The 139718-nt window shown below is 52.4% G+C and overlaps 4 protein-coding genes and 1 long non-coding RNA gene across 35 annotated transcripts; 3 read left to right on the top strand and 2 right to left on the bottom strand.

Moving 5' to 3' along the window:
• Positions 1–8093: 8093 nt before the first annotated feature.
• Positions 8094–9064, top strand: BHLHE23 (basic helix-loop-helix family member e23). Its single transcript, XM_023625946.2, has one exon. The coding sequence runs from the start codon at positions 8201–8203 to the stop codon at positions 8930–8932; it is 732 nt and encodes a 243-aa protein (XP_023481714.2). The 5' UTR covers positions 8094–8200; the 3' UTR covers positions 8933–9064.
• Positions 9065–9377: 313 nt separating this feature from the next.
• LOC138920181 (uncharacterized) lies at positions 9378–13755 on the top strand. The gene is made up of 2 exons (XR_011430934.1): positions 9378–9967; positions 13085–13755. It is a non-coding gene; the product is annotated as an uncharacterized lncRNA (long non-coding RNA).
• Positions 13756–39837: 26082 nt separating this feature from the next.
• Positions 39838–56685, bottom strand: SLC17A9 (solute carrier family 17 member 9). Of its 16 annotated transcripts, none has more exons than XR_011430929.1 (14): positions 56339–56556; positions 53744–53886; positions 49876–50073; positions 49282–49421; positions 47039–47138; positions 45631–45761; positions 44985–45081; positions 44668–44764; positions 43908–43995; positions 43009–43043; positions 42322–42572; positions 41753–41808; positions 41555–41584; positions 39838–40957 (listed from the first exon to the last, which is right to left on the bottom strand). XR_011430929.1 is itself a non-coding variant. In XM_005604852.4 (14 exons), exons 2-14 carry the CDS (start codon positions 53854–53856, stop codon positions 40794–40796), a joined length of 1365 nt encoding a protein of 454 aa, XP_005604909.1. In that variant the 5' UTR covers positions 53857–53886; positions 56339–56685; the 3' UTR covers positions 39838–40793. The 16 variants fall into 16 exon arrangements, 10 of the variants coding, with proteins under 10 accessions (XP_005604909.1, XP_023482669.1, XP_023482670.1 ...); XM_005604852.4 differs by having other exon boundaries at positions 42457–42572; positions 56339–56685; XM_023626901.2 differs by having other exon boundaries at positions 42457–42572; positions 44638–44764; positions 56339–56534.
• A 4838-nt stretch (positions 56686–61523) lies between these two features.
• GID8 (GID complex subunit 8 homolog) lies at positions 61524–70994 on the bottom strand. Of its 2 annotated transcripts, none has more exons than XM_023626896.2 (5): positions 70774–70994; positions 67885–68014; positions 66641–66837; positions 65942–66139; positions 61524–65129 (listed from the first exon to the last, which is right to left on the bottom strand). In XM_023626896.2, exons 2-5 carry the CDS (start codon positions 68000–68002, stop codon positions 64956–64958), a joined length of 687 nt encoding a protein of 228 aa, XP_023482664.1. In that variant the 5' UTR covers positions 68003–68014; positions 70774–70994; the 3' UTR covers positions 61524–64955. The 2 variants fall into 2 exon arrangements, with proteins under 2 accessions (XP_023482664.1, XP_001493635.1); XM_001493585.7 differs by lacking the exon at positions 70774–70994 and adding an exon at positions 70430–70715.
• A 97-nt stretch (positions 70995–71091) lies between these two features.
• On the top strand, positions 71092–128729 carry DIDO1 (death inducer-obliterator 1). Of its 15 annotated transcripts, none has more exons than XR_011431089.1 (17): positions 71092–71230; positions 92575–92752; positions 93302–93397; positions 94394–95234; positions 96000–96321; positions 98682–98894; positions 100060–100273; positions 109710–110184; positions 110318–110477; positions 111548–111664; positions 111779–111883; positions 112380–112515; positions 112776–113307; positions 113737–113890; positions 114568–114657; positions 115537–118522; positions 119266–119828. XR_011431089.1 is itself a non-coding variant. In XM_070247936.1 (17 exons), the coding sequence occupies exons 4-17, from the start codon at positions 94396–94398 to the stop codon at positions 127193–127195; spliced, it is 6819 nt and encodes a 2272-aa protein (XP_070104037.1). In that variant the 5' UTR covers positions 71092–71230; positions 92575–92752; positions 93314–93397; positions 94394–94395; the 3' UTR covers positions 127196–128729. The 15 variants fall into 15 exon arrangements, 12 of the variants coding, with proteins under 12 accessions (XP_070104037.1, XP_070104033.1, XP_005604907.1 ...); XM_070247936.1 differs by lacking the exon at positions 119266–119828 and adding an exon at positions 123930–128729 and having other exon boundaries at positions 93314–93397; positions 115537–115732; XM_070247932.1 differs by lacking the exon at positions 119266–119828 and adding an exon at positions 123930–128729 and having other exon boundaries at positions 115537–115732.
• Positions 128730–139718: the final 10989 nt, after the last annotated feature.

The following is a 139718-nucleotide window of genomic DNA, read 5'->3' as shown; positions in this document are numbered from 1 at the left end:
GAACTTTAACCACCCGGCACGGTGCCCGCCCCTGAGCTCTCTTATTAGTTCTGATCGTTTTTTGGTGGAGTCCTAGGGTTTTCTGTACACAACGTCCTGCCATCTGCCGTTAGTGACACTTTACCTCTTCCCTCCGATTTGGACGTCTCCCACGTCTTCATAAAGGACGTTGGCCTGTGGTTTTCTTCCTTGTGGTGTCCTTGCCTGGCCTTGGTATCAGGGCGATGCTGGCTTCATAAAATGAGTTTGGAAGTGTTCCCTCCTCTTAACTTTTTGGGAGATTTTGAGAATGATTGGTGTTAGTTCTTCTTCAAATGTTGGTAGAATTGACCAGAGAAACCATCTGGTCCCGGGCTCTTCTTTGTTGGGAGGTTTTTAATTACTGATTCGATCCCTTTACTAGTGATTGGTCTGTTCAGATTTTCCATTTCTTCATGATTCAGTCTTGCTGGGTTGTGTGTTTCTAGGAATTTATCCATTTCTTCAGGTTGTCCAACTTGTTGGTGTGTAATCGTTCATAATAGCCTCTCATGATCCTTTTATTTCTATGGTATCAGTTGTGAGCACATGGATATTTATAGCAACTTTATTCAGAATTGCCAGCAACTAACAGATGAAATAGACAAAAAGATATTTTTAAGTATATAGACATTTTTAACAATACAATCAGTAAATTTGACCAAATTAACTTATATAGAACACTACACCCAACGACTGAGGAATGTACATACTTTTCACGAAAAAAAAAAAGTCTACAAAAACTGACCATGTGAGACAGTCATAGAGGTTGGGGAGGGGGACGGGAGGACAGTAGGTGGAGCACAGGGGACTTTTAGGGCAGTGAAACTATTCTGTATGGTGGATCCACGTCATTATCGTTTGTAAAAACCCATAGAATGTATAACATAGTGAACCCTCAGGTAAACTATGGATTTAGTTAATAATAATGTATCGATGTTGGCTTACCAATTGTAACAAATATAGCCACCAAGGCACAATGCTCACAACAGGGGAACTGGGGGGGGGGGGGGGTGGTATGTGGGGACTCTGTACTTTCCCATCAACTTTTCTGTAAACTTTAAAACTGTTCTTAAGAATGTGTATTAATTTTTCTAATTGACCACATGCTGAGCCTAAAGCAAGTTTCAACAAAGAAAATAAGTGATCATGTGATAATCTTTTCTTTCTCTCTCTTTTTTTTTTTTTTTTTTTGCTGAGGAGGATTCACCGTGAGCTAACATCTGTTGCCAATCTTCCTCTGTTTTGTACGTGAGCCGCCACTGCAGCATGGCCCCTGACAGACGAGTGGCGTAGGTCCACACCCAGGAACTGAACCCAGGCCGAGGAAGCAGAGTACACGGAACTTAACCACTGGCCACTGGGGGCTGGCCCTCATGTGAATGTCTTTAGGGAGCAAATTTTTCAGATTAATCTTCATGCACCCAGCAGAACGGCTTTATGGGCGGGTGTCAAGTTTTCTTTGTTTGTCAGCTTTTTCTGATTGATTTCAACAATATAGTAAGAGACTTGATCACGCCTGTCTCGGCATCCATCAGACAAATACACACAAAAATAAGAATTTGAACAACACAATACGCTTGATGGGAGTGGGGTGAACATATATATATAATTTCAACTATGTCCAATAAAATTCCCGTCACATGTATGAGCCATCTTCATTGACCACAATGTGATAAAGTCAGAAATCAGCAAGAAGAGAAAAACTAAAAAGGTATTCACATATCTGGATATTTCACCCAAGATTTATTTACAAAATTTAGGATGCTTTCCCATCAGGAAATCTTCTAACACTGTTTCAGAGGACTATAAAGGCTCTGTGTCTACACCTCGGGGCGCAGGCCGCATTCTCAGAGGGAAGAGACGAGCCTTGATGGGATGTCAGGAGTCTTCTGGCCGAGCTTGCTGCTCCTGACGAAGCACGGCAGACGGGCATCTTGTCCAGCGTGGGGGAGGGTGTCAGGAAGGCCTCCTAGAGGAGGATGTGAGTTCAGCCCTGTGGGATGGGCAGGGTGTCCCAAGTGGGTGGGGGCTAAAGCCAGGGCATGGAAACCAGAAACACCCACGTCAACATCACTGGTGTCAGTGCAGTCCACCGGGCTGGGGCTGGAGGCGGCACGGATAAGGCTCACCACGAGGGGATGGGCAGGTGTGTAAGATCTGGAGTGCCCCCAGGAGTGGGGCCTCGATCCCGCAGGGAATGGGAGCTGCCGCGCATTTCACGTGGAAAGAGATGAGGGCAGCCAGGAGTCACTGTGGTGATGGAGAAGAGGGGACCGAGGAGACGGAGGTAAAGCCACCAGGGCTGCAGCCAGGACCCCAGGAGGCAACGACTCCTGCCCGAGTTTTCACCTGGCTCAGTTGTGCTCTCGATTTCTCTAGGTCAATGGTTGTGCCGCTAACCAAGGAGACCGTGTGGGGAGATCAAATCACGCTGATGCATGCCGCGCTGGCCTCCACACATCCCACCTGAATACCCAGCAGGTACCACCGCCATGGGGTCAGGACATGATTTGGGAGACATGAGCAACATTTGGGAGATGGTCGGTACCAGGGGACTGTGGTGCATGCACCCCGCCAAAAGGCCACAAACCAGTAGCCCACATTTCGTTAAAACCTCCCCTCCTACAACGTGGATGAGGCCAGAAAATACCGTGCTCAGTGAAAGGAGCCAGGCACAAAAGACCACACGTTGTAGGATTCCATTTACATGAAATGTCCAGAACAGGCAAATCCATAGGGACAGAGAGCAGACTTGGTGGTTGCCAGGGGCTGTGCAAAGCGAGGAATGGAGAGCGATGGCTAGTGGATGTGGGGTGTCTTTTTTGGGGGTGATAAAAGTGTCCTAAAGCAGACTGTGGTGATGGATGCAGAACACTGGGAACATGCTGAACACCTCTGAACTACCCTGCAAATGGGTGAATTGTGTAGCATGTGAAATACATCTCAATAAAGTATTCTAAAAAAAAACCCAACTTCCTCTCAACAGCCTGGCGGGGTACCCGCTGATGGGTGTATGGGGCGGGGATCCCCTGTAAACTGTTGAGTGCTGTACAAATGTAAGAGGTGGTCATTTTGTGGAGCTTCTAACATCAACTTGAGCAAAACCAGGTTCTTGTAAGCCATTAGGGGCCGGTCCTTCTGGACCTTCCCGGAGGGATGTGACTGACGGAGTGGAGACGAGCGGACGGCAGACAGAGACACCCCGTGGCGCTGCAGTGACTCTGAGGGTGTCAAGGACATTGCCTAAGCGCCACCCAGAGGTACCTGGCAAGGGGCACACGGAGACATGTGTCCCCCTAAAATGAGCTAACCAGCGGCCCCCCAGAGGTGGGGCCCTGGGGCCTCCCTCACCAGAGACCCACAGAAATAATGAGGCAGAGGGCAGAGTCCCAGCCGAGATCCCAGGTCCAAGTCAGCCTCGAAGGAACCGCCACGCCTCTTCCCTGCCTGCGCATGGGCTGTGCCGGCTGCCCCAACGCGCTGCCCCTGGCCTCCCCACAGCAAGGAGTTGTGACCACACTCAGGAAATAGCACAACCCAAAAGCATGTGTGAGGATGTACACAAAACCCATAAAAACCCAAAGAGGCTGGGGGTGAATATCTGTCAGGCCCTCAGCAGCATCTGCATGTGAGCTCTCCTGAGCCAGGGATGTTTGAAAAGAAACTGTTGAGACGCCACACACGACGTAAAGAAGGAGAAACACTCGCTGAGCTGGGGCTGGGGACGCTGGCACAAGCACCGTGTGGACAGCAAGCCGGTGGAGTCCACACCCCAGGGCGGGGGGTGGGGGCAGCCCCTGGAAAAACCAACGGCTCTCTGTCCGGGGCCTGAGTCAGCAGCCTCCCCCACGATGTCTTCTCTCATCCTCTCCGACTCTGGAGAAGACTGGGATTGTGCAAGCGTCCGCTTCTGGAGCCTCTGTCTCTGTCAAGGGGCAGGGTGCGTTTCTGGTCACTAGTGGTATTTTCTCACTGCACCCGTCCCTCCATTTTGCCGAGGAGGAAAGGTGGCTGCCCAAGGCCTCAGTGGCAAGCCTCTCGCCCCTAGAGCTCTGCTCCTGCCCGCTCCCCCCACCAGACCTGTCCAATTGGCTCCCCAGGTGACCCCACAGCGCTCCATGTCCCCCCCATCCCCCTGGCCCCCTTCCCTGAGACCTAACAAGCACAATCTGCAGCAGGGGCAGCTGATGATGTCCACTGGGTGCCCACGTGGGCCACGGCATCGGATTGTCACAGGCCAGATCTCGGAAGGGCTGGAGCCACACACAGGGACCGCGGCTGCAGGACAGAGTGGCTGCCAGGAGGGGGAGGGAACCACTGGCCCAGGCCTGGAGGAAGCCGAGGAACCCTGGGTGGGGTCGGAGGTGGGGGCTCACCCCTGGGGGTAGCCATCAGACCGCGCGCCTTACCAAGACCATCCAATGCTACAGATGGGGAAACTGAGGCCCGAGGAAGCAGCACAGTCAGTGCAGAACTGCCTCACGCCCCACACAGCCCTCGCCCGCGAGTGTGAAGGGGCCCAGAAGTGGCAACGGTGGCACCAAGGTGCGTCTCAGCCTCATCAGCTGGAACTCCGGGTGAGGACGTCTCGGCCGCGTACAGAACCCCAGGACAGGGAACTCAGCAACAGCAACGCAGGTGTCTCCACTCGTCCCTGGACCCCTGTGCACCCTGACCAGGATGGACCAGGTGCCTCTGAAACCCGGGGGACACGGCGGCGCGCGGTCTCCCAGGCGGCCAGCAGGTGGCGGCGTCTGCCCAAAAACGAGGCCTCTCCCCAAGCCGGGGCCAGGCGGGATTCCAGGCCGGTTTTCCAGCGCTGGACGGTGGGCCTTCCACGGGGGCTGTTCGATGGTCCTGGAGTCCGACCGAGCCCGCCTCTGCCTCTGGCCCTTCTGGGAGCTCTGGAGGGCTCTTGGTCACTGGCCATTTGGAAACTGTCCCAGAGCCCGGGACCTGGCTAGGAGTTTAGACAGCCCCAGGCCCAACCCCAGAGCAACCACGTCAGAACCCCTGGGCTGGGACCCCGACATCTGCTTTAATCCCCCAGGGGAGGCCCACCTGCAGCCGCGGCGGCCTCTACTCCAGGCCACGCTTTGAAAGCCGATCTCATCCCGCGTGCTCCACTGATCCCCACCCAACACCCCACGTCCCCACAAACGCCTGCAAGACGCCCCTCTGGGCGCCTCAGATGCCCCCAGGCTCAGTAGGTCCACAGCGCGCCCTCCCCCTCAACGCCGGTCCTCCCCAGTCCTCAGGCCAGCGGCAAGAGGTCATCCATGGCTGTCCCTCCTCAGCGCCCCCACTCACGGCAGCCTCTGGGGGCCCGCCTCTCTCCACATCCCCCAGCAGCTCTGCCAGGCCTGGGGGGCACCCAGGAGGAAGTGCCCCCAGTCCCCTAACCACAGCGGGTCACACTGATCTGTTGACAACACTTCCCAAGCGCGTTCACTGACCGCCACTGCTCTTCCATCACAGACCGAGCTCCCCACCACGCCGGTCCCCCCACCCGGGGTCTCTGGGCCCCACCCTGGCCCCCTGCTGCCCCTGCAATGTGTCACGCTCCTTCAGATAGCCGGTGCTCCTCCCCGCCCCCAGGGTGCCCCCACGTCAGTCTCTTGGCCTAATTGACACCCACATACCCTTCAGACCACGGCCCAGACACCACGGCCCTGTCCACGCCAGGCTGCCCCACTGCCCTGCCTGTGCCTGACCTGCACCCAGGGGCCAGTCTACAGGCCCTTCTTGGAAAGGGCCTCACCCAGACCCTTCTCACCTTTGCCAAAGACGAGCCCACCTGCACTCCAGGCCAGGGTGCACTGGCGGGTGAGGCCCTCTGGAACGTGCAGCGGGGGGGACCCAGGCCACCAGCGGGAGCAGACACGTTAGCCCACGCCTCCTCTCTGCAGGGCCCAGAGCACAGAAAACCTGGCGTCCTGTGATGGCTTATCCCCGTGTCCATGCCTGTCTTCTCGAACACTCGCACCCAGCATGGAAGTCCTTGAGAGCCAGGATCCCAATCACTGCTGGATTTCCAGAACCTTCCAGAAAGCACACAGCTGTCAGCCATTCACTCCACAAAAGTGCACGGCACCCACTCACCCTCCCCGAGTACTTGACAACACATGGATCATCTCTCTTATTCCTCTCCCTGGTGGAACCTGGAGAACAGAAAGGTTAAGCAACTTTGCCAAGGTCACACAGCTGGGCCTGATGAGTGGTTGCCAGGCAGACTGGTGCTGGAGGCCAGGGTGACCCCCATCTGCTGACTAAGTGGGGAGCAACCATCCCTCCCCAACACCATGGGGCCTTCAGGCAGTTTCCCACCTGGGAGAAAGTTTGGGGTCCTGGCCTTCACCCCGTTGGAAGGATTGCAAAGGTGGGTCCCAAGGCTGGCAGGATTCCCATCAAATGGGGCTGATGCGAGAGGAGGTGGCACCTCTGGAAGCTGGGGCACAAGTCCTGCGAGGCACCCTGCGCTCACCGCATTTCCAGTTTTGGGTCAAGGAACATGGAGGAAGGTCAGCTGGGGGTGCACTGGCAGAGAGCTGACGGGCTAAACCGTTCCCTCAGCGTATCGGGAAACAAGGATGCAGGGTTTGAGGAAGGAACCGGGCTGCCCTCAGCTTCCTATCCTCCCCGGTTTGAGAGGCTCATGGGGTTCCCCATCGCTACTCCACCCCTCCGCAACCTTCAGACAGGCTGGATCAATCCCCGCCCCTAACCCCCAGCTGCTGGGACTTCTCCTGGCCAGCCAGCCCACCCCTCACCCTGAGGAAAGCTGTGCCCAATGACCAGCAGAGCCCCCCACCCCTCTCCAGGCTAGTGGGAGAATTGCAGAACCAGGCATCCCACATCAGCCTGCCACCCTGCAGGTGCTCAGACAGCACCTCTGGTCTGATGCCCACCTGGGGGCACCACCGCAGCCTCCCTGGAGGGGTATTAGCTGAGATTCAGGCTCCAGGACATATGACTCATCCCCACCCGTCTCTCACTGGCTTGGAGAGTGACCAGCAGCCCCCACCATCTCTTTCGAGCAGAGCCTGCCATCTTCCCCAACGCCATGCGGGGAGTCCTCGCCCCCAAGTAGAAAACAGAAAATTCTCCCTCTATCGTCAGGCAAGTCATGGAAAAAACCTTTCATCTGAAATACCAGGTAATTGAAACAGGTTTTGTCCTCAAAATGCAACCCTTGCCTCAAGTCACTACGACCTGGGGGGGAGCGTGGAAGAAACCTCAGGACGCACTTGTCCCGGCGAACTGCGTGGCGGAGCAGGAGGCCCAGGAAACGGCCGGCGGCGGGCAAGTCCCCGATGGCGCCTCCCGGCCCAGCCGGCCCACAGGGCGCCCGGAGCGCGCAGTCTGCCGACTCGGGTCACGCGGCTGTGCAGCGGGTCGGCGAGGGCGCCCGCACTGGGCTGCGCGCCCAAGACCCCGGAGGAGGGCCCCAGGCGTGCGCTCCGCACCTGCTCCGGCCTCGGCGGGTCGGGGTGTCCGCGGTTGTGCTGCGCGCTCCCTGCTCCGACCCCTGCGCGACGCTGGAGGCGGCCCCTGCGAAAGGGACCGAGGGCGACACGGACCGAGGAGAGTGCCCACGGGGAAGCGAGCGTTCTGTGATGGCAACTCCTGGGTCTGGCAGGCGGTAGTAGCAGGGGACGCCGAGAAGCAGGCGATGAGCTCCCGGGTCCCTGCCGCCCCTCCCTATCCCCGTTCGGACCTCCAGCTCCCTCCATCTCGGCGGTGCCCTCACCCCAGGTCGTGGGTCCGCGCCACTAGTGGAGCCAGGCTCCAGAAAGAGGCCGTCACCAGGTCCCCTCTGATTGGATGGCCGCGAAGTCCCAGCGGGCGCGTCCGCACCTTAAAACCGGAGCCGGCGAGTGGGAGCTAGAGCCCGCCCCCGGGCCAGCCCTGCGCGCGGCAGCGGGGAGTACGGAGAGCGGCGGGGGGAGAAAGAGAGGAGGAGGAAGGGGGAGATGGCCGAGGTGGAGGAGGGCGGGGGGGAGAAGAGGACGGAGAGGAGGAGTCGACCAGGAGGTGGGGCCCAGGCGGGCCAGAGAGGCCCCGCGCGCGGAGGCTCGGGGACCGACAGCCAGCCAGACGGACGCGCGGAGCCGGCAGCGGCACCGCGGCGGCAGCGGCCGGCTCGGGCGGGCCTCGGGGGCGGCGCGGGCACGGCCGCATGAGCGCCCGCCCGCCCAGCCAGCCCTCGGGCCCCGGCGGCGCGGCCATGGCCGAGCTCAAGTCGCTGTCCGGGGACGCGTATCTGGCGCTGAGCCACGGCTACGCGGCGGCGGCGGCGGCGGCGGCAGGCCTTGCCTACGGGGCGGCCCGGGGGCCCGAGGCGGCCCGCGGCTACGGTGCGCCGGGTCCGGGCGGCGACCTCCCCGAGGCGCCCGCGCCCCGTGGTGCGGGCGCGGCGGCCGAGAGCAGCGGCGAGCAGAGCGGCGACGAGGACGACGCCTTCGAGCAGCGGCGGCGGCGGCGCGGGCCGGGGGGTGCGGCGGACGGGCGGCGGCGGCCCCGGGAGCAGCGCTCGCTGCGGCTGAGCATCAACGCGCGCGAGCGGCGGCGTATGCACGACCTGAACGACGCGCTGGACGGGCTGCGCGCCGTCATTCCCTACGCGCACAGCCCGTCGGTGCGCAAGCTGTCCAAGATCGCCACGCTGCTGCTCGCCAAGAACTACATCCTCATGCAGGCGCAGGCCCTGGACGAGATGCGGCGCCTCGTGGCCTTCCTCAACCAGGGCCCCGGCTTGGCCACGCCCGTGGCCGCCGCGCCCTTGACGCCCTTCGGCCAGGCCGCCGTGTACCCTTTCTCAGCGGCCGCCGCGCTGCCCTGCCCAGACAAGTGCGCTTCCTTCTCCGGGACGCCCTCGGCGCTTTGCAAACACTGTAACGAGAAGCCGTAAGGGTCGCGGGCGGCCCCCGCCTTCTGCGCACGTCCTCCATTTTACATTGCCCCCAATGACTGTGTCACCCTGCCCCCACCGGACCCCCGCCAACGGGGAGAAGGCGGCCCGACCTCCCTTCCAGCCCTTGAACAGATGGCGGCTGGGGGAAGCGCAAAGCCTGTCTCGGCACTGGATCGAACCGGAGAGCGGGGACGCTGGAATCCATGCCGGGGAGCCCGCAGCGCCCACCCTCCCGACGCCCCCAGTTATCGAGCCCGGGGACAGGTCGGGGGTGACCAACAGTGGTGGTCCGGGCACCGCCGCTCACCCTCAAAAAGAAAACCAGGGCCGCAGCGGAAGCGAAGACTAGCACCATCCCGAACAGGGGGTCTTGCCTGGCGCCTGCCCCGGGCTCGCGGAGCGCGAGGACAGAGCGTAGCCGGGCTTGGCGGGTCGTGGCCCTCGCGTTCGGGCGCCTCCTCGGCCCCGGTTGGCCGCTGTGGCCAGACTGCAGGGCCGCGCTCTGCGTGGGCGTGTCCCCGAGGATGCGCGGCGCCCGGCGCCTCCGGCCTCTGCCGGCTCCACGACCCCTGCGCGCCCGCAGCCCCGCAGCCGAGCGCTCCGACGCACCCCGACTCCGCCCTGCAACTGTCGTTTGCAGCGGAACTGGACTTTGGACGCAAGAAGCCCCGAGGAGTGGCTTTCCGGCTTTCCCAAGTCTGAGTTTGTGATGTTTATTTACTTGTCTGCCTAGAGGGCTTACCTCTAGAGGTAGATGGACCAACGCCAGCTGCCTCCAAGTCTGCAGAATTTGTCCCCTGAACAGCCCTGGACGACTCAGCCGCAGCGCTCCGCCAGGACATCCTCGCCCGGGCGCGGCCCGGGTAGAGCTGGATGGAGACTGCGGCTCGCCCTCTGCTTAACGGCGGCTGCACGGAGAAAGGGTCCTCACAGCCCGCGCCCTCACTTGGCCCTGGGATGTCAGGGGAGGGTCCGGTCTAGCCCCTCCCCGCCAACCGGCCGCACATTTCCGGGGAGGAGGCCGGGCCACCGGTGAGTACGCGGGGGCGGCGCCCAGACCGGTTGGAACAGGGTGGGGTCTGTCTGTTTTAAAGTTGGTGCGAAGACAGGGTCTGTCTCTTTTAAGTCGGTGCGCAGCCCGGAATTCTGCCACCATCCGGGGTCCCGCGCCGCGCAGCCCGCCAGCCGCCCTGGGCACCGAGCTGTCCGCTCGGGTTTGTGCGGGCGGCTCTGCTACGATATCCGGCTTTATTAACCCAATTTCCGCGGCTGTCGTTAATGCCACGCTAATGGGGAGAGGACCTCCGCCACACAAAGCGCCTGTCTCTAGCGTTTAACTTTAATTAATGCATTTCAAAAGGCCCTTTTGTATTTGCAAAATGAAGTGTGTGATTAAGTCTTATTCATAAAGATATATGCTTCATACTGATTGCTGCTAATTTCCATTTTTATTTCTTCCTTGTCTTTTTTTCCCCCTAACAGACTAGTGTATCAGTTTTGCACATCCCAAAACCTGAGTGTTAGAAACTATGTTTCCGCCCCTTCTGGGAGACTGAGCCAGGGCTGCGGGAGGCTCAGATGTCATTCGCTCCTGGGTCACTTCAAAGTGACCTAAATCAACTTTGTAAATTACTTACTTATCATGATCTGAAACAGAGTTGCTTATTCTGGTTAAAACAGCCATGTTTTGTACATCATTTATATTCAACATAAAGTATTAGATTTCACTGGATTTTTAAAAATCATATGATTAAATTTTAATATCAGATTAGGTAGTGCTCATTTGTGACTGAACTTGTAATTTCAGTTTTCAGATAGTTGTGTCAAGTTGGGGCCATGCTTCTAAATCACAGAGTCTGAAAAGTCTCTGAGATGCGGACAACGGGTCGGCAAACAGCCGCCCGGCAAATGTCTGAAATAATAAGAAAAAGGTGAAGGAAAAAATCTCTGTACCCCTCTTGGGAGGAAAATAATTTTTAAAAAGAACCATTTAAGTAATCGTAAATCCTTCGGGTAACTTCGTTTAAGTAAAAGTGAAATTAAATTTAAACATTTTCTAAAATTGCAAAGCCATTTGTCTACAGCGGCCTTTCACGGGCCGAGTGGTGTTTTTCAAAGTGAAACCAGAGGTGAGGTTTCTCTCTGGCAGCCGCCAATCAAGCAATCTGGTCTCTCAAGATAGATGTCATTTGACCTCTGACAAGTTCACGCAGCACACTCACCGTTCTAAGAACCTCGGGCCGGGAAGACTTTCCCAGCACAAAGGGTCTGACTCCGGCAGCTCCCGCGCCCAAAATACAACCAGGGGCGCCGGTCCGCTGCCCGTTTGCCAGCTCGAGACTCTGGGAACATGTGACGGGGCTCTGGTCTCCCGAGCGTTGCCTCCCGCAGGGTGGCAAGAATTGCTGTGGGTCGACTCGAGAGGACTCATCTCCATGCGTCTAACCACCCAGGGCTCGAGTTTTTCAGCTTTGGGGGAGGAATTAAATAGGAAAGATCTTTGTTTATAGCTCGGATTTGAGGGATGGCCCCATGGCCGAGTGGTTAAGTTCGCGCGCTCCGCTGCAGGCAGCCCAGTGTTTCGTTGGTTGGAATCCTGGGTGCGGACATGGCACTGCTCATCAGGCCACGCTGAGGCAGCATCCCACATGCCACAACTAGAAGGACCCACAATGAAGAATATACAACTATGTACCAGGGGGCTTTGGGGAAACAGCTTTCAAGATCCGTGGTGGGCAAGGAAGACAAACCTGCTGTGACGAGGTGTGAGGAAGTGTCCCCAGGACGGAGGTGTTAACAATGGCCCTTCAGACCGGCACCTTGCCACGCAAGGAACATGCAGGCCCCGTGGGGAAGTTTACGTTTTCTGCTGGCCACGTAAAAAAAGGAAATGAAAGCAGATGAAATTAATTTTAATCACTTTTATTTATCCCAACACATCAAAAATGTTATTTCAAGGTGTAGTCAATATTTTTAAATTATTAGGGAGCTATTTTACATTCTCTTTTTTGTACAAAGTCTTCAAACTGCAGTGCGTCTTGCATTTAGAGCCCGTTTTGATTCAGACGGGCCCTATTTCAAGTGCTCAACAGCCCACGTGGCTCGTGGCCCCCACCATGGACATTGCCGCTCTAGATGGTAAGAATGCAAACATGGAGGGCCTTTGTTTCCTTCGCTTTGATAGGAAGCAGGAAATGCCCCGGATTCAGGGAATAAATTCTACTGCTGGACAACAGGACGTGCTCCATCCTTGTTCCTCCTTCAGTCCTCTTTCACCAGAGCTAGCTGGGCCAGGCAGGTGGCAAGAAGGGCCTTTGTCTGTTTTCTACCAAGAAGTGGTGGCCGTGTGTCCACCTGGTCACCGGTTCCACGGGCCATCCAGCCCCACACTGGCCCAGCACACCCAAGCCTGGAGAGCCGGTGTAGTGACAGCCCTGGGTCCTCCCTACTCCGGCCGAGGGGCTGTCTGGAAGCCGACGCGGCCTCCTTCCTCCAGCCACACCACAAATGAAGAGCTCGGCCACACCGGCTGTCGCTCGAGCAGCTCGCAGAGCAAGACTCATTCAGACTCAGGTTATGAGCCCATGAAGCCAGGCTCATGGGGGCCTGGGGCTGGCTGCTCCGAGCCCAGTGGCTCCTTAGGGGTCCCTTGGTCCTGCACCCTGTCTTCATTCCCTGACTGGCGTGACCGGCGTGGCCCCAGCACTCTCAGTTCCGATGGTGCCCAAAATACTTTATGCCCAAAGATCTTCATTTTCCCCCCGTTAGGAAACTCGCTCACCTAAAGCAGCACCCCTGGTTTTCAGTGACAGGTAACGGCGTCCAAACTCAGAAACCAGGCTGCCCCAGGGACCGGAGTGTGGACCCACAAGGCCATCGGCCACCCGAGCTCATCGACAGACCCTCCCAAACCCAGCTCTGCTCCCTGGGACCGGAGTGTGGACCCATGAGGCCATCGCCCACCTGAGTTCAACAGACCACGCACCAGGCATTTGGCCTCCAACTGTTTCATTCTGTTGATTTTGTCCCAAAGACAGGATTTCCCTTTGACTTAAGCAGACGTCAGAGACTCCTGGGGGCCCTGCGGGTGAGCTAATGAGTGTCCAGAGCAGATGCATTGCCAAATATGCGTGTCTGTTCTCCTTGCAGGTTGGGAACGTCAAAAGAAGAGGCACCTTGTCGTAAAGGACGAACACTGTTTTCCTAAGATGATCGGTGAGATGCGCAAACCGTCCTTCTGGCCACAGCCTGGCCTCACCCTCGAGGCTGAGCGCGCTCCGATGGAAGCTCCGTGCAGAGGCTCCGAGCCCTGGTTAATCCAGCAGAGAATGATTACAGCAATTTTATCCTGTGAATTTGCCGGTGATGCGTTTTCAGTCTTTAATCCCTTTTGGCATCCCATTTGAAGGGACGGACATAGAGGGATTTACAACGTATTAAATCGTTTCTCCAACAATTACCTCTTTGGATTCATAACCCTGGATGTTGTGTTCCAAAAGTCTGTTCCATAAAATTAGAAAGTTAATGCACATTTGCAAAATAACCCCAAAGGAGCAGAACCCACGTTACCATAAGAGCAGAAAGGCTCTCAAAGTTACCTTTGATTCAGCGTTTTCCCGGGTTTAAAAAGTGATTTATGCTCGTTTTCCTGGCTTGAGTGCCTGAGGCGTGCGTATTCATATAAATGTATAAAAGCTATTCTGAAGCATGGCTCTCTGAGTGGGAAGACAGCCAGAATCATGCCGGAGGTTCCAGCGGAGGGGAGCGCTCGTTAAGGTGCATGTGTGGAGGGGTCTCTGAATAAACCGACGTGTCTGCTCCTCTGTGGTCGGCCTGTGGAGTCGGCTGGCTATCGCCTGGCTGTGGTCAGGATGCAAAGGGAAGCTGCTTTCTGACCCCAGATGCCTCCGTCTGCGTTTCTTGGAGGCACAGCCACCAGAATGCAATGCAAAGCCATGCGTGGACCTGGCCATGGCTTCTGTCCCCAGTGACACTCAGTGCCCACCCCACCCCGTGCCGGCCAGCCTGACCACATGGTGGTGCCTCCGGGGATGAGAGCAGGATCCTAGCTCAAAGGTTTCAGAGGAGCATCTCGCCTGCATGTTAGAAATGGCCGAGCCTTCCTGGCCAGCCTTCTTTCGCCTCCAAGCCCCCTTTTGTCTAAAGCAATGAACCCACAGTCAGTCGCTCTCCTGGGGGCCCTGATTCGGCCTGACGGGAACCCAGTCTCCCCAGTTCCGTGTGGACAGCTCTTGCAGCCCTAACGAGGCCACAGCCAGTCTGGGAACCTGGCCACAAACCCCGAGACACAAAGGGGACCCGCGATGCTCTCTGCTGGCCACGAGGCATCTGACAGGACGCATTTTTGTCGCTGTCATCCCTCTGCAGCCCGCTGGCTCGTGCGCCCACCCAGAGCTCTGCGTCCCCGGCCCTCTCAGCACCTTCCTGCTTTTTGACCACAGACGGCACTGAAGTCACAGAATCCCTGGGAAGGGTCTCTGCGTCTCCTGCACGGGACAGAGCCTTCTTTCATGGCCCCAGCGAACACCTGGGGCAGCGAGTCCAGGGCCGGTCCTAGCCAGCATCTGCCCAGGAGGTTCCAACGGGGATCAGAGCCAACCAGAGAGGGGCTCACATGACCCCCCCTGCCATGTGGTCACGGCAAAGGCAGGAGGGAGGTCTCCTCTGCCGAGGTCCACGCCAGGTCCCTGGGGGGTTTTGTGTGGAGTAGCCTGGATGCCGTCCACGGAATGCAAACTGGTAAGGGAGCAGCTCATCGCTCAGGAGTGGACGTGCCCACAAGTTGTAATAGTGGGGGTTCAGAAACCCCACTACTGATGAGTCAGTTAATGCCAGCGGGCCCGTGGCAGCCAGACTCTTGACGGCAGAAACTGTGTCTGAACAAGCCTGTTTGGGTTTTAAGGTCCTTTCTCCCAGCACATCAGTAACCAGCCCCATCAGATAGGACCAGCCCAACCGCCACAGCGTCCTTCATAGCTCTCAGATGGTTGAGAATTCTGTGAAGGTAGTGCCTTCATTTCAAGCATCATCCACAAATGGAAGGTGTTTATTTTGTGTTCAGGAATCTGGGTTTCCAAAATAAATTAGAAGCCTTTTACCTACTGCCAGGACTTGAAAACGACGCGCATCTGCCCTTGAATCTTCCCTCTGGGCTGTGGGGTCGGCAGCGATGTCCAGAACGAGTAGGTCCTCCAGCTTTCTCTCAGCTCCTTCTCCTCCACCTTAGTGACTTCAGGGCACCAGATGGGATGAAAAGCAACGTCCCAGACGTCCAAGGGCTGCTTCCAGAGACGCCTGCGCCCAGGGAACAGAACACGCCCCAGGCCCCTCCCGGCACACACATCATAGCTCTTCTGCCTCTCTCTCCCTCTCTGTCCCTCTCACTCCTGCAGCTTCTTTGGGGAAGAAAACAAGAGTCTACGACACTCTCCTCCCTCTGGGTAGCCTCTTCCACCAACCATCACACCTGCTCCTTAAATATCACAAGCTTGGGGGGCTCAAGACCCTGGTCACTGCTCCCACCGTGATGCTGCTTGCATCTGGCTCAGGGAAGGCTGGCTGGTCTGGAAAGGAAAGGCCGATCCAGGAGAAGAGCTGCCTGGTGCCTCAGCCCAGCCTGGAGCCAGGTGGACGCTAGGCAAGAGGAGCTGGGGCAGCTGCTCTTCTCTCTGCCTGACTCACCCGAGCCCTGTGTGTGCGTGCACGTATGCATGTGTGAGCAGTGCGTGTGTGTACGTGTCACCCTCTGCTCAGTCTCATTCCCCTCGAGGGTTCCTGGATCCGCGAGACAGAGCAATCCCGGCACCCTCCGGAACCCCCATTTCTGCTGTTTCTCCTCACCCCCATCTCGCTCTAAGACAAGTGTTTGAAACCCCCTCCCTTTCTGTCGACCGTCTGGTCTTTGTGTCTGACTGAGGTTAGCAGGGTGACCCCCATGCCCACTTGCTGGGACTGGGGGGTTTTCCGCAATGCAGGCTGTTTTAAACCTGGCAAGTCCTGGGCAAATGACCCAGTGGTCACCAGGGGTTAGGTCTCCAACCCTTTCAGAAAGAGAAGATTGGGTAAGCAGTGTAAATAAAAGCTCCAGCGGTGGGGGTCCCACAGTCTCCTGCAGGCGTCCCCTGTCTCCCCGGGGACACCCTTCACCACTGCCAAGGCCAAGCCACGCCCCTGAGCATGGGCGTGACAGGCACTACTGCCCCAAGGCTGCTCAGATGGTGGTGGGACTGCCCCTGTGCAGTCAGCGGGCGGGACCTGAGAGAGACAGTCTCTGCTTGGCTCGAGGATGTCCTCAGCCAGGACTAGAGGGAGCGAGGACAGCCGAACTGGCCAGTCGGGAGCTCCACTGGGAGTAGGGGAGGGTCCACTCCTGAGCTGCGGTCACTTCCTGGGCCCCCAATTTCTCGCCCCAAGACAGCGTGGCTCAGCCTGGCCGCCCCCAGCAGCAGACCCGCCCCACTTAACTGGCAGCCGTCCGGCTTCAGGAGATCCCAGGAGGCCCCTGCAGGGGAGAGGCTGGAGGAGGCAGGCCCTGGCTGGAGGGGCAGCTGCTGGCGGCTGCAGGGATGGGCGCCGATGGGCCAGCGCCTCCTGAGCACGATGTCCAGCGGTTTCCCCTGACTTGCTGCGTGAAAGGCTGGTTTAAAAAGTCGTTCTGAGGAAGCATGCGTCCCCTAACCCTGTCCGCTTTCACGTCGGGCTGCTCTCCCTCCCCGCAGGGGACGTGGTGGTTAATTAATCTTCTGTCGGAAGGTGGCCATGCTGACAGATGAGGGACGTGGATGAACTTTCAAGGGCACTGACTTCATTAAGCAGCCTCATTACGGCCGCAGAACTGCTAACTGTGTCATTTGAAAGGGAAGGCTCTGCTCTCGCCGGCCCCTCCTCTCCGCCCACCATGCAGGTGGACAAAGAATGTTTCCAACACCCTAACAAATGAGCAAACAAGGTCAGAGGCCCCTCCGGGCCTCCGCCCGGCGCCCTTATCCAGGATGGGGAAAGCTGCCCCTGGCAGGGCGGGCTCTGCACCCTGTTTCCTCCCCCGTGGAGAGACGATGATGACGGAGCCCAGCCGGGAGCTCGGAGCCATCCTGAGGACTGAGTGGGCCACACACGAACGGCTGCGCTGCCCCCAGGCCCTGGAGCTGCTGTGTCAGCCTCAGCCGTCCTCCCGGCCAGACGATCAGCGGGCTGCACGGCGGCTCCATGTCAGCAACAGGCGATAGGCTCAGTGGTGCTCTGCTAGACCCTCGTACCCCTGGGGCCGCTGGGAGAGCCTGCAGGTGGAGGAGCGGCAGGGTGGCTGTGCTAAAGGGGCTGTTTCTTCTTTTACGCGAGACTGTGTCCTCTTTCTTCGTATTGTGGTAAAACATACTTCACGTAAAACTTCCCGATTTAACCATTTGTGGGGGCACAGCTCAGCGGCATAAGACATTCACGATGTTGTGCGACCGTCCCCACCATCTCTTTCCAGAACCATCTATCGCCTGCTCTTTGACTTTTTAAAGTCAGGCTTGTTGAGGTATAATTCACATACAGTAACGTGCACCCGCCCCAGGGGCACAGTCTTGAGTGCCGACAAACCAAGCAGCGTGTAGCCACCACTGCAACCAGGAGGGAATCTTGCCATCTCCCCAAAAAGCTCTCTCGTGCTCGCCTGGCCCACGCCCACTGATCCATGTGGTGGCCCTGTAGCTTTGCCCCTTCCGGACCGTGTCTGGATGGACTCACGGGCGTGGAGCTTTCTGTCTGGCCTCCTTCGCTCAGCTGTGCATTTGCGGCTCACCGCGGTTCCCGCTCCATGCCTCGGGCTCACCCTCTGTAAGGTGGGGCTGTGATCTCAGCAGCATGAGAGCTGGGAGAGCCATGTGAGACGTTTCCACAAACCTCAGGGCTGTGCCTGCCGTGGGGCTGCACGCCGCGGCCTCATCGTTCTGCCCCACGGAGGTGCCAGCGGACTTCTGAAAGTTGTGGGCCACCCTGGTTCTTGCAGAAGCAGCCCTGCGTGAGTCTCTGTGACACGAAAGAGACTTTTGGGGGATGAAAGGAGAGGTCCAGTATTACTCCTTCCGGGAGGACCCGACTGGCGGGCGTGTTGAGGTGCCTGAAGACGGCCCTTGCAATTCTGACAGCCCCGTAATAGACACAGAGAAGCCCGTGCACCCTCGATGCCCGTGGCCCTCTTGAGTTGGTCTGACTACGTCCCACACTGCTTCCCTTTCCTGAAAGCACATCCTCTGGGCTAAAACCGCAGAGTCGCGTGCCTGGCTGTCGGTGGTGGTTTCTCCGACCCAATGAGAGGCGGAGAGTTTGGGCAAGGAGTCGCCGAGGTGGCCCAGACACGGGGGAGCGAAACGGGAGTGAGCGAGTCCACCGCCCTGAGCTGGCCTGAGGGCTGACACACTCTCCTTGTAAGGGGCCTGGGACAGCTCACCGATTAAATAAAAATGACAGTAGTGGTCAGGGAGGAGTCCTGGGGAGGGCCCGGCGGGGGGCCCCCCATGATATCACTTTTCTGCAAGCTCAGCGCCCCGGGCTGCTGCTCAGCTGCCTGTCAGTTAGCGTTGACTGAGTCAGCCGACCCCTTCTCGGGGCTCAGGTGGAAGAAGGACGGAATGTAAACCAGACATGAGAATCTCGCACTGAAACAGGAAATGCTTTTCGAAAAGGAGGAAGGACTCAGAGGGAAGACGCCACCAGATCATGGCTGGTGAGATAAACGGACCGGGAGGCAGCCCCACAGATCACAGTCCTGCTACCTGGGAGCGCGAGAGAGCCGTCTTCCTGCTCGAATCTTGTCACAACTTTTTTCTCTTGTAGTACTTTTTGGATAGAGAAAAACACAGAGAAGTCTTTAATAAGCAAAGTGAGCTCGAAGGGCTGTCGTTGGATGTCACGGGTGGACCTCCACGTGCATGTGGCCTGAGTGTCCCAGCCCGGCCCTGAGCCCTGTTCAGCCGGACCTGCAGTGCCCGGGCCACAGACGTCAGCAGGAAGCCCTCCTCACAGACAGGAGGCACCCATACTCCCCGAGCAGCAGCTCAGTTGTCCATCTGGTGGCGAGGGGACGCTGTGGATGAGGCTGTGATTAAATTTCCTCCTGTAACGACCCTGAGTAAACCTTTGCCATTTTCATTTTGCAGAGATTTAATATAGATTGGTGCCCTGTTGTTGGCTCCCATTTTAATCCAAAACCACTCATTAAATGGAGACCAGCAGACGTCGGTTGGCGAGGCCTGAGGGCTGAGCTGCGGGCTGGGCACACAGAGCTGGCTCCAGATGGACGGCCGCTGCCCTCTTTCCATGATGGCACTAATCTGAGACCTTGACCCGCTTCTCTGCACCTTACCCATATTAAATGCAACCAATTCCGGGGATGGTGAGGTCCACAGACACTCTCCCCGGACGACTGACCCCAGAGGCTGCCTGGGGCAGCAGGGCACCCTGCCCCACCTGCTCTACACAGGGCAGCCGCTCCCGGGGTCTGCCACCCGCAAAGCCATTGGGGGGCTGTGGCTGGGCTGTGCCCACTGACAAATCCTGCCTGCAGACTACTGCGCTTCCCCACCCACCTGGCCAGACACCCCCAGCTGGCATTGCCAGATTAAAAAATAGCAATTAATTTTTAGTACCCAAGTATTGCTCGGGGCATAATTATGCTGGAAGCGTATTTGTCGTTTGTCTGAATCTCAGATTTAACCGACCATCCTATTCTTCTTTGCTGCATCTGGCCACTGTGCCCAGCCCCTGCACACTTAGCCCCCAGGCTCCCCAAGCCACACTGACCAGGTTCACTCACATGGCTGCAGACCCCGCCCGGCATCCCTTCCTCCAAAGCCCAGAGAGTCCTGGGGGCAGGACTCACTGCAGAATTTGCAGTCTCAGTGCAAAACGGAAATGTAGGCCCTCGTTCCATTAAGAACTGCAGGACGGTGACAGCAGAGCACTGAACCAAGCGCGGGTCCTTCTGGGCACAGGGCCCGGGCAGCCACTCAGGTCTCGGGCCATCAAGCTGGCCCTGCTGGGGAGGAGGGATGGAGAGCAGCTCACCCCAACCAGGCTGCACACCAAGCCAGGCCTGGGACAGACCCTCCTTACCATCCCCCCCTCCTCCAGCCCACACGGCCCCTTCTCATTCCAGCACCCCAAAGACGCCACACAGGTGTGCGCACACACGTATGCACATGCATGTACATTCCCATGCACACACAATCTGCATGCACATATTCACACGCCCATGTATGCACAGTCACACATATGTGTGCACATCTGCATACACACATACACACATTCCCATGCATGCATGCACACACACACACTTACACTTGGACATTTTGCCTGTTTGGGGACATGGCGACAGGTCTGGTTTAGCAGTGTCACCCTCACTCCTGGCCATGGGAGCAGAATGGGTTCAACCTCTGTGTGGACAGGCAATCCAGCAATTCCTATCCTCGCGGAAAAGGCTCAGACTGTGGGCCAGCTGTCCTGCTGTGGGAACACTCCCCCCAGCGCAGTCACACCTGGGCACAAGGGCACGAGCAGCCTTGCTCCCAGAGCAAGGGCCTGTCCATCACCTCCTGCCAGTGGCAAGGGCCGGGAAGGCACTCGGCTGCACCCATGGGTGGAACATCATGCAGCCACAACCAGGCACTGGGCACCGCCACACTCACGCACACGGGCGGTTTCCAAGATCCGCCGGTAAAGCAGCAACAGGAAGCACTGTTTGCGGCAGGCTGGGACTCCCCGGCAGATTCCCGCGTCCTCGCTGGGCGCACTCAGGTGGCCTCTAGGATGCTGTTCTCCCCAGGGAGCAGAGGAGAGGAAAGGGGCCGCTCCAGGCCCCTCACCGCGCCGCGTCTGTGCGGCTCCCCTGCGTGCAGGCAGCACAGCCGTCCCGTTCTACAGGTGAGCCGGCGGGCCCCAGACACCGAGCCACAGGGCCGCTGAGGCGGACGCACGGGCCTTTCTGCGCCGCCCGCCCTGGAGCCCGGGTCAGGGGGCTGTCGGGCAGTGGGCTCTCAGTCTAGCGGGTGCACGCGCCGAACGCTCTGTGGATGTCTCTGTGTTGACCTTCTCTCGCACTGCGTTGTCATTCCTGTCTCACAGGTGGCGAGCGGACAGGGAAGGTCAAGTGGCTCGTCGCTGGCCACTTGGCTGCCGGCTGAGGAGCCGGAGAGAGAGCAGGTTGTGTCTCATGCGCTTTCCTCCTTCCTTTGACAAACCCCACCCAGGAAGGAGGTGGGTGATTTCTCCCAGGAAGGGGCTCAGCGGGGGCCCCGAGCCCTGCGAGGGGCTGGGTGAGAGAGGGGCCAGACTGGGCCTCTGACCCCGAGGGGTAAATCGTGATCCAACCAACAGGGTCACAGGAGAGCCGGCTTGAGCTGGTGGTGGGAGACACTTTGCTGGAACAGAGCCAGCTGGGGATGTGGGGCGAGGGGGCAGAGACCAGGGGACAGAGGGGTCCACACCAGGTGCAAGGGTCTCTGCAGCGACCTCAACATTTTCTCCCCCCTGGGCATCTGGTCGGTGCTTCCTAGGTGTGTTCGGTGTCTGCGTGACAAATTAGCCCAAAACAACCATGAACACCTGCCGTCTCGCGGTGTCTGAGGACCAGGGACTGAGGAGCGGCTTAGCCGGGCGGCTCTCACGCAGGGTCTCTCCTGAGGCTGCAGACCAGGCATTGGCTGAGGCCCGGTCATCTGCAGGCTGGACTGGGGCTGGAGGAGCCCCTTCCAAGATGGCTCCTCACACCATCCTTGGTGAGAGGCCTCAGCTCCTCCCCACGTGGACCCTCCACAGGGTGGCTTGAGCGTCCTCACAGCAGGGCGGGGGGCCCCCAGGGTGAGCAATGACTTAGAACCTCATCTTGGAAAACACAAACCGTCCCTTCCATGCAGTTTACTCATTAGAAGCACCTCAGTAAGTCCAGCCCACACTCGAGAAGAATTAAGCCTCCCTTTGAGATGAGGATTGTCAGAGAATTTGGGGATGTGTTTTAAAATCACCCCACTAGGAGAGTTCAGTTGAAGGGATTGAGAGAAAATCACCCCAAGATACCCTCCCACACACACATAAAAACATGCCCACAAACAATCTCAGGGTCTAAATTCAACCTTTAGACATTCATTTCTTTGAGTTTAGCATCAAGTCCTCAAGCTCTGCAGTTAGATGTGAATGTCCCAGCAAGGCGTCACGGATAAGGAATCTCCTCCTTCGATCCTTCTCAAGAGCAACTTGCTGTCTTCTCTCTGGGGGTTTTTGCAGACGGTGACCTCTGCCCTCTGGTCCTCCTCTGTCCCCTCAGGTCCATCTTCAGTACCTGGATGTGAGAGTCACTCAACAAGCAGATATGACTGCACTTTCCAGCTGTCAGTGGGATGTCTCCCTCTGGACCCCAGCAGGGTCCCCCTGTCATCTCCACTGAGCCCCCTGCCCCCTGACGCCCTCCCCAAGCACTCAGGATGGGGAACATGCAGACACGCTGGCTCTGTCAACCCCCTGACGTTACCTTTTACTGGCAGCGTTAAAGGCCCTTGGTAAGTAAGAGAATGGGCATAGCCGTAGCGAGGACTTCACAGCCCAGGAGTGGCTGTTCTGGGTCCTACACAAAAACTGCACTAATGACATTTCCTCTGTGGCATTTTGGGGGTTTCCATTGTTCGGTGGCGAAGCAGAGGTTGTGCTAGAACGTTCTGAAGGAGATGCTGGAGCCTCACCCCCATGCTCCACTTGGGGAACAGAAGGTGCTCAGATCCTGGGATCTGGAACACGCCCCCAGGCTCTCCCACCGCAGAGCCTCCTCTCCCCACCGCCCTGGCCCAGCTTGAAGGGGAGAGGGCTGAACAGCAGACGGGGGCACCCCTGACAAGCCACTGACCACCGCGAGCCTCAGCGTCCGGTCTGTGAAAGGGCTGTTAGGACTCTCTGCCGGGCCGGGGAGGTGCGCTCCTGCTGCCCCTGGGTTCAGCAGACGGGGCAGACGGACACCCAGGCAGGCGTGAAGCCCTTCCACAAATGACCCGCTTGCGGTTCCTTGACAGCGCAGGAAGGACTGACAACTTCCTGAAGGATCACACTGTTCTCGAGGACGTGACACGTCTTCTTCCCCCATGGATCAGCTCCCGGGATTCATCTGGGACCCTCCCTTGGTCTCCAGACCCTGGGGCTGACTCTGCCGACTGACTCCTTGCAGCCGCCAGGGAGGAGACGTGGGCGGCCGCATTTCTCAGATGCAGGGACGTGAGCACCCGAGGTCAGTGCGAGGATGGAGGAACCAGGCCCCCCGGGCCGGCCCCAGACCAGAGCCCATCTCCGGAGGCCTGGCCTGGTCTCTGCAAGGGGTGATGCCCTCCCGACCTCAGGGTCTGTGGGAATTGTGAGGGGCTGGGGAGCTCAGATGCAAGGACGCAATAGGCAGTAATTAACACAGTCGTTTAGATCACAGCCGAAATTATCAAATCTGTGGTGCAAATAAGGACAGGACAGACAAGCAGGACGTAGCAGCACAGAGGCGTGTATCTGTGTCAGTGAAGCCAACCGTCCTGGATTCACGACGGTCAGTCCGTCCAAACCTACACACGGCAACACTTGGGGAGCAGTGTCGGACATCAAGCCCCTGGATTTTAAAAAAACAACAGAGTTCAGGCTTTCTGCTAATTCTAAAAGTGTTTTGCCTGGTTGTATATCCCTCTGTAAGCCTCCATCTCCCATGGGCCTCCCATCCCCCCCGGGCCTCCATCCCCCCAGGGCCTCCCATCCCCCCAGGGCCTCCCATCCCCCATCCCCCCCCCCCCCCCCCCCCCCCGCTTCCATCCCCCCGGGCCTCCATGCCCCCTGGGCCTCCCATCCCTCTCAGGGCCTCTCTCTCTCTCTTCCTCTCTGCTTGGGGAGAGGTCTGCCTTCCTGTGGCCTGGGCTGCTCTCTCCCTCTGCCCAGAAGAGGACCACAGCCTTGTGGGTTCCCGTCCGTCTCGGATGCTTCCACAGACTCTGGAGGCAGAGTTTGCCAGGAAGCAGTTGCTCCTCATCAACCAAAGCAAAGAGCCCAGGCCACAGAAAGGGGCCTGCCCCGTGGCTGCTGCCGTCCCCTGTAAACCGCCCAGCCCAGCCCACGCTCAGGCCCTCCCAAGGCCACCAGCAGGCCCAGCCATGAATATTGATGGCACTTCCTTTGTGACAAGCATCCCACTCTGGGCCTGCTGCAGAGTGGCCACCGCTCCGAGATCTACCCAGCTTTGTTGAGTGTCAGGACGCAATCGCGGTGACAGATGGACCCTCGCCTTCAAACCTCTGTGCACCTGAGCCCGCATGAGGGAGCCCAGGATGTTTTTAATATCACACACTTGCCTCAGGGCTTGTTTCAAATCCCACTCACCAAGCGCTCCGGCTTTTCATCAGTCAAATGCCTTGAGCACTTTGTCAACTTGGACATCTGGCCGCACGTTTAAAACAAAATTTTATTCGCTAAAATATTTAATAGTGTGGCAGGGCTTTCGCTGGAGACTTGGGCTGCCCAGCCGCTCCAGCAAAGAAGCACAGGCGCCGTGCTAGCCCGCGGCCCGGGCAGCAGCGATAGCGAGGGGCTGTCCTGGTGGGAGTGGCTCTCTCCTGGCTGAGAAGTTAGAATTTGCTCCTCTGGGGACCAGGGGAACACTTAGTCACCCTCCCTCTAAACCATGAGTAACCAAAGGCCGAGGGAGGATTTGTGAATTCAAACGACAGTCATAATTTAAAACAGGGGCTCAAACAGACCCTTGTGCATGCATATATTTAATAACTGTTCAGTGCTGTTCACTACTAAAAAGTAGCCAAAAGGTGGAATCAACCCAAATGCCCATCAGCTCATAAACAGATAAACAAAATGTGTCTCTCTAGACAATGGGACACCATTCAGCCATGAAAAGTAGTGAAGTACTGATTCACACAACATGGATGAACCCTGAAAACACTGTGATCAGTGAAGAAGCCAGACACAAAGGACCATCCAGTGTGTAATTCCACTTGTGTGAAATGCCCAGAAGAGGCAAATCCCGGGAGAGAGAAAGTAGATTAGTGGTTGCCAGGAGCTGAGGGTAAGAGGGGATTGAGGGTCACTGCTAGTGGGTATGAGGTGTCTTTTGCAGTGATGAAAAAGTTCTGGCACTAGATAGTGGTGGTGATTGCACATTAAAAATGGTTAAAATGGTAAATTTGTAAAAGACAGTCACGAAGATGAGACAATGCTGGTATTGATTGTAACAGCTTTAGCCCTGATTGATTATCAAAGGTCGTTAATGATCGAGCCTGACACAGCTGTCTGCTGAGGACACATGGATGAGCAAGAACAGCTGGCCTCAGCCCTGGCAGAATCCACAGTCGAGAACAGGGACGGACAGCAACCAGATAACAGCCTGAGACAAAGGAAGGCTTCCTGGAGGAGGTGACATTGGGCTGAACTCAGAAGAGTGGAGGGGGAGGGACCCAGGCAGGGAAAGAGCAGGTGCGGAGGCCCTGAGGCAGGAGCGTGGCCCTCAGGGATGAGAGCAGGACGACGTGGGTGGGAACGAAGAGGTCGGGAGGCAGGTGCCAGGTGTCCCGGCTGAGCGGAGGTCCAGGCTGGAGGACCAGCCGTGGGAGAGTCTGCGCTCTGCCCTGGGAGCAGCGGGTCACCCTACAGAAAGAGGGCAGGTTGGAGGGCAACGCCCAGCGCTGTGATCAAACCCAGAGCCCGTCCGTGTCCGCGCCTGGCGAGGCTCCCCGCACACATGGCGCTGTCTAAGCCCCTGTCAGCTGGAAACCAAACTCACCGGTCACCTTACCCTCAGAACGAGTCTATTTGGGAATAGACAGAAGAATCGCAGCTTCGGGAAGGTACCCTCGTGAACCGCAGGCAAACTGAGAGAGCAACGTAGGAGCCGCTTTTATAGAGAAAAGGGAGAGGGCGGGGCTGCTCCAGACGGAAGTCCACTGGGGGAGGGACAGATGGGCGGCTGCGGCTTCTCATTGGCTGGGCTGTGGCATTTCTCATTGGCTGAAATGTACTGTTTCTCATTGGCTGGGCTGTGGCGTTTCTCATTGGCTGGGCTGTGGCCTTTCTCACTGGCTGGGCTGTGGAGTTTCTCATTGGCTGGGCTGTGGCGTTTCTCATTGGCTGAAATGTACTGTTTCTCATTGGCTGGGCTGTGGTGTTTCTCATTGGCTGGGCTGTGGCCTTTCTCACTGGCTGGGCTGTGGCCTTTCTCATTGGCTGAAAAGTACTGTTTCTCATTGGCTGAGCTTTAGTGTTTCTCATTGGCTGGGCTGTGGCATTTCTCATAGGCTGGGCTGTGGCGTTTCTCATTGGCTGGGGTGTGGCGTTTCTCATTGGCTGGGCTGTGGCGTTTCTCATTGGCTGGGCTGTGGCATTTCTCATTGGCTGGGTTGTGGCGTTTCTCATTGGCTGAGCTGTGGCATTTCTCATTGGCTGAGATGCACTGTTTCTCATTGGCTGAGCTGTGGCGTTTCTCAGTGGCTGGGCTGTGGTGTTTCTCATTGGCTGAAATGCACTGTTTCTCACTGGCTGGGCTGTGGCCTTTCTCACTGGCTGGGCTGTGGCCTTTCTCATTGGCTGAAAAGTACTGTTTCTCATTGGCTGAGCTTTGGTGTTTCTCATTGGGTGAGCTTCGGTGTTTCTCATTGGCTGGGCTGTGGCATTTCTCATTGGCTGGGGTGTGGCGTTTCTCATTGGCTGAGCTTCGGTGTTTCTCATTGGCTGGGCTGTTGCCGGGTCGGGAGAGAAATCTTCTGCAGCAGTGAGGTAGCTGTGCTTCCTGTCCAGGTGCAAGTCCGTCTCCTGTCTGGAGTGATAGGCAGTGTGTGATGGGCCAGGGCTCCCCGGCAGGCCCTCCACTCCAGTTTGCTCCACTTTGGTTTCTCTTACTCATTTCACACCTTGAAACGGGAGGCTCGCCATGCTCCCTCACTCGTTCCAGTTGAGGTCACCAAGGCTCAGAGAGGGTGGGTCACTGTAAAGATCAAGCAGCTTCCAGGCAGGGCCTGCAGCCTGAGTCTGGATGGAGAGCTCCCGTCTGGGCTTCAGGGACTCCCTCCAAGTGTCAGCTCCCATGAGGACCCGGGATGAAGACTCCTGAGAAGTTTGGAGAAATGGGCCCCAGGGCTGTGGTGCTGCATTCTGGCCTGGGAGGTCGGTGGCCTGCAGTACTGGGGCAAAGTTCTCCGTCCTTGGTGAGGAGGCGTCTCCATCCCAGATCCTCTCCTGGGCCACTTTAAGAGGCTACCCTGGGTCTCACAGCCCCCGTCTGCTTCTGGGAGCTGACCTGTGTGCAATGAGCAGCGGCCTTCTCCTGCCTGCTAGGGCTCTGTCTGCCCCCCTCCCCTGCTAGGACTCTGTGCCGCCTGCTCCACTGGTGCTCTGTCCCCACCCCTGGCAGGGTTCTGTCCCCCGGCTCCACTGGGGCTCTGTCCCCCTGCTAGGGCTCTGTCCTCCCCTCACTAGGGCTCTGTGTCCCCCCCCCCCCCACTAGGGCTCTGTTTCCCCCGCTCCACTGGGGCTCTGTCCCCCGGCCCCACTGGGGCTCTGTCCCCTCCCCGCCCAGGGCTCTGGAAGGCCAGGGAGACAGTCCTGGAAGCCAACTCCAGGATGAAGGGGCCCTAAAATGGATTTGTCTTTGTCTGTCAAGGACACATTAAGGGGAACTCTGGAGGACAAGCGTTATAGCCAGTGAAAATGGTGCTGGGGGTTGTGACCTTGGACCACGGGGGCCAGGCAAGGAGGCTGGAGAGGACTTCACTCATTCTCTGGCCTAAACGTGTGACCTCCTCTGGGCTTGTCCCACTGCCCTCAGACTTGGACCAGAGCAGAGAACGTTCAGCCCCAGGACTCGATCTCAGATCAGAGATGGAGGGAGTGCTCCTCACCACACCCCCTGGGGCAGCCTCAACTCCTGGGCCCTTGGGCTCACAGCGTCCAGCCCCGGGCTGCACACAGTCTGAGGACCCCGTCCCCAAAGTCTGAGCACACAGGACAGCTCAGAGCAGAGAGCAGCGCCCTCAAGTCTGCTAGTGGCATGAAGAGTCCACCCCCAGGACCAGGAGACACCTCGAGAGACACGTGTGGAGGGGCAGATCTTGGATGCCAAGGGGAAACTGAGCCTTCTTGGGCCTGGAGTGTCTGTCTGGGCTCCAGAAGGATACTCTTAGGAGGAGATAGAGAGAGTCTGTGCTGTTGGGCCCGTTCTGGGGAGACTGGAGTGGCTGCTGGTCATGCATTCCAGCCCCATAGAGGCTGGTAGTCAGACAGCAGTGCCCTGCACCCAGGCCCCGCCAGCCTTGGGTGGGTCCACCCTGCTTTCATGGACCCCATTGCCTCTGCTCTAAGTCTGTCCTTTCTTATGAGGCCTGAGGCTGTCCCCTGCCCCATGTGGAGTCACTGCCTCCCAGCCTGCCCCAGCTCTGCTCATTGTCCTCCAGCCACCCCAGGCCCCTCCATCACTCTGCCTGCCCACTGACCCCAGCCTCTCACCTGCACCTGCTGTCTGCAGGCTCTGGGTGGGAGAGGATGGAGACGGCCCCTGGGACCCCACGGCAGGCTGGCCAGGGCACCTGTGCATCCCTGGATCTGTCCTCAGCTTTTGTGCTGGGACTTTCTGGGGAGCCGGAGGAGTGAGGGTCAGGATGTTCTGGAGGCTCCCATGCAGCCAACTTACCCCAACGGTGTCTCGGAGCAGTTCCCTGAGCCCACACAGCGAGGCATTAACCTGCAGCAGTCTGCACCCACCGGGCCCTGTTCCTGGAGCCTCGAATGACCTTTGCCTGACTCTCCCTGCCCCCTCAAGACCCCATCCAGATGTCACCTCCTCAGGGAAGCCACCTTGACTTCCCTCGGCCCAGGCTGGCCCCACTTCCCGTCCCACAAGTGATCCAGGCCTGTTTCCTGAGCTGGGCAAGACCGAGTCTGAGTTGACACCTCAAGTCAGCACCCTGGACAGGGCCTGGGCCCAGGGAGCCCAGCAAGGACCCTGGAAGCAGTTCACACGGTTGTCACCTCAATTCCCAGAGGGGACAACAGCGAGATGTAACTTACCCATGTGGAGGAGGTGGCGGCAGGGCTGAACCCACACACCCGGGCCCAGAGGGAGAGGCAGCGGCCGGCGCCCCAAGGAGGGTGGAAGGAGGACGGGAGCCTGGGCCTCACGGCTGGGCATGCCCACGCCGCCCACCCGATGCTGTGTTCTCATCACCTCCTTCAAAGGGAGCGTTTGTTCTCCTCTCAAGGAGACAGGCTCTTCTCCCCCGGCTCCTCAGGATGAGCTTTCATGTCCCCGCAAAGGCACCGAGTCAACATGAAAAGCGCCCACCTGGCACCCGCCAGTCCCACTGTCCTGGGGCTGTGCGTCTCAGGCTGGCCTCCAGTCACTTGCATCCCTCCTGCACCTGTCACCCCGACCTCTGTGGCTGCGCCTCTGTCCCCAGGGACCCCCGGTGGGTCTGGGCCCCGAAGCCCCCTCTGCCAGCAACACCAGGACCCAAGCCAGCCGATTTGGATTCTGTTGTTCCTCTTACCTTTAGATGTTCAACAGCATGAATATTCTTATTTTTTATTTAAAACTAATTTGGAGTTCTCGCTCTCTAAGGGGCTTCTAATCACCAAAAAGTGCCTACGGCAAGAGCTGATTGACAGGCCGACGTGGCCACTTCTGAAGAACAAATTGGCCATTGGCAGCGCCACGTACAGAGGGAAGTGCCAAGTCCTTGTAATTTGTGAGCTATTAGGAGGATGCCATTAGCATCTGCTTCCCACATGGGCAAAAACACCTGTCAGACATCAGGAGACCGTAAACTGCACACGTTTAATAGTTACTTTGTTTAAAAAGTCATTAAAATGGAATGTCAGCTAAAACTTACGGAAACACTTATTTTTCAAGCCCCTTTGAACCTTGCTGGTGAGCCAAGAAGACAGGCCCGTTTCTGCCCGGGACAAAGACATGCGTTTGTCAGCAGGGAGGCGACTCCCCAGTGCGGCCACAGCGACAGAACAAAGCGAGAGGGGAAAAGCGTCCGTCAGGGCTGCGGACGAGGTGCCGGGGCCGGGGCTGGAGGAGGTGACCCTCCCCGCCTCGTGGGGCAGCTGGACTGGACTGAGCTCTGGCAGACGCCTTCATTAGGGCCCTCTCTCTGCTCTTCGATTTTCTGCAAATAAACTGAGTGCTCTGGCTTAGTCTGTCCCAAAGATTTGATCAGGGGCTGGGCCAGCCACCCTGACTGCCCCCACCCGCCCCCGGCGGTGTCCTCGCCCCATGCAGACCACAGAGGCCAGCCCTCCGCCCATGAGGAGGCGGCTGCAGGCCCCTCATTCCAGTCTCACTGAGAGCTGCTCCGAAGCCGCCAATTAGGGCCCATTCTGGAGACAGCTCCGTGACAGGAACCCATGGGCCCAGGCCCAGGGTGGGGGTCTGATCATCAGGTGGGGCTGGGGGAGTTGCTAATTAGGGAGCCAGAACAGGCCTGGCCAGCTCTGAGGGGTCTCCTCACAGGAAAGTTGCAACACCCGGCTGCCTGCTACCCAAGTCTCGTTGCTCCCAAACAGCAGATGGTCCCAGGACGGAAACTGGCCTGAGGCTACTTGCTGCCTACAGTCACGACTCAGTATGGACCGAATATTGAATATGAGCAAGGGCTTTGCATTGGGGATGGCAGGGCAGGAAGCCCATTATAAGCAAGGCCCACCATCATCTCATCATCTCAGCCCCACAGGACAGAGGGGGAAGGAAGGACTGGGCTGGCCAGAGCCACATCCCTGGTCGTCGTTGGATGGAGAGGAAGGATGGGACTGGGGTGTCAAGCTGGGGTCAGGCACAGGCAGCCAAAGCAAGTAATCAGCTGGCACTGGGGACCCTGGTCCAGCTGTTTGGACGCCAAGGATGTTGTTCTTGCCCCAAATATTTGGCTGATCTTTGCCTGAGGCCTGCACAGTGCCGCTGGGCTCAGCTCAGGGTTGCCTGTGGTGTTAACTAGAGGTTGATGGAAGAAAAAACTCTGCTTAGCAAAAATTAGGTCTTCAGACCCACCCAGGAGCAGTTGGACGAGGGGACCCAGATCCCAAGAGAGACCAGGCGCCACTGTTGGCCAGTTTTGACAGGGACCAAGTAGCCAAGCCCTGTCGTACATTCTTCACGTAAAAGAATTAACTCTGGTGAGAGTCATTTCGGCAAAGGAGACGTGGAGATGGGAATGTTGGAAAGGACCCATGTGTGTGGCCTTGTGGGGTGACAACCAGGCTCAGCCGGCCCGGCAAGGAACCAGGGAAGTTTCTCCAGGAAAGCCTGCCAGTTTGATGGAAACCATCCTGGAGTCAAGGGGGTCCCGGGTGGCCTGCAGCTCTGGTGCCCTCACGAGCTGGCTCCTTCAGATCCGTCTGTGCTCAGATCATCCATTTGGGGCAAAACTGCTGGGGGCGGGGGAGCAGAGAGGCATCCTGCAGGCTGGGCCGGCTTTCCCTCCCTGAGAACTCATCAGCCTGGGGAGCAAATGTCAGGACACAGTGATCCTGAGGGCCCATCAGGAACACACCAGTCCTCCGCCTCTGAGCTCCCCCACCCATCACAGCAGCACCCCGCCAAGCTGGTCCCCACAGGCCGACGGGAGGAAGTGCCGCCCATGCCCAGCTCAGGACAGGTCCCACGGAGGAGGGAGACCAGGGCTGCCTGGGGGCTTGGCCCCAACTTCCTCATGCTGGCTCAGCCATGGGGACTCAGGGGTGCCCGAGGGATAGAGGAGCCACCTGGGATCAGCCCCATGGAATGGGGACATGAGGGCTGATGAGGCACGTGGAGGGCTAGGGTTTCCTCTACCTGTCTCTCTGCTGAGGGGACCAGGGGAGGGGATGCCCCGGCCCCAAATGACCTTCAGGAGACTTTTGCACCTTATACTGTTGAACAAGCCTCTAATCTCAGTCCGTAAAACAGGACCACTGTCCTGGGGGGTGAGGGGAGGGAGGAGGACGCTGTCCTCGGGGGACAGAGGAAGGAGGACCATGGGCTGGAACCCTGAACTGGGACGGGATGGAGCGGCCCCTCGGTGAGCGTCCATGGGCAGGGAGCCAGGGAGGGAGGTGCCCGAGAGGGACTCCGGCAAACAGGGAACAACACGGTCACTGCTCTGGACAAGGGGCTGCAAGGCTCCGGCGGGGGCTAAGTCTCCGAGCAGAGGGCACAGAGGACCCCGCCCGTGCAGCAGCACGCCCTCACGACAACGGCCTAAGCACAGTCGCCGAACGTTAGCCATCCACTCTTGGGGTCACTCATCCCCACTCGTAAGTTCTGCTTTCCCGGCAAAGATTGTGTCACTGGTGTGAAGTCTCTCAGGGTAACGTCTTCACACTGCGGGAGAGAAGCAGGTGCTGGTCCAGGAGGACGCTGGTGCCGCACGCACCCCTGCACTGCCCGGGAGCCACGTGACCCCTGGCAGGCCGCCACCCGCTCTGAGCCCCCTCCTCCACCTCCCACAGGGACCCGCCTCCGGGGGCATCCTGGGATGGTGGTGGTGGATGGCACCTCACTCGGGGGTCTGGGCCCTCTTTCCCCACTCTCAAAGGAGCTTTGGCAGCTCTCGGACACAGACGGGCCCCAGGACCCTTCCATGGCCTCGAGGAGGGCTGACCCAAGGAGGGCCACTTGCGCCCCACACTTGCCCAACCACATGCCTGGGCACTGGGGTGGGAAGGAAAGGCCGCTCATGTACCGCTCCTCACCTGTGCACCCGACATTTGTAATTGAGGTGAAATTCACAGGACATAAAATTGGCCGTTTTACCGTGAACAGCTCAGCGGCGTTTAGCACTTTCACAATGTTGTTCAACCACCACATCTATCCAGTTCCAGAACATTTTCATCCCCTAAAAGGAGACCGCATGTCAGGTGGCGTCACTCCCGTTTTCCCCTTGCCAACCCCAGCCCCTGGCCACCAGCAGTCTGCGTTCTGTCTCTGTGGCCTTTACTGTTCTGGACATTTCACATCAGTGGGATTGTGCGCCCTGGGCTTTCGTGTCTGGCTTCTTTGGCTGAACATCATGTTTTCAAGGTTCACCCACTGCATAGCTTGAGTCAGTGCCTCATTCCTTTTTATGACTGATTAATATTCCCGAGTGTGGACGGACCACATTTGGTTTGTCCATTCACCCGCTGATGGACACCTGGGCTGATTGTGGACAGTGCTGCTGTGAACACTCACGTACGGGTGTTGTCTGAGCACATTTTCATTTCTCTTGGGTCTGTACCTAGGGGTGGAATTGCTGGGTCCTACAGTGACTCTGTATTTAACCTTGTGATGGTCTGCACCGTTTCACCCCCACCAGCCCTGTGTGAGGGTTCTGCTTTCTCCACAGCATGGCCAACGCCTGCTCCTGTCTGTCTGTCCTGGTGGGTGTGCTGTGGTCCCTCACAGTGGTTTGATTTGGACTTCCCTGAGGGGGTAATGATGTTGCCCCTTTCTCCGTGGGCCGTCGTGTCCCTCAGGGTTTATAGGTCCCGTGGCTTCCTTGTGGTGAGCAGGAGTGAGCTGCCTCATCATTTTTATGGAATACTGTTGGCTGGGGCGTTGTGAGCGTCTCATCTAAGCTGCCATCTCCTAACCCTGCTTTGGCGTGTCCTTCTCTTTTAACATATGAAGAGTCTCAAACAGGGAAGGCATGGGTCTGTCCCAAGCTCAGAGAGGCTGCGGGGAACCCCCCCGAGCTGGAGTTTGGGGCCTTGCCTCAGGCTGGGCCCATGCAGATGACGCCAAGATGGAGATTTGCTGCAGGAAATCCTGGGGCTTCTTGGCACCGTGGAGGGCAAGACAGGGCAGGGGAGAAGTCGGGAGGTGATGAAGCCACAGCAGAGGCTCCGCCGCCCCACGGCGAGCTCTGGAGCCCGAGGGCCTTCAGGGTTGCCCCAACTGAGGCCAAAGGCAGGGCCTCTGCCACCATGCTGATAAGTCATTGGACTCAGGCTGACCCTGGGAGGTCAACCTTGGGAAAGGGACTCAGCTATGAGCACCAGTACCCCTCACCCCTGTCCCTAAGGGGGTGGACAGCCCGCAGCATCTGCTGTGCTCTCCGGGGCAGCCTCGGCTGGCTCCTGGGGGCTTGGGTTCAGGACAGGTGGAAAGGACAGCGTAGCACTGTTAGGGACTGAACTGTGTACCCCCCAAATTTGTATGTCGAGGCCCCAACTCCCAGGACCTCAGAACGTGACTGCATTTGGAAATAAGGTCTTTGCAAAGGTAACTAAGTTAAAAAGAGATCATCTGGATGGGCTGTAATCCAGTCCGACTGAGGTCCTTATAAGAAGGAGATGAGGACACAGATATACACAGAAGGAAGACGTGAGGACACAGGCAGAAGATGGCCTCTGTGCGCCAAGGAGAGAGGCCTCGGAGAATCCAGCCCTGCCCACACCTGGGTCTTGGACGTCCAGCCTCCAGGCTGCGAGGGAATCGGTTTCTGTTGTTTAAGCCCCAACGTCTGCAGCACTTTCCTCTGGCCGTCCCAGGATGCCAGGATGCCACCTCAGGCCTTCCAGACAGCACTGGGGAGGCGCCTGATTCTGCTAATAAAGCTGCTCATACAGGCAGGTGTAAAATAGACAACAGGAAGAAAAGGCAGCCAAAAAGTACAAACATCCCTGCTGGGCGCGGGGCAGGGGCAGCACAGGCAGTGCAGGCTCAGCATGGGGAGCCCCCCTGGCCTCCTTTTCACGGGAGCAGGAGAAACCGTGAGAATGCTCTCCCACCCGAGTGCTAACCGCAGGTGTCCAAGCTGAGGAAGGAGGGAAAAGAGGGCGACACACAGGTTTGCAGGATGACGATGCCAACGTGTTAAATAATTTAATTGGACAGAATGTATGTCACTCACATGTCCCAGGCACTTTTAGTGGCATGTCCATGGCCTGTCCTTGAAGCTGACGCTTTCCTGGTTCTTTCCTAAAGCAGCCCCTCGGTGCACCTCCCACCGTGGCAAAGGCAGGACGCTGCTTTTGGAGGGGGTAGAAAGTCGGCTTCGGTGAAATTCCCTCCCAGCAGCGACTGTGAGCAGAGACTGGACAGCCGCAGAGGGGACCCAGGCTCACCTCTCAAGGGAAGGAATTGGGGACCAAGATTTGAAACGGCCTCAGCATCCTATGCAGACGGGCTTCTCGGAGCAGGGCGGGTCTTCTCCCCTGTGTCTGCCTCCACTTGAGATGGGCACAGAAAGGTGCCCAATCAATGCTGAGACCAGCACACCCGGATTTATGCCACCCAGTGTGGGGTGCAGGTGCCCTGTTCCCTTGATGCTGAGTATTTCTGCCAGGCAGAAAAGTGGGTGCTCCCTACGCCCAGGCCAGGTCTTCTGTGTTCCACTTAGGCGGCACCCTCCACGAGGAGCACCGGCAGGAGCCCTGTGCTGGGGGCTCTTGTCTAGAGGGGACCCCCCACCACAAGCTCCGTGTGTGTGTACATGTACATGCTGGTATGTGAGTTGTACACACGTGTGTGCACATGTGTAGATGAAGTGTGTGTGGGGAGGTGATCCCGGCAGAGACAGAGGCCAGGGCCACAGTCTCGAGGAGGGAAAATAGGGGCAGGGCAGAGGACAGGTGCATCTGAGCAAGTGTGGGCACCAGGGCGGATGTGGAGCCTCGTGTCGCAGAGGCGGAAGCAGGAACCTCTCGGCAGCAGGCCCCGCGCGGCAGCTGGATTTAGTCGTCTCTGGGACCTTTAAGCTAGAGCCATTTCAATAGATGGTGTGGGTGACGGGCACAGGACCCCTGTGGGGAGAGAGACAGAGACAGAGACACAGAGAGATGATACAGAGAGACACAGAGGCAGAAAGAGAAACAGAAAGACCGAGAGAGGAAGACAGAGACAGACAGAGAGCATGAAGCTGGAAAGGGACGTGGGACCCCAGATGGCTGTTTGCTCCTTTGTCTGGCAGGAGGCAGGGGTGGCAAGGAGGGGATCCTGAGGTGTCTGCAAGGGTCGGCATGGCTGTGGGTAGCATCCGGGGTCCGCCTGCTGAGCTTCGGTCACTTTCAAGTGTCCCTGGGCTGCTCACCCAGAAGGTGAGATGAGGAGAGGACCCACTCGCACACAGGGTGTTAGGAGCAGGCCAAGGGCCTCCCCACACTGCCAGGCGCAGTTCTGGACGAGCTCTGTCTCTGGCCTCTCTGCTGCCCACTCAGAACAGCGGAGAGACCGGAGCCCCGAGGCGGGGGAGGGCGCAGGGACAGCGCCAGCCCCGTGGGACCTTCTGCCTGGCTTCCAGCCCTGCTTGCAGCACTTGGGGCCGGCAGGGCTCCTGGGGCATCACAGTGCCGGGTCAGGGCCAGCAACACTCCACTCTGGCAGGGGACCCTCCTATTCTGGCCTGTGACCCCACATGACCCCACGTGGCCACCACCTCTGGGCTCAGGGAGGCTGTCAGCTGGACTCCAAGGAGGAGAAGCCAGGGCCCACTGCCCCACAAGGGTCTGAAAGGTACGGCGTCCCGAGGTGGGAGGCCACTGCCGGCCCAGCACGCCCTAGCCGCCCGGCTCCCCTGCTGCCTGAGCCAGCCTCCCACCATCTCCTTTGGAAGTTGGGAGCGTCTTTTGTATTCCAAAGGCCAAAGGGCCAGGCTTGCCTTTAATTAAAATGCGCGTCCTTTAATTAAAGGCCCCATAACACATGAAGGGCATCCACTGAAATACGACATGTGACACAGTCATTTCCCCGCTGTTAATTACTAATTAATGAAGCTATTTCAATTAATAGCTTCCCCACTTCGCTCCACTTTGACAGGCCCCGTGCTGGGGTGCGTCCTGCAATCAGACAGCGGCTCCCTCGCCAGCGGCCGCCCTGCTGAATATTCATACCGCGGCTTCAATGCTTTTCAATTAAACACAATAGAGTAAACCCCACGCCGTGCTGGCCGCCCTGCTTGCTCAGAGGGGACGGCGGCCCCACTGTGGACGGTCGGGACAGAAAGAGGCCAGTGGTCCCTGGAGGCATCCCAAGCAAGGGCAGCCCCCGGGGAGGCCTCTGCAAATCCCGGCCACAAGGGACAACCCACCAGGGGGACAGATGCACAGAATCCCTGAGGGGGCAAGTGGGGACCCCCAGGGCGCTGCAGTCCTACAGCTGAAGGACAAAGCAGAAATGGGGGGGCTAGGGAGAGCAGCCCAGAGAGGTGCAGGGGCCATTAACATGCTAATTACGAATATTAAGTGGTCATTAGAGACCCCACTTTGAAGAGAAGACAGGAAAGTGTCACTTAGGGTGACCATGAGGGGACGACGCTACACGTGAGTGGGAGATGGAGAAGGGCACCCAGGGAGGCCTGTGTGGGGCTGTCAGGTTCTGGGGACAGGACCTCAGGGGAGCCTGGACCGGGCACAGCCCCCACGCAGGAGGGACATTGGCCGGAGGCACTGGGAGCAGCTCTCAGAACAGCTGGGAGCACAGCCACCCCATTCAGAGTCCAAACGCCCGCAGTGCCAGCTGCTCACCTGACCAAGTGGGGGGCAGCTCCACCCCCTGAAGACCCCTGTGCTCCTGAAGACCCGCGGTCTGGTCCCAGGGAGGGGATGGAGGGCACGGCCCCCGGAGCTCCACACTGCGGCCAGTGGTGACAAAGCCCTCGAACCTCGAACTCCTGGCTGCAGCCTTCTGTCTTCTCGTTGGGGGTGGAGACAGGAAGCCCCACGTGTGCAAGGCCCTGGGCCAGCAGGAGGGACTGTGGTGCTGACAGTCTGGGCAAGGGGCAGCCGGGAGAGGGTCCCTGCCCCTGAGAGTCGCCTTGACACGCACGCCCCCAGGCCCCCCGTCCCCGTGTACCGCTCCTCGCACAGTGTGCAGCCTCCCCCACCATTGCCCATGCGGTTCCCTGCGCCCGGAACGTCCTTCCAGCCTGTCCCCTTCTCTTGGAGCTGAGGGTGCGAACACTGACTGACAAGGGCTCTGAGTGGCCGGCGCCACAGTGCCTCCCGCGGTGTCCCAGGGCGGAGTCTGGGGACAGCTGCTCTGGGGCCGGAGTGGACACAGCCCTGTCGGACGGCGCCCTCTGTCAGCCAGAGGAGGGGTGACAGCGGCCTGGGCTCCTGAGCCTCCTCCTGGCTGTGGGCCGTGCAGGTACATGCATGCGCACATGCATGTGCACACACACGTCCCAGGTGGCTGGGGCCCCTCCTTTCGGGAGGGAAGGTGACAAGCGCAGTCTGGTGTTGGGTGAACAAGGCAGGTGGAACCTCCAGACGTTGGATCCACGTTCTCGCCTCCTGCTTCATCTGATGTCCCTGCTCGACCTCAGGGTCCCTGTCTGCCGCTGGGATCTGCCAGGGCTGCCCCGGGTGTGGGGACGTGTCTGAGCCTGACTGTACCAGACAACACCCAGCCCAGGGCCGCCCTACACCCCCGCTAGAAACCCGCTGTTTGCTACTAGCGCCCTCTGCAGTAGCAAACATCCTCCCCCAGACTCTGGGGAGCCCCAACCCAGGGTCCATCATGGGCCTTGGGAAGGGTTAGGCAGACGGCACTCAACTCCAGGGTGACATTCCAGACCCGGTTCAGCAGTGATGGGAGGATGCTGGGCCCCTCTGCTGGCTCCTCCTTCCTCCGTTCTGCAAGGAAGGGACAGAAGTGTGGCCAGATGTGGAGTCCCGGAGGCCTGGGGCCAGTCTGCACGCGAGCCCCAGGGGCCCCTTCTGAGCAGAACCCACCATCACCTCCTGGGTCCTGCATCCCTCAGGGGCTCCAGGCACTGAGACCTGACGACTCTGGGTTCCCATGGGTAGGGCTGTCTCCTCTCTCAGACTCTCAAAGGGTTTACAGTTTGCTGTGGATTAAAAACAAAGGTGCTCATCACACACTCATGTTCACAGCAGCATTATTCACAACAGCCAAGAGGTGGAAACAACTCATGTCCATTCACGGATGAGTGGGTAAACAGAACATGGTGTAAGTATATACACATATATATGTAAATATACACAATGGAATATTATTTAGCCTTAAAAAGGAAGGAAATTCTGACACTTGCTACAACATGGATGAACCTTGAGGACGTTGTGCTCAGTGAAATAAGCCAGACACAAAAGGAGAAATACTGTATGATTCCACTTACATGAGGTCTCTAGAGGAGTCAAATTCATAGAGACAGGAAGTAGAATGGTGGGGGCCAGGGGCTGGGGGAGGGGGTGGGGACTTGGTGTTTAATGGTGTTTGGTTTGGGGAGATGAGAAAGTTCTGGAGATGGATGGCGGGGATGGTGCACAACAATGAGTGTAGTTAATACCACTCAACTGTGCGCTTACAAGTGGCTACGATAATAGACCCCATGTGTGTGTCCCGAGGAGTTCACAGCGGTGCGTGGCTGCTGCACGACACCACGGTCCGCAGGGATTTCCTGGGCTGGGCTTCCAGCTCGAGTCCCCCTGAGGTTCCTCGTGAAAACCCCAAGGTGAGCAGACGTAAAGGCCTTTATGGCAAATCCACGTTCTTGCTGCACCTCTGTAAACCATCGGAGCAAACCCACCCAGGCCAGACTCACTTTGTCGTCAAGAATCTTTCTCTCAGGTTCTTTCTGGTCAGGAGTCGGGAGACGGTCAGGGAAAGTTTGTGCTTAAATGGAAAACGACTCTGATTCTGATTCTGCGGGAGCCGCACGCACAGCTCCGTGGATAGCAACAATCCTCCTCTCCAGGCACACGGCGGGCCTGCCCAGCAGAGGAGCAGCCCAGCGCCAGCTCTACTCTACTGGCACTTTCATTTCAACATTCCCAATCCACAAACGTGTCCCTTGGATTCTCATTTGACCTGTTCGCAGCACTTTGCTGGTTTCCTCGTGAATGAGTTAAATAAATCTTTAACACGTTTACTCTTTTTTTAAAAAAGGATGTTAAATAAAACAACGGTCTTCCTTTTAAATAGTTTAATAGTCATTTAAATAAGGCTTTGGTGTGATTTTCCACATTTTTATAGTTTCTCTTCTCTACATATACATCTTGCAGAATCTATTATTAATTCATGAGCCGGCCAGCTCCTCTGTTATAACCTGGGAGGGTGAAAGACAATTCAGAAAGGGAGGTTCGCCTGGTTCTGGGGAGCAGCTTGGGCAGGAGGGGCCCACCCCCTCTCAGCTGGAGTCACTAGGCACCAGGAAGCAGATCACATCGCTAGTGCCCAGGGACCCACGAGAGGGGCATACGGGGGGAGCCTAAAGACGGGCAAAGGCCTTGGGCCCACCGCCTACCCAGGGAACAGGGGTCTCAGCCTGGCTATTCGGAGAAGCCCCCCCACAGGCTTCACCTAGAGCCATGGTTCTCACTCGGGAGTTTCCCTGGGGACAGCTGGTGATGTCAGGGGACAGTTTTGGTTGTCATGACTGGGGGGTCATCTACTGTGTGGCAGCCAGGGATGCTGCTAGACACCCCACAGTGCACAGGGCGGCCCCCCACAGAGAATGATCCAGCCCCAAGGGCACAGAAACAAAGGGAAGCAGGTTTCAGGGGAAGAGCCCGGGATGGCCACTGCACTGGCTTACGTCGGGGGCCGACTGTAGAGGGTGCCTGTGGGTCTACGTGGGACAGGCTGTGTCTGTTATGAAGCTGTTGCCACTAAAAACACACCCATGCACCCCTGGCAGCCTCGCCAACCCTGAGACGAGGGCACGATCGCCCCACCAGCAGGTGGGGAAACTGAGGCCCAACCAGGGCTGCCTGGCTCTGGCATTCGCCCTGCCCGCCGGCCTGGCTGAGGCTGGCTCTCTCCCCTGCTCATAAATCTGGGGTCGAGAGCGAGTGTCCCTTCAGCTGAGTCCTTTGCCCCGAGGCTGATGGCGCTGGGTCCTCGGGGCTTGTGGGGTCTGGGCAGCTAGAGGTCCTCGTGGGCGGGGCTCAGGTCCACGCGCTTGGCCTGTCCGAACACCAGGAAGGTGCACAGCCCCAGGCTGCTGATGGCGGCCACCAGGTTGAACACGGATGTCCAGGAGCCAGTGGTCTCGATCAGGTAACCGCCCAGGCACACACCCACGACACCTGCACTCAGGAGAGGGGACCGAGGGGCTGAGTGACAGGCAGTCTCAAGGGCAGTGCCAGGATGAGAAGCTAGGGGGGTGGTGCCTGGAGGAGAGGCTGGGGTGGGGGCTGGAAGGAGAGAAGCCAAATTCAGGTGTCCATGCTGCCGGGCCGAGGGTCTCAGGGGGCAGAGACCTCAGGGGCCATCCAGGAAATCGCCCACCCAATGGGTCCCTCCACATCCTCCACAGGGGACGGGGGCACTGGGGAGGGGCTGGGCTGGGGAACGAGTCCCGTCATCATCCTCCAGGCACTGGGCTCACGGGGACCCTGGACCACGGGGATTTGACTCACATCTGGGGGTCAAGTCAGGGGGCGAGTGGGGCTACGTGCTGTTGGAGAAGCGAACACTCTGTTCTCTCCCTAGGCCAGCTCTGGGGTCTGCACTCTCCCCACACTGGTCTGACACTGTGGGACCCTGCTGAAGGTGCCCGGCCCGAACCCGCAGGGCTGGAGCAGCCAGAGGGAGTGGGAGGACACAGGGGTGTAGCAGCCAGGAGGCACCTCAGGGCCTCTGGGCTTGAGCCCCAAAGGCAGGGACCCCAGGGCACCTCTCACCTGCCAAGGCCCCAGCTGTGTTGGCCACACCTGCGAACAGGGCAGAGAGAAGGAGGACTGGTCAGAGGAGACTGACTGTGACCCACCCCTGGCTCACCCGCCTGGGGGCAGCCCTGGGAGCTCAAGGAGGGACGAGGCTGGGTGAGCAATGCCTGGGCTGGAAGCAGTTGCTTCCTATCCAAACGGCAGGGTCCTCACCAAACAGAAAGCCAGCGCAGGACGGGGCCAGGTCCTGGATGTTCACAGAAATGCCACTGTGGGAAAAGGGAAGGGAGGCAGGCCAGTGACCACGGGCAGACCACCCTGCCAGGCCAGCAGCCAGCCCTCTGAGTGCCTGGAGCCTGCAGACCGTCAGGGAGCACTTGGGACCCACCCTGCCATGCCCGGGTGCCGGGCCATGCCAGGCCGTCTGAACCCGCCCCAGCTCTCCCATCTGGGCCTTGGCACAGCACAGGCACCCACTCCCGGGACAAAAAAAATGGGGAAGCAAGCTTGCTCAAATGCAGTTCACTAATTTGAAAGCGACATTGAACTGCCAATTCCCAAAACAACTCCCAGTGAAGTTTTCCTAATTAAAGGTTAGTACCACTGAGCAGATCGGGAGGGGCAGATGCAGACGCAGCTCACCCCTCACGTGTTGGGGACAAAAGATGCTACCTGGAGATGGCATCTCTTCTCCCAGCCCCTCCCCAGGTGAGGTTCTTGTTTTTCAAATGGCCCAGGTCCACACCAGCTCAGACAACCCTTTGCCTCCGTGGCTCACTCACGGGACCTGCCATGCAGCCGCCCTCCACGTGGCCCCTGAGCCAGGCGGCTTCTCCCTCACGCCCAGGACGAACGATGCTGGGGATGCTTGTGGGCAGCAGGGAGCGGCTCCAGCGGACAGGGCGCCCGGCCCTCACCTGTGGTTGAAGGTCTGAAGACCGATGGAGGCTGACGCAAAGACCACAGACTTACAGAAGCTCGAGGTGTGACCCAAACACAGGGCAAAAATGCTAGACAGGCCGAGGCCCATCACCTGCGGGAGAGACAACTGGTGACAGGGCAGGAGCCACGGCAGCCAACAAGTCCCCTCCCCAAGCGGCCTGGGGCACAACGAACAAGGGTCGGTGAGCAAACTCCTCCCAGGCTGGGGCCTGCCCAGGGGACATGTGGGAAGAGGCTCCATGATAAGCCAGCCCTGCTCGTTGGAGCTAAAGGGGAGAGGCCCCATCCTGCATGAGCAAACCCAGGCCCAAAAATGGGTGCCAGGGCTCCGAGGGGCAGAGAGCCCGTGTACGCAGCTCAGGGAAGACCTCAGCTCAGCCAAAGTGGCCCCAGCACTGACCTGGAGCACCCCTAGCTGCCCTGCCACAACAGCTGCCTTCTGGGTCAGGTGATCTGGGGACAGAACCCCTCAGCTCCCAGGAGCAAAGCAGGGGTGCCCAGAGGAAGCCACGCGCCGACGGTCCTACCTGCATGAACTTCCGAACGGTGATGGTTCTGTAACCTGAACAGAGGGGAGACGGCAGATGTTCCCATCGGCCCATCTGCACTGATGCCCCTGGTACAGGTGGCGGGGGGTGGGGGTCCCACCCAGCACACTGAGGAGAGGCAGCAGGGGAGACGAGAGACGGGCCCTGGCTCAAGATGGGGTATCCTGTGTCGTGGTGAGATGTGTGCACATGCATGTTGGTGCATGTGCGTGCATCTACTCTGCTGTGTGTGTGCATGGAGAGGGTTCCCACAGCAGAGGCCAGGCAGACGCATGGGAGGCAGGCCACTTGGACAGTTACAAATGTGCTTTCTTTGTGTTTCTGCAAAGTTTATAATTTTTCCACAACTGGTGTGCGGTACTTTTGTAACTAGGAAAAGACTAGCATTTAAGAAAGAGCGCAGTGTGCGGAGGGAGAGGGGAGCATGTGTGTGTGCGAGGGCGCTGTCCTCGGGGCGTGTGCACTCGGGTCCTGGGCGGGCACCTGACACGCACAGCCCGCCCCAGGTCTGTGACCTCTGACACTACCAGGTGCCCTTTCCTGCTCTGGAAAGGATTGGGGGCTGAATCTGGCCCCTCGAGGGGATCTCCACCATCACAGCGGGACTCAGGTCCTCTCACTGTGCCCCAATACCCCCTTAATTGGGAAACTGAGGCTGGGGGAGGCGACAGGCTTAAGGCAGTCATCAGCTGAGTCAGGCGGGGAGCTAGCTCCCACAGGCCCAAGAGCCGGGGGTCCCAGTCTCACAGCTTCGTCCTCAGGGGGGTGAAGCCCCCTCCCATCGCTGTACCTGCACCTCCAGGAGGGGTGCCCCCCTGCCCCCGAAAAGTGAGGTAAGCCCGGTGTGGCTCTGGCCTGGCCCCTGCCCTAGCGCTCACCCTGACTGATGAGATGATCGGACAGAAATCCACTGAACAGACTGGCGGGAATCGCCACCAGCCAGGGCACCACGTTGAAGATCCAGCCCTGTTGGGGAAGGAGGGGAACAGGGCCTCAGAGGTGGCCAGAGCCGGCACGCAGCCACCAGGGAGAGCGGCTGCCCATGCCCACTACTGCCCAGTAAGGCTCTCCTGCCCGCAGGCTGGACCTTCTGGGGTTGGGGATCTCCCTCGCCCTAACCTCTCTGCCACCCTGGCCAAGCGCTGGGCCCACCAGGACTGTGCCCCTGCAGGCCGAGTCTCCCCCATGGCTCCCCATACTGTGATGGGGCAGAGCTAGGGGACGCACCCCGCCCTGGGAATGTGCGGCTCAGGGGTCCTGGTCACCAGAACTGGGAGGGTGGCCGGACAGCCTTGGTGGAGCGAGCTGAGTGGATGGGCAGGTGACAGCCCTGTCCACATCACAGCCCCTGCTTGGCCCTCATCAGGAACGACCATCCACAGATCGGCCGGCTGGGTTGTATGGTGGGGACTCTGCTGGGGCAGCTGGACACCCGGGTGTGAATGCATTAGCGGGATGGCACCGGGCCTTTCCAAGGCGCATCGACCCAGGGTGCCAGCCCCGAGAGTGGTGAAGCCACTAGCCCCTGTGGTGTCAGAACCATCACCGAGGCCGGTGGAACCAGGGGCCCATCTGCACACCACGTGCTGGCTTCGTGGCGCCACTTACCCTGCACGAGCTGCCAGGCGGCCAACCCACCTTGGAGCTGGGGAATGTCTCCTTAAAGAAGGTCGGCAGCCAGGAGAGGAGGATGAAGAAGGAGCACGCGGAGGAGAGCTGGGAGAAGATGACCGCCCTGCAGGGAAGCAGACGCCAGGCTCAGGTCCACGCGCCCCCAGCCCCCTCCCCTCACCAGGGGCCAAGAGTGGCCCTACCCCAACGTGGGCCGATCTGACCCCCTGGCTGTACTCACCCTGTGGTCAGTTGGTGCCAGGGAGCACGTGAGGCCCGCCAGGCTCCAACCCCCATCCTGCCGCCCCTGCCCCACACTGCGACCCCATGGCAGCCCAGCTCACCAGACAGAAGGCTTCCGGAAGAGCTGTCTCCAGGGCACTTTGGTGTGCTGGGACATTGGCAGGCCTTGTGCCAAAACGCCCAGGGCCAGGATAAGATCTAGAGGGAGCAAGGTGTTTCCACGCAAAAGCAGATCAGAATCTGGCAGGATGGTGCCTGCTCATGACAGACCACTCACGGGGATGGTTCCAGTGGGCCAGCAGGCCCCCACACCCCTGCATACCCTCCCTGGCTGGGCACCATCCTCTCTGCCAGCGCCTTGGGTTGGTAGCATTTGCCTTTGAGGGTCGACGTGTGTGTTGAGGCTTTCTTTCTCGATCCTTTCCTGTCCTCGAATCCCCCAGCCCCCTTCCTGCCACCTGAAGCCACGACCGCCCTGCAGACTGCCTGTGCCCACGGCAGCTCTCCCTAGGAGCCTGCTTCTGCCCGAGCGGAGCTCTGAGGACTGAGCCCAGCCACACCCGGGCCGAGAGCTCGGTGGCAGACATGTTTCCTGAGCCCCTAGTCTAGGGGACTCTTTTCACAGCCTGGGGCAGCCCTGGGTCCCCCTGATCTGGCATGCTCTGCAGAAGTTCCGTGGCTGCTCTGGGCCTGGCCCCTCCCCAGGCAGTGGTGTTGGCCGGCACTCGCCCACCCGGCTGTGGTTACCTTGTTCGCTCAGCAGGTACCTGTACACGTAACACACCCACAGCAGGGTGAGCCCGCCAGAGAAATAGAAGACGCTCTGCCAGCCGTACCAGTCCAGGAGCAGGGAGCCCACAGCCCCCGTCACCAGGGTCCTGGAACGACAGAGAGGAGCGTGGCCATGACCCTCGGCTTCACTCAGGCAAGCAGATAGAGAACCCCCACCCGGTGTGCACTGAGTCCCTAGTAAAGAAGGTGTTTCTGGTGCCTGTAAAGCAGCTGCTCAGAAGCCCCAGTCTCAGCGTATTTTGTTAAGGATTGCAAGCTTTCAGGAGGGGCTTCAGATGCCAGGGGCCAGGGTGGACGCGGGCACAGCTGCGTGGGTGTGACATGGCACAGGGGTGGCTGCTGTGGGCCCTGCGCTGCTGCAATTTCTTGCTTCCAGGCACTCTGTTGGCCTACAATCGTGGTGTGGATACTTTTAAACAAAAAAAGGCAACAAGAAGAACGTATTGCCAATGCTGAACTGAAACCTCCATGCTGTTCTCAGCTTCACAGGTCAGAGATGACGGAACAGCAACCAAGCCCAACTCCCGCTATTGTCCCAAATAAGTCCTTGCCCACCCTCCCCCTTGCTGCCCCTCATCTGCTGAGCTTTGGCCAGGAGACAAAGGGGAATAAGAGAGAAGAAAAAAGCTCCTCTCCATTGAGGCCAGTGAGCCTGTTGGGGGTGGCCTTGCCCTCTGAGCCTCGCTCCCCCAACCATGGGGTGGACACAATCTCTCCCTGGGCCTTAGGGAAACGGGATTCTGGATGAACAAGGAATGTTTCTCTGTGGGAGCATGTCCCATGTCGCTTATCTGAAGTTGACATTTCACTGGCGCCCTGGGTTTTCATTTGGGCCCTTCTGGCCCAATCACAGGCACCCCCTGCCCCTCTGAATTCCTGCCTAGACCTCAGCAGCAATGAAGTCAGAACCCCGGGACAGGCAGCCCCATTAGGACAGCAGGACATCCTTCCACCCCTAGCGAGGTCTGGACATGAGGGCCTGGGGCTCGGGGGCGGCGTAGGGAGGAGGGACACAGGGTGCTCACACCTGGGCTGTGACAGGTGAGCACAGGCCACCTCCCCACCAGGTTCCTTCTGCACAGATGAAAGGGGACTTGATGAAGAAGTCACTGCCCCTGCCCCGCGCCAGAACCCCAGGGCCCACGCCACGTGCCACCGGCACTGGGGACAGAACGCACACAAAGAGAAGCGCTGTGCTCAGAGATGGGGAGTGACAGCCAGCGCCTCCTGGAGCACAGAACCCGCCAGGCCCACATAACCCTGAGCTGCAGATGTTCCCATGTGGCCTGTCCTGCCTGGACCTATGGCCGCTTTGCCAGGGGCACTGCCTCTGCCTCCCCTGCCCACCCAGGCTGGGACTTACCCGAACTGGGAGCCAGCCCCCACAGTGCTGTAGGTGAAGCCTCGCTCGCTCTCCCGCACCTTCTGCGACAGCAGGCTGGTCAGTGCAGGGAAGTAAACTCCTGGAACAAGCAGAGAATGCAGACGATCGGCAGCCACATCCCCGAGCTGAGGGGTGAGAGCCAGGCCGGGAAGCTCCCCGGGGCCCATCCTGGATTATTTGGGCCCACCTCACCCCCAAGGGACCAACAGGGCTGGGCTCCCAGTGACACTCGGCTAAGGAGACACTCAGCTTGGGTGAGAAGAGCATTCCAGGTTGCAACACAGAGTGGGCAGCAGGAAGACTCGGGTCCAAGCTGGCACTCCTGCCACTGTCACACTGGCTTCCGGAGCCATGCCAGCTCTGAGACCTGGCACTGATATGCACATGTGCGCACACACATATGAGTTGTACGTGCACAAACACACACACCATACACTGATCACATTAGCACACACGCCAACTCACACTAACACACAGTCACACACACTCGCACACACTGACTCACGTGGTCACGCACTCACATACACATTTGGACACAAGATGCATGTACAACCAGTGAGACCTGCACAGCCCTGTGGAACCACAGTGCTGGGTCCTGGACACGACATTGCCCTGTAGCAACTCCAAATGTTACCACGGCAGGTGGGGGAGGGAGCACAGGATCTCTCTGTATGTTTCTTTGCAACTTCCTGAGAATCTACAATTATTTCAAAATCTAGTTAAAAAAAACCCCTGCCCTGAGCTTTGCAGCTCCTGCCTGTTACACTGTGTTTTTCTGCAGAAACACCCAGGGAAGCTAAGAGGCCAGGGGCCCTGGACAGGACATGGCCCTTGCCTTCCCATTGGGTCCTGGGCCCCTGTCCACGCCAAGTGCCAGTCACCCAGGGTGACAGCTGCCCCTTGAGCCCTGTTTTGTCCCCCGTAATTGGCCACAGACCAGCTGTACAGAGGAGTCCTTTTGCCTCCCAGGATGATGGGGAGAAACAGCCCGAGCTAAGGGCCACCCAGCTGGGCACCCAGAGAGCCAGCCAGGTGTCCTGGGACCTTCCTCTGCAGGACAGAGAGCACCAGCCAGAGGCCACATGAGGAGCAAGTGGGGTGAATCTGCAGGAGCACAGGAGCCAGACCGCTCAGACCACTCAGACCAGTGGGACCAACCATGGGCCAGACTGGTGGGGTTGGTCAGGAAACAGGCAGGGGCCAATTCCAGGAGATCTGGGTTCCTGGGGGCACAGGCTAGAAGCAGGGTCATGCTCTGCCCCAGGCTCTAGGGGAGAGGGGAAGTGGAGGTCCCTTCCAGAGTGAGTGGGAGAGGTACTCAGGAAGGATCCCAGATCCCACCCACTCAGATCGCATCCAGGTGATGGAAGCTGTCGATGCCATGCTGGTACAGGGCAGGAGTTCAGAAGGCCACCCCGTTCCCTTGAAGGTGGGCTGTGCACCACCTGCCATCAGCTAGGCCACTGGGCGTCTTTGGGGGGTGCTCTCTCCAGAAGTCTAATGCCCCCAAACCATGGGAGACAGAAGTCTTAAGAAACCTGCATCTCCTCAGCCTGCTGGCCTGGCTAGTGGGGTCGTGGTCTCTGCCCAGCAACACGAAGAAATGCCACATGTCCCCACTGTGCTGCCCAGTGGGACTAATAAATATCACGTAGCAACCTGGCTGCCACCCAGGTCCCTAGAGTAGACTTTTTGGCAGAGGAGGACAACTGACATCAGAATGTGCCAGACTTTGAAGTGTTTATAGAAAATGGAAAGTGGTTCAGGTGCCAAGTCATTGTAGGGAAGTGCAGCCGGGACAGCACCCGCCAACAGGGACTGCCCTCCCGTGGCCCTGCACAGGGCCGCGCTGCCGGCGAGGACAGCTGCTCACCCGCCAGGCTGAGGGCCCCAGGACCCTCTCAGCGATAGCCCTGAGGTGTGATACACCTGCTCTGATTTAAGGCAGAGCTGAAAGCACATCATACACAGGGGCACAGACAAGCACATGTATGCATGCACACGTTCACCCACCTGCGTGAACACATACACGCACTCATCCACACATAAACACATACACATGCACACACATGTGTACACACATGTTCACCCACCTGCATGAACACACACATGCACTCATCCACAGGTGTGTAAGCACACATGCACACACTCCCCTGCTCTACCACGCCTGGCACGAGAGTTGAATGCCGGCAGCGTGAGGGAGCAGCCTGAGGCAGCCCTACCTTGGAGCAAGCCTGTGAGGATGCGAGAGAAGGTCATGAAGACAAGGTGGGTGCTGCCGAGGTGGGCGAGCATCGGGGTGGCAGCGGTGATGAAACCCCAGGCGGAGGCTGACAGCAGGATGACCTTCTCACCCCCGATCCTAGAGTGGGGACAGAAGGACGGTGATGGGAGAGCTGTGCGCCTGGGCTGATGGGCTGGTCCAGAAGATCCTGATGTGGAGGAGCCTCGGGTGGAGGGCCTGCACCATGCCTCGCTCAGAGCAGCCCTTTGGGGTAGGCAGTGCTGCCATATCCCCCTCTGCAGAGGAGGCTGCGTGAGAGTGCAGAATCCAGCCTGGTTCGTCTGTCCCCACAGCCCCCAGAGCTGCCTCATGAGGATGCCGGGTGCTCCTTGGGGTGCCGAGCACCCCAAAGGGGAGCTGTGTGCTGGCCCCCCAACCACCTCCCACGTGGACCTCGGGTCTCCCAGCTCACATCTTCCTCTGTGTGAGGCCTCTCCCCACATTCATTTCCCAGGAGCTGCCTCACCCTGTGTGCCAGCAGGGCCCATCCTTCCCGAGAGAAGCCCCCAGCCCTGCAGGGAGAGGTGGTTACCTGTCCCCCAGGTGGCCGCCCACGATCTGAGTCAGGCAGTAGCCCCAGAAGAAGCTGCTGAGCACGATGCCGGCCTCCTTCTTGTTCCAGCCGAAGTCCTGGCTCATGGAGACGGAGCAGACGGGCATGCTGACACGGGCGCAGTATAGCAGGCACGTGCCCAGCAGCAGTGCCCCTGTCCATGCCTGACACTCGGGCCTGCAGGAGAGGAAGGCCTGGTCAGGCCCAGAAGAGGCGGAGCCCTCCTTCACGCACGTTGGAAGGAGGCGACTCAGCCATGTCTCAAAGTCTAAATGCCCCTGTCTATTGACTCCTAGGAGAACACAGCAGATACTAGAAAGATGCACGACATCATTCAGAACGTCAGAGCTGGGGACAGCCCAAATGGCCAGCCATAGGGCAGGTTAAATAAGCCACTGCAGGGGTGCTCCTCTCCAGGACCGGCAGCCGGGACCAGGGCACCCACCTTCTCACGGACTGAGGGGGCCCAGGAAGCCCACCAGGCTGGAGCTGGCAGCTCATAACCCACTGAAGGAGCAGTGGGCTGGGCAAGAGGACCCCAGCTGAGGCAGAGGGAGGGTCCCATGACCGGGTGAGACCAGCACGGTGGGCCCCCCTACAGGGTCCCCAGGAAACCTGGGGGCAGGTGGCGCTGGGCAGCCAGCAGGGGACACAGTGCCATGGGGGCAGGTGGCCCCTTGGAGGAACCTGGGCAGGGGTGAGGCAGCCCTGGCAGCCTGGGAAGGCCTCCAGACAAATGTCCATAGAGGGACAGTCCACAAAACTCCTGGCCAGTGCTCCTCGATATTAGTCACCAAAACCAAAGGAAGTCAGAAACTGCCTCAGCAGGAGGAGCCCAGGAGATGCGACTCAGGGCCTGTGGGATCCTGCATGGGGTCCTGGGACCTCGGGGAAACTGCAGAAATCAGAACAATCCTGTGTCACTATCAGTCCACTGATGGTACAGACGCAGGGCACTAATCTGGGGAGGCTGGTGTGCTACCCTCACAGTGATTCTGTAAATCTAGAACTCTTCTAAACGACAATGTTTATTCTTAAGAAGAGAAAAAGAGAGAGAGGGAGCCTCAAGCACTGTCCGTGCGGGAGAGACCCCGTCGGGGAGGCACACGGGGGATGGCCCAGGGGAGGGGGCAGCTCTAGGGACTTTCGATGTCTGTGTGCAGTGAGGGTGGTGACGGGGGCAGCTGTCAGGAGAATGGAGAAGCCTAAAGCAGTCCCAGCAGACGGCTCGGGGTCCTGCTGCACCTGGACTCGCCCCCCGGCTGGGGTGTGGGTACAGGGGGCTGGGTTCTCCCTGGGGCTGTGACACGCTGCAGGGAGAAAGCTTGGGCTGTGGGAAGGACACGGGCAGGGGTTCCAAGCCTGGGGATCTGAGGCCTGGCCAGGTTGGATGAAGGAGGACGAGGCATCGGTACTGCCAAGCCTTGAGGAGGTCACTAGGGAGGAGAAGGTCAAGGGTGAGAGGCCAGGGCGCCAGGTGGCCAGCTCATAGACATCAAAGTCACCCAGGAAAATGGCGGGATTCAGCCAGGAGAGGAAGGCAGGGACCACGAGCCAGGAACCAAAAGGAAGGAAGGGGTGTCCAGGAGGGGAGGCTGGCTAGAGCCTCAGAGGGCAGTTTGCAGAGCAGAGTGGGGAAGGACACCTCTTGCCTGGTGGATGAGGGGGACAATGGAGTCTCTCCCTTGCCCCCCAAACCCCCATTCAGACCTCTGTCTAGCCCTGGCGGGGGCTGCCCCTGGGCTGCCCTGGTGGGGATCTACCAGAGAACAGTGAGTGGCCAGGGGTGGTGGAAGTTTGGACTCGATCTGCGGTGGACACATGGGCATGTTTCCCACCCGCTGGCCCTCTCCATGCTCGGGCTGCCAGTCCGACTCAGGAGGACAGGCCAGGAGCACCCGTGGGAGGGCCGGAGTCCTCATCTGGTTGCCTCCTGGGGGGATAAGGCCCTAAGGGTAGCTCATGCCTCAAGGTATTGCCAGCTGGCCCAGAGACAGTGGGTGGCACACACGCCAGGAGCCTGATAAACAGGCACAACAAAATGTGTCAGCTATCTCAAAGGCAGCAACGGACCTGGAACGGGGCCCACCTCACCGGGGCAGCAGCGGCCAGCAGCGAGCCGAGGCTACGCCCATGGTCCAGTGCCCTCCCGCCAGCAGGGTGGACCACTAAGCACTGGAGCTGGGTGAAAATGCGGGACCAGAAGGCGCTGCTGGCCAGGAGCTTTTCAGGAGAAGGTGGTTTGTTTCAGGGCCTGCTGCCACCCTGGGGCAACTGCAGCAGCCATGGCCTGCCGTGCCTGGCTGTGGACAGGCCTGAGGCACGTGGGACAAGTTGCCTGGCTGCCCCGAGCCTCAGTTTCCTCAGTGGAGAAGGGTTGTGCCCATGCCTGCCTCCATCATGCTCAGTAAACAGCAGGATGACCCACAAGTTCCTAGTGCCCCAACAAGGAGCCATTGTGACTGGCCACCTCCTCTGGCCGGCATCTCCACACGGTGCACTCCCCCTCTGCAAACCACAGTGTACTTTTCCAGTTGGGGAGCGAGATGGAGAGGCTGTAGCTCCCCTGCTGTCTCGGGCTGGCCAAGGGACCTCATCGTGGGGGCCCCAGGGTCACACTCCCCTCACCCCCAGCAGTGCCCTCCACAGCCAAGGAAGCCGGTGCGGAGTCCTGCAGTCCCACCAGCCGAGACAGATGATTCGAGGTTCAAGACCATCACTCGTGGGTTTGGAGTGAATGAGTCTGAGTTCCAAACAGTCTGGTCTATTGTCCCCAAACAGATCCACATTTGTAGGCCGGGGCCCCACCTAGAGTTTGGGAATTACATTTCCAAAGTGCTGTCAGCTCCCGACGAAGCGAGTGGTCTTCTGCGTTGAAGAACTCTCCAGGAGGAGACGTGGGTGCTGTTCGGGTCCCGGCATGACTCCAGAGCCCTGTCCCTTCCCTGGGCCTCAGTTTCCCCATGTGTACAGAAGAGGTTGCACTGCACCACGGATTTCAAGCTGGTCTCTGGGTGCTCAGAGGGGTGCATGGGTGTGGCTCCAGGGCATCCCTCTGCTGCTATGTGCTTTATATATTGAAACTTCCTAGAGGTGTCCAGTGGGAAACAGGATCCCATGCTAAAAATATCCACAGTGCTGCAATTCCAGGAGCCAGCCGCTTGGCTGTGCCTTGGCTGAGCCCAGGGGAGGGCGCTCCACTTGGAAACTGCCTAGTGACCCCTCAGCGACTGCTAGAGCAGGGACCCTGGCCATCATGCCCTGATCCCACTTCCCAGTTCTTAAAATGTTACTGGAACGACTCAGAAGCTGAGACAATGGGAACACCAGCACAGCGGCAGGCTGCACAGGTCTTGGTGGCCTCCCCTGCTTGGAGGCTGAGGTGGAGGGGGCAGAACCCCACAGGGCGGCTCACCAACTCTTGCTCTGGGCCTGGGGGCCCCAAACGCTGGTTATCTTTGCAGAACCAAAGGCTGTGAGGCAGTTGGGGGGTCCAGGCATCCGCAAGCTGGTGCTGGCGCTGGCTCAATGCCCATCAGAATCTGCGACATGGCCCCCAGGCGCTGAAGCCACTACAGGCTCAGGCACCCGTCTCCTCCAGGGCTCCAAACACGAGGACGATGCCCTGACTTCTCCCCAGAGCTCACCCCTGGGACTTGACGAAGCTCACCCTGCGAGGGCACCAGTCCACCTCCCAGCCTGCTTCCGTCCCAAGTGCTACAGGCCTGTCAGGGACATTGTTCCCTCTGAGCAAACACTCCCACTGGGCTTCGTGGGAAGCACAGAGCAACGCAGTCCAAAGAGCCGTCAAAGTCAGCCCACCCGACGGGGCCGGCAGGGCACCCACCTGCAGGCGCGTCTGCTCCACAGCCCAGCCGCGGCCTCCAGACAGCTGTCCCGGGGACCACACAGGCCCACGGTTTCCCTGTGCCCCTGCAGGCGCGCTCTCTGTGAGCACATGTGTGCACGGCTCTGATTTTCACGCACAGCCTGAGTGACGGAGAGAGAGGTGGGGACGTGGGAGCAAGCCTTTCACCTTCCCACAAGCAGCCAGAGTCCAAAGGTGCCTTTGAAAGGGAGCGTGACTCTTTTATGTGGTCAAAGCAGTGAAGGGTCACCTGCGTCCAGATGGGACTGTGCCCCCGCAGCCTGCCCCTCCCTCAGGTGACCCTACTGGTGACCCTGAGAGCTGGGCTCTGTTTACGTTGGGTGGGAAGTCCAGTGAGAAACAGCGGGAGGCCAGCTGACACTGACCTGCTCTGGAAGGCTGGGCGGCTACTGAGAATGTGGTGCTGCCCATTAGCCTCCTTATGGCCACAAGGGGTCAAGAAAGGCCCGTGAGGTCCAGGCAACCAGTCCACTTTAGCTTAAGGCACTGGCCCGGGAGCTCCCTTGGGAGCTGCGTGGGGCAAGGTGCTGTCTGCTTTCTCCCTGGGCCCCAGAGGCCCCCACAGCCCCGTTCCTGAGCAGGAGGGCAGTGCCAGCCAGGTGGGCAGAGGGACTTCCTTCATAGCCGTTGGGGAAACAGAACAAGGAAGTTGGCTGGAGAGGGCGACCCAGATGTGGCCAGCTGCCTGAGGATTAGGATGCCAGAACCAGAATCCTTGATCCTGTGGATGGGCTGGTGGAACACCGGAGGCTCTGGCAGGATTGGTCAGGAAGGGCCTGAAAGGCTTCATCCCGCCCACTTTGATGGGCCCTGAGCCTCAGGTCAGTGTCCCCAGCTCATCAGGATGCTTCCTGTGAACCTTCTAGAACCTTGTGCTTCCTGCAAACAGCGCCTGTGCTGGAGAAGCATCCATGGCTGAGCAAATATGTGGTCACGTGTTCCCTCAATTCAGAAAAGGGAAATGTGCCCGTGCCACAGGCCAGGAGGGCAGAAAGTTGGAGGGAACATGCCCGGCCAAGGCTGCCCCCCACCCCTGCACTGGGGTGTGGCTGAAGAGCAGCCCTGCCCATTGAGCAGACAGTGCTTCTCCACACAGAGCGCAGGCAGAGTCGGCAGCAATAAACAGTAGCACTTGTTATGATCATTATCACTGTTATCCACTCAGGGGTGTGAAAACCTTCTCCCAGCTGAGCCCAACTGCACTCAGGATCCCACAGGCCCCTCCAGAACGCCTGGCTGTTGCACGTGCTCCTCTCTAAACTGAGCAGGGAGGGGAGTAAAGGCAAAGCCAGCCAGAGCCATTAAAATATAACCTGAGAGGGAAGTTTGCAGAATGTTCTATAGCCCTGGGCCACAACCCTCTGCCTGGCTGGCCTGCCACACACGGGTTGGGCTCAGAGCAAGGCCGTGCCCCTCCATAACCAGCAGGGTAGGGAGGGAGGAAGTGAGTGAGAGGCAGGCTGCAAGGCCCCCCCCATCTGTGCACCCGCGCAGGGCAGCCCTCCCTGCTCTGGCGGGCACCTGCTGGGGAGACTAGGCCAGCACTGACATTTGGGCTTTGTGGCTCGCACTCTCCTCCCTGCTCACCATGCCGGTCCCATGGGAGCCTCTGGCTTCCCTGCTAGCTTTACCTTCATCTGGGCCCCAACATCAGGGGACTTGCCGGGAGGCATGGCAGGAAGGTGCCATCATCCTGCAGGCAGCAGGGGCTGGCCCCAGAGAGCAGGTTTCTGGGACGCTGAGCTGGAGCTGCGCTAGCTCTGCAATCACAGGGCCTGACTTTGGGCCCAGGGCCCCGCAGGCTCGGCCGAGGAGCCACAGCCCATGGAACCAGATCGAGGGCTGAGCCACGGGCGGTCTAGGGGCTGCTCTGGGGTTCCCATCTCGTCCCTGGTTGCTGTGTGTGTCACATTCGTGAGCAGACCCCCTGCCCAGGAGTCTTCTGCACTTGACAGTAGACAGTGGAAACAGAACATGGAGAGGAGTGGGTCACCCGCCTGAGCCCTTCCTCCTGACCACTGACTCTCCCCAAGGGGACCCTGTCCACATCACACAACTGGAACTCAGCCATTCATCCACAGGGTCCAGCGTGTGCCCCCCTGACCAGTCCCGACTGCCCTGTTGGGTGACCCTGCACTGCTACTCCTTGTCCTCTGGTGTGTGGTCACCAGTGGGGGTTCAGGCCTGTAAATGGGTGTGGTCTTACCTAGCAGGATCAGTTCCAGGATGCCGGACTCTGCCTGTGAGCCATCTCTCCTCACTGTCTGAGAGGATGCTCCCTGCCCCAGACAGGCCTCGGAGGATGCCCCCTGCCTACACCACCCCCAGGACCCCAGCTGGCCTGGAGAGGGCTACCGGGGTACTCGCGGGTCCTGGGACTGGATGGAAGGGAGGAGGGTCCCTGGCAGTAGGGGTACTTGTGTGCTCCTTCCTGCCCCTACCCAGGGGAGTGTTGGGCGTGCAGCCCTGCAGCCAGCAGAGCCCTAAGCGGAGACGTCTCCCGCAGGACGCGCCGCTCCCTCCCCAACCACCCCACCCCCGCCGCGGCCCCACCTGGACCACTGGGCGTCCTGGGCCGCGTTCTTGCGTGCCTCGTCCGGGGGCGGCTGCATCGGGCGCAGACGGCCGCGGGCGCAGCGTGTCAGGAGCCGGCTCCCGGCCGGGCCGACCCACGCGGGCAGCGCCGCCCAAGGCCACGTGTCAGTCCCAGCGGCGCTTCCGTCCGGCGCTCCCAGGACGTGTCGCCCCCGGACGGCCACCGCGGCGGGCGGGCGGGAGGGGCGGGGCGCGCCAATCAGGTCCCCGCCCCGCGGACGTCCGACGGGGAGGCCGGGCCTCGCGGGTCTGCGGCGCGATGGTCAGACCCCCGCTCAGGCCTCCCCCCTGTTCCTGGAGCAGGCAGACAGCCCGCCCCGTGTGGCGCCGCGCTGCCCCTGCGGTGGGCGGACGGGTGGGGCTTTGGCGGAGCTGAGCCGGTATGATCCTGGCCCCCGCGAGTGCCGAGTGATGGCACTGGCCTTGGACACGTTGTTGAGCCCGGGAGCCTGCGGGCCCGCCTATAAATCTGGGGGATGATGGTGGTCCCCACCTCACAGGGCTGTGTTCGCATCAAGTGAAAGTTAGGGATAATCTTAACTAAGTGCAATGACAGTAAGACTCCAGGGTCAACCAATTTTTAAGACAGCTCTTTGGAGGTGGGCTCCAGCCCTGTGACCCTGAACCAGCCTGCCAGCACCAGCGGCGCAGTGCAATCAGTCTGCCCGCAGCAGATGCTTGCCGAAGGGCTGAGTTCTTCACACAGGTGTCTGAGCATGGATCCAGGCTGGGCCCCGAGCTGTGTCCCATGGGGCCCTCACTCTCAGGGGCTCCACGTGTGACTTGAGAAGCCTGCAGCACGTGGATCTTATGCCCACGTGAAGGACGCAGGCAACACACAAAGGCTGTGAACGTGGGGACACAATGATGACTGGATTTCTGGCCACATTCTGCTTCTACCAGCTGCTGCCTCCTTGCGTATCCTCCCCCCACCTCCACCCCGACCCACCTCCATCCACCTGCCACACAGCAGCCTAGCGAACTGGGCCATGTCACACCATGCCGAAGCCCTCCAAAGGCTTCTCACTGCACTTAGAAGAAAACCTAAAATGTCCCTGCACCACGGGGGCCGGCCTTCCCGGCTCCAGCCTCCTCTCTGGGCCTCAACAGCTGTGTCTACCTTAGGCCTTTGCACTGTGTTCCCAGGGGTTCACTTGCCCAGCTCCGTACACGCTTGCTGAACAGATCGCTATCCTTTTGTCAACATCTGACGCTCAACGGATCAGAAAGATGGTGTGGAGAGAGCTGTATGCCCTCAAATAGCCCCAGCCCACAGCCAAGGAAAGTCTGAGCATTCTTGCTGAACTCTTTGCTACCAACAGTACTCCACTGTCATCCTGGTCGTTCGCTTCCACCCACTGCATGAGGCTGATGATGATAATTTTAGACAAAGACCTAGAATCACAGTGTAGGGGACATTTGTCTCTTGACTACCCAAAGTCCCTTTCCTCCTGGAGCTGACTGACGTTCTGGGGCGGGCAGACAAAGCACAAAAAGGAGAATAAAAGGGTCGGGAATGGTTGTTTCTGCACATAGACCGGGCTGGAGTGTCCCTGAAAAGACACGTGAGTGAGGCCTGAGTGAAGTGAAGGAGCAAGCCACGCAGGTGGGGCGGGAGGGGCCCAGGCTCAGGTGCACAGGACCACAGGGGCCCAGAGGGGCTGGAGGGGGAGAAGGGAAACGAGGTCACAGTGGTGGGGGCAGTGCAGGCACCACAGGCCTTGGAGGCCAAGTAGAGGCCAGCCAGGGCTCTGAGGTTGGAAGCTACCAGTGTCACAGGACCACCCTGGCTGCTGTCTGGACAGCGTAGGGGGCCAGGGTGGAGGCAGGGAGGACAAGACCACTGCAATACTCCAGGCCCGAGGCGAGGGGGCTCTGGCCAGGGTGGGAGCAGTGAGGCCAAGAGGTGCCCAGTGCACAGGCTGTGCAAGAGGGGCCGGGAAACGGCTCCAGGGCAAGCAGCGGACACCTTCCCGAGACCCCTGAGCTCGGCAGGACTCCCAGTCCTCACTGAGGTGGAAGGTTTGGGTGGCAGCCAAAGCTGCTAGACCAACTGTCACATTCTAAGGGGAGGCTATGAACCTGGTGCTGGCAGTGGCCAGGGTGGACACATGCTGTCCAGGCTTCTAGTTGATTCCGTGAGCTACCCCACACCCAACCAACCAACCCTCCTTGAGTTTCAAGGTGGAAAATGACTGGGTGGGATGTGTACAGAGAGAATTGCCGCAGACAGTTTAACAGCTGGTTTTCAAGAGATGGAGGGCTGCTGTTGGTGACAGAGCTGTCACAGCCACACCCACTGGCTTAGGGCGTTGGTTCCCCCTTCTTGTTTGGGGCCTGCCCACCTAACGTCTGTTTACTTCCAGTGCTGCTGCACCGAGACAGGCCGTAAAGGTTCTTTTAAAGCTAATTCACGCCTCACTGCTTATGTTGTAACCTCTCCCTCCTTGGCCCCCAGAGCCGTCCCTCCTGCACAGCACGAGGCAGGCAAAGTACAGACCAGCCATCACACCTCACACAGCTTTTCATAAAATGCAGATGCCACCCCGCCACCTCTGCCCCCTCTCCTGTCACCTCTGCCCCGTCACCTCTGCCCCATTTGCAGCCAAACAGGCACAATTCCTTCTCCTGAAGAGATGAGTCCATGAAAGAGACTGACAAATGGCCCCTCTGCCATTACAGACAGGAGACTCAGAAACGAACTCCCAGCTCTGGACACAGTCTGCAGGGACTGGCTGACGGAAGGAGGCAGCCCCCTTTGGAGCAGAATTCATATTTTAAGAGGCAGAGGAAAACAAGGACGAAGAACTGTGTACAACTTCATTGGAACCAGAAAAGATGGACTTTATGATGGTACCAAATGGATTTGGTCAATATAGGCTCTACAAGTGGAATTCCTGAAGGTTCTGGAAGAGTTCACTCTTTTCAAGTTTTTTTTTATATACGTTTTTGGTGAGGAAGATTGGCCCTGAGCTAACATCTGTTGCCAATCTTCCTCTTTATTCTTTTTTTCTTCTCCCCAAAGCCCCAGTACATAGTTGTATATCCTAGTTGTAAGTCATTCTACTTCTTCTATGTGGGATGCTGCCACAGCATGGCTTGATGAACGGTGCTAGGTCCACGCCCAGGATATGAACTAGTGAACCCTGGGCAGAGCACACGAACTTAACCACTCAGCCACGGGCCGGGCCCAGAGTTCACTCTTTTCAAAGTGCTGGTGAGCTCAGTATTTGAATCTTACCAACACTGCTCTCAACACTCCTGTTATACACTAAGAACACAACTAGAACGCCCAGGGATTAAGGGCTCTCCCGTCCACGAGTCTGTGGCCAAGCAGGGACCAACACCCTATCCCCTCACCTGGGCCAGTGTGGTCAACAGCCCTCCATGCTTCCGGCTGACTGCCCCCCACCTCCCTCCTTGGCCCCTCCAGGCCTGGCATGGCAATCCTTGGTGACAGCTCAGTTTGCTTTCTAAAGCTAGTTGGGAAGATCATGATCGTCAGACACCATGATCTGTAGGAGAGAAAACCTCACTTGTGTGAGAAGAGCCTGCAGATGTGTCTACAGACGAGAAGTCACAGGCAGGCAGAGAACGTGTCGACTGGCAGCAGCTCCATCACTTCCCTCCGGTTACTAAGCTCAAACATCCCACCCCAAAACACACAGAGCGCCTATGAATCCGGGCAGACATGCGCAGTACAGCCAACAGCAGCATCCCCCATGTCTTCCTCCCCCAAGCTCTCAGTGCGAGTCAGACTATCACCACACAGTGTCACAGCCTGACCACACAGTACCCAGAGCCAGACAGGAGGGTAAAAATGCAGCCACTTGGAAGGGCCCACGTGGACAAATTCCACGCCCCTCCAGCTATTCCTTCACTGACTGTTTTGGATAGAGCTGGGTACAAATGAGTCTGACAGACCGTCTTCTGCACTGTGGTCAGACTGGACCTGTGAGCCTGGCCTTCCAGCTGGGAGACCTCCACACACTGCAAACAACTCCAAGCCCCACATCCTTAACTCCCACCCTCTGCAGTGAGGAACTCACCTACCCTGCTCACACAGGGAGGTTGTGAGCCACGAACCCAGACTACCCCTCCCTGCCCCACCAAGGCCCTCGCCTCACTGGGGCTGGGGCTTGGCCTGGCTTCCAGGGAGCTGTGGCCAGCCTCCTGCAATGATAAACAGCTCAAGACACCACACCTCTAGGGTCACCCATCGCAGAAGAGTCTGCCAGGCTAGTTACACCAAAGGCCCGCCCAAACCCTGTGTCCACACGTAAGCAAATTCACCACAAGGAAGGGAAAAGGACTTCAATGGCATCTCAGAGTTATGGGAGGACATCCAAGACAGGTAGGTGCCACGTCCTGACACTGGGGCGCCTGCTGAACACCTCAGACTCTCATGAGTGCAACCCAAGTGCTCCCAGCACCGTGTCCCCAGCCCTCTGTGAGGGTGCATCATCAAGAGCCACCACATCCCTCCTGCAAGGTGGGGAGCGTGGGCATGAAGAATGGCATAAGGTGTCATTGCCATGTGGGGACAGTGATGGGAGAGGCTCCTTTTCCTGTTCTCTGACTTCTACACTCCACAGTACCACTGCCCTGGACTCCACTAGAAGGTACCGTCTCTGTCAAGTGCCCCACAACCGCCTTTCACACGTGAAGCCGCTCGTGGCCCTGAGAGTGGGACCCACGCCCAGACGGACACGGAACAAGCGCCACAGTGAGAAGGAACCTGGGGCTCACTGGAGCAGTCCCTCTACCTCAAATGTTTGGGAACTTTCATAAGCAAAAGGAAATTACTTAGGATATTCCAATTCAGCTTAAAATCATGTGGTGGGTAGCCCAAATAGTTCTATTTCCTTCACAAAAATGAAAGCTAAGTGTCACAACTCTAGAGGACAAACAGCAGGTTTCAAAGCAAAGGCACAGACATGAACAGACACACACCAACCAGACAAGACAAGGGGCTGGTGAGAGTGGGGACAAGGCAACAGCAAAGCCCAGAGTAATGAGACCAGTGTCCTTCCCCCCTTCTCAGTCCCACAGGCCAACTTCCAATAAAAAGGCGTTACATTCAATTCCTTGTTCTTATTAGGCTATCTTTACGGAAGAAAAGAAGGAGCTTTTAGATGACCACTGAGACAAAAATGTGAGAACTTTTACTGTGAAATTAAGAACAAGCAGCAAAGGCAACCTATTCTGCATTCTTCAAGATGCTGGTGGGGGCAGCACATATCGGCCCACAAGAATAAAGCGGGGTTACAGAATCAGAGGCGTACAAAAGGACTACAGCAGGGATGGTCCCATACAGGATTTCACAGGACTGACGCTGACAATACAATTTACTATAAATCCAAAAAAGCAGTACATGTTTCTGAAACAAAAACATACCCGTTGTAAAAAATGACACGCGTGGTGTCAGAGTAAAACACGTCAAAAAGCCGGACTTACACAGGTTGATGAGGACATGCAGCAGGTGGCCGCGCCACATGACGCCCTACTATGTCCCACTCGATGTCTTCGGTCAGCAGAAAAGCAGACCATTGCATTCACCTGACGCTTTTAATCTAGTCTTCTGTTCACAAGACTTGACGACAACAACTCGGAGGGGAGTCCTGCTCCATTATCCCGAAGACGTCGCTGTCTTTAACAGAAAATGTGCACGATTCTTTCTGACACCCCTGGTTCTGCCACTCCCCAAAACTAATATTGTACAGAAAGAGGAAAATAAAGACATCACATCGCCTTAGAAAAACCATCTTCAACGTGTTTTCTCCTCACATCTTCAGAGCGCGTCTTGACTGGATGGAAAGAAGGGCCTCGGTGTCCCGGGGGCCTCATTCACGGGGTCTTCAGTCACGTGCTGGGGAGACTCTCATCTCAAACACCAGTCCAAAAAACATCTGCCTTTTCTAGAACCTGGAAACCTTAATTCAAATGGCAAAAATATAGTTCTCATTTGCTTTGCAATAGTCCCAAGGCTTTGGAAAGATTCCAAACCAGGGGTTATTCCTCACATGACTTCATGATATCAGGAACATAGAGTACCAGAATATTCTCAGATTTTATTTATTTCAAGGCACTTTCCACAAAAAAGCATAAAAAGCAGAAGTAACTACCTCTGTAAAACATTACATTTTAATAAACATGATAGTAAAATCCAAATGAGACGAAGCAGAAAAATCAAATTATACTTAATGCTCATTATCTTGAAATGGCTTAATTTAGTTTGCTTGCTGAAAAAGCGGAAACTGCAAAAAGGTGGCAAACAGGCAAAGTCTGTACAGCCGCTCCTTTCGGAGGAGATTTCTAGTCCACTAAGAGATCCCAGGAAAAGTAACTAAACCTCTTAAACCAAAGTAAAGAAAACAAGGATAACAGCTGAACCCTTCAAGTACCACCAACAAGGAGCTCACGCTGGTCTTCAGCACTAGCTTAGGAAGCTACTCAACGGCTGAACTGGGACAGAAACACCAACACTGAGTCTTACAGCCACTTCCTGACATTTCACGCGCGTGACAAAGCCCACCCAGGTCCAGGAGTCTGTGGGTAACTCCTGAGAACAGGACTTCCCATTACTACACACCTCACACCTGCTAATCTGGAGAATACGTCCAACTGATTATATATTAATTAGGCAGGTAAACGGTCTTATATACACTCATCATAAAAGAGAAATAGGAACATGCTGAATTATCTGGTGCTTTTCAAAAAACGTACAGCTTTATCTCTACCTCTCTTCTAAGATTTTTCTTCCAGCTTCTGCTATATTTAACTACTAATTACCTGAATATTAAAACTCTCTTTCCCTCTAACTTATTTTTATCCTCAAAGCTCAGAGGAAATGATCCTAAAGAAAGTTTACACCTGAAGACGACTATGGAGACAGAGTTGACACACATCACTTCTGGGGTGAGGGGCACCCCCTCACCCTCCCCAAATGAACCAGGCAGCACAAGGGGACAGTCTGGAGCCCAAAGTGGTCTGCAGGGGCCGCGGGAGTTCTAACATGCTTCCGTGACTGAAGGACAACCGCCACCTGGCAAAGGCAAATGCTGCCCACAGCTCCTGCCCTCAAAACAGCAGCACCCTCAGACCCCTCAGCGCAGGCAGAGAAGAGCTGTATCGCAGACACTGCGTGACGGAGCTTCAGGGTGCGCAGGGCCTGGACAAAGATGGCCCCAGCAATCAGAGGCAGGCCACCTGACCAACCCGAGTACCTGCAAGCTGCCTAACCTTGCTTGTCAAGGAAAGAAACTCCTCCAAATTCAGCTGCTAGTGGTCCTTCTCTCCACCAAGCCCTGGGTACCAGAACACCCTGTGCCAGTACAAGGAATCCACTGAGGGAGAACTGAGTCCCAGCCATTCCAGCAGCTGGCAGCCCCCACCCAAGTGCATGAGCTGTCAGAGGCAAGAGGAGCTCTGTGCTCTTGGTCACCGTCACCGCCACCTCCACAAGACTTGCCCTGAGGGGTCAGTGGTTCTGTTATGCTCCACAAAACTGACTCCTAGCACCAATGCTCAGTGACACTCTGCAATGAATCCAAACACACGTGTTTCCACTCCAAGTTACACGGCACTCGCATCTCACTGGCTGCACTGGTTGCCACTTTCAAGCTCCCCACTGGGCACTCCCAGCCAAGGACTCCACCACACCAAGGCACACAGCCGTCAGCACTGGCACTCCCTCCCTCTGAGAAGTCCACTCCAAGCACACAGAGCAGGGGACTGGTCCTCCAGCTGCAGGCACCAGATGATGTCACTACCATCACCATGGGGAAGTCAGCCGCCAAAACAAAAGGTTTGTTTGAGATGACTAAAACTTTTTGGAGGCCGTTTTGGTCATTCTTGAAATCAAAGAGAAACCTTTATTTTCAACAAAACTGCCTAGAAGAGATGGTTCATTGATCCTCTAGGAAAGTTTCTCACCACATACAGCACCAAGATATATATTTAAAAAATTAGAAAACACACCACCCACCCCTCACACACACATCTCCCCAAAAGCCACACAACCCAGACCAAAAGGGAAAACAAATCAAACTCAACACCATCACACAGAAGAAGTGTTTGAATTAGGATTTACAAATTTATATAGTCTTTTCTATGAAAAAGCAAAAACCAAGGGGGAAGGAGAAACTTCCGCACGAGGCCTGAGGAGACTCAGGAGAAGTGAGAAATGCGCCATTGCCCACGTGCCCGCAGAGAGCAAAGCAGCCACCAGTGCTTCTCGTGTGCTCGGTGGAGTCCCAGTGTAGCCGGCAGTCCCCAGCAACAGCTCTCGAGGCAAAGGAACCCTTCAGCAGCCGACACACCGAGTGCCAGAGCGACAGCGCCAGCCGCCACCACCTCCAGGTTGCACCACAGGCGGATGCGGATCAGACTGCCAGAGACAGTGTCTTTCACTGCGAGTCTTCCCGGGCTTCAAAGGGCCATTTTTCCCTTCAAAAAAGATGCCGGGTCAAAAAAAAGTAAAAGGGGGAAAGAGTTCTCTACTGCAGTAAAAATGTTTCAGTCGCAGATGGGCCAACCAGTGTGCCGGGTGGGGCGCGGTGCCGCTGCACAAGCCCTACTTAGGCTCCTCAATGGCGCCCTTGCTGAGGTCTGTCATTTTGGGATATTTCACTTTCTTCTGGTCCAGCTCATTCTGAGCCCAAAGGAGTAGTTTCAGTAATTTTGCCAGCTTGGGTGTTGACTCACGATTTTCGTAATCTAGGACAGCTTGGTTAACTTCACTCCACACCTAGAAAATAAATACATCCAATAAAAACAACCACACATGCAGAGCACCAGCAAGAGTCTGTGATAGTATCATTTACACCTCTCGAAAACCATTTTTACATGAGAAGCTTACATCAGAAGGTTGTGATTTATTTAAACAAACAAGAAGCCCAGAACCATGCAGGACCCTGGAGGAGCTGAAACATATACTCCTCGCCCAGAGGGGGTTCATGTCTGGTCGGCAACGCCACATCTGGCCTGGATAGCAGTTAAATGCCATAAGCCAGGCTCCAGGGGACAAGGAGAGGGGAAAGACCAGGGTGGGAGTGACAGGAGATCCATCCCAGCGAGCCTCAAGAGGACACCTGGCGTGGGCCTCGGGGCTACACTCCTTCGAGCACAGAGGAGAGCGGGGAGACAGGGAGCTGTGTCTGGGGGTGACGAGCCATCACGTGGGCTGGAATACAGAAGCAGCAGTGAGGAGCGCAAGGAGCAAGTCTAAGAAGCAAATATGGGAATTTAAATAAAAAACACTCAGGACACCTATCTCTAAAAGTCTCCAAATAAACAGGAAAGAGGTTAAGACAAATGAGAAAAATTGGCAAACAGGCTCGAATATGTGACAATAAAGTCACAACACTCTGCTGTTCCTCGTTTAACACAATAAACAATTAAAAACTAGGGCAGAATTGATGCTATCATACCATACATGCCCAGAAATGATCTGTCTTTCATTCTACACCATAAATTCACACACACTGTATTTTTCTGAAAATCCCATTCTCCATATCCATTAAAGGTGAGAAGGAAGACTTTCCTTTCACCAATCTTTACCTTTTGCCTCTGCATCATATTGAGGAGATCTCCAAAGGGTGACTCTTCAGGGTTATCGAAGGCCAGCAGGGCCAGTGTGCGCTCCATCTCCGTCAGGCACTCTCTGCTCTCTTCGCCTTGCTCTGCCAACTGGGTCTGAGCGAACTCCAGTGCTGCCTCTGTCTCGCGCTGGCGGATGAGCTCGATCAGGTGCTGTTGCTAGTCGTTGGCAAAGGCAGACAGGTTTACACACCACACACCCCGTTGTATGGCATTTCTTTCTAGTCAGAAGGACATCTTAAAGAACAGTTTCCTAGCATCTCTGAGTTATTAAATTTGTTGTTCTTGTTTCGCTGAGGAAGAGTTGCCCTAAGCTAACATCTGTACCAATCCTCCTCCACTTTATATGTGGAATGCCACCACAGCATGGCTGACAAGTGGTCTAGGTCTGTGCCCAGGATCTGAACCCGCCAACCCGGGCCACGGAAGCAGAGTGTGCCAAACTTAACCATTACATCACAGGGCCGGCCCCTAAATTGGCATTTTTAAAGCAAGAAACAGCTTCTGAAATATATGACAATAGCTATGTCAAACCCCTTCCCCATGTAAATTAAAACAATAGTTTATTAATGCAGATTAGCCTCATTACTTCTGAATCATTGCAAATAACCTTAACTTAACGAGTGTCCACAAACCAGACGCCTCTCAACAGAAACTCACTTGCAGGTGGAAGTACAGATACCGGTTTGTGTCCAGGAGCTCTGGATGGAGGCTGTTGATCAACGCAATAGCCTCCTGAATCTGGCCTTTCAGGATCATCTCACGGATTTTGATTCGCTCATCAAGTGTTTCTAGATCCACACTAGGTTCGATCCCGGATTCCATTCGAAACTTCTCTGCTGCTTCCTTAAAGCCCTCTGAAAATGAAAACCATCTTCATTGCTTGGAAAATCATTCCTGTTAAACCTTTTTATCTCTAGAAAGCCTGTTCACCTTGAGTAAATCCCCTCCGATGTGACCCACTCCTTCTTAGGGATTTGGTATCAACAGCTTTGTGATGAACTAGTCACGCCTGTGAGATACAGAAAAGGAGAAAACCATGCTCATTTTGCTCTACTCCACTCAAACAAACTCTAATCCACCAGCCAAAGGTGAGAAAGAATGCCAGGAAGCCCAAAGTGTTGGTGTGGGCTCCTTGAAGAAGGCTGCAATTCCACGTATGATGCAGAGAAGCTGCAGAGCTGGTCCAGGTGAGGCAAGGCACACTGGCTACGCTGTCACAGCCAGCAGCCACCTGGCCACTCCCACCTCTCAGTGAGTCTACAGTTCTCTTCAACATCAAAGCAGCCTGTGTCCCTCTCTCTCCACACACACACACACACACACACACACACACACACACACAGAGCTACAGGCTGGTATTTCCTCATCACCTTTCAAAAAAGGTCTTCACAGAGACTAATGTGGGGGGCCCAGTGCTGGGAACTGGTAGGAAGGAGACTTCCACCCTTTGGAAACATCTGGGTTTTCCTTCCAGGTACAGAACTGCCCCTTCCTCTCCCATGTCAAGGAGGACTGAGGGTCAGCTACAGAGCACGTTTCTTTCCTTCCTAGGCTTCTGCCCTTCCCCGTTTCCTCTTTTCAGTTGGGCACACCTTCTAGAAACAGTCCAGTATAATCTATCAGACTGGCCAAAAGCCCATTACTTGGGCTTTAAATGTACTTCAGAACATTCTTAATTATCTTGATTAACTGTAAAAACGTCAAAGGCCAAGAAAGAGGTTTTTGCCTTAGGTCTCAGAGACCTGGGAGAATCTTATCTTCAGAAGAGAATATCTTCAACATGATAATTTACAAGTTTATTAAGTTAGCACCGTGTTTGTATAACGCCTAAACACAACATATCTTTACCACGGAACTTCAGTACTAAAGTTCTGATTGTGTGTACAAAAGGGGAGAATTACCTGTGACCAGGTAGTTCATGATGAGACGGTTCATGTCTGCTCGCTGGACATGTAAGTTATTGAGTTTCTCCATCCACTCATCTTTCGTGATTTCATCGGGTTTTTCTGCATAACTCATTCTGATTTATTTCTACAGGAAAAAAAAATTTTAAGAAATTGGTAAAGAATTCTATGACAACTGTGCTCATTTCAGAAATAAACACAGTGACGTAGTAAGAAGTAAAAGGAAGAGAGTGGGAAGATAATTTAAATCTGCAAAACAGCAATTGCAATGGGCCTGAGACCCAAACGCAGGTTTCAGGAACAGAAAGAAGGCTGGGGTATTTAGAACTTAGGATGAATGCAGGTAAGAGCCAAGGGTCTTAGAACTAAGAGGTCAAGAGGTCAGCTGGGGTCAGAGTGAGTAAGGCCTCACAGGCTGCAGGAGGAGTGTAGGCAGAGACTCCTCTCAGCACAAAGGGCACCTGTGAAAAGTATAAGCTAAAGAACTACATGCTCGACTTATGTGCTCAAAAGAAGCCCACAATCGCATACCCACCACACTGACAAAAATTACCAAGTGTTAACAGAGACGTGGGGTTCTCTTGAACTCTTTACACTGCTGTCAGAACAGACTGGTGGTACAAAAACATTTGGCATTCCTCGTAAAGCTGAAAACGTGTGCTCCTCACAGCCTAGCAATTCTACTCCTGCTAGATTGAGACCCTCGAAAACTCACCATGCATCAAACACAGACAAGCCTGTTTAAAGAAACTGCTCAAAACAGCAAACTATGGAAGCCACCCACCCAGATGTTCATTTAAACAGCAGCACGGACAAACGAACTGTGGTTCACAGAACCAAAATCCCAAGCCCGAAATCCTTGGGCAGACATGTTTCAGAATTCAGAATTTTGCAGATTGTACAAAGACTATATGGCACAGTTTACCACACAGTATATGACATCCTCACTGGGGTCTGGGACAGCACCTCATAAACAAGTATTTCTTCAGTGAAATGTATGTGTATTCATATTGAGTGGAACACAGGCTATTAAACAGCCTTCACGAAGTCAGGTTTTGTCATCACATACCTTTCATTTTCAGAGCTATTTGGATTTTGGCATTGCTGAGAAGGCATTGTGACCGTGTATTCACATAACAGAATTCACTACAGCGCTTAAAATAAAGGAACACAAGCACATGGATGACCCTTAAAAATGAGCTGGATCAATCAAGCAAATTGCAGCAGAGGCCCAAGCATGGCAGACAGTTTAGTAAAGAACAAAAACAAGACAACTATATAACGTGTGCTTTGGCAATAAATACACACGTGGCAGAACTGTCTTGTATTAAGTAAGGGCATGAAACACGAAACTAAGGAGGTGGTTACCGTGGGAGGACAGGCAGATAGGTAGGTGCTCACCCTGGGAGCACCTGCTGGGCTCTTGAGACGAGTGGTGAGCCCACCACTGTCCACTTCATTTTAATCCTTCGTAACTGATATGTATATTATGGGTACTACTTTACGTAGCTAAGCACATGCTAAACTACTTCAATAAACAAATAAATAAAAGATGGCAAATGTGGGGTAGTGAGAGCTGAGCAGGAAGACAGATAAGGAGCCAGCCAAACAAGAGAGGGCAGCGGCAGAAGAGCTGGAGACACAGCAGATCGACATTCTGTGGACATGAGCCAATGGGCCTTGCTGCTGGACTGAACATGGAGGGATAAAAGAGCGGGAAGACCCGAGGACAATCGACCAGAGGCTTCAAGCTTGAGGTCTAGGAGGGTGGGGCCACAAATGAGAGGGAAGGACCGGGAGAGAAACAGGTTTGAGGAGCAAGGCAAGTCTGAGCTATGAGACACGCAGGTGGAGAAGTCAAGCAGGCACCTGGATTACAGGTCGGGAGCTCAGAGCTGGAAACATTAATTAGGAAAACATCTGCCAAAAAATGATACCAGAAGCCAAGAGTTGGGCAAAGATCACCAAGGGAGATAGTGTGGGTAGGGAGGCAAAGGGGCACAAAACAAAGTCCTCAGGTGCTTGGAGGACGCGGCAACGTACAGATCAGCCCAGGGGGGAGGCGCAGCAGAAGAAAACTGGCCGGGCAGGCAAAACCAAGAGACGCTGTCCCGCACACAAATACCCATCTCCTGCTACGGCCAACTGCACGACTCACTCAGGCCCTCTTCTGATGTCTAGACAACAATTCAACATAACCGAGGACAAAGAAGGCACCCTCTGTCCGCTTCCACTGGGTAACCAGCAGTCACCCAGGCACCACTCCCTGGCGGGGAGAGCGACTTTTGAAAGCAACCACTTTGGAGGACTGGCCTTTCTGTTTCTTGCAAAAAGAACTCAGCTGTTAAATACTCAACGTTTGATTCAAATCAAAATCCCAATTCTGAAGACGTGCAAGCAGCCATGCACGTCCCGGGCAGCCCAGTTCCTGCTCTGAAGCGGTCCTGCGATAAAATCGTTCTCCTCGCAGAGACACATGTGCGACATCTCCAGGAACTACCGCCCTCTGACCGGCGGCCCTTGTGAACGCCGGAGCCCTCACCGGAACGCGCTCCAGGAACACGCCGAGCTAAGCTGCCCGCTCCACCGCGCCCGCCCCACCGCGGCCGAGAAGGACAGTCTGACTTGCAGGTCCGGAGGGCGCCGCCTCCCCCGAGAACTCGCCCGGTTCTGACACCTGCGGCGACCCGCAAACCGTAAGGCCCGAACGCGGGCCGGCGGCCTCGGACGGAAGCACCGGCGGCGCGGGGACCCGAGCCCGGCCCCTCCCGCGTCTCCTCGCCGGCCCCCGCCCCGGTCTCCTCCCGCCCCGGGCTCCTCCCCCGTCCGCCGCGCTCCCGCGGAGACGCCCGGCCCGGCCCCCTCGGCCCGCCGCGGCCATCTTACCGTGCGGATCCCGCCGCCCGCGCTTCGCGGTCCCCACGGCAGCTCGGGAGACCAGGCGGGCGGGGAGGGCGGCGGCGGCGCCGGGGAGGGGGAGGCGGAGGCGGGGGCCGCGGCGGAGGCGGGGGCGGGGGCGGGGAACCGGAGGCCAGACGCACCGGCGGCCGCCCCCCCTCAGCCACTTCTCGCGAGATCGCGATCCGGTAGCCAATCAAGTGCTCCCGCGAGGGGGCGGGGCGCAGCAGTCTCCCGGAAGCGGGGGACCCCCAGCTTCCGCCCTTGCGCAGAACTCCCCTCGCGGCGCCCTCGCTCTACGGGTTGGCGCGAGAGTCAAAAGGCGTCGGCCGCCTTTGGGCAAGATGGCCGCCGTTGAACCGTCGTGTGGGGGAACTTCGCGCCGGGATGGCGACATCTAGACTGAGTCGGAGGCGAACGTCCCAGCGTCCCTTCCGTCGTTTGTGTGAGCCCGGAGGGCATGGGGTGAGGGCGGGAGACAGTCGCCGGTGTTTCGTGTCGCCCCGAGGCGGAGTGCCTCCGAACGGGCGCCCGCCTTCGCACAGGCCCGGGAGGAGCCGCCCGAGCGCGGCCGACGGGAGCGCTCCATTCCGTCTGCTGAGGCGGGTCCGGGGATTGCCCGGCCGTGGCGGGGAGCGCTTGCTCGCCCGCTGCCAGATGAATCAACAAACGGGCCGCCCTCTGGGAGCCTCCGCCCGAGGCCAGGCGCTCCCTCCCCCCGGGGCCCGGCCCGCCCTCCGCCGCGCTCAGGTTGGGCAGGGGCTGCAGGCGTGTGCGACAGGGCCCCGGGGTACCGCGGCCGCTGCCCGGCGACCGGAGGGTCTCCCTGTGCCGCAGCCGGGTCCTGGGGGACGCGGAGACGCAGAAATACACGTTCGCGCGTTTGCTTATTGTTGGTCGTCTGCTCAGGAAGAAAGCAGACCGGCTCAGAGGAGGGTCTCGTCTTCCTATTGCCGGAGAGTAATGTTAAAGGACGTTAGAGCGCTTCGGGAAGGAAATTGAAGTGGCAGCCTCTTATTTCATCCGAGGAAATCCGACGTCTTCCCCATTTAGAAGTCAGGAGTTAGATGGTTTCATGTGATTGCTCAAAAGTGAACTGAATAACGCGAAAGTGTTCTCAGACTTCTCCCGGAAACCAAGTCCAATTTGGCAGATAGCTTTAAGAGCGATGACTAGTTATGGACATTTTCCATTAGTGGAACGAGCTAAATCTGCAGATCCAAAGCTTTGATACAAATCTAGTATTTAAAACGCAGGTGCAGCACGTGTCCATGATTACGTTCTTTGCAACTGCTTGACCCTATAAACAAATTTAAATGTCACCTTAATAGTGTGCGATAGGTTGCGGATTTTAAAAATTCTTTTCAAGGGTACACAAGCAAAAAGCATGCATGGCAGTGTCCTAAGGAAATACAATATTCCTGTCCACAGAGGCTTCAGCTGCCCCTTCTCGGTGGGTCATAGGTTAACAGCCCCTACCCTCAGCAGCCAGCCAGTTACCAAGTCCTGCAGATTCTACCTCCTTGGTTAGGTCTAAAGACTGGCTGCTTTTTATTGTGCCAGCCTCTCCCTCAGAACATTGAGGCTGTCTTCTCTGTTCCTTGGATTGCCCTCCCAGAGGTCCTGCCAGCTCCTTTCTGAAACCCTCGGAGCAGGCAGGGTGATCTCTCCTTGTCCCCCTCACACACTTCCTGGACTGTGCAGCTACCTGTGCAAAGTGAGCACAGTTAAAAACAGCACGCTCCTGCCCTTTCCCTCTCTGCTCCAGCATCCTGACCTGTTTGAACTTCTCCCCACTCAACCAGGTTCTCTCACCTCTGGGCTCTCACATAAAACACTTGGCTAGGCTGACTTCTCAGAGTGGGAACCTTCCCTAATCAAAGTTGGATGTGCTGCTTCTCTTTTGTGCTCACGTGCTGTCCTGAATTATCCCTTTGTAACATTTGGCACACTGATCTGTATCACTGATGCCTGTAGGATGTCATGCTTCACAAACGTGAGCTTGACAGGAACTGAAGCATCTAGTACGTGGTAGGAGTTCACAGAGATTTGTTGAGAAGGTGAAGGAATAAGTGAGTGAGTGATGATGGAGACCTTCACTGGAAGCAGCCTCTGGAAATGGACCAAGGGAGACCTTCAGTGAGGAGGGAAGACTGGCAGTCCCTGGTGACTGACAGTTTGTAGAGGTACGGGAGGGAAGAAGTCAAGAGTGATGCTTAGATGCGGATCCTGGTTGATGAGGTCAATGGTGGTGGTGCCAACTGAGAAAGAACCATCATGATGAGGAGTGAGATGGAAGGGAAGGGAAGATGATGAGTTCACTGTGGACCTTGTTTAGTTTGAGGTGCCTGTGGGACACTTTAAAGCTCAAGAGAAGGATGAGGGTTTTGTGTGTGAGGGCTGATGAACGTATTCAGAGAAACTCCATAGAGAGGAGGAGTGGATGAATCCAGGAGGACAGCAACATGTAGGCATTAGCGAAAGAAGTTGTCCACTGAGGCAACAGAGAAGAAACACCCGGAGAGGTTTGACAAGGACCAGGGCCTCAGCAGGCTCTCCCGAAGCTGTGGGGCATAGTTTCTAGATGTGATTAGCAGCGTCAGATGCAGCAGGGTGGGCAAGTACGGCATTCAGCAACAACTGACCGACAGTTCCTGGTGACAGAGTAAGTTCACTGACAAGGTGGGGTGGCAGTTAGACTGCGGTGAGTTGAGAGGTGAATGGGGGTTAGGTGAAGTCAGCTCATGTGTTTACCACTTTCAGAAGTGATTCAGGCTGTGCGGCAGATGTGCAGAGAAGTGAGCAGGTGGAACTGATCACGTTAAACACTGAAGCAGCAGGATTTGGTGGCTGAGGGGGAGGGAGGCAGGCCTGTCAAGGAGAATCTCCAGGTTTCTGGCTTGTGCATTTAAGTTATGGGCTGGGACCATCGCTGAATAAAGACACCAAGAAAGGGCCTGGGTTAGTGAGGAGGCTCAGAAGTCATGAGCTCATTTTGCATGCTTTAGGTTTTGAGGTGCACTTGAGGCATCAAGTGGAGATGTTAGGGGAACAGGTGAGTAGATGCATCCAGATCAAGGTAAAGGCAAGCACAGCCAGGTGTGCTTGAGGTCCCCTGTGGAGAGTGTATGGAGTGAAGATGGAGGCGAGCCTGGCCGGAGGCCTGAAGACACCAGCCTGCAGCGAGGAGGCTGAGGGTGTGGGAGCAGGAAGGAGGTGGGTGGGTTCTAGGCCACTTTGGCCACCATCTGTAGCATTGACCAGGCTGACTAAGATTTCAGCCCAGTGGGATCATTAACTGGCTGCACTTCCTGGTAGGAAAGAGGGGCACCGTTGTGGGGGGGGCAGCCAGTGGTCCAGTGTGTTCTCCAGGCTCAGGTGGAGAGTTTTGTTTTGACAAATTAGCAGTTCTTTAAAGACAGGAGTTAACAGTTTATTTCTTAAAAGAACATTAAAGAGTTCTTAAAAAGGGAAAAGTATTTTGAGAATAAAATACACGGTGCTTCCTTTACTCAAATCCTAGACTGTTCCACAACTAGGATATCAGCCATGTTTTAGAGAACCACAGTACTTCGGTGGGTATTTTTGTCTTACTCTAAAAACCCAAAAGCATAAAATCAAACCCCTGCATACTGGAGCCCCTGCTTTCAAAGAGATTTGGCAAAAACAAACCTGATTGTTCTGGATAATGAATAAACGAATTGGTTGTTGCTGCTCAGAATCATTGCCACAAGCAGGCAGTAAACACCAGGGAGTCAGTTTCCACAGGCTTAGCTTTTCAGTGTTCTAAGTTTCTTCATGGAGATGTTGAAAGGAGTAAGGAAGAATTTTATTACGATGTAGTTGCTGCACATACTCAGATGCCATGCGTCTTACTTGGACTAAGACCCCCGTGGAGCATGTCATGGGGTTGTTTGATAGGGTCACCCTCCCTCTCCATCTCTTTCTACATCATACACTAAATCAGAAAGCCTGGCTATGTCAGACGTTTCTTTGGATGGGTAAAAGTAAGAGTAATGTTTTTATTGATCCTTTTCTTTTTAACCTTTAACTCCTGCTGAGGTTGTACCATAAACTGTGTCCAGCATCAAGCTCCTTGAAACAAATGAGTGGTGTGGGGGCTGCCAGCAGGAGGGCACGGGCAGACCGCTGGAGTGGCATTGTTTAATTTGCCCATTTGCAGACTGTTTGTGGACCATTCCTATTGAATTTGACTTTGCCCGTCAGACCTGACTGGTCAAGAGTTTGATATACACATCAGTTTGGGATTGGACCTTTCTTTCTTTTTATAAATTTAAACAAAAATTTATATAGATATACACATGTATATCCATATAAAAACACATATATAATAGATATGTGTATAGTTGTATCTATGTATGCTTTAAGGATTTTTTTTGTATGAGACCCGCTGTTAGGATCAGAAGTCTAACTGGAAGTTAGAAGCATTGAATGAAGATGAGACATTTTTTCTGTCCGTGTTCACATTTTCCTTTTTTAAAACACACTTGCAAAATTTTTGTTTTTTGCTTTTTTGACTTTAAAGTCCTCTTACATTTACTCTTTAAAAGCTTACTTTCTATTGGAGTGAGAGGAACTTTTGTACGTCTGACAGGCTCCTAAGATTTTTCATTTCTCTGCACAACCATAAAAGGGAACATTCTTGGCCTCTCACCTTCTGTTGACAGATTTGGGGGAGATCTTGTTTTTCCTTGGATTTCTAAATTTTAGAAGCAGTTTGTTCAATCTGGAACTCAAACATATTCTGGTATCAGAAGGGTAATTTATGGGTATTGATTTTGTTGAAATTCAGAATAAAATCTTTTGGGTGTCCTTTTGAAAACCCTAAAGCTCAGCTTCTGTTATTCTTGTTGGTATTTCCTTCAAATACACTCTTTCTCACTTTCACCATTTTGTTTTTGTGAGCTAAGCAAGAGCAGGAATTTATACAGTATTTCTATTCTGGACAAATCCAGAAAGCCACTGTTAGACCTGACTTTTAAACAATCTTTTTCACTTTTTAAGTATTTTCATTTGCGGAAAAAAAGTAATCTCTTAAAATGTAGCCTGTACGATTGTAGCTGCACCCTCCCTCTGAAGCCCGACACGCCAGCGGCCTGGTGCCCTGCCCCTGCCCTGGAACTTGGTTTAGGTTGACCATCCTCTCACCTTGGGGAGGTTCTGCAGCTTTCTTTTCATGCTCCCCAGTGGGTTTAGGAATTCAAGGAAGGTCTGTGGGCTTGGTTTCCCTTTTCTCTGTTACATACTTAGCAGCACGATTAGCCTAGAATGCTAAAGGGCCCATTTAGGCACAATTGCTTTACTCTTAAATTGCTTTTCTGTCAAGATCTGTGAAAGGCATTGATTTTTTCTGGCTTCTTTATTTGGTGTATTCCTTTAGAGACTGTTAAGAGATGAAACCAACCAGAAAGGAAATATGATTTTTATGCCTTATACTTATTAAAATATTAATTTCTTCTGAAGTTGACTTTATTTCCTTTCCTCACTCAACTCACAGGGAAACTTAGACTCTCAGAGTAACAGGAACTGTCCTAGAAGGTAGGAGTAACAAGCACTGTTCTATTTGAATGTGTTCGCTCTAGTTTAGGTAACAAAGCTAGGGCTTTATTATAGAGGGAGAGAGAAAAATACTTGGACTTAATTTTTTCTAAGGATCTCTGGAAAAGGGTGGAAGATCCGAGAACACATCTAGATTCAGTGCCCTGTCTCCTCTGCACTTCTTTGTACCTAGTGTTAGATCATTGTCGTGAGGCCACAGCCACCTTGTCTGGAGCCACTTCCGCAGGCTGAAGGGACCCAAGAGCCGTGGCTTGTTGCTTTTCTAATTAAGATAGTCATAGCGGTGGTTTATGGCATTCTTGTTCAAATGATGGGACACCATCCCAATGCCAGCTACAGACGTTTAGTGTAGAAAGATTACGTGGCACAGCATTAGTGGGCGCGATTCCCTCCTCCCATGTTATTCCCTTTCCTAGTCTTTCACCTTTGTTGATTCTTTTCCCTAAAAGACAGATTGGTATGATTCTCATTTGCTACTTTGAATGTTTAGCTCTATCACATTGCGCAGATGACTTTCTGTAAGTCTTCAGGATTGGACACAAAGTTTAACCCCTAATCCTAACTTTTTCCTCACCTTGTGTTTTGTCTCCTGGCCCTGTTCCATGCTGCCAGCCCCCTTGACTTACCTCCACCCTCGCCACCACAGCACTCTGCTTCTGAGACAGTTGGTCCCTTCAGAGCAGCATCTAGCCAAACTCTCGTAGTCAGTGAAGCGGGCTTTTCTGATGGTGACGCACAAATGCAGGATCTGCGCCTCTGCTAGACAAACCTGCTGTTTGCCCTACAGGAGAGCCAAAGGCTAGTGCTGGGTCTTGCTTTGGGAGAGTAGTAGCCAGTTTGATTGTGAGATGACAGGACCGTCCAAGTGAATTTATCTAAAATTAACTGTTAAAGTTAGCTGGCTTTATACAATGTAAAAGTAATGAAAATTCATCAGTTTCTCAAATAAAAAAAGAATACAGTGGTTAAAGCTTTTGTTAGCAATAAAAAAAAAATACTAGATTTGTCTGTTCCTGGGAATCTACATTGTATCCCCGGGGAATGGCAGGGGTGTATTTTGTAATAAACTTTCCGTTCACCTATTTAATTCCACAAATAGTTAAGAGCACAGCCTCTGGGTGCCAGGCACCATGCACCAGGGACCAGAATAGGGTGAGAAGCAAAACAGAGGGAGGTGCTGTTGTCACTGAGAGCACCAGGCCCAGCCTTGGGGCAGCCCCCAGAAGACTGGGGAATCTGCAAGTAATGCATAGTTCTCCACAGTGTGCCACATGCTGTCTGTCCAGCAAGCCTGGGGCCTGGGCAAGTGTGAGGTCTGAGCCCTGCAGTCCTTGACCTCTGCATCAAAGGGCACCGGCAGCGGTGGCCATTCTGGAAGAATCCTGCGGGTTTTCTCCAAACTGAGGCCAGGGAGGAGAAGAGCTGCTGACCTTGTCCCTTCCACCGCCCCGTGCCCTCACCCCATTTCCCCTCCCCCACCCCGGGGCCACCCCCTCAGCCCGAGCCTCCCCTCTGCCCCAGGTCCATCTGAGTACGATGCAGGGCCACCTGGGACCCAGCCTGGGGTCCAATGGGGGTCACTGCTAGCTGAGGGGCTGCCCCTCACCTGTGACCCTGACCCTCAAGCCACTTCTCAGCGACCCGCCCATGGAGAGGGCCTGGGGCTGCTCTCTGTCTGAATTGCAAGTGAGTAACAATAAAAGTACTTGCTGCTGCCTCGCCTGGTTTTAAATTGTCCTTGGAAACAGCTGCCCTGAGGGTACGCTTTGCCTGTGGTGATTGCATTTGACCCCAAGGAGAGGCGCACTTTACTTTAGGATTTTCATTTGGGATCAGGGTATTCTGCTGAGGACCCTGCTTTTCAACGGGCTTTAATTCAGGGGTGAGAGGAGTGGGCACCAAGAAGCAGTTTTTGTAAAGGATTGCTGAGTTTTCTATAAACTTCCTTGAACTTTCCATGGGGTGGGGGTGGCAGGACCTGGTGTATATAAGTGTTGGTGATGCGCCAATCATACTTTTTTCATGGAGACTCTGAAACCTCCTTGAGGCATGGAAGCCTCTTAAGCTTCCTGCCCCCTTCCACCCTCTGAGCCACTCTTGTTGTCAGTCCACAGGACTTTGGGACTTTCGTTTGTGCATTGGGGATATTTAAGGGAAGAATTTGAGACAACCGGAGCCCCTTTTAAAAATTTGTTTCATCCTCTGGGTTTAGCTATTAAAGTACATTTGTTAGAAGGAAATATTCTTTAGCTAGTAGAGTTCAACCAAAAAATACCCAATCTACAATTCCAGAAAGGCCTTTTTCACCAGCGAAGAGCAGCTTCCATCAGGAGTGACAACAGGTGAACTGGAATTATGTGAAGAGGTCGCAGGGGGAGGGCCTGGCTCCTCACCAGGGTGGCAAGTGCCCCTCAGCCCACAAGCCAAAGTCAGAGCCAGCAATCAGAGTCAGGTCCTGCTGGGAGAGATTCGAAGGGGAGGCTCAGTTCCAGGGGCCTGAGTGGTTTCCTTTCCTGTTGCTTTGTGGGAGGCATCCTGAGGATCTTTGAGGACTGTAGTGACAACGAGTGGGGGCTTCCTGCTGTTGCTCTCTGGGTTTCCCCTTTGTCTGCTGGTTTTCCACTCTGAGCTTTCTCATGCTTCCTTCTCCTATTCCATTATCCGCCCACTCCTAAGGGCCTTTCATCCCTCTGAGCCCCCAGCCTGGAACTGCACCCCAGTGTTAAAATCTCACCTTGCAGAAAGATGTGACTGTTGGTTTTGCTTTCTTTAAAGATCTTCATCTAAAGAGGCGGTGTGGAGTTTCCCGTCCAACTCCCGTTTAGGGAGCCCTTTGTAGGGAGGCCTCAAGTCATCTTCCCCGAGTTACAGTATGTGAGTCCCATTTTACAACTTGCCCAAGATCAAACTGCTTGTTCAAGCTGGTTTCAACTCCATCTGGCGGGTCTGTAAACTTCCCGCTACGCCTACCTGAGGGCAAACCTGAAGCCACATCGAGATGGAAGAGTATAGAGCCCATCCTTGCAAGATTCAATGAAGGTGGTCCTAAGGGAGCTGCGCCAGCAGAAACAAGCTGTGTTGTATTCCTTTGGAGAAAACTGACAGTCTCTCTCGGAAAGAAACTGGCGGGCCCTGTGATCTTTAGAGATGTTTATCAAAAAGCATGCCTACTCCCAGGCCCCTGGTTCTCGCACAAGGAAGCATCTCTGCTTCACTGTGCGCAGGGCAGCTTTCCGCTTTTCGCTGGGCCTAAAACAAAGGCCAAGGGGTCCTGCTTCTAAGGAGCTCCGAAGAGGGCTGTGGAGGAAGTAATGGGGGCAAAGGCCCGGCCAAGGCTGCTGCTGGCAGGTCAAATGTCCAGTGTCCACGGTGCCCCGAGGCAAGCAGCTCTTTCCCTCCGAGGTCTGTTTGCTGAGTATCTGGGGAGGCCAGGTGCAGGGTGTCAGTAGTCAGCACTGGCAAGAAACTGCAGGTGGAGGGTTACGCATCTGCCAGCGCCCCTCTCCCTTTTCCGACAGTGACCGGCCTCCCCCCGCAGTCCCGTGAGCAGACGCTCGCTGTGGCCGCGTGTAGGGAGGCTGAGGCGGGTCGCTGCGCTGCTGGGCGTGTGGGTGCAGGTTGAGCGCGGGGGGGAACAGAACGAGTCTGTGGGAAAAGAGCGCTGCGCCCTGCTGCTTGATCCTCGTCCCCGCCCCCTCCGCCACAAGGGGACCCAGGCAACGGTGCACTCCCTGGGGTGGCTGGTCCTCAGGGCCCCACAGCCTGGGATCCCCGCCGCCTCCGCCCCCAGCTTTGGCCCTTGGGCTCCGAGAACCGGGCGGCGCACAGGGCGCATGCGCGCAAGGCGGGGGCGGAGCCTGACCTCCGTTCGCTCGCCACGCGGGGGCGCCGCTCGGGGCGCGGGCGGCCTCTCTAGCACCCGGTGGGTCTCGGTGGCTGTGGCTCCGCTTCCGCTCGGAGCGCGGGCGGCCCCTCTAGCCCCCATGTCTCGGTGGCCGGCGCCGACCCCGCCCGCCTGTCCGCTCCGTGGCGCTCGGAGGAAATGGCTGCGAGACCCTAGAGGCCTGCGCCCCGTGGTGAGTGGGGCGCCGGGCGGAGGGGCCGACTGCCGCCGGCCGCATTCGGGGGGTAGGCGGGCGGGCGGGGACAGCTGCGGCGCCCGAGCCTGGCCCGCGCAGAGCCGCAGCGTCCGTGCTGGGCTGCGCTCCCGCCGGGAAGAGAAGATGGCGGCGGCCGCGGGGACAGACGGAGGGCGGGAGGGCAGGCCGGGGATGGGGGCTGCGGGGCGCCACGCCTGGGTGACGGGCGGCTAGGGGCCCGGCGATGGTCTCCATGCGTGGGCGCCGGCCTGGGGCCTGGTCAGCCCGCGAGGGGTGTTTAGTCGGTGGTTTGTTCACAGTGTGATCCGACTCGAAGGGATAATAGCAAATGTTGCCCAATCAGCAGCGTAGGGGGTGGAATAGGCCAAGAGGAGGGAAAATGCGCTTTCCTGGAAGTTCTCAGGCTCGCTGGGTTACACGAAGGAATGATTCTGTTTCAGGTAACTAGCTGGTAGGATTGGATCCTTTTGTTTTCAACCCCAGTTAGTTCAAGACATTCTTGAAGGATCATGAAGTTTCATCCTAGGATCCTATTTTAAACTTTGGGTTCTGTTGCTTTTCGTTTAACTTGATGGTTTTGATTTCTGGCCGACTGCTCTTGTAGAGGGTACATTACGATGGTTCTGTGATATTTGGCACTATAGTAAGCAAAGAAGGCTTTCAGAGAATCGGTTTCACTTTCTTAAAGAGTGTATGCCTAGCCGTAAAATACTGATTTCTAGTGTCTTTTTTGTGGGACTTGCCAATTTGATGTATATTGTGTCACATATTACTCTCCCTTTGTCCTGAAAGTGAAAGGGGCAACTTTTGCTTTCCACTGGAGGCGTGCCTCTGGCCGTTCCCTTTCTCTCTTTTCACGCCTTTGACATTCGGCTTCCCCTTTGCTTGCTTCCCTGTATTTCTGTGTCTGTTGCTCCCTGGCCAGATTGTGAGACACTGGAGGTTAGGACCAGGTTTTCTGCTTTGAATCTAGCACCTCAGTAAATAAGCTTAGAGTTGGGATCATAGGTAAGTAACAACAGGGCACGAGTTAAATTGGAGGTACTCTTTAATTCTTACCTTAGCCATAGATAACAATATCCATATTATTTGCTCACTGATAGAATGAGATTTGAGCCTAATGTATCTGGGTGTTTTGCAGAAGGAAAAGGTCGATTTTAAGATCTTCTCAGTATATTGACATACTCTCAGTGTACTTGTAGATTGGTGCCAGGGGGAAGCTGCCTCCATTTGGCGCCAATAACAGCTCACGGTGGCTACTCCACCAAGGTGGACCCTGTTCTGAGCAGTTCATGAGTGCTAACTTGTTTAATGAGTCGAGTGCTTTTGTACGCATTCGAACCTCCAGGAAGGTGAAGCACGGGGAAGGAACTTGCCTGAAATCGTTGAGCTGGGTTCTAACTGGACTGTCGGGCCACCCCAGACAAATGTCCCATGGTTTCCCCAGAGCTACATAGACCCTAACTGAAATAATGCATCCAAGAAAGGTACTTTAGCTGTGCATTTCAAGGACATAAAATCCGTAACCTTTAGAACAGTTCCTTGATTTATTTGGCAAATATTTATCGCGTCTGTGTGCTGAACACCCTGGCTGTAGCAGCGACCAGAAAGATGGTCTTTCCAGTCCTGGAGACAAGTGTAGCGGGGGCTTGTGAGGGCATCCCAGCTCTTTCACTGAAACCCACTGTTGCCATCCATGTGTCCTGGAGTCTAGAGCCCTTGTGGCACTTGGGGTTGGTGTATACATACATATGTGTCTGTGGCTAGTCCACTAGTTTCCCATTTTAAACATGGCATAGACATCTCAGAAGTGTCACCTGGGAGACACAGACCCAGCCCTGTTGGAAACTTTACGCGTAAGGCATTTCTTAAGTGCTGTCTCTACCCTTCTTGCCTGTGTTTTTGAACACTTACTTTAACAGTGAGTTTAGGAATAACGTCTCTCTTTAATTTACTTTTAATTTTCTGCCTAGAGCTGTCCCTTATTAGCATTTGATTAAATTCAGGCTATTGCAAGCAAATTGAGTTCTGTTCTGACAAGAAAAGGCACAGGGGCCGGCCCCGTGGCCGAGTGGTTAAGTTCGTGTGCTCCGCTTCGGCGGCCCAGGGTTTCGCCGGTTCAGATTCCAGGCTTGGACCTGGCACTGCTTGTCAGGCCATGCTGAGGCGGCGTCCCACATAGCACAACCAGAGGTACTCACAACTAGAATATACAGCTATGTACTGGAGGACTTTGGGGAGAAGAGGATTGGCTCAGGTGCCAATCTTTAGGAAAAAGAAAAAAGAAAATGCACAAATAAAAAGTTATGCAGGGGCAGGCCCGGTGGCACAGTGGTTAAGTTTGCACATTCCGCTTCGGCGGCCCAGGGTTCTCCGGTTCAGATCCCGGATGCAGACATGGTACCACTTGACAAGCCATGCTGTGGTAGGCGTCCCACATATAAAGTAGAGGAAGATGGGTAGGGATGTTAGCTCAGGGCCAGTCTTCCTCAGCGAAAAGAGGAGGATTGTCAGCAGTTAGCTCAGGGCTAGTCTTCCTCCAAAAGAAAAAAGTTGTGCAGTTGCTGCTCCCCTCAGCTCCTTCCTCTCTGCTAGTACCCATGGTTACCGGTTTCTTTCCTGGCAAACAGTGCTGTTCACGGTGTGTGTGCGTGTGTGAACATCACAATGGCTTTTTGAGGAAATGTGTCATGGAGGCTTAGAGATGGGCACTCTCAGTGCTTCACATGGGCTTTGGGGTGAGTTTCTTTTGTGGAGTTTCTTTTGTGGGGGCTTTGGCTCCCATTTTCTTTTGGCAGTGGAGTTTGGTCCTGCTGTTGACACTGTAAGTCTTTCTACGAACGTAGGGGTCTTAGTCACTGAGTGTGTGTTCCTGAGCAGCCCAGGAACTGGTTCTTTTTAGTTCTGTGTTTGTGACATGTTCCAGGTCCTGATTGTTTTATACTTCTATTAACATGGTACGTCGTTTTACCTTTTTTTATGCACTTTTCTCATGGTACCAAGTGACTTCCATTTGGCTCTTGCAAGAGCAAAGATTGGCTGTGTTTACGGGCCAGCTCACTGTTGTCCTCGGGTCCCTGCAGTGATAGGGTGTCCAGTGGAGGCCTGATTTTTTATATGCCTGGTGGACTGAAAGTCCGTTAAGAAAGCTTTCCCTAAATGGAGTCTCCCCTTTGCATTTCTTGTTTAAATGATGAGGTCTGTTACAGTGGATATCTAATATTACTCTCTTTATGGCCATTATCACATGGTGTGTGTGAATGCCGTTAGAAAGGCTCTATGATTAACACTTAATGGAAACGTACTAATCTACTAATAGAGGAAGAGGAGATCAGAAGCAGTCTGAAGCGAGCTCAGTTGGTCTGAGTGCCCACACTTCCTGGACAGTAGTCTCTTGCTTAGGCCTTATTTTATTTCTTCAGTAGTAATACTGAGGGTAAGTTGTTATCTGAAGTTGAATAGGTAATTGTACATATTTTAATAAGAATTCTTGTATCAGTGACTTAATCAGTACTTAAATCAGTAGGCAGTGTTTATCTTGTGTGTAATTTGTGAAGCAGATATTTCTCTCTGGGAATCAAACTTAGATGCTGTGGTTTTGTTTTCCTATGCTGATACAGATACTTTAAGTGGCATCTAATACACCTTTATAAGAAGGTACATGAGGGGTTTTTTCCCCAGTGTAAAGATAGCTTTACTTTGTTTGGGTTACAAAGTTAAATACGTATATAGAAACTTAAAACAATATAAAAAATATAAAGAGGATAGCACAAACACCAGAAATGGCGCCATCCCGAAGCTGACATTACAGCTCTTCACGTGTTCGTGAACATGGGTGTGTGTATGGCAGGATGTGTTCAGGGAATGTAGCCACTGTGCAGGACTGAGTTGTGATCTGCCTCTTCACTCACGTGTGTGGGCCTCTTTCCATGGCAGTGGCCGTGGGGGTTATCATCCTTTAATTTCAGTCTTAAAGAATTCCATTATATGGATGTTTCTTAATTTTTCAAACCAGTCTCCTGAAAATGGACATCAGTTTGTGTTCCTTTGTGGAAAAAAAAGTGCCTGGGAGCCAGCCCTGATGGCCTAGTGGGTAGAAGTTTGGCGCACTCTGCTTTGGTGGCCCAGGTTCGATTCCTGGACTTGGAACCACACCAGTCTTCTCTGGGTTACCATGCTGTGGTGGTGGCTCACAGAGAAGAACTAGAAGGTCCTACAATTATGTACTGGGGCTTTGCGGAGGGGAAGAGAGAAAGAGAAAGATTGGCAGCGGAAGTTAGCACAGGGTGAATCTTTCCCAGGAAAAAAAAAATGCATGCCTGGGAGCACTCTTATAAATATGCCCCCCCTTTCCCAGTTATCTCGGCTGGGTCAGAGTGAATGAAGCATGCCCACCTGGTCCATGGAAACAGGGATGTTGCCTGCTCTGTCCCCATGCCCAGCACATAGGGGTTCTTGGTAAATATTTGTCAGACTCTCCTGAGAGGGCCTGTTTCCCCAAATGCTCACTGACATGGGCATTGTCATTTTAATATATGACTTCCACCATGTATTGCATGCTTGCTGTGTGCAAGCACTGACTGGCACTTGACAAGATGTAGTTTCAGATGTCTTTTAGGAAATTGTGAGGTCACAATTGTCCCCATTTCCCAGGCAGGAAAGTACAGCCCAGAGAGAGGTGCTTTTGCCCAGCATGCCAAGCTGTTTTTGTTTGCAGCTGGGAAGGAAGACAGGGACGTCTGACATGGAGCCTGCATTCTTCCATGGTGCCACCCCTTGAGCCTCCTGACACCCAATCTGCTTATTAGAGGACTCACCCCACTTGTGAATGGTGGGGTGTCACGCTGTAGTCAGTTGGGGAGGGCACTGCTGGCTGCCTTGGTCAGGACAGAGACTCTTGAGCCTGCACAAAGAAGAGTGGTCCCTCCTGAAATGCCCCTGGCCACCCCATGGAGATACAGGGCTAGGTGGATGCAAGCCAGGGACTGTGGGTTGGTTAGATTGTCATTTAAACTGTTTTCCCTTTCACAGCATGTTTTTAGTAGTAAGACATCCTTCCTCTGCACTTCGTCCAACCCATGCAGCAGTGGTACAAGTCTGTCAAGTGACATTGTATACAGCCTGACTGTCACGTCAGCTCTGTATGGATCTGCAAAAATGGATACAGAAACTCCTGTATTAAACTCAGACCTTTTCCACTATCCCCAAAAACAAAACTAGACATTGGTGTCTGCTAATCTCGGAAAAAAAGGAAGATTTCAGCTGAAAGAAACCACAGTTCATTCTTGACTTTTGAGTTTCCGAGGTCCCCAAGCATTTTTGCCTCTTGGCCTGTGACTTGAGATCCTAATACCTTCATAAGATGCAGCTTCACTCAAGAAGCAGACGCCTGTAAGAGAAGGCCTTTGTTTTTTTCTCCTAGCACGTGCTCTTTGAACTGAGGTGGCAGTCACTCTGGGAGTGCTGCAGTCAGTTTCATAGTTGGAAATCAGCGCCTTCTCAGTTGTCATGTGGACCTGTGATTGAGGAAAGGCCAGGGGCGGGGGTGTGGCAGGGGAGGTTGGTCTGGAAGAGTCTAATACTGAAGCAGTACTGCCACTGTCTTTTAGTCTTCCTGACAGGCAAGGTCGTCAGAGTTGCTTTTGGCCCATCAGGAGCAGCCCTTCAAAGTTACCCTAAGTGTAAAGTCTGTGTCCATGTCAGCCGTTCTCAAACTGACCTGTTTACACAGCTAAACTCAAGACCTCTTGACACCTCAAATTACCAGGACCCCAAAGAGCTTTTGTTTATTTATATTATATATATATTGATATTTACCATGTTAGGCTCTAAAAGGGGGATATTTAAGTTTATATTCATTTTTAAATCATAATGATAGACATCTGCATATTAATGTGAATAGTGTTTTATGGAAACTGTTTTCCAAGACAAAGACAACTTAATGAGAAAGGTGGCATTGTTTTACATTTTTGCAAATCTCTTTAATGTCTGGCCTAACTGACAACAGCTGGATTCTCGCATCTGCTTTTGCATTGAAACTGTTGTGATATCACTGTCATTTAGCTCCCAGAAAACTCTGCCACATACTCCTGAGAGAGTGACCAGTGAAAAAGACACGTAATGTCTTAGTGTTGTGCAGATAACTTGACCTTGGGGACCTCCTGAAAGAGACCGTGGACCGCACTTTGAGAACCTCTGCTCTAGATAATGATTAGAAATGCTCTTCTTGTAGAGAAATGAGAATTTTAAAAAACAGTTGACTCCAAGTTGTAACACCTGAGAAAATGGATTACTTTTGGGAAGATAGGCAATGTCTTTGAACTGTTGTGATTGGCTCAAATGTGTACCTTTTGGGAAAAACGTGGAATAAGGCTAGTTTGTCATCACAGGTGAGGGTGTTTCAGTGCACGCCTTCTTCCTCCAAGTGGACCACCTGAAACCAGAGGCCCAGAGCGTGGCCAGGGTGCCTGCTGAGTGGGAAGGGCCCAAGACTTCTTTTGGCTTTAGGGCACGCAGCCTCTTGTTTCAGATGCCAGAAGAGGAGAGAAACGTTGAGTGGCACTTTGCATTATCGTAGAATGTCCTTTCACTATACACAGCCTCTCGCTGGGTCCTTAAAAGCAACTGTAGCCGTGGTGAAGACGGGAGAGAGTGACCTGTGTTGGGGGCTGTGGAATGATGCAGGCCCCTCATGGCATGACCCCAGGAGACCAAACTAGGATGCAGGGATCTTGCCGCAGTGCCTTGTAGGTGCCGGCACAGATGCACTTGGGGCCCAAACAGACGAATTTGGATATCGAAGCAGTAGAGTGGCTGGTTGGGGTGGCAGGAGGGGGTGGCCCTCTGGGAGATCAGCTTCTTAATTAACAGCTACAGGATCTGCAGACTCCGAGGGGAAGGGGCCCCTGACGTGCTCGACAGGATGACTCAGCACTTTACCTTGCACTGTCCTGGGGAGTGACAGCATCCTCTCTGTTTTTACAGGCCTCCTGTGAGTGTGCGTGAGAGCTCGCTCTCTCTCTCTGTCTTGGTTGGGGAAGGAGAGGGGAGGCTCCTGTCTGGGAACCCATCCCAGTGTTGTCCTTGGGCATTTAGCTGTAGCCAGACTTGTCCCATATGGCAGATTTTTTAATGAGGGGAACCTGTACAGTTCAGAGGAACCAGGTGGTGGCCTTGTCCTAAGAGTACCGATCCCTCAGGATGTAAGATTCAGACAGTCCCTTGCATAGTGTTTGAAACCATATTTTTTTGTTTACTGAGAGATGAGAGGGGAGCTGGCTCAGTCCCTTGGGCTGCTGTAACAAAAGACCACAGACAGGGTGCCAGCATGGTCGGATCCTGGTGAGATGTCTTCTGGGTTGTGGGGGAACAAAGAATTTCTCTGGGGTCTCTTTTTAAGGGCACTGATCCCATTCATGAGGGCTCGGACCTCATGACCTAAGCACCTCCCAAAGGCCCATCTCCTAGTACTATCACTTTGGGCACTAAGTTTCAACATGAATTTTGGGGAGACACAAACGTGCAGACCACAGCAAAAACCCATCCGCAGAAGCTGTTTAGGGGACTGTGTCCACACGATTAAATAGAGCACAGTCGAAAGCCTCGTTTCCTTCTCCTTAACCTTGATGTATTCATGGCTGCTCTGGCTCCTGGCGCTGATTGAGAGTTGCCCACCAGGGTCACAAGCCTGTGTTGGACTGAGAGAAACCAGAGTACCGATTGCACACCTGGGACAAGGGAGCTGGAGGCCTGGCTTCACACCGGAGCCTGGCCCAAGGCATCAGTCCTCAGCAAGTTTTACATAAAGCAAAAATACCTAAGAAATTTTAAACAGGAGGGTTGTTTCTAGATTTCTCTATTTACCTCTTGAGAAACTTATGCTGTTGTGGACGCCTTCACGTCATCAGAATAATTTTAATAATGACAGTGTTATATGGTAAGCAGCAAAACTTTGAATTCGCCATCTGAAGGACTTCAATGTAATTTTACGGTTGAGTCAGGTTCTGTGTAGATATTGAAATAAACAAAAATTGGATTTCTTAGTTTACTTTGTGGGCCCAAACCGCTCTTCTCTCCCTGTTTAACGGGTAAGTGTGGTGTTTGCTGCTGCAGACCTGTGGGCTCACTGAGGAGAGGAGAGCGGGCCCATGGGCCATCAAGTCAACGTAGACTGAAAGCAGCCATTGCTGATCGTAGGAGAACATTCGTGTTTTCGGGATGTATTGAGTTGTCTGGAATTTCTGGGCCTATTATCATTAGTGACCGTTTCATTAATAAAAACTAAATTGTGAAAGAGTCTTTAATTGAGAAATCTATCTTTCTTAGTCATGGAAAGAACTTTTAGCTGGCATCGTCTCAGTCCCTCCACAGCGACGGCAAAGATTAGTGGTGAGAGGGAAGACCCTTAATACAGAACATATAAAATGTAAACTTAGCCTAGCCTGTCAGAATTAAAAATTCTGAGTCAGCAGAGTCCAGAATAATGAGGTTGTTTTGTAGCGTTGGATATAATTTCTGACTGCTGGTGAGAATTGTTTCAGAGCGAAAGTTGGTAGTTTTGGATCCTGCTTCAGGGGGACGTGAAGTTTGGAGAAACACTGTTTGGCCGCCAGGTGGGGCACGTGCGCTGGTGCGGTGTCCTGAGAAGCCCCAGCTGTCTTCCACGGCGGCGTGCTGCGGAAGCAGGAGCTTCACTGTGGTTGTCGTCGTACTTTGAAGTGTCTTAGAGAAGTTAGTCTCCTAAGTTTGTAGAACGAACAGCTGTCGACGGCTCTCTGCAGTCACTGCCTTGAGCACACTCGGGAGGTTGAGCCTTCAGATTGGCAGTGGTTGTGGAGTCGTGCGTCACTAACATTTATAGTAGTTTGGGTTTTTTTTTTTAAGTAATGCATAACATTTTGGGAGGGTATTTGTGGTTTTGTGTTTAACAAATTCTCTTTTGACAGTTTAACATTTTGAAGAGTTGGAGAATCTGAAGGGAAAATTTAGTTGCTTTAGAATTTTTGTAGAACAGTTTTGTCCGGAAGGAAATTTTAGTCTCTTCTGGTAGGAAAAATAGATAGGTATTATTGCTTTGCGTATATCCAATGTGTTCTTAAACTAATAGAAATGGCATGTTACAGAAGTTCTCGTAGTGTGTTCCATGGACCCCTCGGGGTCCCCAAACCCCTCTTGGGGACAAAGAGGGCAGAACTCTTTCCACAGTAATAGTTGGCCCTGGTGGTACAGAAGGAAGCAGATTAGGACAGTGGCATGAAGTGTGCGTGCGCCCCGTGCAGTCAGTGTTAGAATGTGCCGGCTTCCCTTAAGAATGTCCTTGCTGAGGCAGTAAAGATAATTGGTTTCGTTAAATCTCATCCCTCCAGCAGACCTCTTTTTAGCCTTTCCTGTGGTGAAATGGCAGGCACACATAAAACACTCCTGCCGCACCCCAGAGCTGGATGGCTGTCTCCAGGAGGAGCCCTCAGGAGTGGAGTCCAGCCCCCTTTTCATGGAGCACCATTTGTACGTGAAAGAACTGAGGGCTACAGTTTTCAGACTTGGTTTTTGGGAGGCATTTTCTCGAAGATGAATGAGCTGAGTCTTGAGGAAAGCAACTGACAGTATTTGTTGCTAATGATAAAATTTGAGCTTTCAATCAAAGAGTAGAATTTTGGAAAGCTTATATCTGCCATTGTGAGCTTAATGCCTTCCCAGTAATTAAAGATGTTTGGGGAGACGGGTGCTGATGTTACAGGCGTGTCGTCTGTACGTTAATGAAGTGTGTGGACACGTGGCTCTGCAGACGTCCGTGAACCCGGGTTTTCCAGGTGACCAGCACGTGCTGGGGTGAGAGATGCATTCACAGTGCAAGCAGGCCCGTGGATTATCATGTAAGAAAGTGTGGAAAGTTCCTTGATACGGTTCAGATTCCATGCTGCAACTAAGTTTTATGAAACTACTACTTGCTGAGGTTTGATGTGGTATCAAAGAACATCCCCAATTACCTGAAAATTTTTCTCAGTTTGAATTTTGGAAATTTTTATATATTCTACATAAACAAAAACTGTTTGAGGTCCTCGACTTCTTAGTGTAAACGGGCTCTGAGAGCTGCCTTCAAGAACTCGGGAGGGGCCCGTGTGTCCTCTTCTTGATCACTTTTCAGCCATTTGGTTGTGCCCTGGGTCACCTCACAGACTCTGTTGTTAACAGAGCAGTTGTGAAATGTTGGCTTGTATTTATATTTTTAAACCTAAGATTTCATAGCATAGGAAATGGAGCAGGTTTTAGCTGAGAAAATATGTCCACTTACAGATGTAGAAAGATAATTAAATTATTTCAGTCCGCTTGCTGTTCACCTATGGTATTGACTCTCCCAGCTTCAGAGATGCACACCTTCTTTTCTGGGAAAAATTGTTACTAATATGACGTGATCATGGTTTTATGACCATGTTCCTCATGTGAGGTGCTGTAGTGTAGAATTTACACGCCAAACCTGGGTTGTGTTAGAAACATAACACAATTTTTCCTTTACTTTTGCCGTGATTATAAATAGTTGGTTTTGTTTTTTCTTTTGATATACATGTTTTTGTTTCAGCTGAAATTTTATATTAGAATTTCTGTGTTGAAGATAATTATGAAAAATCAGTTTTGCAAATAGAAAGTCAAGGTAAATGAACCAAATTATCTAAAATGATCTATTCTGAATATGTACTTTATCCCATTCCACTTAGCAGAAATAACTAGATTTTCCTTTTCTGATTAATTATTCAGAGCTAAAATAAAATCCTGAAGTATGTTTATTTTCGGATTAACATAAATTCAAAAAAATTTTTTCGGGGCTGGCCCTGGCCAAGTGGTTAAGTTCGCGCACTCCGCTGCTGGCGGCCCAGTGTTTCATTGGTTTGAATCCTGGGCGCAGACATGGCACTGCTCATCAAACCATGCTGAGGCAGTGTCCCACATGCCACAACTAGAAGGACCCACAACAAAGAATATACAACTGTATACCGGGGGGCTTTGGTGAGAAAAAGGAAAAAAATAAAATCTTTAAAAAAAAAAAATTTTCATTCCTGAAAGCATCTTCATTTCTTTGCTTAATTTATAAATGCTCAGTGTTGTGGAATATAGAAGTATGGTTTATTTACCATTTCTTCTGAGAAGTAAAGTTTCTGGACTGTGAAGCCTCATTTTCAGATAGGTTTACCACATTCAAGAGATGTGATGGCCGTGATTACAGATTTGGCTAATCAGGGTGAAGTGGCCACTGTCTCTTTAAAAGGAGGTGCCTCAGAATGTTTGTCTTTGTTCTGAGGTCACTAAGGAGACCTTGGTTACAGGGAAGGCAGTTGGAGTGAGGCGAGGAAGAGGTGAGGTGCCAGATTCATGCTCAGCTCAGGGGAGTGGGATTTGGGGCTAGAATGGAAATGTGTTAAGAGAATAAAATTGAGGACTTATCTAGGAACACAGGCATGGTTAGTGAGCCTGTAAACTAGGCGTGGCTGTTTGAAAGAGGCTATAGGAGGGGACGTGTTTTTTAAATACACATGGATGAACTATACCATGTTGATATTCAGTAATCATAAACATTAGTCTTCTAAAATCTTTCTTAGGTTTTAATCTAAAGTGATGGCATAGCTACAATATTAAGGATTTTTAAGTAATTGCATTCGTAATAATTTTGTTGTTCAGCCTTTTCACGTTTTGTTGGTGTTTCTTTCAAGCGTTGGGTTTTATTGAGCTGGGTCCATCTCAAAAGTAAAGGATCCTAATTGGAAAGCAGCTGATACCCATTTGCTGACTTTGAGACCCTCCTCCCCACTGAGGCCTCTGCAGTCTGAGCACCAGCTCCCCCTGCTGCCCCAGGGTGCCAGCCAAGGCTTGCTGCTCCCTCCCAGGCCTGTTCTCCCATTTGATCAGTGGTCATAGTATCTTCCCTTCTTTAGAAGTCCTTAAGGAAGGGGACCGTGTTTTGTGCTTTTTTTTTTTTTTTTGACTCCCTGAATGTCTTTGTAGGTCACGTAATGTACCCTCAAATAATAGATTACTTGGGAAGTTTGGTGCCCTTTTTTTTTAAATGTAGTTTTGGTTGTACTTAAGATCTATAAACTGTTTTCTTATTTTATTTTAGGAGCCCACTTCCTGGGAACATTCTCAAGATAATCTACATTGTTATTTGTGAGCAGTGACTGACAGCAGCAGTGTTTTGAGGCCTGGCTGTTTACTTGGACCAAGTGATTGTATTGGCCAGGTTTTTATGGTATTTAGGACATCCAGAACAAGTGGCCAGGCTTTCAGTGTTGGGGCAGGTAAAGTATCAGTGGTGTTAAACATCAACAGAATTTTAACTTAGATTTGAAATCATGTGTTACTGCTAAAGTAGCATTATATGTAAAGAAACTGATACAATATAACATTCATATTTGTTTGAAATAATCCAAACTTTAGCCCTAAGGTTTTTAGATGAACGTTTAATCATGTGTTAAGAATTTGCTTTGGAGTGTCCCTTTATTTTTACACTGGTTATATATTAGTGCATATACATTGACATTGTATATTCTCTCTTTGGTTAGAACTGTATTTTGTAGAGAAGAGTTCTTCCTGCAGAAAATCTCAGGTGACCAGAAAAGTGGTCTGGTCCTTGGTGGCACACCTGATGCCACAGCCACTCCCGCTAGGCTTCTGAGTGGCCTGTGAGCATGTGGGCCAAGTTAGAGAGTGAAGGATTCAGGATCTGCGGTGCTGGACCAGGGAAATGGGAAGTGACAACACTTAGTAGGAAGCAGAAAAAAGAATTAGGTTGTATGTGATTCCGATTTTGTGTATTTTATATTTTGAATGTTTTCATTCTATACCAGTCCTTCCCCCAGGATGGAACACGGCATAAAATCTGAGTCGTTATTAGCAGTTAAATGTGATTGAAGCCTGGACAGCTTGGAAAAAAATTTCTCAAGGTATATAGTAATTTTTTGAGGTTTTAAATAAGAGTAAAGTTTTCACAAACATGACCTTTTAATGATCTATTGGAAAGAAGTAGTACACATCAAAGCTGTTGCCTAGGTCGGTGTTTCCTGAGTGTCCCAGTTATCTGTTGCTGCATAACAGCTACCCCAGAACCCAGCGGACTCCAGTAACGCCCATTTTGTATCCTTGGTCGAGGCTCAGGAAGCTGAGCAGGACTCAGCTGGGTGATCCTTATCTCCACAAGGTGTCCACAGGGATCACCTGGCACTCAGCCCACAAGCAGGGCTGAATGCAGGGTCCAACATAACACCCACTCCCACGTGATCTCTCCAGCAGGGTGTCGGACTTCTTACGTGGCAGCTCAGGGCTTCACAACCCAGGAGAGAAGCAGCCAGTCCTCTTACATGCTAAGCTGGGAACTGGCACAGCATTCTGTCCACTGTGCTCTGTGTGCACAGTGATCCCAACTCACAGGGAGGCAGATGGGCCCCGTGTCTCCACTTGAGAGGGCCAGAGAGCCCACAGCCACCTCTCATCCACTACACTAACACTGTTCCAGTCAGTCCTTGCACCACTTATATTGTTACTCATTAATGTTTTCCCCACTACCTGTTTTATGAGACAGGTACCCTGTTCCAAGCAGTTAAATGACATAATTATAGATTTGATATGCTTACTGTCTTGTTCTATTAAACATTAGACATATAACTATTAAAATCTTCAAGAATCACTTTGAATCACCTTATATATCACATTTTAGGAAACACTGGTCAAAATAACTTGCTTTACCAGACATCTTCACTTTTTGTAGGTAGAAAATTGTTCCATTTCATCCGTGTTCATGAGCGTCCGTTCCTGTGGGTGGTGCTCCCTCTCATGTGCGATTAAAGGTTGTCTGCTCTTTGAGCTCAGGGGTTTAGTGGTCATTGGCTAAGAAATGTGACCTCATTAACACTGGTTGTGGTTTGGTTGCGTTTCACCATTAGGTATGGATGAGAAAGGTGACCCGAGCAATGAGGACGCACCCAAGGCCATCAAACCCACCAGTAAAGAGTTCAGGAAAACATGGGGTTTTCGAAGGACCACCATTGCTAAGCGGGAGGGCGCTGGGGACGCAGAGCTGGACTCTCTGGAGCAGCAGCCCCGGCAGCAACAACAAAGCCTTTCCCTGCGACGCAGTGGGAGACAGCCAAAGCGGACTGAGAGAGTGGAAGAATTTCTCACAACAGTCCGACGCAGAGGAAGGAAGAATGTTCCTGTCTCCCTTGAGGACTCCAGTGAGCCAACATCTTGTCCAGTTACAGATGTGGAAACAGCCTCTGAAGGGAGCGTAGAAAGCACCTCTGAAATGAAAAGTGGGTCCAAGTCTGGCTCCAGGGGTGTTAAGGAACGACCAGCCTCCTCTGCAAAGGCCAAAGGAGGTGATGATGAGGACGACACCTCTGATAGCGACAGTGATGGATTGACTTTGAAAGAACTTCAGAATCGCCTACGAAGAAAGCGAGAACAAGAGCCTGCCAGCAGGCCCCTGAAGGGTATCCAGAATCGCCTGAGGAAGAAGCGTCAGGAGGAGGATCCTGCGGAAATTGTGGACGTGGAGGCAGGCGATGCCGCGGGAAGCTCACTTTCTGGCACACAGGAGCCCGAGGCTGCCCAGGGGCCCGTGTCCCAGGGGGCGAAGGACGATAGAGAGAGTCAGTTGGAAGGGAAAGCAGCTCAGGGAATGAAAGATGAAGAACCTGGAGCCTCGGTCAGACACAAGCCCGAGTGTGAGGTTTACGACCCCAACGCCCTGTACTGCATGTGTCGTCAGCCCCACAACAACAGGTAGGTTGGGGAGAGGGGGTGTTGGCCACCCCACTTTGAGAGAGATACAAGTAATGGAAACAGCAGAGTTTTCCATTCATTTGATTTAAAGAGTTCTAAAGCTGTGCTGAATGAGTAACTTTTGTTGAAAAAAATGAGTAAGTCATTGTCAAAAAAGAAACAGAAGGAGTGGGTAAGGACTGCCTGGAGCCACACACTCTCCCTTGGTGGCCTCTGTCCACAGGGCCGTTCACTGCCTTATCACACTAGCCACACGCAGCCAGTGGTGAGCATGCAAGGCTGAGCATGGGCATTAAGGTGAGCATGCAAGGCAGCTCAGACTAGGACATTGCTGCCGTCTCAGAGACTTGCTGCTCTAGACTGTCCTAGCGTAATGCCCACTTGCAGCTGTGATTGGACCATAGTTTGGACATTGAGGGCATCTCAAGAGCCTCTGGCTCTGATAAGGTATCAGGTAGTGTGAGGAATCACTGTTGGTTCCGTCAGGTGGGATAAAGGCCTTGTTGCCGTTTTGTGGAGGTGAGTGCTGAAGTGTCCAGGGAGCGATGCCATGAAGCCTACAGTTCACTAAGTCTCCACTCGCCAAAAAATATGAAGCAAATCTGGTTGAAGGTTAATAAAATCAAGAGAAGACCTATGAGTGTTCTTTATTCTGTTCTCTCTACTTTAATACAGCATTGAAACCACTTTGACTTGCTAGTATGTCTAAAATTGAGTGTTATCTCTGCTTTGCATTCATAGTATACCATGATTTTGTAATTTCAGGTTTATGATTTGCTGTGACCGATGTGAAGAATGGTTTCATGGAGACTGTGTGGGCATTTCTGAGGCTCGAGGGAGGCTCTTGGAAAGGAACGGGGAAGATTACATCTGCCCAAACTGCACCATTCTGCAAGTGCAGGATGAGACCAGCACAGAAACCGCAGGTCAGCAGGACACGAGAGTTAGACCTGCAGATGCTGATGGCACAGACTTTACCAGTATAGGAACAGTAGAGCAGAAATGTAGCGAAGACCAAGGAATAAAGGGTAGAATTGAGAAAGCTGCAAACCCAAGCGGCAAGAAAAAACTCAAGATATTCCAGCCTGTAAGTACTTGTCTGCCAAGGTCGGTGGTGGAGGGTGACCTTAGAGAGCTCAGACTCCTTATCAACAGAAACGTGAAGACTAGAAGATGTTTTCTCTTGTAGAACAAGTTAGGTGTTCCCTGCAGCTGGCGTGGTGTCTGCTGTGGGGCTGAGCCCTGGTGGAAAAACAGTCCTGTGCTCTGCTTCACCGGCCCTCCTGTGTGCCACCATCGGGGAACATATCTATCTCCTGTACTATTAGTGCTGACTTAACTTTTTCCTTAAATGGACTCACTTTTTGAAAATTAGTCTTTCCTTAAGTTTGTTTGGTTTTTTTTAATATTTTATTTTTCCTTTTTGTCCCCAAAGCCCCCCGGTACATAGTTGTATATTTTTAGTTGTGGCGTGTGGGATGCCGCCTCAGCATGGCTTGATGAGCGGTGCCATGTCCACACTCAGGATCCGAACTGATGAAACCCTGGGCCGCCGAAGCAGAGAGCACGAACTTAACCACTCGGCCACAGGGCTGACACCTCCTTAAGTTTTCTTATTAATGGAATCTTGATCTTGATGTACAGTTATGAACAAAGTTATTTTTGAATTACTGAAGTAAATGTGCACATATATCACCTGACACCATGTTCTGAGAACTAGTGGTCCTGTGCCTGCCTCCCTGAGACACTGAGTGGTGGTGGAACAGCCTTGGCCAGGGAACTCTGCCCCGGTGTCTGAGGCTCCTCTCACATCTGCTACACGACCCTCTGGAATAGTCCCAGACACTCACTAGTGCTTGTCCCAGCTCTTTTTTCTCTTTTCCCAGCTCTTACTCATTTCTCCTTCCCAACTGGTTTTTAGGCCCCTTCAGGGCCACAGTTCTTGGTCATGTTTTCCACGTGTCCTCAGCTTCTGTTGTTGAGGAGAACCGTCTCAGGCACTCATGATGGTCCTACCCAGACCATGTTTTCACTCTGGGCCTTCCCGAGGCCCTAGCCAGCCTTGAAGTGGGGTCCTGCCCCTATTGCCGTCAGCTGGGTTGGTGGAGAGGGCAGCTTCCTGGCCAGCCCGGCTGCCTGCCCTTTAGCAGCTATTGGGCCTGCAGAAGACTGAGGTGGCTGCGTCGGAAAGCAGCTGTGCCGTAGCACCCTGCACTGTCTGCTGCGAGGGGAAAGGGCCGTGAGGGCTGGGCCATTTAAGTACGTCTATCATGGAGGTATTAGGAGTTACTAAGCGGAAATGTGATAGTAACTGTTAATGGCCCATTTAGTCATTAAGAAAAGTTAATGGAAATGTAAATTAATGTGAAAAGTCTTAATTTCATATCTTTATTGTCAATGTTTTTGAGATTACATAAGCTTAAATTTTATTCTGAGTAAAACTTGGATTCTATGGAGGAAAAACAATTATCTTAAATATTTAATTTGAGAAATAAGATTTTGCTCAGGTACATTTGAGGGATATGTTCTTGTATATTTTGTCTTGACCACCAAAACATACTTTAGTATTTGTAAACAAGAGCAACCTAGACTTGTGGTATATAAATGATTCCTGTTGTTGTAGGGCAAATTACCATAAGCTTAGAAGCTTAAAACATCACACATTTACCAGCTCAGTTTCCATGGGTCAGAAACCTGGGCCTGGCTTAGCTGAGCCCTCTGCCCGGGCTCTTACAGACTGCACCCCAGGTGTCAGTGGGGGCTGAAGAGCTCATCAGAGGCTCAGCTGGGAAAGATCCACTTCCAAAAGCAAGCTCTCACATGGCTTGGTATATAAATATGTCCCATGCAATTTTTGTGGCATACTTATACTAAAAAGTTACTTGTTGTTTATCTGAGAGTCATATTTAATTGAGTGTCCTGGATTTTACCTGGCAGCTGTACCTCAGAGCCTGGCTGCAGTGCCCTCTCATAGCAGGGCCACTTGTTTCTTCAAAACTAGCAATGGAGTCTCCTCTCCTCTGAAATGCCTGGGCCCTCTTAAGGGTTTACACCTGATTAACTCAGACCCTTTTGATTAACTAGCAATCATCTTGTTTGGGACCTTAATTACATCTCCAAAATCCCTGCCCATTTGCCGTATAACAACCTAATTGTGGATGTGAAATCCCATCGTGTGCGCCAGGGGCAGTGTCCTCGGGTCCTCTTAGAGTTCTGCCACCACAGATGGCGTGAAGGGCAGTTAAGAATGTGTGCGCCTTACACAGGGGAAATAGATTCCTGTACTTTGAATAAACAAAGACACATTTTTATTTATACTAAGAATATTGTTAGTGTCTCTTGATTAAAAACAGTGATCTCAGTATTATAAGTAGTGATTTTTACAAAGTATTTTAACTGCTAGAATTGGTAAGTCCGTTGTTTGAAGTCACATGTTTTATTCTGCAGGTTGTAGAGCCTCCTGGTGCCTCAAAGTGTATTGGCCCTGGGTGTTCTAGCGTGGCGCAGCCTGACTCGGTTTACTGCAGCAATGACTGCATTCTAAAACATGCTGCAGCTACCATGAAATTTCTAAATTCAGGTAAAGAACAAAAACCAAAACCTAAAGAAAAGACCAAGACGAAGCCAGAAAAGCTCATTCTTCCAAAATGTAGTGTTCAGGTAAGTTGCACAAGACCAACTGTTTGAACAGTTGAAGCAAAAAGTGTGTAAATGTTACCGTCTTGGCTGATTGGTTTGTGGAGTGTGGGGACAGCAGGCACAGAAGCAACGCACAGTGTCCTCCACCTTTCCCACCAGCATTCTCGTCAGAATTACAGATGAGCATATATTCTGACGTTTTCTTTTCTCTGCCCTTTAGCTGAGGGATGAGTGACTGAATGCAGTGAAGCAGACCCAGGCGGCTCGCTGCTGCAGGGCTGCTAGCCTGCAGTCCATGCGCCTGCGGTCCATGCGCCTGCAGTCCTGTGAGGAGAGTTTGGTGTGGAAGTAGACTCGGGCAGGTGGGGGCCGGGAAGGGAGAGCGCTCCTAGGCAAGGCTGTGTGCTGCACTTCAAGACCTAGCTCTCAGAATTGTCTCATTTTTATACTACATGTGATTTGGGAAGAATCCAGGTGGTTTTAGAAATCACAGGCACTGATACACTTGAAGACCCTTCATTGAGTTTTAGCTCAGGTTGATGCAGCTGCGTTCTGGTCCCTGTTAAATTCATGAGAAACAAAGCGTAACTAGTGCTATTCAGAGAGTTTTCTTAATATTTTTAAGGGCTTATTTAGCCTTCGATGGCTTAATTTTTAAGGCTGGTAATTTTGAATCATAGAACTGCCAGAGAAGCAGTTGCTGCTCTTTACCGTAAGAGCATGACAGCACTGGGAGCACCTGATGGAGAACATGGAAACGGCGTTTGTACTCCGTCTCTTCTCCAAGTGTCGCTCCTCGCGCCAAGCAGTGTTCGTAGGGCGCATTCTCGCACTGAGGCCCTTTCCACTTTGTTTTTGCCGTGTTTCACTGCCTCACTCAAGTGGTTCATTCTCTTACCCCAGCAGCCTTGTACCTCAGCAGGGTTACAGGTTCCTCTGTGTCAGGGACCTTCACAGTGCTCAAGTGTTGAAGTCCTGGATATTACGTTGGAATGCTGAGGGTCTGCTGGGTGTGCAGGTGTAGCCGAAGCCTGCTGCTGACCTGATGCAGTGCACAAGCTCAGGGTGGTGAGGGGGCTTGAAATGACCTCAGGAATAGAGCGTGTCGTGACCTCCATTGCAAAGTGAAATGAGCGAAGGTTAATTTCTGACCTCCTTAATGATTGGGGTTTTACTGATTATCCAGGCAGGCATTAAAATCTCTTCTGTGCACAAGAGACCAGCTCCAGACAAGAAAGAAAACACCGTGAAGAAGGCGATGGTGGCCCCTTCTAGGAGTGAGGTCCTTATTAAGGAAACAACTTGTGAAAGCAGCACGCCGTCCTGGGCAAGCGACCACAATTACAATGCAGTGAAGCCAGAACAGACTGCTGCCCCCTGGCCATCACTGTTGTATAAATGTATGTATCACCTAGGGGGTAGCCTCTGGACCCTCCCCAGTCTTTCTGGATGGCCGTCCACTTGGGCCGTCCAGACCTAGGAGTTTAGCCGTGTGCAGTGCTGCACCTCCAAAGATCGAAGCAAATGCCTGAGTCCAAGATGCCTCTCGAGCCCCTGTACCCATCCTTAGTCTGTTGAGACTTCCTGTCAGTGTTTTCCAAAAAGCTGTACAAACCTCATTGCTGAATGTGTCACCTGACGATTGATGTCTTTAATCTCTGTTCTCATTGTCAGGCTCTGGTAAGTGTTTGTGTTCTCTCCAACAAGATCTGACTGAGTAGACACACTGCCTAGCACTCAGGATGCCATGTCCCAGCCTCACTCGCAGTTTTCTGCAGCCCCACTCGCTTCAGGGCTTTTCCACATTATCACTTCCAGCACACGCAGTCATCACTTCTTCTGTATGTTGTGGAAGTCTGTTTCTGCAAACTTGTGTTGCATCTAATACTCACCTTAAGTAGGATTTTCAGGAGTTAAATTATTTTTGACCAGACAGGAATTTTTTTTCACGTCCAATTCACATACTACACACCTACACAAACACATTGGTGTTTTGAAGGCCATTTCCTGCTGCCACCTCGGTTCCAAGGTAAGTGAGTGTGATGTGTATACACTTTGAGCAGTGCCCTCACTGGAGGGACATGGCCAAGGGTAACTGGCATCCCTCTTGGGGCTCTTGGCTCACACCGTGCCCCACAGTGCTAGTGAATGAAATCAAGACGTTTCAAACAGATCTTTGAAATCCCAGGTTAGATCATGCAGCTTGAGTCTCTTCTGTTTATTCTAATTTCTCACTCTAACTCCCCAGAATTAAATTTTGGAAATTTCAATTGATCCACAGGGCACTTCTTCTATTATTATTTTTTATTCAGCTTTTATTTATACTGTCTTTTATACTGTTTTGTGCCTTTTTCAAAAGCACCGAAAGGTTGACCGGTTCTCACTCCCCGGATTACAGAGCTGTGCTGTGTTCTCCCTTCAGTCGCCTTCTGACCGGTCACCCGAGGGAGGGGGCTTGTGTAGGTGGGTTCTGGATCGAGTGTGGTTGGAAAAACGGGTAACTGAATACTCATTTTGGGAACGTAAACAGCCCAAGACCTAAGAAATGGAGTTGCAAGTAAATTGCAAAGCAATACTGGATTTTTTTATTTTTTAATTTTAGGAATGAGTTGTTAAATACAGAATTAAATGGTGTATTAAAATGAGTCTCGATACACCTTAGATGGTTTGAGCTAAGAATTTCATGCTAACAACGTGTCTCAAATTTTCAGGAAATTACAGCACCTCTACAAAGTAGCACTTTTATAGAGGTCATGAACATCTCTAAAATAAGCCTCACCCACGTGTGAACAGGTGGGGAGGAGTCGCATTGGAATACTTAGAGCTAAAGTGCTCTTACAGGCACATAACAGAAAAAGAAGGAAGGCCGGGGTATAACCACAAAACCCCTGGGTGATGGATTTCAGTCCAGTAATTTCCATCTCTATTAACCGGAACTGGAAAGCTGCCCTGAGACCCTGAGTGTGGAGCTGTGGGCGCATAAGGGGTGGAAGGTTGGTGGGAAGATGGGAAGAATGGCGCTCATCCTTGATTCTTAGTCCTCCTCACCCCAGTTTTGAGGGAGGAGAGGGAACTGCGGGGAGAGATCCTGAGAAGGCCCGTGTCTGCTCACAGGTTGGGGCTTCTCCTCTCCACCGCTTCCCTCTTTCTGCGCCACAGCTCCTTGCTGAAGCTTGACGTGCTTCCGTGGGCAGAAGGTCGGAGCGGACTCATGACTGAGGACTCTTCCCAGCACGTTTGCATCTCAAAATCAAAACTGATGGGTGCCCCAGATTTGTAGCATGTTTAAGGGACGTATTTTTGAGTGAGTTGCTTCTGATCATTTTTTGTTATCCAGAATGTCATCTTTCCAGAAGATGATTGGGAGAAGGGTAAAAGGCCATTGGTAGAATATCCGCTTTTGCCTTGGGGGTGGCACCGTCTCCCCACCTCTCCCACACCATCGCCTCAGGTGTGGGAACAGAGCACCACATCCACTCACCAGAGCTCCGCATCCCCACGAGGACCCCCACCTGCTTCCCTGGCTGGCTGCCAGCATGCTTTTCCTCGTGGAGGGCGATGAGATTCAGGATGCAGCTGATGCTGGCACAGTTCTTAGGAGAAGGCGTTTTCCACGTTAACCTGGGTGTGTATCCAGTCTGGGCCTATCCCTTCAGCTCCTTGTGCCCCTTGTTTAAAGAGCCGACACGCTGCTCCTGGAGGCGCTCTTCCCTCTCCTTCCCAGGCCACTGGTGCTGACCTGGGGTAACGGGTACAGGGACAACTTTTCAGTGAATGTCAGTGGTGGGGAGCTCCTGTTAAATGTTGGGCAAGACTTTGCTGGGTATGGAAGCTCCTCCCTGCTTCTCCCCATGAAAGTATGAGTAGATCTTTCTTGTTCTCAGGCTGATGCAAATAACATACAGTTGTTCCTCTGATTTGTTTTTAAAATTGTTTTTGAGGATATCTGTACAATTTTTTTAACTTATGGAAACAATTGCCATTTTATTTCTCTCCCAAAATCATGATATTTCTCTGTTTTTGTAGCCTGATTCTTATTTTTCTCTTCATTTCCACTGTTGGTTCACCTCTCATTATTGTCAAGGCATGAAGAAGGGTAAAAACTTTGTTCTAAAACATCCTGGTTTATTAGACAGAATTTAGAAGTCGAATTCTGCTATCCGTATTGATAGGCCCAGTTTCCTAGTATTGTGGACTCCCTAAATGGCTTGTTAGGTGATTTGAAACACTGGGGATTTGAATGAATTTTGACTAGAAAATGAGATTTCTCTAGTTTTCATCTAGCCATGAAAATTCAAATGGAAAACTCTGACAGGACCCATAATCCCAAGTCCAGGTGATTTTTTAAGCATCTTACTCAGATACAAAATTTGCCCTGTAGTTCATGTGCATGCCTCGCAGATAGTCCACGTGCTGTGGTGAAATGGATCAAAGAGAACACAGATTCTCACAAGGATAACTGATGGTGTGGGCTCCCAAAGCACATTTCACAAATGATAAGAGGAAACAAGTTTCCCATAATAAAATTAAATATGTGGGGGATGCTAGAACCCAAGAATATTTGGGAGAAATTTAAAGCCTTGGAGGGCGAGTCATGTTTTTATCAGTTTCATGAGCCATTTTTATCTGTCTCTTCCAGAATTGTCATGGCAATAAAATGTGGTTGGGGACAAACCAGACTGTACATCCAAACCAGTTTTCTTCCCCCAGTTAGTGGAACAACCAAAACTTGTCCTGAAAAGGGATTTGGCTTGATAACTACTTTTACTGTTGTCCGTACAGCTGGAGTTTCCTGGGTTGGCAGTGGCAGTCTTTGGGTATTCTTAAGTGTTTTACTTTTTACAAGCTTGAAAAAAAGCCAGCAGTTCAGAAAACTAGGTCAGGGAAAGGTTTCCACGTGTACATAAACTTTAACATTGGAGACGAAACCCCTCAGCAGTGCTCTGGGCCACCCCTTAGTTCTTGTGCTTCAGCCCCCCGGGAGGAGGGGTGGGCTGGAAGTTTCTAGTAGGGTGTCCCCCTTACTTCATCTGCTCTTCGGTGACCTTCACATGACCTTTTGGAGCTGTGGAACTACTCGATAATGTTTAATGACTAGTACTATAGGGAAGTCTCTGGTGGCATTATTGGTGTCAAAGATCCCAAGGTCCCCTCTGAAGAGGCTGCTGTAATTCTCCAATACCAGTACACAAGTTTCAGGTATATTTGTATAAAGTTGTAAAATACTTAATATTCTTGATTTTTTGTGTGTTACACATCACCATGCACACAGTTACATTCTTCTGAAAATTAAAGAAGTAAACTTAGAAGACTGTTGAGAAGTTTTGCCACTTTCATTTATTTAAATGAAAGTTTGGGCAGCTTTCGTTCCTGGGAGCCTGGAGGAGTTCAGCGAGAAGGACACAAAGGTAACCGTGCTGCACAGCCCGGCCGTGTGGGCACAGTGCCCAGCCCAGGGCTCCTGCTGACAGCGACCCTTTGGGACTAGGGGCTCACGGGGGAGGGTAGAGGGACTCTTAACGTGCCCCTAGCGTGTTGGCTGGAGTAAGCAGTCGGGGCACCAACAAATGATGTTGTTACCTTATTAAAGGGATGGGTGGGCCTGCAAACTGGTTTCGAGGTCTTGGGAAAGCAGCAGCTGCCCTCCCAGGTGGATCCGGTCTGGCAGCCAGGCTCGCGCACTGCACAGCTGACCGCTCGCCAGGGTTCCAGCAGGGCTCAGGGAGGGTAAAGTGCCCGTCTCCCCACAAGGCCTTGCTCACAGTTCCCTCTCATGGTTCATGTTGAAGGACAGTTTGAGCAGTGCTATTACATATTAGCAATCCAATGTGAATCAGGCCTTGGGTTAACTTTCAAAATACTGCGTGTGATACTGTTAAAAGGAGGAAGGGCAACGGCCTCCAGATGTATCCTTGTTTCTGCCAATTTCTCACAGCGAGCTACATGCACCTCTCCGTTAGGTCACTCAAACTGGACATGAGTGAGAACAAAGTCTTCCTGGAAAAGCTTGACGTAGCCAAACCGTGACAGTTTGGTTATGGACGCATCTAAGGACATCCTAATGTCCTAGAGCATCAGGGAAGTAGCTTATGCTTACTTGAGGTTATTTGGGAATTATCCATGTTTTCTGATGTAAAAGCAAATCAGTTCTTTATTGTACTTCTAGAGGAACAACTCAGAATATTTAAGAAAAGGCACAAAAGCAAAATGGTTTTCTCTGCTACTGTTAACTTGATTTTTCACACAGTTAAGAAAGTTGAGGTGGGAAGCCTCATTGTACACATGTCATGCGGAGTTGAAAATAGAGCTTCTGTCACTTCCACAGCTCCTCTACAGTGTCTTCCCTGCCCTCATTTTCAGTTCCTGTTACAGACGGTCCCTACAGCGATAGCTGCCTTCGCTTTCCTGCGGAGCATATTTGGGAGCCAGTGGGAGTGGGTGGTGCTTGGAGGTCACCGATGGTGTGAAGCAGGATGCTGGGTCCTGAGTCAGTGGGTAGTTCCAGGGAGGGGACACCTGTGCAAAGGCCTGCGGTCACTCTGGCCTGGGACCTGCAGGATACTTCCCTGCGCCATGTGGTGCACCTGCGGAAGAGGCCACTGTTTCTGACCCACTCATTGTCATGCCAGAAGCTCACTTTTTGATTTCCTTGGCTTTTACAGCCAGTCATTCTTAAGCAGTGGGCCCACCCCAGCCATCAGTATGACTGGAAGTCTTTTATCTGGGGATGTTTAGGGTAAACTGGCACATAGTTTGGGCAAGACAAAAGGTATAAAGCAATTTGCAATTCCTCTGGTTTCTCACCAGTCACTGTACCTGTGAGGGGGCCGTCACTAGATGTGGGTATCTGGGACAGCCTGGGGTTGTTCAGGCTTGATAAAGCGCCCCGTGTCTACACCCTGTCCTGCTGTAACTTCATTTGGGCAGCTGTGCAGCTTCTATCCAGATGAACACAGCACCACAATTCCTCTGGTGGAGACTTGTTTCCTCCCAGTTCTCCATGGAGGCCCTCCAGTGCCACCCAGTGGCCAGCGATGCTGTAACACCACAGCCCACATTGCAGTGTGACGAGGCACCCAGTCTTACGCTTGGGAAATTAGCCAATTAGAATGGCACTGATCCCTGTGCACGCTGGCCTGCTTAGTTCTCTGCCAGCCTTTACCCCAAACAACTCATTTCCATTACAGACAAATGGCCAGACTCTCAGAAACAACTATCTAGGACACTGGGCTGGCCCACTGGAGCAGCTTCTCCTGGAGATAGTTTCTCCCTAAGTCATCACCTGGCCTGGAAATGAGGCAGCGCTCTTCCTCCCTGACAAGCAGGCCCCCAGGATGTGGAAGCTCAAGAAAGCTTTGCTGCCAGAATGGCACAGACTTGGCACACGTTCCCGGTGGGCCGGCTCCATCCAGGACGTAGGCAGATATGGGTGGGGTTTGGGCATTGTGCCTGTGTCCACACTGCAGTTAACTCTGCTTGGTGCTGCCAGCACAGTGCTGTTGCTGACCAGCAGAGGATCTGTAGCAGTGGAGGGAATCAGCTGTCTCCTGAAGCCACCCTGGAGTGCAAGCGTGCTTCTGCTTTTGAGGACGTTTTTTTCTGGTTGGTTACAAAGTTAGTCCTTGCCCTTCTGTAAATTTATACACAATATGATACAGTTAGAAATGAATTTAAATGAAGGATTTGCAAATTTGATTATGGTCTGCTCAAAAATGATAGTTTCTTTTACTGTCAGAGCGTTCCAGCACTGTATGGCCATCACTGTCATTCCAGCCAACCCAAGTCCCCCTTACAGTGGAACCAACTGGATCAGCATCTGTAACAGTTGCTGGATAGAACTTTTTACATGTTGTAAATATTTACCTTCAAAGTAGAAGAGGGCCATAGCCAAGTTGCTGTTTGAGAACATTTCACCAATAATTCGCTTAATTATACCTATTTATATAGTCTGATTTACCCATTTATAAATATATACCTGTTTCTATATGAGGCATAGGTAAGGGATAGCAGAAGTTGACTTTAAAAAAGCAGAAGCAATTGATTTTATAAAACAGCATAATGGTTAAGGAAAGCCATGCCCTGTTTGTTAATAGATTACATTCATTTACTCTTACCACTCTTGGATAATAGGTCATTTTAATCATGTGTATTAGGAATGTCCTAAAAATAATCTCTTGACTGGGTTTTCCCTGAATGAGTGAGAAAACACCCCTTAGAACAGTAGAAGTACTCATCTTAGGTTCTGATTGGGGACCTGGAGTGAGCAAACGTTTTTGAAGTTAATACGAATTTGTCACCTAACAGCGTAAATGTCAAAAGGTGAGATTTGTCTCAGGCTCTGTCACGCAAGTATCCTGTATGTTACAGTCCGGCATCTTAGGAGGTCTCTGGAAGCACTTTAAGCCAGCTTCTTAGAGTTACTTAAAAGTGTGCTACTAGGGTACTCAGCAAAGCTTGTATTTGTGAAAGGCTGCGGCTGAACTGGCTTTAGGTCTCGATTTTAATTCTGACCAGTTCATTCCTTCCTGACTGCTGATGGCTGGCTTCCCTGCGGACTCCTGGTGTCGGCTAGCGCTGGATTCTTGCTGTGCTACATCTTTGTTTCTTCCTCTCCCTCACTCCCGCCCCCTCCCCTAAGAAAAGGGGCTTCCATCCGTTTTATTTAACGTGAACTTGAGCAATCCCACAGGTTCGATGCTGCGGACCTTGTTACCCAAATCTGAGTTGGCAAAAATAAATTTCCAAATGTCTAACTCCTTAAGGTTGTAAACTCGATCTGATGAAATAATACAGGTAGAAGTGTAGTTTTTATCTTTGTTCCTATTGTGTCCCTATTTTTTATCTTGTTAGACGTTGTCATTACTTTATAGTGTGCTTTATTTAGAAACCCAACTCCTAAAGGAATGAAGCCTTCAGAAGTGTGACTGTTGGAGACAGTGGACATGAGTGATGACAAGCAGGGCAGGTGTAGAGTACAAGCCGGCTGCTCGCTGGGAGAGCACAGTGGTCTTTGGGAAGCATGGCAATGTGGGGGAGCACTGGTGTCCGAGGGACAGGCCACCTTGGGCAGGGGTGGGCAGGGACATGAGGTTAGGAGGCTTTGTGAGATGAAAATATGAGGTTTAATGTCAGAGTTGATGCTTGATAATAACAAAGCACTTCTAACACTGTCATAAGTTTTGGATCCATGTAATGAAACTTCACAAAATTAGGTAATTTCAATTATACTATAAAGTGGAAAAAACTTGAGGTCCCCAGCCGTTTAGCGCCCGTTGCTGAACTGGCCTCGCTGGCTGCTGAAAGAGGGAGTTCCTTGAGGGTGACTGCTCCGACCCTCTGCCAAGATGGCCAAGGCTGGTGGTATTGGCTGAGCTGGGGCCCCTGGTGCTGTGAATGCCTCCGGAGGGCTGTTTGTTGGGGCAGGCGTTATTTGTAGATGGAGTCTCACCTCTTTTCCCAGATTTTTCAGACCTTCTCCTTGGTCGTTGGGGACAGTTAAAAGGAGCACTGGTAGCTGACTGATGATTGATCAATTGGTTGGTTTTAATCCCTGGGTAAAATTGAAAGACTGCTGGAGTATCTGTTAAGTCCCCAACTTCAGTGTTTGGGAGTTTTGATGCTCCCTGCTGCGTGGGTAGTTTGAGAAAAGCTTGCACCTAGGGAGGCGATTTCTCTGTCTGTCCCTTGTATGACTTGACTGCCTGCCCTAGGTGGCACTCCACATAGTGTCCTCGCTCACTCACTGGGCTACCCTTTCCCAGCCATTTACTTCTCTGGGTTCCTGCCATTCTGTGTGGCATTCCAGAGTGAGGACCATCTGTAAAGGTGCCACTTGCACTTGAGCACAGCTCCCCGGCGTGGCTCTGGTTGGCCACGTGTCACGGAGAGCAAGGGGCCGCGGTGCTGGTTTAGGATTGTCGTCCTTGTGCCGAAGACCTTTGTTCCGACGGTCTGTGACAGGGTTGAACATAATCAGCCCTCTAGCCTGCTGTCTCTCTCTGTAAAGAAAGTACTAGCATCGTATAACGATTTTTGTATGAGTTGAGAGGTTTTGATATTGTTCTTGTTTTAGCTTTTGATTACAATCCTTGTTTGGATTACAAGCACTAACGTATCATCTTACCCATAATTTATTCTATCTAGAGGGTTGTAAGTGGGAACATTTATATAACAGCATATTGTATTCTTGTCATCTCTTAGTATAAAAGTGATTGAACTTCCCCATGTTGCAAATTTCTCTCAGCTTTCTGTCTTTTATTAATGTCGTCATGATCAATTGACTTTTGTCCAAGAGAATGGTGAGCACCTTTGAGTGCCCTCCCTCCCCCCAAGAATGGACTTGGTAGTCCTTCCAAGGCCCTGGGGGGAGGGAGAGAATATGCATTTAAAGAGAATTTGTTTGATCCATCTTGAAAAGATTTTTTTTAACTCATGTTTACAAACACATTGTGCTTGAATTCTTAATGAAAGGGCTCTTCCAAACACCTTTTTTCTGATGATTTGAAATTTGCCTTCAGTTTTCAAGCTTAGCTAATGATTTAAATCAAGCCTTTGATACCTAAAGTTTGTTGGTTGAAGTAAAAGGCTTAATCTAATAAAATAATAAAGCATTTCTTTCTGAAATAAAGTATGGTCACTATCATAAATATTGCTATCAGCCTTTATTCACATTCCATTTCTGAATTTAATAATTACTTTAAAAATCCTTTTCTCCAAATCTCATCCAGTAATGCTGTAAGCTTTTGCTAGTTTAAGGGGTGCGTGCTTTTCAAGGCAGCGGCAAAGCACACCTGTGTGTCCTCCCGCCTCACTAAGCCTGCTGCGTGTCTTTTGCAGCCATGAAGGAGGACAGACGCTTGGAGGAGCACACAGCCATGGCGGCTGCAGCACCCAAGAAAATGGCTCCTCCAGGGTCTTCGGTGGGCAGCCGACAGCCTTCGTCCAGGAATCTAGTACCAAAGAAGCCACCTCATTTTGCAAACATGGCGGCAGCCAAATCAGCTATCAAAAAGTCGCCCTCAGGCTTCAAGGGTACCATACCCAAGAGGCCGTGGCTCCCGGCCGCCCCCTCCAGCGGTGTTTCCGCTGCCAAGCAGGCAGGGCTGGCGCCTGTCACTACCACAGCAGCTTCTAAAAAGTTGCCGGGCTCTGCTGCTTTGGTGGGAGCCATCAGGAAGCCGGTGGCAAGCTCTGCTCCCTTGGCCTCTACAGCCCCAGGACGCCTGGGGACCTCAAGCCCTGCCCCATCACAGCCAAATTCGCAAATTCGGCAAAATATAAGACGCTCCCTGAAGGAGATTTTGTGGAAAAGGTGAGCTGTTTACTTGATTTGCTTATTAAAGTTTTCCACTTAAAGTGTGGTCATCCTGGACTGCCCCACCATGTAAGCGGTGTGATGTGTGCAGGTGCAGTGGTTTACCAAGTTCTGTTTGGATTCCGTATAGAGTCAGTGACAGTGACGACTTAATCATGACAGAAAACGAGGTCGGCAAGATCGCCCTCCACATCGAGAAGGAGATGTTCAACTTGTTCCGAGTTACAGACAATCGCTACAAGAGTAAATATCGCAGCATCATGTTCAACCTCAAGGATCCCAAAAACCAGGTGTGTGTCGATTGCTCAGAGGTACGACATTCCTGTCACGGAGGTGAACTTGCAGCTAGTTTCTTTTAGCTGAGCTTCACAATAATGGACCAAATACAGCATTTTGAACATTTATATCCTAGTGAAAGCTAACGGGTATTTTTATCCTCTGCGACACTTGCTGCGGGCCCCATGTTCTTGGTGTGGAGAGTGTTTATCCTTCCCTTCCGTCTCTTAACTGGCATCCTGGGGGTCTCTGGCTCCCTGAAGTCCACTTTTATTTCACCAGATTAGTCTCTTCTAAGCGTGGCTGTAAAATTACATTGCTCTCATTTCATGGGCTCCAGAATAAAGTTCAAATTCTTAATCCTAGGAAATGGGTATCTCCGTATTTGGGCTTCAGACAACCTTTTCTGCCTTATCATCATTCCGCATCAGCTGAGCAAGCCTGCTACCTTGGGTTTCCTTAGGTTGATGATAAGTAATAGCAATCCCTGCCGGGCTCACCGCTTGGACAGGTGCTGTTCACACCTGGTGTGTGGGACACTTAGTCCTCACAGCAGCTGTGTGTGGGATCCAGCGGGAGTTAAGGCTGGAAAAGGGGTTAGTTGCTTTCCTAGTGTGGCTTCTGCACAGTGGAGTCACCATCTTCTGGCATCTTCTCCATCAGCCTCTTAAATTCTTACCTCTGTTAAGAAACAGGGTCAAGTACTCTGACTGTCCACCTCGCCATGTTGACCCCCTGGCACTTCCTAGCTTTGTACCTAACACTGCCTTTTTGGGTTGATTCTGTTTTCTCTGAGGAGGGCTTCCTCGCAGGCGGTGCAGGGTAGGCCTTGAGGTCAGCTCTCCAAACTTAGTGCCCATGCTTTTTGGGCTCATTTGCTCTTCAGTGGGGGCCCCCAGGCTGTACTCCGGGCTGCTGGGGAGCTGGATGAGGTCAGGCCCTGCTCCACCCGATCTGAAGCTTCAGGCCTTTGTCCTGCCGTCACAGGCCTCTGGGCAGGGACTTCTCATGCTCTGTTTTTTCCATGTCCTCTCTAGTGTCTTACAAACAGGCACATGAGTGAATGAAACATGTTTGTTTATAGGGACTCTTCCATCGTGTTCTACGTGAAGAAATCTCTTTGGCAAAACTTGTGAGAATGAAGCCGGAAGAACTTGTATCTAAAGAGCTTTCCGTGTGGAAAGAGAGACCGACAAAACCTGTGAGTGCAGAGGGAGGTGGCTGCTTGGCTCTCCAGAAGTGAGTTAGCAGACTGCTGGCCTGAGTGAGTCGCAGAGAAGAAGGCTTAAGGCTTGTGTTTGTCTTTTCCTCTCAGGTGATGGAACCCCGCCCTAAACTGCACAATGAAAGTAAGAAGACTGCTGCAAAGCAGGAGGCGGTTCCTGACATGGAAGACTCGCCACCAGTGTCGGACTCAGACGTAAGCATCGGGCTCCCCATGGTCGCAGAAGCAGCTAGACTGAGCCCATTCCAAGTATTTTTAGGTGCCTGCGCTTATCACAATATGTGTGGTTGCATTATTTCTCAAGAACTTATATGCAGTGGCCTTTTTTTTTTTTTTGAGGGCAATTAGCCCTGACCCAGCATCTGCCGCGAATCCTCCTCTTTTTGCTGAGGAAGACTGCCCCTGAGCTAACATCTGTGCCCATCTTCCTCTACTTTATATGCGGGACACCTGCCACAGCATGGCCTGACAAGCAGTGCATAGGTCCGCATCCTGGATCCGAACCAGCAAACCCCGGGACGCTGAAGTGGAACATGCGAACTTAACCGCTGCACCACCGGGCCAGCCCCTCAGTGGTCCTTTTTTCCCCTCAGTGTTTCTTAATCACATGAGCTGTTTTTTCATACGTGCTGTGAATTTGGAGGTGGATTGGGAAAGAAATGACCTACTCTGTTGTTTCTTTTCCTTTTAGGAACAGCAAGAGTTAGTGCGAGCCGCCCCTGAGAAAAGCACAGCGCCCCTTCTCGACGTCTTCAGCAGTATGTTGAAGGACACAACGAGCCAGCACCGGGCACATCTGTTTGATCTGAACTGTAAAATTTGTACAGGTGAGCATAGTTTGGGGAGGAAACTTCAGAGATGAGACTTAACTAGCTTTTGTTTAAAGTCATTCATACTTCTAATGGCAATTGTATTTGGCCCAAGTTTAAGAAATTAGAAGGCTTGGGTGGTTTTCTGAAGTTGTTGAAGTTAGCTGTACCTTTACAGGGTTGATTTCTTTATTCTTGCAAGAAATTGTCTATTTGTGGGCAAGCTGTGCCCTTGAATGTCTCGACTCTCTCACGAAGGCCTTCCTTAAATTTTTCAGGTCAGGTTCCATCATCAGAAGACGAACCAGCTCCGAAAAAACAAAAGTTGTCGGCTTCTGCTAAGAAGGAAGAGTCAAAATCCAAGTGTGACGCTTCTCCCTCCGACCTGGTTCTCAGCTCAGCTGATGAAGTGATGCCAGACACTCTGCCTGAAAATGCCTCTGAGCCCGACCTGGAGAGTGCGTCTCATGCACACCTGGAGAGAAAGTATTGCCCTGTGCCTCCAGGAGATGGCCACCCTGAGCCCTCCACCCTGGAAGGCCACTCCTCCTGCCCAGCCTCCAGTGGGGGTGGGGTGCTCACCACGGTCACTGTGTCCGGTCGAGACCCCAGGACTGCACCAAGCGGGTCGTGCACAGTCGCAGTCCCCACAGCAGCCCACCTGGACAGCACCCACCCGGTGGAACCTCGACAAGACGTCCTGAAGCCTGCGGCAACCTCTGTGACGGTGCCCAAGTCCATACTAGCCAAGCCGTCCTCGTCCCCCGAGCCCAGATACCTCCTGTCGGTCCCACCCTCACCAGGCATCAGGTGCGGCTTCCACATGTGGTCTGAAGGAGCCCAGCACCTCTCCTTTCCTTTAGATTAACAGAAGGAGTAGTCATGAGTGATGGAATGGTGCAGCTCCAAAATCTATCCAGAACTACGACTTTACTCTATAATATTTTATAGGGCGTTTTCTAAAGGCCCAGTTTTAGGATGCCTAATTATCATTTTACAAGTACAAATCTTGAAACTGAAATTTACATTTATACTCATCTGCCTCGTTCCTATTCAGTTTATTTTTCTTTGACCGGAATGTCTGTCTATATCATTATGATTAAAGAAGTTAACTTGGAAAAATAAGCTACCAAAATTGGCAGGAATTCACTTTTGCTTTTATAAATATATAGAATCTTCAAACTTTGGAAATTCTTTGTGCAGAGAGATTTACTTATTTTCTATGGTTTTGTTTTACAGCATCTCAGAGTCACGTTCCCCTCCAGAAGGAGATACAACCCTCTTTTTGTCTCGACTCAGCACCATTTGGAAAGGATTTATTAACATGCAGAGTGTAGCGAAATTTGTCACTAAGGCATATCCTGTCTCTGGATGTTTTGATTATCTCAGTGAGGTTAGAACCGAGAGAATGTGGTGTGTCTGTGTGTGTGCACGCGCATGTCTTTCACAGGAGTGCTCATCACATGCTGGAGTCAGATGTCTGACAGTCTTCCCGTTGAGCGTCTGGATGTGTAAGCATCTCTGACGGCAAAATAGAGATTGCTGCGATGAGTCAGCGGGTGAAGCAGTTTGGACAGTGGCGGAAATTTGAATGAGAAATCGGGCATTCCAGCTTTTATAAAAAAGCTGATTCATTCCCCCCCCCCCCGTTCAGCTGGGGCATTCACCCGGAGTGTGCATGCACCCAGCCATGGGTGTGGAGTGACACACACGATAGTTCCTGTAGCTTTCAAAGTTAATGAAAGCAGCACTAGCAAAGAGTAGTGAGTTGGGCATTTCTGACCAGCATTTGAGTTATTACTGTGCGTATGTGTTCATGAAAGGGAACGTAAACGTGTTTTCAAACGTAATTCTGTTTGGAGAAGGTTTTTGTCCTGCCCTCCTTGGGTTTGCTACTCATAACCCTTGTTGTGAGGGGACCCAGCAGCACACAACGTTGTTACTACCGTTTTCTTTGGAGTAGTTATGGTTTTCCTGAATCTCGAGTAGTTGGTGCTTTGAAATTACTATGTCAGTTTTTGTGAATGCTACGGTTTTACCAGTCATTTATGCAAGGTGCGTTTTGTTTAGGACCTGCCGGACACGATTCACATCGGTGGAAGGATTGCACCCAGGACAGTCTGGGATTATGTCGGCAAACTCAAGTCTTCCGTGTCTAAGGTACCTGCTCCCAGTCTCGTCTCTGCTCCTGTGGAAGAAGGTGTTTGTTTAAACACAGCTCTTTCTTTCACTTCTCATCTTGATGAGTTAATACTAGAAATGTCAGCCTGTAGTTAGATATTTCCAGGTGCATGTTTAAGTTATGGCTGGATAACTGGGAGAGTGTGTCTGGGTAATGCCGTGATGCAAGTTTTGTTCCTATTTTAATAATATATATGCAGTTCAGTGTTCGTAAGAAGTGTAGACACCTTGTTTCCTTAGTGTTTTGTGATTGAAGTAGGGGTGGGACCGGGAGCTGGTCTGGCTGGGGTGTGTGGCCTGGGCTCTTGCCGGGCTCGGTCTCTTTGAACCCTGAGGTGGAGCTGCGCTGTGTTTGGAGGCACTGTGCCCCTTGGGAAGGGGCTTTAAGTCTTTATTGGGCTCACAGAAGGGTGTGGACCTCTTGTCTGGGTTAGCCCTTCCGTTTCTGGCTTTGGTAGCTCAGACAGCCAGTTGATTGTGACTGCAGTTGTCACAGGTAGTGAAAGCTTACTCTGTACCAGACACAGCACTAAGCTAGCATTGCACGTGGGTCACCTTGTCGGGACGAGGGCTCCGTGAGATGGGCACTGTTTTGAGGACACTGGGGCTGTGAGTAGAGAAGTATTAAAGAGTCCTTCTGAAACCAAGATCCGAATCCAGCAATCTGATACTTGAGCCTGATTCTCTTTCCCACGTCATTGATTTAACATGTTGGACCGTAAGACTGTGAAAATCAGAATCAGAGAATTGCTCGTTTCTCTCATTTCAGATTGCATTTGTGGTTTAAATACAAAATGACAGCAGATGCCTTCTAGAGTAGCCGCAGGTCAATGCTCTCTGTCCTGGTTTCTGTTGTAGGAGCTGTGTCTGATCCGCTTTCACCCCGCAACAGAGGAAGAGGAGGTGGCCTATATCTCTCTCTACTCCTATTTTAGCAGCCGTGGCCGCTTCGGCGTTGTAGCTAATAACAGCAGGCACGTCAAGGACCTCTATCTGATCCCACTGAGTGCGAAGGACCCCGTTCCATCCAAACTCTTGCCCTTTGAGGGACCAGGTAAGCGCCCACTTACTGGGTGGTACTGAGGTACGTCTGATCCCACACATCCCCTTCCCACCAACGCTGAGTCCTGCTGAGTTTGTCACAGGCACATCTGCCGCTTGGCCAACTTGTGACTTCTAGGACCAGGAATTAGCAGTCTGGATGAAGCAACATTTAGCTATAGAACTCAGCTTCTGGGATATTGGAGGGTGACACTAGGAGTACCCTTATCATTGACATAAATTATCTTAGAAAAGTTTTATGAAGAGAGAAAAACCCAGCGTCCAACCAGCTTGTCACGGCCTCAGGTCAGTGGAATGTTCAAATGCCCAGGAACCCAGAGAAGAGCTGGAAGAAAAGGTAATACTGCCTATTGGCTTGTCGCTCACAGTCTTCACTCAGATGGGATTTTTATTCTTAATCCTCAGCTCAGGAATGAACAAAGATTAGTCAGAGGCTTCTTTCCTCTAACAGGGATTAATTTCTAGGAACTACAAAAGATAGTGTAAAATAGAAAAATATTTCTAGAAATAATTGCTTTCAGATCTACTGCTCAAATTTTATTAAGTTCTTTTATCTTTAGCAAACTGCTTTGTGTTTCCTCCTTCCTAGGAAGTGCTGCTTTTAAAGGATTACCTAAAATTAACCTAAAGAGAGAGTTCAGACTTGTCCAGGGTTTGAGGGGGATTGCGAGGGCAGTGGTCTGTGAGGGCCCTGCCCTTTCTTAGCCCCAGAGAAGAAGCTGATGTGACTTAAGTTACGCAGTTGGCGAAAGGTGCCTAGATGGAAGCCCCTCCTTGGCCATGCAGTCCCCACAGGATTGATCCTACCTGAAAGCTGTGGTGTCCAAGTGTGCTGAATGCTGAAGTGCCTTATTGTTCTAGAGGCAGTGGCTGAACGCCCTGAGCCGTCGCTGTGCTGCCTAGACCCTGACACCTACGTGTCCTTGGCTCCCGGCACCAGCCTTGGCAAATGCTCCTGCCACAGCCACGTGCTGACCCCCCACCACACCTAAACCAGCTAGGATCCTATAGGGCTTCTGCTCTCCCTGGCCCTGCTTAGGGCTAGAGCCCACCACCCACAAGCACGCTCTCACGTCCTGACTGGTGCACGTTTTTAGTACTTGAGGTGGGCTCAGCTTGTGCCAGTTTTTAGAATTGCACCCACAAAGGTATTGGTTGATGTCAATAATTGCAGGGTTAAATATATACTGGCTTGATACACTAAATTATCTTAATACCAGATACATTTGAAAAGCCAAGTACTTCAGGGTATCATCTCACATCCCTTGGGGTGAGGAAAGACCACCTGATGGGTGGCAGAAAGAGTCTCAGAGGTTCTTGGTGAGCAGCTGTGTGAAGCACATGGGCCAGCTCCCTGAACGACCGTGGAGGGAGACACGTCTTGTGTTCCTGAGGTGAAGATGAAGAAGCTGACTTCTCAGGTGCCCTTGAAGAACCTCCAGTCAGTCACACGTGTAGAAGCTTGTGAGCAGGATCTAGTGTAAGCACATGATTCCCACTAACACAGACATCTTCCTCTCAGTGCTAAAGCACTTTTTGATAACAGAAACGCAAGTTAGAAAATTCTGAGCCGCCTCTTTTAAACAGAATTAAAGCACTAGTTCATCCTTCTTTGAGCTCCTCTTGCCACTCCGTCTGCAAACTCAGCAGTGTGAGCTTCCCTGAGACCATCCCAGTTGGCATCTTGGCAGAGGAGCAGGGTCATAAGGTGTGTTGAACGGGCCCTGGGGTACCATGACAGGCCCTGCTGTGACAAGGATGGAAGGAGTTTAGGTTCACGATTAGGCAGGGACTGGTTCCCTGCATTGGACAGGTGGGGTCAGTCAAGGGAAGCCACCAGAGGAGACCCTTCATTGGAGCCGCAGCGGGAGTTGGGTCACGTGGGTACAGTCCTGGGTGACAGCTCAAGTGGCAGGAGGAGAGGAGAGGGCTGGTCTGGGCAGGGGTGCTTGCCTCATCTGCTAAGTCTGATGGGCGCTGACCACTCAGACACACTTGGTGACCACGGAGTGGACCTCACACTCATCCACCCACATTCCTGAGGCTCTGACGCTGCCCGAAGGGGACACCCAAAAGACCCACAGATTTTCATCCACAGAAAAGAACAAAAGTGTTTTGTTAAAATAGTAGAAAGGGTTTTAGAAATGTAGTAACGAATGAAATTTTGCCAGTAAGCTTTTAAAGATTTTTTTTAAAATTTAAGATCTTCTTCTAAATCTAAGCCTATTTAATTAGTGTATTATCTTTTCTATCCTCCTGATACCATTGCTTGACATTAATATCTATGTATGTTTTATATACTCCACGTGAGCCAACAAACTTGATCCCAGGCAGGTTAATCCACCTACCCTGCCTCAAGTACTCATCGTGAGGCTTGGCGTTCTCTAGTTACAGATGCTTGTGTGTCCTGGTTTCATGGTGTGTGTGTGGAAGGCTGGGCGTGTGTCCTGGTTTTGTGATGTGTGTGTCGCTTGTGTATGTCACGTGTGTGTGCATGTGTTTGGAAGGCTGGGCATGGAAATGGTTTTCCCGTCTTGGTGGTGGTCCTTGTCCTCATGGAGTTAGTCTCTGCACAGCATCCTTCAAAGGCACAGACCCAATCTGAGGGTGGCAATGGTGTCCCTCAGCAGAGCAGCCAGCAGGACATGGCCAGTGCCCCACAGCCTGACAGGAGCGTCCATGGCTCCCACCGCAGTCCTGCAGGAGGGAGCATTTACCCCTGTTCTCCAAGGGAGTGACCTGCACTGCCCACTGCCGTCCCTCACCCGAGGTCACACATCCAGTAAGTGGCCAAGCCAGGGTTTGCACCTGGTCCTGTCTCCATTCCAACACCTTGCTCTCTGTCCCAAGGCCTTTTTGCCCGTCAGTTCTCTGTGCGGTGCACAAAGCACAGGCCTTGGGTGGGACATGGAGCTCCAGCTTTGGGGAGCTGCCAGTCTGTGTAAAGGGACTGATACGTGAGCAGATGGAGTCCTCTCCTGTGAGAGGGTATGTAGGAGGTTCTGTTGGAGGTCGAGCGGTTGTTACAGGCTAGAGTGACCATCTCGTACACGTAATCTCAGCTTGAAATCCATTTCATACCTATAGAAAATTACAGGTGTCCCTCAGCTTCTGACCTTAGGAACCAGGAGATTTTGATGACATAGTGTTCTCCTCCAGTTCTTGCTGTTCACACTTGAGAAGCAAGTGTGCTTAGACCACGTCCTCACCCGGTCAAGCCTGCAGTGGCCTGCCCCTGGGTCAGTGCCCTGTTGTTATCTCAGCTATGCTCTATCAACAGTAAACAGGGGAAATGGTTTCCACACACTGGGTTCCCACACAGCATTCAGAACATGTCCAGAGTGGGCTGTTTCTCGGGACGTTTTAGTCCTTGCATATTTTTATCATTTGTGCACAGAAATGCCAGGTTATCTTGTTCTGTCACACAGTGGCATTTTTTAATAACTTGGCAGCGTTATTTCAGAGGACAGCTGGAAAGCCTGAGTCTCGAGTCCAGCTGACCGTCTTTTCCACTTTGGATGTTAGCCCAGCTCGATGCTGCTTACACGGATGGGGCTTCACCGCTGGGGACTCGGGCTCAGATGGTCTACACGTCTTGGGGCCTTATTCATGGAAGGAAGACCAGTCAGACTGGACACTCATCTTCTGTGCTTCCCTGTGTGACCCCAACGGCACTGGACCTAGGCCCGGGCACCCGTCACTCCCGAGTCAGTCAGTAGGGCTCGGGTTTTCCGTTCAGAAGGCCTGTGGAGTGACAGTGGGTTTCTAAGACAGGCACAGAATACGCAGAGGGCAGGAATTCTACCTTCTTAGAGGTTCTGATGGAGAGGGCCGTTTCTCAGAAAGTCTCTGAACTTTCACAGTTCAAATGGAAAGTCATCCATAGTCGTCTTTCGGTATTCACTTTAACTGCTTTCTAAATTAGCTGAAAAATTCTGTGACTTGAAATATTGTCAGGTAAGCATTTCTTCAATTTTCATGTACATATGTATCAATAGCTGTGCGTAGATATTGTAATCAAAGTCGCATATAGTATCGAATGGAATGTACTGCTCTTCTTCAACATCAATAAAAATATTTCATGGAAACTGGTCATTGTTTGTTTGAATTTGAACCGTTTGGTAGCTCTTGGTACCTATCACAGATCCAGTGAGATGGAGGACGAAAGTCTCCACCTTTGCTTTTCACGAGCCAACGTGACATACCTCTGGGAGTGCAGCCCAGCTGAGGGCGTGCAGGCTGGCACTGCTCTGGGGGCACCTGGATGAAGATGGACAACGCTCTCCTTTTACCTGAAACACGCGCTGGCGCCGGCTTCGCACAGGTCTTAGGGATTCAAAGTTGGAAAGAGGGAGAGTTGTGTGTGTCTGTGTGTGAGTGGGTGTGTGTGGTGGAGGGGGAGGACACTCTTTCCCCTGTGTTTGCCAAGGTTCTTTCTAGCCAAGTCATACTTAAGCACTACTGCCTGTTAACTCCCGCACAGTTTCTGTTCCAGCAGGTGTGAAAATTTTGGCGGACTCAGACCATAAGAGGGTCTGAGGGTTTTGATTTTAAATAATAACGGAGCATACCAGATAGATTTAGGGGTAGAAGCATCATTTTAATAATTTTAGAGTTAAGGAGTCAGCTTTCAGATGGCTTATTTATTAGAACTAAACTTTGTCCTGCAATATGCCAAGTTTGAGGTGCATCAGGGAGGCCCCAGAGGACTGCTTCCCGGCCACTTCACTGCCCTCACATCTCTGTTGCTGACACACCTGGATATACGGATCCTGACTTTGGTCTTGTCTCAGGAAACCAATTGGCACACATCTTTTCAGATGTCCCCTTGTCCCTGGGTTTGTCCACTTTTTCTCTATGGGTGGTCTCATTCTAACCACTGGGGCTGAGGCTAGACCCTTCTACTGTGAGAACTCAGAGGATGCCTGCATGCAGCTAGAAAGGCTTGTTCTCTTCCACACGATGCATTCTGAAGACAGACATTGGCTCTCGTGTTTTGGAGGCAGGGCAGACCAGTAGTGCCACCACCCTTCTTAGTCTGATGGACACTCCTTGTGTGGAAGTGGAGGGTGGCACATTTAGCTGCAGCTGGCATTTCCATATCCCACCTGTCTAGTTGCTTGTTTTCATCTGCTTTATGAGTTATAAACCTCACAACAACCCGCAGAAGGGAGGTGGGTAAGTAGGCATGCCTCCTTCTAATAATGGAAAAAAGCGATTTTGCAAAACCAGAGAAGCATCCCTGTGCCTAGGCTGGAGCCAGCATGGTCACTGCTGCTGCACCTTCTTAGGGCACCCGATCCTCTCCCCAGGGTAAGGCTCCCAAGTGGGTGAGCCTGGAGAGCCCCAGGCCAGGAGTGGGAGCCTGGGAAGGAAAGATGGCCCTCTGCTGCTCCCCAGATGTGAATACCTCATCATCTCCTGTCAGTGGTCGCCTTGTGAGACATCCACCTTACGCGGTGCAGAGCAGGATCCAATTTGGGGTGTATTCTCATCTCAGGAGAGATTGCTTCCAAGGCCCAAGATAGATCAGTGTGAATTTTATTGTTTCTTCCATGAATATAAGTTCTTTCCAAGATGCTAGTTACATTTCAAATGTTCATGCAACCATAACAAGAACATATAAATCAGATGATAAGGTTTGACTGCTTCAAGATAGGGGTACACATTTTGAGACAGCCCAATTTAAATTTAAAATCTTGGAGATTAGTGGGGAAATTTAGAACTAACTGAGCTGGCTCTGGAGCTTGATTAGACACTTAGGAGTGTGTTCAGGTGAGGTGGGCGAGAATTGAAGCATTTAAAAATACCAGCTGCTTAATTAGATGCCAGTCTCCTGACAGCTTGCTGTTTTCAAAACAGACGTAAAGATTAAGTAATTTAAGCATGACCTTACCTGTGATGAGTATGACAACAAAGGTTAAAATCTGAAGGCTCTTGCCAAGGCTGGGATATACTGACGATTTCCTTTGGTAAGCACATTAAGCCATTGAAAGTGTTCATTGGAGTGGTGCACATCACAAGACCAGAGACCATGTTTTCCCGGGTCTGCCATGACGATTTACCCCTCACACACACGGTGTAGTGACCTGAAGCTTGGTTCGTGCCACAAGCTGTAGTGTTGGCACTTTAGAAGTGGAGCTTTTCCTTATGGGGTGGTATAGTCCCTCTGCATTGAGGACAAGACGTGGGTCCTGGCTGCTCGAGTGGGCTTCTCCATGCTATGGCCCCCCAGCCCTGGCTCACACCCACCACGTGGCAAGCACATTCTTTTCCTCTGCTCCTGGTGTCAGGCGCTCAGGGAGAGGGAGGCTCAGAGCTGTCCCCCAGCTTCAGCTGTGGCTGTGTGCGCCGAGAGTGCTCAGCACGGAAACCTGTTCTGCAAGCTCTGGGACCACTGTCGACATACATTTGGTCCAGAAAGGCTGTAAGAGCCAATTCATCATACCCCAAAACTGGATTTGAATAGGTTATAAAGTACTCAGTAAATAGCTATTATAGTGAAGGAAGTACTGTTTTAAGTTAGAATATCCTTAATTCATGTTAATTAGAAAGTGAACCTGATAGATTACTCTTCACATCTGCTGAGCAGAGTCAGCTGGGTGGGATACTTAGTGTAGCCTGCCTAACTGTCCCGTCTCTGTTCCCTCCTCTCCCTGATACACAGCTGCGTATCACAAGGGCAGGGAGAGGATGTTGGAAGGCATTTCTCTAAGGAAGGTGGTGGTGAGGGCCTGGGATGGCTGTCTTCACTGGGCATCTCAGCTCTTGCCTACCAGCCTGTGAAGGACACAGTTGGGAGGGAGGGTAGCAATCCCTGTCGCCCGAGTGTGTGCTGGCTCACCCTAACTCACTGCGTGCCTGGTCCTCCTCAGGGGCGGCTGGGATGTCCACCACCCTTGTGTGTCAGCCTGTTGACCCGTCTCCACTGGAATTTAGGAAGATTAACAGATGTTTTAGAATTAAATAATGATGTCCAAAAACAGCTTATTTGAAGTGACTTGTAATCATCTTTAAAATCACAAAAAGAATAGGAAAAGTACTGATTTTCTTTTTTAGGAAGTAAAAGAATCATGCGGCTTGAATATGTTTACCATAGTAATGTTAAAAATATCTATAAATTGAATTTGCTTAATTTTAAATACCTCCTGCTATTGAGACAAAGTTTGTATATCATTTCTCCCTAAATTGCTGTTTTGTGACTTAGATTTTTTGCTTCCCTTTGGTATTCTGAATTTATTATGAGTGTGGGGGTGGGGGTCATTACTGAAGTGTTAGCATCCCTGATATCTTGTGCCACAGTGTAGCATGTTTGGAATAATCCTTTTGTAGTAAATCATTGCTTTTAAGAGCTCTGCTGTGCCCTGAGCTCCCAGGGTGTCTTCCACTGGGTCTGCTCTCTGCCGCCAGTTTTCTGATCACCTCTGCGCTTTATTTAAGCGCCAGGTCCCGTGTTTACAAAGACTTGAGCATTAGGTAGCTCCTGATAAGTTAATGCTCATTGAAGCTTTTTCTAAACTTAAAAGAACATTATTTTAGCCATTTCAGTCAGCTTCGTTTTTTTCATTAATTGTGATTTTGTCACCAATCACTTGTGAATGTACCTAATGGTGTGTGCTGTATTGATCACTATAATTGAGTTATAGAATTGATTTCTAATTGAACTTTTAATATTAGTATATTTGGCTTAATTTATGTATTGCAACTCCTAAGTTAAGGACAGAAAGGTTGTGCCTCCTGATGTGTATGTAGCAAGAGGCGAATAGAGAGCGCAGCTGGAGATGTTGCTTAAAAAGCATCCTGGTCCACACGCCTCCGTTCCTGTGGGCTAGTGACATTAAGCATTCACATAAGGCCTTCCCCACCTCCTCCCACACTCCTGCTTTAGCATCGTATGTAATTTTTAAATCTGTAACATAAATGCCGGCAATTGGGATGAATTTACTTGTGAACTGAGCCCTTGGTTCTGTGGTTTGGGACTCGGGTTAGCTGCTCCTGTCAGAAGGCCCATGTCGGGCTGGGTGGGCCTTTTACAATAAGCTCTTCAAACATTTGGTTTTATTTTGCCTCAGAATTTCTTCCTTCTACCTATTAAAACATTCCCCACTACCACACTTAATAAAGTTTAACTCTGAAGGACAAAAGCTGAATTTAGATTCTAAAATTTGCACAAATACTTTGTTTTTCAGGTCTTGAGTCACCACGTCCAAACATAATCCTTGGGTTAGTAATCTGTCAAAAAATAAAACGTCCTTCAAATGCTGGAGAATTAGACAAGACAGAGGAGAAGCGGACCAGACTGCAGGCACAGGAAGAAATGGATGTTTCAGCCTATCCCAAAATGCCTCCAGCACAGCCGTCTGAGAAGAAGCCCCCCAAGTATCAGCTCTGCCCTGGGGAGACCGCTGTCAGCACCACACCCCCGGGCTCACCTCCACCCCCGCCCCCACTGCCAGAACCACCAGTTGCACCAACTTCATCATCGGTGTTAAAAATACTGTCATCCCTCAAACCAGGAGCCACGAACACTGTCACGGTGTCACCCGCACCAGCGACGGTTACAGCAGCCGCTTCCTCTGTCACTTCCTCTGCTCCGAAAACAGCTTCGCCCCTAGAACATATCCTGCAGACTCTCTTTGGAAAGAAGAAATCATTTGACCCTCCCACCAAAGAGCCTGTGGAGCCCGCCTCAGCCTCCCACCACGACTCCAGGGCCAAGGCTGAGGGCGGGCTGCCGGCAGCGCCTTTACTAGATCCAATCGTCCAGCAGTTTGGTCAGTTCTCAAAGGAGAAAGCTCTGGAGGAAGAGGAAGATGACAGACCGTATGACCCTGAAGAGGAGTATGGACCTGAGCGAGCCTTTGACACTCAGGCCAGCCAGCGAGGAAGACGCCATGACGGGGAAAGGGCCCCTGAGGCCGCCGAGCGGGAGGAGGTGGCATACGACCCGGAGGACGAGACGATCTTAGAAGAAGCCAAAGTGACGATTGACGACCTGCCCAATAGAATGTGTGCAGACGTGAAAGGCAGCTCAACAGAGAGGCCTGCTGAGTATGCTGCCGACGTCTCAACTCCCTCCTTGGTTGAGCAACAAAAAATGATAGAAGAGCTCAATAAACAGATCGAGGAGCAGAAGAGACAAGTCGAAGAGCAAGAAGAAGCTCTTCGACAGCAAAGGGCCGCCGTCGGGGTCTCCATGGCTCACTTCTCCGTGTCAGACGCGCTGATGTCGCCGCCTCCAAAGTCCTCGCTGCCCAAGGCCGAGCTGTTCCCGCAGGAGCCGCAGGCTACAGGCAAGTCAGCTGTGCTCCCTGCCACCAGTCAGGGAGCGGGCCCAGGCTCTGACCCAAGACAGAGTCGCGACCCCCGGCAGGCCCGGCGATTAGCTGCCGAGAGCAGCGAGAGTGAGCCGGGCTCAAAGCCCCCAGCCAGCAGTGCACGCAGCGCCCCACCAATGAGAGACGCGCCCGGAGGGCCCGCTGCCGGCCAGGGTCCTGTGCCGGCTCAGGAAGAAAAGGAGTCGGCTGCTCCGCTGTGGCCTCCAGGTGAAGAGGCTCCCCTCCTGACCAAGCAGGACGGCCCCCAGCGTGAGTCCTCAGAAAGCCCAGGCCAGCAGCCCGTGGAGAGCACTCACCCCACGGCAGGTGGGGAGGGCATGTCCAGACCTGCCCGGAAGGTGCTGCTGCCCACGCCCCCGAGCACCTCCTTCCAGCCTAACCTCCCTGTGCAGAACGAGGGGCAGAATTTTAGTTCTCCTGGAGGAAGGGATCCTTTCTCAAGTGCAGTATTTACATCTCAGCAAAAATCCCTTGGTTCGTCCCCGTATGAGGATCCAAGAAATGCTCAGTTTCCTGAAAAAAGTGACCATCTGGCAGTTGAAACTGAAGGAGACAGAGAGCCACAGTCCAGACCTGGCGATGGGACCACCACATTCCCCACACCTGGGCAGAAAGGGGGGGCCCCTCTGCCCCAGTTTCAGGGCCAGCGTGAGCCCACACCACGCACTTTTGGAATGTCAGGGCTTCATGGCCCAAATTTCCCAGGACCAAGGGGACCAGTCCCTCCGTTTTCAGAAGAGAATATCATTTCCAACAGCGATGGGCCACGAGGGCCACCGCCAGCCAGAGTCGGGGCCCAGAAGGGGCCTATTCCTTCCCTCTTCTCAGGGCCACACGGGCCACCTCCCTACGGGGACAGCAGGGGGCCCTCCCCCTCTCACCTTGGTGGGCCCAGAGGAGCAGCACCACCCCAATTCGAAGAACGCAAGGATCCCCATGGGGAAAAAAGGGAATTCCAAGATGCCCCGTACAATGAGATGGCTGGCCCTCCTGCGCAGTTTGAAGGACCAGAACAAGCCCAGTTCATGGGAAATAGAGGCCCAGCACCTTTCCAATTTGGAGGCCAAAGAAGGCCTCTGCTGTCTCAGTTTAAAGGACCCCGGGGAGGACCTCCTCCCTCTCAGTTTGGAAGTCAGAGAGGACCACCCCCTGGCCATTTTGTTGGCCCAAGGGGGCCACATCCTAGTCAGTTTGAAACTGCCCGGGGTCCTCATCCCAATCAGTTTGAAGGACCCAGAGGCCAAGCACCGAATTTCATGCCAGGGCCCAGGGGGATTCAGCCTCAGCAGTTTGAGGAACAAAGGGTCAATTCACCACCGAGATTTGCAAACCAAAGGGCGCCAGCACCCCTTCAGTTTAGTGGACCAAGGGGCTCTGCGCCTTTTCCTGAAAAAAATGACCCTGCACCCTCCCGCTTCCACTTCCAGGGCCAGTCTGCACAGGGGATGAAGCCTGCTCCCCGGCCCCTGCTGGAGCTCCCGAGCCACCCACCACAGCACAGGAAGGACAGGTGGGACGAGGCCGGCCCACCCTCCTCCCTGCCCTCTGGTGGGCCTGGGCAGGGCCCCGAGGCTGATGCTCAGTGGGCGTCCTCTGACTTCCGAGAGGGCAAAGGCCTCGAATACAGAAACCAGACTTTTGAAGGGAGGCAGAGGGAGCGATTTGAAGCTGGGCCCAAAGACAAACCGCTGGATGAGCCTGAAGCTCAGCTGCCAGAGACTCGGCAGGGCCGGGCCTTCGAAGACCGCCGGCGGGAGCGGGAGCATGGGAAGCCCTGGGACCGAGAGCGCAGCCGGAACTGGAGCCGGGAACGCGAGTGGGAGAGGGGCCGCGAGTGGGACAGACACCGAGACAAGGACTGTGGCCGGGAGCGGAGTGCCAACAGGGACCGGGAGCGGGAGTCTGATCGCAGCCGGGAGCGCAGCAGGAACCGGGACCGGGAGCGGGACCGGAGACGGGACCGGGAGCGCGAGCGGTCTCGCAGCAGAGACCGGGACCGCGAAAAGGCCCGTGAGCGTGAGCGGGGCCGAGACCGCAAGGACCGCAGCAAAAGCAAGGAGAGCACTCGGGACCTGAAGGCCGAGGCCCCGCGGGCCGACCCCGCCGCCCAGACCTAGGCCGGTGAGGGGGCTGCGACAGGGGCCTGGGCTCCCTCGTCCTTGCCTGTGTGTCGCAGCAGGCAGCAGCCTCTGTAAAAGCCACGCTCATAAAATGTGTTCAACAAATCGTCTTTGAAATAGCTATAAACTTAGATGCAGAATAGAATATTCTGGACTTCAAAAATTACTGTAGTTTTGTGTATAATGGTTTCTTACAAAATTTCACATCTTTACAATTCTGATGCTTTTTTAAAAAAACTAAGAACTCATTTAATGTTTCCATTTAAAATTACTAAAATGGGAAAGTATCTACAAAAGCATATTGCTTTTTCAGATTATAGAGTTATCTTTTCCAATAACTTGACTAGTGTAAATTTTAGGGGAATTTCAGTGGAGCTCAGAGCCATATCTTTGCTGACGTCTCCTGTCTTTCTGTGCTCCAAAAGCTGTTGGTCCAGGTCTGACAGGCTCTCCCAAAGGGCAGTGTGCTGTGGCTGTGGGAGAACCATGTCAGCTCGTCCCTGGAATGGTGAGAAACACAAAACTTACAAATGCTTTTTTCTTTTGCCATAAATTTGAATGACAAATTTCATCCAGGAAACAAAACACATTTCTTAGTTTTGTTCCGTTTTTATTATCACCTCATACATTTTTTTCAAAAACATGATTAAAAGCAACATCTGCTAGAATAGAAATTGTTGCATTTTAAATAACAATTTATTGAAAGAAGTTCAAATTTTACCAGCCTAAAGAAAGTGAGGAAATAAACCAATTAAGTGTACTTTAAAAGGCGGGGGTGGGTTTCTTTGATCTGAATATCAGGACCGTGTTCTTGGAGCTCCACCATCTCAGCACTTCTTCCTGTGTCCCGGGAAAGCGCACAGCTCCAGACCGTTCTATGTGTCAGGTGGTAAATTTTAAAGTTTGTCATTGAAAATGGAACAATATTTGTATAAAGTGAGATGAAAAATAGTGATATTAGTTCAAGAACTACAAACTAGAAAGCTTTTCACTGTGAAATGCAGTGCACTGCTTCTTGTCATGTATTTTTCAAGTACTTCTGAAGTGTGAAATAGAGAAAACCTTGCTAATTTATTTGACTGTACAAATACACTTTGATAATTTTTTTATATTTTCATAAACTTACTTTTACAAATGTAAAATTAGAGAATTTCATTTGTTGTTTGGAGTCTATTATTCCATCGTACATCACTACAGATTTTTCACTTCCTAGCACAAATGTTTAAGTTATGAAACGAGAACGTAGCAATTTGGGATGATCGGTTTATAAAGCCAGTGTCAGTAGGTTAAATTACATTAAGGTGGTGGCAAGTCCCAACATTTAATATGATGTGAAGGTTTTTTACATGTAAAACAAATTTTTCTAATTTAAATACACAAATGTAAAAATCAAGTGTGTTTCTTTAGTTTTACTTGATAGAAATTTCTGTAAATTGTATTTTATATTGCAAAGTATATCACTGTACATTAAAACGTGGAACTTCATAGGTTTTGTTACTTGAAGTAGAATAAACATCTACGGAAGGTTGTCTGCCTCGTGTCCTCACTGACCTCTTCTATGTTGGAAAGTTGGAGCTGGACAGCGATGCCTCAGCTACCCACTTCTTGCCAGTGGACATGGCATAAGCAGGGGGTGCCATCTGGCCCACAGACCCCTCCCTCAGCTGGGGATGAACCCGAGGTGGGTGGTGCACCTGCTTTAGGGGACGGTGTCAGTCACTGCCCCGTGCGGGTCTCCACGTCCTTCCCTTCACACAGCAGATGTTTCTGTTGCCTGCCCCGTGCAGCCGACCTCCTTGGGTTAGGTGACCCATACCCTACAGCTCTGTGTGCAGGTCTGGGACTGTCAGAGCAGGAAGCCCGAGGCCACCACACAAAGAACCAAGAAGTGTGTGGTTAGAGGATGCCAAGTGGTGGGTGCATGGGGGTGGGCGGGCATGGGGTGGGGGAAGGCCTCATCAGGAGATAACCCCGAAGTTCCAGCTGCTGACTCGTTTAAAGGAGCATCTGGCTGCCCAGCAGGCTGGTTAGGGAGCATGTGGTAAGGTGGGGTTGGTGGCATGGGTGCCGAGGGTGGGGGTTGGCGGTGGCCAAGCCAGCGGGCAGACACAGAGCTTTTGGGTTGAGGGGAGCAGCTTCTCCCGGACCTATGCCTGGCCACTTGAGAAGACAGGGTGAGCCTTGCCCCTGAACTCCAGCTTGTCAGTGGCTATGTGTGACTGACCTCAACCTGGGGAACCTCGTGCTGGAATTTAGCTTCTCAACAAGCACGTGCTTTCACGACTCCACTATGAGCAGAAACACAGAGAAAACGCTCCTCGGGCAGGACAGGCTTGACTCTTGTTGGGTCAGTTCAACACGAACTGACTGGTTTCCGGCCGAGTGTACAGCAAACCAGGGAAGAGCTCCTGAACCCAAGTGCAACAAAGCAGGGATCCACAAGGGGACCCCAGGGTGGGGCCGCCCTATGCAGACTACTGTCATCTCAGAAACGCGCCAGCTGAGCATGCACATGACCCACAAAGGCCCACAGAAGCGGGCCGCCTGTTTGTGTGTGGGTAACCCCAAGGGCTAGCCCTGACCTTGTGGAAGCCGCTCTACAGAGAGCTCCTGGTAGCTGAGGGTCCACCAGACAGTAAACCCCAAGTTTGGCAGGACGTATGCTAAGGAGCACTGGGCATGGCACCTGGCTCCAAAGTGCGTGAGCCCTTCTTGCCTGCAGACTGCTGTCAGAGCAGTTTCTGCAAAACATAGGCGAAGTATGCCCCCATTGAAAACCCTCCGGCCTCCATGTGCTCTGCGAGTGTCTAGTTTCATTCGCATTCACCCTGAAGTCTGTTCTTTCCATGCTTCACGAAACCCTCCTGCAGCACCAGGCAGCTCTGTCCTCATCCTGCCCCACCCCCATCACCCCTATCGCCCCTGTCACCCCCGGCTTTCTTCCAGAACCAAGGCTGACAACTCCACCCGTGACCCCATTTAGTCAATGTTATCCACCATATAGGGAGCACCGTGCTGTGCTCGGCTCTCTACAGACCTGCCTGGTAAGGAGACCAGCTTGAGGACACAGCCTGGCTCCCAGCAGCTGGCTCGCCTCTCAGGGTGCGAGAGCCGCAGCACCCAGCGGGGGCTGCCACTCGGCTGTGACTCCAGTCCCTGCACTTCAGGCATCTCGGCTGTGGCTGCAGGGGCATTTCTAGGGAGAAGGAAAGGAGGCATTTCACCAGGGAGCTCGAAGGGGCTGGGACCTCCAATGGAGGGCAGCCCCCAAAGGGCTGGGCACTCTCCCACTTCACCCCACACCAGTGAGTCCAGGGACAGGCCAATGACAGTGCCCCAAGGAGGTCACAGCAGCAGGGCCCATGCTGTGGCCATGCCCTTGAAGGGGCCTGAGCACAAGGGGAGGAGAGGCAGGCGCCAGTGTGTACAGGTCAGGCAGCCAACTGGGCCTGAGTGGCAGGGACGGAGGCCGGAGCTGCTGGGGCTTGTGGCTGCAAATGGCTGAATCCATGCTCACTGCGGGACGGTTAGGAAAAGCGAGAACACCAAGGCCACCCATACCTCATATCCAGCAGGAATTGCTGCTAACATTTGTACATTTTCCCTTAAACTTTCTTTCCCAAAATCGGGATTCTATACATTCTTGTATCCTTTTTTCATTTGTTATATCCTAGGCAATTTCCAAAGGCATCAAATATTCATCAAAAGCATTATTTACATCTTCCCATTGTTCAAAACATGCACAGGCAGGTGCACAGTGCGTCTGCGGTATTAAAGCATCGTGGCAGAGGAGGACGGTTAAGAAAAATACGTCTAAGAGGCTTCTCAAGGAGTAATAATTTTAAAAAGGTTGAGAAACTGCCCTAAACAGATGAAGACTTGCTCACATAAAAATCTGTAAGGAAATATTTATAGTGATTTATTTACAATTGCCCAAACCAGGAAACCACCTAAATGCCCTTCAATCAGTGTGTGGATAAACCATGGCCCCGCCATACAGCAGAGTACAGCCCAGCAGCAAGAAGGGAGCAAGTGCCATAGGGATGACGGCCCCCTGAGTCTCAGAGGCATCGTATGAGGGAAAGGCACCAGACCAAAGGCCGCCAGCCATGGGATCCCATCACATGACATGCTGGATAAGACAAAACTCGGGACAGAAAGCGGACGGGGTGTGGGGCCAGGGTGTGGGGAGGGCAGCATGTGGGAGTCACTGGGGCACATAGGGCAGTGTTGGTTGCACGGCTGCTTGCGTTTGTTAAAATTCACACAGTGATGCCCCCAAAAGGTGACTTTTACTATGTGAGTGACACCCCAGGAATCCAGACATGGAGGGGAGGCTGGGTGCTGGGTTGGCAGCTACCAGGTACCCCCCCATACATGCACACACAAGCACATGCAGCACATGTGAGCACACACACACACACACCCCAATCAGGAACAGAAGGAAACAAGTTCAGCTCTGGAAGGTGAACACGTCGATCACGCTTTCTTCTGGAACACAGCAAGTTCTTTCATTCTGCAATGACAGGCTCATCTGTATTTTCAGAAAAGCCACAGTTAGCAATTACACATATTTGTAATTACCTAAGTAATAAATGAATATTTTCTTTTTGTTTAAAAAAAACAAAGAGAAGGGGGAGAGGTGGAGGGAGGGGAGAGAAACATGGCAGATGACCCACAGACCCTCCAGCCTAGATCTCAGATTCTCCTCTGCCCTTTGTTTCTGTCTTTCTCCACTACGTAGACGGCCAATCTTCGGACACCTCTGTTGTTACCAAACAGAAATGCAAGTTTGTTTACCCGACACACAGTGGGGCCAATCACTGAAATGTCGATCTTGAGACAAGGAAAGAGGTTTATTATCAAAAGGCAGCCAGACGAGGAGATGGGAGTCAGAACTCAGATCTGCCTCCTCAAAGGGAAAAAGGCAGGGGTTTCTATCTGGGGTTCTAGGTAGGGGAGGGGCATGGGGCCTGGCTGTTGGCGCCTTCCCACCAGCCTGCATTTGGCCCCGTGAGGCTGTCTCCTTTCTTCTTGACGGTGTGGACGTTGGTTTCCTGGGAAAAACAGACAGAAAGATATGGTTGGTTTTAGCTGAGTATGCACAGCTGCAGTTAGCAAAGCTTGTCTTGATTTTTTTTTTTCCCTTTTTCTTTGCTCTAACTGAGGGAAATTTTAATTCCTTTGTTCTCAGTCTCATTGTCGGTCCCCCACTGCAGCATCCTACTTGGTTGCTCTGCCTTTCCCCAGGGCTGTTCTGGAATTTCTCCACCCTGGATTTTCTTCAGCATTAGGTCTACCACTTGCTGCTTGTAATGTGTTGTTGTAATTTTGCAGGTTTTGACTGAAGACTCAACTCTGTCCCTGCCTGTTACCTGCCCTTTATCACAGCGGTGTTGATCTTGTGCTTCTGTGAGCTCGTGCTCACTTTAATTGACTTGGAAGTTCAAAGCAGTTGCCTAAAACCTTTCTTTGGTTTGTCTTTCCTTGTGTGTATGTGTGTATATAATATATATATTATTAATCAATTCTTTAATAGCTGAGGAACTCTACTTTTTTCAGTGTCCCATTTCTCAGTCCTATAAATCTATCAAATGATATTTCTTTAAATATTTAAACATTGCATATGAAACACTTAAACACCAAATTAAATATTTAACGAAGTTAAACTTTCTAAATATTTAGGTATTGATGAAAGGGTATTTAATCAAATTCTCCTAAGCAGCTAATTTAAATCACATATATAACAAAAGTTTATCAGATTTCACGTAGTACTTGTACACCTCAAAGGGCCAGTGAAACTCACAAATCACAGCCACAACAAGATGTGTAGCAAATGGAGTCCAGACTGCTGGTGCCGTGGGCACGACTTGTTTCTTCATTCTCTCTCTTCTGTTTCGGGTCACTCAGGGTGCAGCTGAGAAGGAGAACCATCCAGGAGATCAGACAGATGAGAGAGAGGGAGAGAGGAGAGAGAGGCGGAGACAGAGAGACACAGCAGGAGAAACAGCAGGAAGAGAGATGCCTCCAGACTTTGTTTACAGGCATCTGCCCTGGGCATCATGGGAGCTGGCTGAACGATTGCTGCTGGGAGGCTACTGTCTTTGCCTCTGAGGCAGGAGCTTGAGGTCTGCAGGATGGGCAGAGGGAAGGGGTGAGTGGGAGGAAGCGCATACAGCCAGAAAACACCGGGGTGGACCAGCACTCACGCATTCCTCTCCACCTCCAACCCTGATGAGACAGGTGTCCTGCCTGAGAAGTTGGTGCACTTTGTCAGAAAGGTAGACACACATCTGGCCCAAGTCCAGGAGGCTGGGCGGTTCCGGGAGTGGGGAGCTGTGCCAGCACCATGCGCATGACCCCAGCTCAACTCTCCAAGTATAAACAGCAATGTGGCTGCTGCTTCTCTTCTGGCCTCCAGATCTCATGCAGAAATGTCTCTGGTGATGCCCATAACCAGGAATATGCAGGAGAGGGGATTCTGAGAAAAGTGGTCCAGCCAAGCCACACAGCCATCCTGCCCTGTCGCCGTGGCCTCCAGCACACCAGCCTTGCTTACAATGCTCTTTAAGCCATAATTTCCAAATGAAGACATAACACAGTCATTTTCCCTCCTAACACAACACAACCGTCCTGAAAACACTCAGCCCCTTCCCCCTTCTTTAGGCCGTGTTTAGCCTCCTCCACTGGCTCGCACTTCCCAGTGTTGCCTGGTCCTGCAGCCACTCTTCACACATCTTATGTTATATGAGAGCACACAAGAGAGGAGAAGAAAACAAAAGCGTGTGGTTAACAAACACACAAGCACGCTCATCTCAAAAGTAGAAGAGACACTTCTGCAGCTGGTCATGTGGTCGAGCTGGTATTTGTAATGACCTTCTTCCAATGTGCAGTCCACACTCCTCAGCTGGTCAAGATTCCCTGCCTGCTGGGAGACCCAAACCTTCACCCTGATGGGTCTGAGCTATCAGCAGTCCTGCCTGAACTGCATCATGAGGGTTTTGCCCTGACTTTAATCACAGGGCTGGGGAGGACTGAGAGGTGCCTGGGTTCTCCTGCATCCCACACATGCTCCTCCTTACCCTCGCTGGAAGCAGCAGCCCCACTTCCCCTCGATAGTCAGGCCCGCCCGGTCACCCCAGCCACAGCAGCCTCCCATCTTTGCCCGTTGACTCACTGGCATGAGGAGTCCAGAGTGGCCAGGCAACAGCCTCGGCTGACAGCCTATGGAAGTCATCCCGCGTCCTCTGGAGGAAGCACTCTTGCCCTTGGGACTGGACCCTCTAGAAGAAAAAGTTTCAGGAGCAGGAAGCACCGATTTTGCAAGTGGCCAGTAGAGGTGACAGTGAGAGGAGCTGCATCCATTTCCACATCTTGATTCCCAGGTCCATGAATCCTGACTGTGGAGAAAGAGCACCATTGATTGGTTGCTCACTTAGAGCATGTACTGTATCCCGGAAGACATCGCACCAGCCCCACACGGTGTTATCACCCATCTGGCACTGCCATCAAGTACATCTATTAGAAAGTCCAAAATCCAGGACACTGACCACTCAAATGTGGGCAAGGATGTGGAGCAACAGGAGCTCTCATTCTTTGCTGGTGGGAATACAAAATGGTGCAGCCACTTTGAAAGACAGTTTGGTGGTTTCTTCAAAACTAAACACACTCTTACCATATGATCCAGTAATCATGCTCCTTGGTATTTACCCAAAGGAGTTGAAAACTTATGTCCACACAAAACCTGCACATGGATGTTTATGGCAGCTTTATTCATAATTGGCAAAACTCAGAAGCAACTAAGATGTCCTTCAGTAGGTGAATGGATAAATAAACTGGGGTACATCCAGACAGTAGAATAATATTCAACACTAAAAAGAAATGAGTCAGCGCTGGAGTTCCAGTGGTTAAGATTTGGTGTTCTCACCACTGTGGCCCAGGTTTGTTTCCCAGTTAGGGAACCACACCACTCCTCTGTCGGTTGCCATACTGTGGCAGCTTTGTGTTGCTGTGATGCTGAAAGCTCTGCCACCAGTATTTCAAATACCAGCAGGGTCACCCATGGTGGACAGGCTTCAGTAGAGCCTCCAGCCTAGATATACTAGGAAGAAGGACCTGGCCACACACTTCCAAAAAAAAATTGGCCATGAAAACACTGTGAATAACAGCAGAGCAATGCCTGATATAGTGCAGGAAGATATGAGGATGGTGCGAAAAGACCAGGCAGGGCTCCACTCAGCTGTCCATGGCAGCACCAGGAGTCAGAATTGACTTGACAGCACTGTTCCTGAGCAAGGGCTCATACCCAACACTCACAGAAGCCAATACTATGGCACTGACCTCTGAGAAAAGAAAGAGCTTTATTGCAAGGTTGACTGGCCAGGAGACAGGAGGCAAGCTCTCAAGTCTGTCTCCTGATCCAAGGTTTTGGGCAAAATGTTAGGAGTTAGAAGCTACCAAGCTTCTGCCAGGCCCATATAAGCCAGTTGGCTAGTGTCAAATCAGTCCATATATGGTATTCAAGCTTCTTGGGCTACTGGAAGCCAGATTTTTCTTATCGAAGGCCTGGGTCATCCTGGGGCTATGGGTTCCCACCTGGCACATGCACAGTGCCATCTCTATTATTGAGAAAGGTTTGATTACCCAATTACCTTTTTTAAGGAAGCAAAACTAGTTTGAGCTGGTCAATGTTTTATGTATTGTTTCAATTTCCCCCTTTGCTTTGTACATTCCTAAATCTTGAGGGAAATAGGGTGACAACCATTCCAGTTACTTCCTGGAACAGACCTGCTATCTTAATTCTTTTAGGGGGAAGTTCCTGAGCCTTTTGTTCTTAAAAATAATCAAGCCAAAGAGACACATTTTGGGGTGTCAAATTCTGGTCCCCTACTTTGAAACTTCAAGAAGTTTCACAGTCCAGAAGCTGAATTGGTAGATTGTTCCATCTCAGTGAATACACCAACCAGTCTCTTAGTCCTCACAATAGGTCCATCCAGTTAAATTCATTTCAGGAGGTGGGGATGCAGGTGGGCTCCCAAAGTTAGTCCCATGTCATGTAAGCAAGCAATCAGGTAAAACGTTAGTTTGGAGATTTGTAGACAGATATTTCAGGCAACTAGAAGAATTCAGGATCCAGTCCAGTTTACAGGTAGAAAACAAAAACCCCAAAGACAATTAGCAGAACTAGAATGTGTATTATAGTTTCTACTGAAACATAACTTTTCTCTCTAAAATCATCCTCATTTTTATCAAAGATAGCCAAACTAACACTCATTGGCTTGCAAAATAAGTCTAGTTTCAAGAGACCTGGACCAATTATTTACATAAGTACAGCAAGAATGGCAAGTGATCATACAGGCTCTTTTAAGTCTGCTTTGCTGGAACTTCTCATAAGGGATCTCAAATTGAACTTTAAAGCCCTCTCAAGGCCAGGAAAGACAAGCCAAGGACTTGCCATCAGACTCCGCCAGCAATACCCATAGATTTGGGTGCATTCCTCTCTTCTCGAGGTCCCCCCAAGTATCCCGAGGTTCTTGCACCTGCCCGGAAGTGACCTTCTTTACTCACCTGGTAAGGTTATTGGGAACCCTGTAAGCAAGGTACCAGGCCAATATTTCCAACTGGCTTTATTTGGTCCATAAAGTCAAACTTTGTTCCTTAAAGCTGTCTGATCATATCTGAGTCTATGAATGTCTTTCCCAAATATGACATTCCAGTCAAAGCCTTGGTAATATAACGTTTCCAATTGTGTCCTGTTATAAGGAGAACAAATTCCTATTGAACTTATGCAAATAACCATATTGCTATGAAAATGAGAATATTCAGTCATTCTCAATTCTGAAGAGAACAGGTAGGGAGAAAAAGATAAACGTTTTAATTTTGCCTTAAATCTGGAAAAACAAAACATTAAAAAATTCAGCAGGGGCCAGCCCGGTGGCCAAGTAGTTAAGTCCGTGCGTTCCGCTTCGGTGGCCCAGGGTTTCGCTGGTTTGGATCCTGGGCATGGACATGTCACTGCTCATCAGGCCATGCTGAGGCAGCATCCCACATGCCACAACTAGAAGGCCCCACAACTAAAATATATACAACTATGTACTCGGGGGATTTGGGGAGCAAAAGCAGAAAAAAGAAAAAATATTGGCAACAGTTGTTAGCTCAGGTGCCAATCTTTAACAATAAAAAAAAAAGAAAAAAGTCAGGGGCTGCCCCTGTGGCCTAGTGGTTAAGTTCGCGCACTCTGCTTCAGCGGCTCAGGGTTTTGCTGGTTCGGATCATGGGCACGGACATGATACTGCTTATCAGGCCATGCTAAGGAGGCATCCCACATGCCACAACTAGAAGGGCCCACGACTAAAAATATACAACTATGTACTGGGGGGCTTTGGGGAGAAAAAGAAAAAATAAAATCTTTAAAAAAAAAAGAAAGAAAAAAGTCAGCAATATTTCAAACAAAAAGTCATAAAAAAATTATAATCATCCTCATGAGTTCATTCAGCTCTGTGTAATCAACTATTGATCTTGCTCTTTTGTGAGCTATCAGTTTCTCCACTGGAGTTGTGTAATTTCTTACTCAGTTCAGTTTTATGATCTGAGAGTTTATCAGAAACCTGATTCTAGATTAAGGGTCAGAGTCCTTTCCATGAATCTCCCTGAAGATGAAACATACTTGAAAAAGCATCAGAGTGAAACAATAACTGTCTGTAAATGACAAAAGGTTTAAAAATGACAGTTGACAAAGAAATTTGGTTATTTCTCTGACATATAACATTTTATAATCAGGATAGATCAAAATTTTAGGAATGTTATATAATTTTTAAAGCAGTTATATTAATAACATTTACCCACACAATATAACCTAAGAAGGTTTATTATTATCTACTTGACGATGCTTCCAATGCAATTTTAACATCAGAAGCTTTTAAAACACTTGGTCAAATAGGAACATAAACGATGCTTAGTTATCCAGTTAACAAAGTGACAACAGGAGATGTTAAAGACAAACAGAGAGAGTTATTAAACAGCTTAAAAAAATTTAATAGAGAGATCTCAGCCTTTTTGAACATACGAAATTATTGTGACGAAACATAGAATCTTTGTCTTTTAGGTCGATTTATGCAAAGGTAAAGAAAGCTTTTATAATTATTTATCAAGAGCAGACTAAAAGTTCAAGAAAATTATCCTTTCAAGAGAGAGAAAAACAAATTCTAATTTTGCAGCAGCTTACTTTTCATATTAAAACTTACTTAATTAAATTCATTTTAATCTTAGCCAACCTGACCATGCACAAAACTCTTTTCTCAAGGTTGCTCTTCTACAAAACTTCTATAACTCTTTTTTTACATTCAGAATTTGTTCCATGTCTTCCCTCCTTCCTAGTACTTTAGGACAAATTTACCTTTCTTAACAAAACAAACAAATATATCTCCATTCTTTATACCTTCTTTACTGAAAATCTACATCTTACTCTCCCTGAATACAAAGATATTTTCCTTATTAATTTGTAATAGCTTTAATCACATATGTTATTAGAATTCTTAATCCTTAGAAACCTTAAATTTTAGTGAAAACTAAGAAGTAAGCAATTATGAACTGACTTTAACATTAGCCAAATTTAAAAATACTTTTTAGAATTTCTAGAAATATGCTACTTCATATACAATCTTTTAATAAAATACAAGACGTGTTTCCTAATAGATCCAAACATGCCATTTACTTTCTCTGTAATAAGAAGTCAGATGTAGATAAATCTATTTTAGTAATCAATATCTAATATTTCACCCTATGTGGCAATGAGCTAGAGCATTTAATTTAGTATAAGGTTTCAAGTTACCAAAAGGTTTTGAACTTAAGTACATATTTATTGTTAAAAAGTTCACCCAGAACTTGCATCTTTTTCACATCTATTTAGTTTACTTGTTCTCAATAATTGTTTAGATTGCCTACAAAACTTCCTGAGACATTAGGCAAAATCGGCTATTATTTTAAGTTATTTTCTTTGCTGAGAAATTTTGTAATGGAGATAACATGTCTGTATCATTCCCAATGCCGATAACTCTGGAAACATTTACTTTAATCAAACCAACAAACTTAAACAAGTTTTCGCTGACCAAAGATTGTTTTATTTCACATTAACTTGAAAGACATTTCAGTTAGTTATTATGACATTTACTTTAAGCCAAGTAATAGAGATCTTTGAGAAATTATACCATCCAGGGGTAGAAAAATCCCACATGTACAAGACATACATATAGACATACATGAGCACAGACAAATACAGACGGACACCTTGCAACTCCTGTTAATTTTATTAATGTGCCAGCTTCGGGCTAGGGCGCTCCCATAGCCATCTTTCCCTTTTACACAGCAGACCTAAGTGCAAGATGGTATTCGAGTTCAAAGACCCCTTCTCAGGCCACACCTCATCTGTCCCTAGAGCGTACTGGGGCCAGGCCACATTTCCAAAGAAAATATACCATTTACACACAATACAATTCCACATATAACAGAAATCAGAATGCTA

Source organism: Equus caballus, chromosome 22 (assembly GCF_041296265.1).
Source record: "Equus caballus isolate H_3958 breed thoroughbred chromosome 22, TB-T2T, whole genome shotgun sequence".
NCBI lineage: Eukaryota > Metazoa > Chordata > Mammalia > Perissodactyla > Equidae > Equus > Equus caballus.
This window is presented reverse-complemented; position numbering and strand designations above follow the sequence as displayed.

Coding starts and splice junctions, on each gene's coding strand:
- BHLHE23 (XM_023625946.2), top strand. CDS start 8,201: ATGAGCGCCCGCCCGCCCAGCCAGCCCTCGGGCCCCGGCGGCGCGGCC.
- SLC17A9 (XM_070247510.1), bottom strand. CDS start 53,015: ATGGGATCCTGTTTCCCACTGGACACCTCTAGGAAGTTTCAATATATA. Junction 43,044..43,907: donor CGATCATCTCATCAGTCAGG/GTGAGCGCTAGG, acceptor CCCTCTGTTCAG/GTTACAGAACCATCACCGTT. Junction 42,573..43,008: donor CCGTTCGGAAGTTCATGCAG/GTAGGACCGTCG, acceptor TCTCTCCCGCAG/GTGATGGGCCTCGGCCTGTC.
- GID8 (XM_023626896.2), bottom strand. CDS start 68,002: ATGAGTTATGCAGAAAAACCCGATGAAATCACGAAAGATGAGTGGATG. Junction 66,838..67,884: donor CATGAACTACCTGGTCACAG/GTAATTCTCCCC, acceptor TTTCATTTTCAG/AGGGCTTTAAGGAAGCAGCA. Junction 66,140..66,640: donor ATCTGTACTTCCACCTGCAA/GTGAGTTTCTGT, acceptor GCCAACGACTAG/CAACAGCACCTGATCGAGCT.
- DIDO1 (XM_005604850.4), top strand. CDS start 92,701: ATGGTATTTAGGACATCCAGAACAAGTGGCCAGGCTTTCAGTGTTGGG. Junction 95,235..95,999: donor CGTCAGCCCCACAACAACAG/GTAGGTTGGGGA, acceptor TTGTAATTTCAG/GTTTATGATTTGCTGTGACC. Junction 113,308..113,736: donor CCACCCTCACCAGGCATCAG/GTGCGGCTTCCA, acceptor TTTGTTTTACAG/CATCTCAGAGTCACGTTCCC.